The 114,778-nt window shown below is 41.3% G+C and overlaps 2 protein-coding genes and 1 long non-coding RNA gene across 7 annotated transcripts; 2 read left to right on the top strand and 1 right to left on the bottom strand.

Moving 5' to 3' along the window:
* The first annotated feature begins 4,466 nt into the window (after positions 1-4,466).
* Positions 4,467-49,876, top strand: pex14 (peroxisomal biogenesis factor 14). Of its 2 annotated transcripts, XM_019254445.2 has the most exons (10): positions 4,467-4,656; positions 5,757-5,807; positions 23,580-23,664; positions 29,981-30,106; positions 32,730-32,815; positions 34,739-34,841; positions 38,621-38,718; positions 44,868-44,959; positions 47,336-47,706; positions 49,130-49,876. In XM_019254445.2, exons 1-10 carry the CDS (start codon positions 4,621-4,623, stop codon positions 49,147-49,149), a joined length of 1,068 nt encoding a protein of 355 aa, XP_019109990.1. In that variant the 5' UTR covers positions 4,467-4,620; the 3' UTR covers positions 49,150-49,876. The 2 variants fall into 2 exon arrangements, with proteins under 2 accessions (XP_019109990.1, XP_010729756.2); XM_010731454.3 differs by having other exon boundaries at positions 47,336-49,876.
* A 690-nt stretch (positions 49,877-50,566) lies between these two features.
* Positions 50,567-57,654, top strand: LOC113747738 (uncharacterized). Its single transcript, XR_003463845.1, has 2 exons — positions 50,567-50,672; positions 51,833-57,654. It is a non-coding gene; the product is annotated as an uncharacterized LOC113747738 (long non-coding RNA).
* Positions 57,655-62,238: 4,584 nt separating this feature from the next.
* casz1 (castor zinc finger 1) lies at positions 62,239-110,350 on the bottom strand. 4 transcript variants are annotated; one of them, XM_019254423.2, is made up of 19 exons: positions 110,213-110,350; positions 95,542-96,093; positions 89,107-90,007; positions 87,424-87,489; positions 84,687-84,783; positions 81,955-82,119; positions 80,220-80,392; positions 78,878-79,737; positions 75,177-75,309; positions 74,688-74,751; positions 73,532-73,695; positions 73,088-73,210; positions 72,664-72,984; positions 72,357-72,555; positions 71,358-71,529; positions 69,620-69,768; positions 68,588-68,825; positions 67,400-67,759; positions 62,239-66,641 (listed from the first exon to the last, which is right to left on the bottom strand). In XM_019254423.2, exons 1-19 carry the CDS (start codon positions 110,289-110,291, stop codon positions 65,359-65,361), a joined length of 6,099 nt encoding a protein of 2,032 aa, XP_019109968.2. In that variant the 5' UTR covers positions 110,292-110,350; the 3' UTR covers positions 62,239-65,358. The 4 variants fall into 4 exon arrangements, with proteins under 4 accessions (XP_019109968.2, XP_019109969.2, XP_019109971.2 ...); XM_019254424.2 differs by having other exon boundaries at positions 84,693-84,783; XM_019254426.2 differs by lacking the exon at positions 67,400-67,759.
* Between the last annotated feature and the right edge of the window lie 4,428 nt (positions 110,351-114,778).

Raw genomic sequence — 114,778 nt, 5'->3', positions numbered from 1 at the left:
GATATGCGTGGCTTCACCTTGGCAAGTGCCAGTCTCATGTCATTTTCACAGCAAAGTCTGTTCCTTTTCTTAGTTTTTATGTCCAGCATCCTCGAAAACGATTGCTCACAAAGATATGTTGTAACAAATGGTATAAAAAATTCCAGGGCGTGGGCTCCACCGAACCCCTGAGACCGACTCACCGAACCCCTAGGGTTCGATCGAACCCAGGTTAAGAACCACTGGTCTAATATATATGTTTCCAATATTCAGTCCAATTCAAGTTATTTGTCACATATAATTATACAGGCACAATCAAAGTGAATGTATTTCAGTGAGTCCATCCATTTGGTTTAATTAAAGAGGTGTAAAAGGATTGTAATAACAGAATAGAAATCAGGTGAATGGTGCTCATACAAGTTTCTGAATGCCTGCTCCTACCCTCTGTAACGTGATCTCCTGTAAGAAATGCGTATTGCTTTACAGCACTAAATCAGTCACCACCAACTTTTACCTCACAGCAAGAAGGTTCCTGGTTCAAACCTCAGCTGGGTTTCTGTGTGTATGTTTGCATTCCCTGTGGGTACTCCAAATTTTCTAATCCTAATGAAATTGATGGATAGATAATATTAATAAGGAGCAAAAGTAAACAGTTGTATTCTAACGTGCGGTCTTAGGCAGTCATTTAGGATCTAGTGCCCTCAGGGTAGACACTTTTTCTGAGCCTCTAATTAGTGATTTATGATTTTTCCCTTGGGCCTGTATCACTTTATTAGCTGTGTGGTTAACTAGGAGCTGTTTTCTGCATAAACGCATTGGCATTTCTCTTGCCACAACTTGTAGGGCACACAGCCTGAAACACATCCAATCCTCCAAGTACAGCTTTTGACTCAAATCCATAACTTACACAATCTAAAGATTGGGAAATGTGCATGTTACCTGCACCCTCCTTTCCTCTGTGGTTAGAGGCACAGAGTGTTGGTAGCCAGGTCTGCTCCGGCTGATGTTATCAGTAAAAACCTTTGGGAATCATGTTGGTTGGATGCCAGCTGCCTTGCAGCATGAGGCAATATTTTTTCCCTGGGGTACCAGATGAAGCTGAATTAAATGCTGTGAGGACTCTGTGAGGCTTGCCAAGGTTGCGAGTACTTTTTGAACTTGCAATTGAAGACTTGTGGCTGCCTGTGCCATACTAGGTGTTGTTTCAACTGAATCCCACTGTTTCTCTAGTGGATGGCTGCCAGTAATGTACACCAGCTTAAGCTCAGGCCCTGTGGTACTGATCAACCTGCAGACCGATTATGGGTATTGTTGGAGAAGCTGTATTGGAGGGGAGTGGGGTTTCTGATGACAAGGCATCTGAAAAGGAAACTGTGGTTCTGCTAACACAGTGTTCTCCTGAAGTGGGGTTTAAAAAGATAGACACCAATCAAGTTCCTGGGCAGGTCAATGATTCAGAAGAGGTGGAGGTGCACATGCAGCTAGAGCCCAGTGATGTAGAGTAACTGGACTGGCAGGTACTTAACTCTGGAATGTACGATGAATGAATGAATGTAAGGTGCAGCAGCTATGATTGTTGTTGACACAAAGTGCCTTGTGACTTGAAGCGATATTTTTCCCTACATAGTGAAATTGTTACTTTTCTGGCCGTTACTACGATTGGGAGTCTGTACAGGGTGTTTTATTTTGAAAACTATTTATAAAACCAACTTGTAGTGTAAAGAAGTACAAGTGAATTCTGAAACACTGATAATAAATTAAACTTTCAACTGCCCCCAACATCTACTACAACAAGTATTGATTGTTCCAGATAACTGTATTTTGTTCAGGGTAGAAAAGATAGCATTTACACACTGTTTACTTTTTTCTGAAACTCTAACTCTGCCCAGCAGTTTGATGACAATTATCTACAGCACACTTCAGCCAGTCGTCCAGTGGGCTGGAATGGACTCGCTAATGTCCCACAGGACCTACATTTTACATTGATTATTCCTTTTTTATTGTGTTGCTGTTGTGTTGTGTTTTCAAATGTAATTCCTGTCCTGAAGAGGCCCATGAATGACTGCACTGTTACTGTTATATAACAGTTTTGTATTTTTGTAGAAGAAACACTGTTTACACAATCTTAATACAGTGTGTGCACTACAGTATTTACATAAAAGATCTTTCTTTGCTCATGTAGATGTCTGTGCTCTCTTCTCTCTTCTTTCATTTTAGAATAAAAACTGTTGCCACAGACATGAACTACCTGGACCCCTGCGGATTCAACATGAGACGTAATCTTACTTAAAATGTGTCTGTCAACATCTCTCGGGAAATGGGTGACTTGGTGTGAATTATGAAAATGTTAATTAATTAATTCATATTTTTTTATTGTGACTGTACATATATAATGTAAACTATAACCATACTTATATTTATAGCAACCATATTGCCTCACAGATGTCTTTTGCTGTATATATTTTTTTTAGATTTGTACATCTTTATTCTATATATATATATTTTATATACTTTTCTTTTTACATCTTTTACTACACTTGTGTCCATACTGTTTTAGACAAGAGAGAAACGCAATTTCGATGCTCTGTATGTCCTGTACACATAGCAGCATTGACAATAAAGTTGACTTTGACTTTGACTTTGACTTTGACTAATTCATTATCACATAGGGCTATATCAGATACATTGTCCTCGACTGACTGGATTGCACTCAGGCTGGCATGTATTTAGCTCTGGATTATCAAATGGACAAAGGGGTGAACTCTTCCTGGGCCCAAGAATCTCTGTGCTCCCAGACCATCAGGAGCCCTGATGTTTGTTTTGCGTATGAAAATGCACCACTTAAATATAACAATATGCATCTTAAGGTGTGGATCATGCATTCTTAACCTTCTTGCAGAAGGGCCCTTTGTCAAAATATAGTTTTACTAATTATGTTTTTAATGTTTGTATTATTATTTTATATATATATATATTTTTATTAAGACTTTTATTAATTCAGTTGATAATGTGTTTACAAGTTGCCTCTGAACACAATGAGCTCTGGGCAAAATCTAATTAAGTTTTCATATGAACTCTGTTGTGTTCACTGTACTTAATGAGGAAAATAGTCACTTTCTATGACGAATAGGAAACCTTTGATATCCTTTAGACTAAAGTAATCGAGCGTCGAGCAGCCTCTAACAGTAAAGTATAAGATATATACACTACTGCTGTATATAACTCTTATGCTGTCATTGAAGAAAAAAGAAGGTTAATGGTTTGGCTTTCAAAATAAATATCTCACCACCTCATTTTACTATTTTATCTTTGTCCTCAAAATGATGAATAATGTTGTTAACTTTTGACCTAAACATCAGTTCATAAAATCACTTTTTTTTCTTTCTTTCTTTTTTTTTTTTAACTTTTGTCAAGTGAAATCAATTCTTCATTCCACAATTGATTCTCTAGAAATATGAGTTTTTATTCATTTGAGTAAAAACATATAACAGTAGCAAACAAGGGATAGGAAGATTGCATCGGTATTGCATTGTGGCTCTGAAGGAAACAACTCAGTTAATTATTGGATACATCTAAAGGGACATAGTGAGAAGTTTTGGAGAGTTGCTGGGAAAGGGGGAAAGAGCAGAAAACAAGTTTTGGGTGGGTTGGGGAGCGTGTAGCAGAACAACTAAAGGTACATCAGACAGAATTTGGTCGAACTGTTCTGTGGACTCCGAGACCAGAGTGGATGACACAAGAAGCATGTGTAGACTTGGAGATGTGGAATATTAGGGGAGAAATGAAACAGCAGAACTAGTCCAGGAGTTTTATATAGAGACAGAAATTATGTGGAGTATATTGACATTTATACAGATGGGTCAAAAGAGCCAGTAACAGAACGAAGGGGGGCAGCAGTGGTGATTCCCAGTCATCAGATTACAGTTTCAAAGTGAGCATCAAACTTTTTAAGTGTATTTGCAGTATAATTATGTGCAATATTGTTGGCATTAGAATGGGTGGAAGACATTACAGGCAGAAAAATAGTCATCTGAAGTGAGTTAAGCATCTAAACTGGATCAGTCAGCACACCAGGAGTAAGAAATAGTTTTCATGTGGATTCCAGCACATATAGAAATTCAAGGAAATGGAAAAGGGAAGCAAGATTGCAAAGAAAAGAGGAGGTGGGAGGAAATCAGAGGGAGGAAAAACAGAGTTTTTTAATTAAGCAGTGGCAACAATACTGTGAGAATCAGACAAAAGGGAGAGAGACATCTACATAAAATACAAAACGAAGTAGGAGAGGTAGGATGCAGTGGAGATAGCAGGATAGAAATAAGTAAGTAAGAAAGTAAGTAATTATGGGTAGAATAATAACAGGACACGGCAATTTGAACAGTACACTTTTTATTATAAATGCACACAATTCTTTGCAAACATCCAATTGGGCAATGTAGCTGCGGAGGAAGGGAAACAGTGGAACATGTAAGAGATTAAGAAAAAAAGTGTGAAATCTAGGTAGGGAAGATGTATTCTGAGATATTTGAGATCTCAACTGGAGTAATTAAAAGAATATAATGAAGCAGTGAAGACCAGGGGGTGGCAGTAAATGCAACGACACGGAGGACAGCTGCAGTTTAAAACCCAAAGAAGGAGAAGAAGATGGCATCCACCGACCAACCTGATCCACCAACACAGGTTTATGCAACTACAACTTTCACCTTTTAATGTCCACACATGACAGTGACCTCCCGGAGCGTGTTTCTGTCTCCAGACCCTCGGATGAAACCATTTCACTTAAAGTTATTGTTGTAGCCCGGCTAGCGGAGGGTTAGCATGCCTGCTAGTTAGCACGCTAGTTAGCTCCTGGCTGTTTCCAAAGTTTCCTCTCAGACATCGTGTCGTTCAGACACGAAAGGCCAAGCTGACACTCCTGTGCTTTACCACACGTTGCCAGAACTCGGCTGTGGCTTGTTACCTACTAAATGACCAAATGTGCGTGCTTCTCTCTGACCATGAAGCCTCGTCTCTGTCTTGTTGTGCACAGTTCATGGTGAAATGTAGAAAGGTCACGGCTAGCCAAACAAGCCTGGCTGTTGTTGACAAGCATAGAAAGTTATGCTTCATATAGCTCGACACCTCTGCTACATGTGCGCTACATTTACATTTACGTGCATACAAACTGTGCTGAGCAGAGTTAAAGCTGCATGGGACAGACATGAATCATTCAGAGGTGAACCTAGTGTCAAATAAACACAGAGACAGGTGGAGCAGGAAACAAAGTTGAGGAGCTGAATTCATGCTTCACATGCATGATAAACATTTACAAAACATTTTACTAACTACCTGCCTAACAATAGTGCATGAGCAATATATATATCTTTCCAAAAATATCTATACCTTTTTTATAATGCATGTATCCATTGTGTGTTGCTATTTCCTTTACTGTTAATCTCAAATTGGGCTGAAGAGAGCTAGACTAATGCAGTGCATATGGCCAGTTTCAGTGTGATCTCACATTTACATAACTAGTTTTAGTTGCATGCAGGAAATGATCATGGACTTGTCCAGACTGACAAGTTGCTAGAGGTTTGAGGCTTTCAAATATAAGATGTACCTCAAGTGTTGAATTAATTTCAGTAGCATGAGTCTGTGAGGTTGATAGATGAATAACAATATATTTAGATGGATAGATTTGCTCACTGTAAATGCTATCCCAACCTTGCTGTATTAAATCCACAGAGCCTCTGTCCTCCACTAGATGGCGCTCTAACACAAGTGTTTGTTTATCTTCTCAGCCTGGCCTTCTACCTGGAGATGATGCAGCAGCTCCCCCCAGAGAAGCACTGGTAAGGATCCAGTATTTAATACAAATGACTTGACTGATAAGGTAATATGCACTGGAATAACAAAGGAAGTTAAGTACGCCCATGTGATCATGTGCATATTCGATTAAATGGAATGATAGTCGGCTTTAATTAAAACTTTATTCCATGATACATTTCAAATATGCTAAATGCTGCATGCCATGTACCGTGTTCTGACAGTGTCTCAGATGTTATGTAGGTTTTTCAAACACTTTAAGCTGACTTCACTGGTCAGTCCCTTTCCTTTTAATTGTATACTAACCAGTCAAATCCGCTGCGTGGTTGAGCTCGTTCTTTATGATCTGGTGAATTAAAGAAGTTTTCATCTTTTCATCAACAAACTACTTTGCCCTGGCTAATCAGATGATATTACACATTCCCCAGTGAGATCAAGTGTTAAAGGCGTCCAATTAGCAGCCAGTCACTTTAGCACAACACTGATGTCCCCAAGTCTATAATGTGACTGTTCTTTATGTTCCTCGTCTTTGGAGAGTAAAAAAAAACACGTAGAAAGCTCTATTTTAACAGACACAATGGTTTCATGGTTGCTTTAATCATATTTAGCATAAAACATTCACCACATGCTTTTGTGGTCCCCATTGTTTTCCAGTCAGGGTCATGACCCACAACTGGGTGCAGGAAGATTTTTGAAGAAGTTGTTAAGGATAGAAAAGCATATAAATAAGAACAAACAAACTTTTGTCAACTATAGACTATTTCTTAGTCACACAACATGTCCGCACCCATAAAAAAACAACATAGCTTCCCTATCCACCCTTGAAGAGGGACTAGGCGTGAAAGGAATTCTTAAATGTCACATCATCTATAAATATTGTTTCATTACGGAATCACAGTACAATATTTAGTTATACATCTTTTTGTGCCCCTCTTTACTCGGGTCTCTAGAGTAGAGTTGTCTCAGAAAAAAGTTGAGAAACAGCTATTTTTTTTTCCATGCTATGCAAGCCGCCGTCCTCATTCATAAGTGATCCAAGTTAGGAATAAATGAAAAGTCAGCAACATTTCATGACGATAAACATCAGCTGTTTTTCAATAATGTGTGAAGGAAAGTGTTCATAAGACATGCTCAGGTGATGACAGCGATTATAGCCGGGACTGTCTTATTGCTAAGTGGGATGGAATACATCACAGGTACATTCACTGTCCTTGTATGGACACAGCATCCAGGTTAGGAGGAGTGCTGTATTGTTCAGCTTACATGTCTCAATGTCATTCACCACCATTCACTCTTCATCCTCCCCCCATCATCCCCTCATGCCAAGGCTAATTTAATCCTGGGGTTATTGATTGTGGGAGCATTCTCCCAGGCTTTCTTTCAATTTACTTCAATTTCATCATCCCAGTGCGCTTCAAGTCTGCCTCCTCAAAAAAGGGAAGAAATTCTTGTTATGAGGGTCCTGATTCGAGACTGGTTGACAAGTCACCCCCACCACCCTCACTTCCAACCCCTTTTCTCCTTTCTCTTTTTGATGAGCTGCTCTTTCCCAGTTAAGTGGATTATTACAGTAGGGATAATTCTTGTCACATGGCATTATTTGGATGAGGTGAATAATTGAAATTTGTGTCTGAAAGGATTTTATCTGGATGAGAGGAAAGGGAGTGCTGGCAGGGTTGGGAAGGGAGAGGGTGAGAGTGAGGGGGGAGTGCACACACACACACGTTTGTATAACATTTATGTGCACATGTGCATGTCAGACAAGCCAGTGTTTCAGGCTGGGGACACCAGTCATGTTAACAGGTTCTGACTCACCTCGCCCAGATCAGCAGGCCCTGGCACACTGCAGGGCGCGGGCTTTCCTCTGTGGCAAGAGGGCCCAGCTCAGGGGCCAGTGCCACATCCTCTGCCACCATCCAGGCCATAGGGGCAGGTCCGGACCTGCAGCCAAAGATAGAGAGGGAAGAATGGTGGCAGAGACTGTGTGAGTGTGTGTTCCACAGCCGACTGGTATACCAGCCGTGCTGTTGCCTCTGGCGCTGCCCTTTGCTCGCTCTCGCTCTCACCCCTGCTTGCTTAGTTTTCATCTATACCCACCCACCCCCCACCCCTGCCATCCTCTTGCCGGTGTCTCCCTGGTCTTGTGCTCTCTCTCCCTGCAGTGACATGCTGTGCTCACCCCTCGTCTCCTCCAATCACTCTGTCCTCATTGCCTTCAAAACCACCCAAACACATCACAACAATAATTACATGTGTGCAAACCACTTTGATCACATGATAAGAAAAAAACGGGGTCGCGTCTGAAATGAGCTACTGGATAATGTGTAGGAGTAAAAATTGAAATCTTGTATTTTCCTCACGATAACAGCTGCATTGTAGTTAAAGTAATTAAAATGTTTTTCACTTATTTGACTGTTCTGCTTGGTCATCATATCCACACTACTATTACTATATTACAACATTAATATATACATAAAATAATAAAATATATATTACTTAATTATTTTCCCAGAAACGGTAGTTTAAATTAACAATATATATATAAGAGCAGTCATGAACAAATTATCTTGTCATTGTTAATATGAAAATCGGGGCTGCAACTAATAATTATTTTCATAATCTGCTGAATGTTTTCTTGATTAATTGATCAATTGTTTTGCTATAAAATGTCAGACATGATTGAAAAATACCCCTTATAATTGACTATAAAGGTCTTCAAATTCCTTGTTTTATTTAACCGTTGCTCCAAATGTAATATTATTTCTATCATATATCAAGAAATCACAAATCATCACATGAACCTTTTTTCCTTGAAAAGTGACTAAAATCACTGATTATCAGAATATATGCTGATTACCATTCAATTAATTGACTAATTGTTGCATATATATGTATTGCATATATGGATATATTGCGTTGAACTGTTACAGCAGATTCTTTTGTAAAACAAAATTCTATGCTTGCTGATATCTTCACTTATGCAGTCTCCAAAGTCAGGTAGTCTTTGATTTTATTTGTGGACATCCAGCACAAACTGTCGGCACTCACTGAAAAACTTTTAGTGGTGATGTGTGTGTATATGAAGAGACGTGTGGGTGTGCAGCTGATCTACAAGAGAGCTGACCCCTCATCAAATCGGATTCAAGTTCTTTCGGGCATCCCTGGTAGAATTTGGCCTGTCCTTCAGTGTCTGCACACCGAAAAGTCCCAAATGGAAAAAGCATGTGTTTGTGTGTGGGAATGCAACATACATGGTGTTAAATGAGTGTGTATGCGTTTAGGTTTGAGGGTTTTAGTACAGCAGAGGGAGGGTGGTAATGGGAGGGGAAAAAGAATTGTAAGAAGAACATCCCCGGTCTCGCAGCAACTTCAAAAGCTCCCCTTCCCCAGGATATTAAGCGACTGTGATGAAAAATTTAGCAAGCGTTAAATAAGCCGCTTTGAAGTGATCTGTTTTGGCTCAGCAGTCTCCAAATTTCCGTAGCCCCTCTGCAATCGCCATCATACTATAGAGGGAGGGGAAAAAAAACAGTGTGTTAAGTGCAGGAGTTGTGGGGGACCTGGCAGGTTGGCAGAGGACGTGCCAACAGTAATCGATCCAGCAGCGGCACAAAGGCACTACTACTGCTGCTGCTGCTGCTGCTGCTGCTACTACTTTGTCCTTTTCTCTGGATCTTTTTCTCCTCATTTCACCTCTCCCTCTTTCATAGATCTTCTGCTGAGCACTGCGAGTCTCAGGCAGACAGATGTTCCTCATATGTTTGCTCTGAAAAGAGTTTTTTTTTTCCCCCCCCTTTGCTTGTGCGTGGGTGTAACGCAAATGTAACACAGTGGTGATAGCAGGAAGTCAGAGGTTACTCTCAGGTCTGATTTTTTTATTTTTTTTGTCCTTAATAACTTTTCACATGGGACACGTGTTTGTGGAAAGATGTGTGTGTGGGCTTTTTCTTTTTTTCTTTTCTGGATTATATGACTTTCATAATTCTCCCAAAGGGAAAAAAAAAAAATCAGACTCGATAGATTTTAAGTGGTTTGAACCCTTTTTACATTTCCACCACCATAAAGCAGAAATAACAAGAAGTTAATCTCATATTTGATAATTCATATTTCAATTCATTTCACATTCATCACTTTTAAAACCATTATTTTAATTTTTGAGGACTCCAGGTTTCAACATGCTCCAAATTAATTATTAGGGCAGAATAAGAAATGGGAGCCAGTAATGAGTCTGGTATGGTAACTCCATTCTGTCAAGAAACTAGGCTACCATTTAGTTAGTCAAGGGAACCTTCTCTGAGATTTTCCTTTTTTCCTCTTTGCTCATTACTTTAATTGTAATTGTAATCCTTTATTGGAGCTGTCTGCAGTAAAGGAGAGTTATGGTACGAGTGGGGGCGCGAGCCATAGAGATATTTCATGATTATTGGAGAAGACGGTCACTAGGTGGCAGCCACTAGTTCGGCCTCGCTGTAATTACTGGGTGGGAAGTGATGAGGAGAAGGTGTGTGTGTGTGTGTGTGTGTGTGTGTGTGTGTGTGTGTGATATCTCTGACTGTAACGCGCTCCTTCAAAGAGAAAAGTCGAATAAATTTGGTCACCTGCCATTTTACAGTCAAAGTATTTATTATTTGTCATATTGACTGTAATCATGCTACACGTCCTACAGAAGCACCAAACAAAGGCCATGAGGGGAAATATGAATCTATTTTTATATTTCCATGTTTAATTTCAACTAAGTAAACTTATTTTAAATGTTATCTGGAAGCTATATTTCACAGTTTGAGCTCATGCAAAGTGGTGTAGGGTGTAATGGTGACCTGACATCAGTTGTATTCAGTTTCCCATGGCCATACGTTTACATGTGACACCTCTACACGCCGCAGCTTGTTTCAGTGGTCGTGGTGAAGTTTTCTCCTTTTGAAAAGCATAAAAGCTCAATTCTCTGTTTCTCAGCACAACACTCATTTTGCATCATGCGCTGTTTGTTTCGGTGGTTAATGATACAGGAAGGGCCCTCCATTTTATTGTTGCTGTGTTGCACTTTTTCCCCTCCTCGCCCAACCCAGCAGCGAGCCTCCTTAGAGGACTCTGTATGAATTCTCACTGTCATGTCCAAGGACGAGTGGCGCAGGGTCAGCTAATTGCTTTTATGATTATGATTTCACGTCAGATTTATCGTGCATGCTCGGAGCACATCTTCCAGGTCCTGCCGACGTTGCTGGCTCAGATGGGGAAAATGAGTTTACAGCTTCTGGCTGTGACTTCTTGTTTAAGTGCAGGTCACACTTTTTGACTCATTAGAGTTGAACGCAGGGGGTGAATCACACAGGCTTTTCCTGGAAAAGACTGTTTTCTATGTCAGTAACTGTACTTGTGTTTCTCATATTTGGCCACAAAAGAGTATTTCTTTACTTTGTCTACAACATGTGCTACAGTTTGGAGGTCATGAGTGAGGAATGACACAGACAAGGATTTTTGGTTTTTCTGTCGTTTGAACTTTTTACGAGCCATAAATCTCTCATCTTCATTTCTGTTCTCAGATGAAATCATTACGCTTATTCCCCTCATAGTATGCCAGAATTATCAGTTGCCTTCTTTTTGATGTTGCTGACTTTTTTTTTTTTTTTCTGACGGTTCCTCCCACCTCTTTGAAAACGATGAGCACAGATGAGTCCAACCCATTTTATAAATTTTATTTATTTTGTGGTTTCTGCCTCATGTGTTGAGCTGGACTAGATCTGCGTTGCCAACCCTGACAATGGCGCTTTTATCTTTTGGATTTTTGATGAGAGCATTGAAAATCCTTTAATTCACTGCAAAGTTCATTGTAAATGAAGAAGAAGCTGCTGTCATTGTATGTCAATAATACACATATTTTATGTAGATAGAGTTTCATGTCATGACCCGTGGCTCTTGATTTGTTGCAGTAATCTGACCTGGCTCTGACCTTCCTGGCTGGGCCGCAGTGTGACTAGTGACAGATGCAGCCTGGGAATATGGTTTGGATAGTGTTCCAATGCTCAGAGGAATGTTAAAGCTAGTTTTACGCAAAGTTCATTTTGGAGACACATGTAAAGTCTGTGATTAAGCCGAATTCAATAAACTTTAATGAATGCTTAGGACTTTACTTGTAGGGTTTTTCGTCTCAGCAAGTATATTAATGTAAACAGCATTGGTAACAGAGCTGTAATTTCCTATTCTCCCACAATTTAGTGAACTGTCATAATATGTTTACTTAAGAAATGATAGAAATACGACACCAGTTTAATTACAGCGTAGTCATTTTGCCTCAATATACTTGGGAAAGTGGCCTTATTGAGCTGAGCTTCCTTTATACTCTCTATTCTGCTTTGTAATTACTTCAGCTTGATTTATCGTCTTTTCTTTGTGTTTATGGTTGTAAACTGCTCGAGTGAGTAACTTGGTCTGAGAGTGGCTTGTCTCCTTGCAGCGAGGCTGGAAATCTCCCGATGAATCTGAGATGTCTCCGCTGTCAAGACTGCTCACATCGCTCTCAGCCTCCAATGTCACTTTCAAGGCATAATTACACAAGTTGTGTTGATTAGTATGAGAAGCAATTACGCTGGCTTTCCGCCGCAAATGGAGAATGTGATGGCTCTTGATTGACAGGAAGCATCCTGGCTTTAATAAGTAAATGACTATGGTAATTCAGGTACTGAGACCCTTTGATTTGTCAGCATCTTTCTCATTTTTGTGATGTCCTCTGATTTTAATGAACATGAATTTGATTGAATCCCCCTTCATTTCCCCCTGTCCCTGCACTCGTCTTTTTGCCTGTCTCTCTCTTCTCTGACCAGCAAGCCCTCTCACAAGGGAGACATATGCTTACGCTTTCAGAGCTATCCTGAACAATCTTGCTGCCGATGCTGAATTTTTTCTCTGTGAATGAAATCCAGTGTGTAAAAATAAAAAAAAAATAAAAAAAGAAAGAAATATACAACATGCAATTTTGCCACACACAATTCAAAATGCTTCCCAGCACATTATGCTTTCACAAGTGTGGAAATCATAGGAAAAATTATTTGTAATTGACACTTTGGGGAACATTTTTTTCTCTTTTTATCTGGCTTCCCAGTAAGTTATTAGCCCTTAATTTGTCGGCAAGCTCCCCTACAGCGCCAGATATTTGTTCAAATGCTGGGATCCCCTCAGTGCATTTGTAACTACACTTCTGAAAATGCTGCCCTGTCTAATTATGTAATATAATACTGCCTTTTAGGCAAGTTTCTTTTAATTGAATAATATTAGCTCTAGCTAAGGAAAAGCTATTGGAACAGCAATACTTAAAATAGCTCTCTATACTATATAAAATACACAGTAGTCTAGTGTAAAATGTAGTGGAGGGGCTGCAACTCATTTTATAAATACACCAATCTTGTAGACTTAAAGCTTTTTAGCTAAGATCTGTGTGTTTTAGATATTTGAATTAGGGCCAAACATTTAAATAATGCTGAAATGTGATTGGCCCAACCCTCAGTCTCATATTTCTTTCTTTGTTAACCACACTTGGCCTAATCAAGTAATTCCCTGTTTGTCTTAGTAACCCCCTATAGAGTCATACATGCATAAATATAATAAAATAATTTGCTCTTGCACTCCCTAGCCCAGCTGTAATTTATATGGATTGAATGAGTGCTGCATTGTGGAAAAGCACGAGTGGACCAAATGCTCGTTTGTCACCTCTAATAAATGTTGGAATGTAAATTATGAAGTTATGCTTCAGATGTAAATGCACTTTATTCCAGTCCTTTAATGTAAACAGCCCACTCCAATACATTACGGGGGTGGGGTGGGGGGCAGACGGGGATCTGACTTGGAATTTTGACTGTTTTCACAATCAATAATAAACACAAAAGAGCCGAGATGGGGAACATTATAACATATCTGAAGTCGGGTTCATAAATTATTGCATGAAAGCAGGCTTGTACACCAAAAATGTAAATACATTAATGTTATTAATAATGTAGTGACTAATAGTTCTATCAAGACTGTAATAGCAGTTTAATGGAATATGACAGCAAGAATGTATTACACTTCTTACATTTAGACGGGACCTCACATGACATTTATCAGGGATTTCTGAAACAATTTTTTTGATTATTTTGTTAAGTTAATTGCTTCTTTTCCCCCCAACGTCTTCTCTGGGAGAGGGGCAAAAAACTGGTAATGGATATTAATTAATATGTGTCAGTTTTCGGGGTTTGATTAAAAATAATGAAAGCAAAATGCTAATGGGATTTCAGAGTTTCTCTGTGTGTGGCACCCTGAGATTGTGGCTTTATCTGGGGAATCAGGAAAAAAAAGAGATAGTGGGCTACTCACTAGACTAAAACGAAAGTGACAGAATACAGAAACTGAGATAAATTATCTCAAACCCCCTGCAAAAATAGAGCACTTATGTTAAAATATTGCACTCTAATTAGCCTAGCTTAAAATGTGTGATAAAGAGACGTGTTGACAGTACTGTAAAGTTTTCAGTTCGTTAAAATGAAAAGTTGAGCCTGCCCTACAATTCATCTCCTTTTCTCAGAATGACGCTACGCTCACCTGCAGCGGAAGGAGTTTTATTTCTAAACGAAACAAACACTTGAATCATTTCTGACAAGTTGCTGTCTTGGCAAGTTGTTTTTCGGGCTACTGTAATGTGTTCCTAATATATAGTTGTTTGCCAGAAAGAGGATATATGGGCTTGTTTTTCCGAAAAGTTACAAAGCCCGTGTTTTTTCAAGTGGTTTTTGGCCTTTCATTTAAATTAGACGTTCTTCATCCCTCTTTAAAATTGAGCTACACTTCACTTGGCACTGATTACAGCGGCACGTCAATACCTTCATCCATAGTCCACTACAGTCAGCATGGAGAAACCCTTGCCAAGACTTCTTTGTGTCTGTGTGCAGTCTTCAGCAGAAAGAGGACTTTTAAAAGCTATCATTAAGGTGGGGCACAAGTGTAGACCAGCAGTGAAACAGAGGCTGGCACAGTAAAAAAGCAACCGTAGCCACTGGCACAACTGACAATTATCCAACACCTGGACTGGCTCCCCTCCCTGGTATGTGCGTCAAGACTGTCGACTTCTTGTTAATGCAGTGATTAACAGGAAGATTGCATTTGTTTTCCTATGCAGCTCTCTTGGCAGCCGTACTTTGCTCTCTCTTTGATTAAAATAGTAGATGGATGAATGCATTGTGACTCTGTCATGAACTTTAAAAAAAAAGGGTGAGAATGAGATAATAGAAACAAAATAACTTGGGGGAAAAAAGGCAGAGGGCTTTTTTGTCATTTCCTGATTGTACGAGTGGCCTGCAATCTTGTGGAAAGATCCAACACTCTTTGGTTGTCCCCAAATATGTCAGATTTTTGTATATCTGCCCTCATAACTTGCAGTTTTTCCCTGTTTTATTTACTGTCACTAGTGACTTGCTTTCTGTCCATCCCTTCTCATATCTATAGGACTACGTCATGGATTTCTCCCCCTCCATACTGTGTGGAAAGTAGTTTTAGGTATCATGGGGACGAGAACCCTTTTCTCGTGAAGGAGCTTCGTCAAACAGCCCCGTACTTTTGAAATGCAGAGAGTGGCATTGTCATGTGTTTTCTGTGTCAAGGTCGACAGAAAATGTCAGAACAGGTGCACGTCTGCTGCTGAGCTGCTTGCCAACTCAGCCCCTTTGCTGTAACATGCCACCCTGTGTGACATTATAGTGGTTCACTGTGGGTTGTCTCCTCTCCCTTTTTCTTTTGGACGAGCCGGGTAAAACATGTACTTTTCCCCGTCACCACGTGAGTTGATGTAGAGTTCAGATGGGTGTTGACGCCTTAACTTTGACCACTGCCTCTCACGTAGTCACAAAAAGTATGGGTGCTGCGCTGGAGTGACGTGCAACATTCCTTTCTGATTACTCCTTTTTTTTTTTGCTCTCTGGTTTTTTCATGTTTAAAAATTCCCATTTTAGAAGACAGAATTTTGATGGAGAGAGAAATCTGTTACTTCAGAAGAAGTTATTGATCATGGTTGTCCAAACAGCACAAAGAAATGAAATATATTTTTGAAAAGTTAATAATTGAGCTGTGAGAACATAAATGTATGCAAATGTCCATGTTCTAAAACAGTTTTATGTGTTTGATGCATATCTCTGTCACCTACATTTACAATCTGCATCAGGCAAACATGCTGCAAAACCTGAAAATCTGTCTGAACTTCTCAGAAGAGGCGGATTATGTTTAGGTGTGGCGTGTGCTGTATACACCAAATGTCACACAAGCTTTTGTCACTTTATGACGTTATAACCGATGAAAACTCCAGTGTGTAGCCTCGCTGGTTCAGAAAGGCTGAAACGAAGAATTATTATTCGATCTGACGAGCTGTCGTGTTTGTATCCTCTCTGGCATCGGGTTAAATGAGAAGAAAGAGAACTGCTACTTCTGTGACCCTGATGAGTGTTGCTTTCTGACGCTGTCAGCAACACACTCTTTTTATGCTTATCCTACTCTCGAGGTTAAATTCTTACTGGCAGTTGGAAGCCTCCAGAAATGGAGAATTAGCCAACATTTTTCTTTGTCACTTAGTGTGATCAGGAACAGACTCTGCCTGCTCTCTTTCTCCAGAACCGAAACGAAGATCTGCTGCCTTAAGTTTCCTCCCTCATTCGATGGTGATTTCAGTCTGACTTATCTGCTGCTGTGGTTGTGTGGCCCATTGTCTTGGCAAGTGTGTCTAAATGTTTCTGACAGGTCTCAGTGAAAGACAGGCCGCAAGGGTAAACTGCCAGGCTTTTTCTCTCCCCGTTAACTTTACTCGTACCACCCCTGACCAGTAGATGGCGATGTTAATCTTCTCTGGCTGCACTCCTGCCTCAACGCGTCTCCCTTAGCACCATCCTTCTCCTCTCCTTCTCTCTGTGGCACTCGCTGAGGAAAAAGAGGGGTCTCACCCCGTGTGGAGGGTCATGCCACCAATTCCTGGCCCCCTTTGAAGACCATGAAATTGCTGATCCAAGACGCACGATTAGTGCATTCAGCCTATTGACTGGAGAAGGGTTGATGCGCGATTATAATGTCACTGGAATGTCACAATCTGTCTGGTTGTCTTTGTGAGCATACTCTCATCCGGTGGCACAGTGTACCCAAGAAGGAGTAATTTGATCAATAAAAGGACACCTCTCTCTCTATTGTCTCTGGCCTCTCTACTCTAGTTTTATTAGTCAATTTGGCAGGCTGGCAGGACTGCACACAAAACTGAAGCCAACTCACTACATCTTCACCCAGGCTCCCTGCTTGATTTGCCTATCGCAGTGGTTCACTTCAAGTCGCTTTGCTGTGTTTGGATTGCAGGGTGAGTGTTAGTGTTTGTGTGTCTTTGGGTGGGTGCTGCCTCTGTGAGAGGAGCAGTTTGGATCAACAGAGGAGGATAGGCTTGTCAGTGTAAGTTGCTTGTGACGGAGGCAGCTTTTCTTCTGACACCACAACACAACTTCTGTGGTGTGTCGCTTGGACACAAGCTTCACGTTGTTTGCTGCTGGTGCCGCTTGCGTTTTGCCTCAATCAACTAATTGAATGTGAAAGGCTTGCAGGCCTTGATGATATGAAGGACAACACACACAGAGCGGTGGCAGTTTTAAGAAAAGCCTTTGTGTTTTGTTTGTGTGACTGTAGCTGGTCGCTTCTGCCATTTCTGTGCACAGAAGAACTTTTAAGTGATTCATGCAGATCGGTTTATTGAGGCTAAACAGTTTTCATTGACCTTTTTGTTCATTTAAAAAAAATCTGTTTACAATAATCTCATAAGATAAAATGACTCCTTTTGTGTGTTTGGTAATCTACAGGGTGGTGGACATTCACCTTAGTGCAGTTTCTGTTCATTGTGTGAAATAAAATAACCTACATATGTCATCATTTTATGCAAAGAAAATGAAAGTCAGCAAGCAAAGAGCTGTGATAAAACTTTATATGCTGTTTTATTTTTTTTGTAAATTCATATTCATCTAGTCGATGTCTCATTTTTAGCAACAGAACTTTGCGTACATAACACATTTCGAAACCAAATCATAACCACATTTTTTTAAACACATTCCACTGGTCTAAAGTTGCATCGTGAGCGCTCTTGTGTTAAGTGACGCTCATTCCCCGCACTGAAAAGCACATGGAGCCGCTTGTCACAGAATGTCATCATTGACTGTAAAAGAACGGTGGAAAAAAAGAAAAAGAAAAGCTTCGAATTACAGGAAAGAGGCACTGCATTAAAGAACAAAGGAGATCGATGGCAGTACATTAAATTTTATGCGAATGAAAAAAAAATCAACTAATTAAAATTGATTACTCCTGCTTTGTAAATGTGTTTCTGAATTAAATTATTGTATGAAAACATTTTGACCAATCGAGGAGCTGAGGAAGTATCCATTACTGGATTGCAGCTGAGAAGGGGCTGGAATGTTTTGTGGTGGCTAAGTAGTTTGTTGTGCTCCACTGCGACTCCCCTCTTGCACCCCCACTGCTAAAGTGCCATGGGTTAATCTCTGATGACCCTCATCTCTCAGAGCAGCTCCAGACTCATGGTTTGGGCCTTTTACCTGAATTAAAAGGAATTTGTGGGCTATATAAGTATTTTTGTCCAAAGTGGGTGAAAGTGAGGTGTCACTGACGGAGTCGCTGCTCTTTAGTCATCGGGGCTCTCGGGGCTCTCAAGGCCCCGCTGGGGATGTCCTTATCTAAACAGTCATCTGTCTCGCTAGTTAAGCAAGGGCAACCCCAGGCAGCACGACTGACAGTTACACATTAAGAAATGTCAGACTTGGCTTTATACCATATCTCTCAAGCTAGTTTTGCCACATGTTCCTCTTCAGGTTTAGATCTCACAGGAAAAAAAGCAATGCTTCACTTTGTTGTTGCTTCATCTGTTTTCTGTTTATACTGCTTCCTCATTCTGCGCTGAAGTGTCTTCATTTTTGAATCCTGTTTCTCAGATCTTGAAAGAGGGCTAAATTATTATAGTTTTTTTTTACAGGCAACCTGTAATTCATACCTCACATTTGTTGTCTCTATTTTTAATTTTCACGCTATAACTTAGATTTACAATATGAACGACTTGAAGCAAGACAAGACATTATTATGCATACCCAGCATATTGGGTCATAAAATATGTTTTGAAATAAAAAATTAAACCACAGTATAAATTGCTTTCTGTGTCTCTAGAAGAGAATACGTGTGAGTGAACATTTTCCTTGTTAACCTCAGTGAATCTCCCAAGGCTGTGTTTTCTGTATTTATCTGTACTCCTCACGGTCTTTATAGCTTGATAGTGCCCTCGCTGCATCAAATGCACTTTAGCCCTTCGTGTTTCCTACCGTTGAACCTACTCAACTTTTCCATGTTTGTGATGACAGAGCTCTGATAGGGAAATGCTGCTGAATGGAAAGTTTGGTCTGAACATGCAGTGGTCTTAAAAAAAAAAAAAGAAAAAGTGATTTCCGTCCACCAGCCCCCCCTTTACAAAACTTGCATAATGCGCTTTTGATGTCATGATTGTAGCCTCGCCCATGGGTCTAAAAGTGACACTGATACAGCGCTGTATGTTATTTTTAAACCTTTGCAAAGAAAATGTCAATGAAGTTTTCCACAACCCTTTTTCATCTATTGAAATGTTGACTCTGACCTTTAAATTTCAAAAGCTATGATCACTTGATAAAGACTGACCACATTGAGAGTAGAACACACAAAAAACTAACCCACGGAGTTACTCTTATTTACTGTACTGTTTAAACAACTGTAAAATCAGATTTAAACCAGGTTATAGTTTGGCAAGATAAGAAGAAAAAAGTGCTTTTTTTCAGTACTCCTTTATCAGATTTCACTGAAGCTGAATTTCAGTAGTGTTTGTTCATTTAAGAGAAAAAGCCTTTTTGTACAGCTTTGTGTCAGCATGGTTTATCTCCAGCAGGGCAGTTGAAGCTCCTGCAGTGTCTGAACAAGTGTGGATGTGAAGGTTAGCTAAATGATTGGGTCTGCACCTCACTTCCTGATGTCTCTCAGGGTCAATAATTTCCTATTGCTCTTCCCTTGAGACCCTGCTTCCTCCACTAAAGGTCACATTAAGGTGGAAAAGATGTCACAATTAGAAGGGCATTTAAAGCTGCTCTTTTAAAAAGATTAAAAAGCACTGTTGGCCACATCAAGGAGTCAGGCGACTAAAGGAAACACAATAATTGCATTAAAACTTCATTCCTTTCTGGCAGGGCTCTGGTATCAGAAAGGTATTGGGTTAAGTCATTTAAGACAGCCGTCCCTGATAGCAAATCATCCATGAAAGCACCAAATTAATATAGAGCTTCATTTTTCGCCCTCTCTCACTTTCTCTCGCTTTTGGTCCTCCAAACGTGTGTTTGGGGGGGAAATTTGAGACTAGCCTAACACAATTTTTGTTCATGTCTATCAGTCTGTTATTATATCAGGGGCACTTCTCCACAAATGTACAGGCCGGGGCAATTTGGAATGAATTGATTCACACTGAGACTGAATCCTATACTTGCTAATGATTTCCTTTTAGCCCCTCCATTGCACCCCTCCACCCAACTTTTAGTTTCATCATGCCCCCAGAATGTCTTCATTGTTGCAGACCAAATGTGTAGGCTATACCTTTTTGTGGAATAGATGACACAAGCGTGTAGCAAATTTATTTTCTGTAAAGAAAAAAAATAGATGTGACTTTCTACTTTTGACTTTTCTTTATACACACTTTTTATGACACTTTGGATGGAAAATTAAGTTTAGTTAAAGCCCCGGGCTGGTAAGATGTGCAGTATTTTAAGCAACATTTCTGTGAATTGATTTAGAAGAATCTCAGATCATCAGCATCTTACCATGAACCTTTTTAAGATCGGGAAAGTCACAGCACAGTTGCTTATGCCGCTTAAAGCCTAACACTTTCAGTTCAGAGTAATTGTTAGTTGACTGGTGGTTTGGGTTGGCCCAAATAATTAAGACTGAAACAAGAGTCTTGTGTCGTTTATCTTTTTATCTGTTGTGTTTCTAAGTTTCTCTAGTTCCTTTCAAATGCTGAAACTTACTGTAACTTCTAATACCGAAACCAGCCAAAAGACATGTAAGACATGCTTTTTTTCAGTATAGAAAGTCTGAATTTCCCAAATGCTCAAATCCTGAAACGTCAGAATTCCCCTACAGCATATCCATAGATCTCACTGTACATTATAGTTAAGTGCTATTACTAGTTAGAGCAAAAATATACAACTGGTTACATGGATTCCCTCAGGCGTCCGACAATGTGGTTCGAACATAATTGTGTTTTTCGCAATTCAGGGTATCACAATTGTAATTTTCAGACAAGTGCAGTGCAAAGTCTTGTCCAATTCAAACTCAATAACATTGCTGTAATCTTGTCCGTTCATCAACTTCACTCCCTTTAAGTGTGTTGGTTAATGTTATCTCTTCCTATGATTGAGTTTTCGCCTCTTTTTCGGCTTTACCTGACACTCTATTGGTTATCTGGTTTGTAAAGATTATTGCTCTTAACATGGAGCACTTTGGTGCATTAGCAGTCAAAGCTTTACTCAAGCTTTACAAAAGGGGCTAATTGTTGTTTTAACTAAAAATGATTAACTAGTATTCCAAAAGGAAGAAAATTCACCTATTTTCTGTTTATGCTATTTATACTGGTCAACCCAAATGTGCCTCGTACCGTTATCCATCGTACTCCCTTAAAAGCCCAGTTGTATGCTACCCAACACTATAACTGGGATGATCCATAAGTCAATAACAAGACAAGACTGAAACCTGTGCAATGTGGTTATAATTGATTGAGATGTCTGGGTGGAACTTGTGCAAAGCATCTATGTCATCTGCTAAGAAGTGCACTTTTCCTTTCCCTGAAGATCTACCACTACAGTTTTAACCAAATGGACATTTGCCTCATTAGTGTGCCGCTGAGCTAGCTGCGGTCCTTTCTAAGATGTCATACTTATGCCTATTAACATTGACACAATTTTCTTGTCAATGTTGTGCTATTGAAGTTTTAAGGCAATGTAAACAAGGTTTGCTCATTCAGCATATTCTCCCTCTATTAGATCATTACCTCTCACAGGGCCCACACCACTCTGTTATCTACTGGAATAAATATTATAATATTACATTTTAGTGCGTTTATTATCTCTGGTTTCTGCCTTTACCACAAGTAGTCTTGTTGAACGGAGAGGTTTGCCAAGAGTGGAATGATTTTGTCTTGTTATCAAAGGGATATTTTCTCTGTGTTTTGACTGTATCTTTTGGCCCAGAACATCAGTTGGGGGTTCACCATGCAAATGGTTTAATCTGCTTGTCACAATGAAGGTTCCGGGTGACTGACTTTAATAAGCCCTCAGCATATAGCGATACAGGAAATTCCATACCCCTTGCGTAACCCTTATGTACATCAAGGTCACGGAAGTGTCACAGTGAAATGCTAGATTAGTGTCTAAATAAATTGCTGCAGCATCTCTTGGGATGAATCTGGTACATTTTGATAAACTTCACTCTTGAAGTTTCATTACTGCGTATATCTTACAGTAGCCCTACGATAGAATAGAAAAGTCTGCAGCGAGTCTGTGGATGCTGCATGTATTGTCATGTGTAACTAATTGAAATAAAACAGTCATTAAGTTGCTTTTGAGCTTATTCATAACCTTCTAAAGAAGAGTCAAATATATCTTCAGAGTTTCCATAAAGTTGCCTGTGCTGTGATCCTCTACTGTACTGTGTGGTTGTCACAGAAATCTAGCTCTTTACGCAGCTTCCCTGCCACACCTACCCCTTGGACAAGTTTAAACTGCAATTCTTTTGGATTGAAACGGGTTCATAGTATATGCAATGCATTACCCAAAATGAATTACCACTGGCAGGGCGCTCAATCACTTTGTATCTTTCAACACTAAGAGAAAAGAAGAGTAATCAAAACCTTTCAACCTATTAGAGGGATGACTTTTACAATTGAATCACGGGGACCACAGGTGCGATAATAAGTCATCTAAACCTCCCCTCCAGTGTGTTTCCCCTTTCTCTGTGTTCTTACATATTTATCTATTTTAGGAGGCGCCACTTCATGGCGCCCACTCCAAATTTATGTTTTAATGCCATTTGAGGAAGATTTTTTTTCGCACTCCAATTCTTGGAAATGCATACTGGGGTGGAAAATTAAGGTGCATCTCGAAGGAAAACATAATAGAATCGATGAACGCGGTGCACTTAAAACTACTGATGTTCTGATGCTATTTAACGTTCTAGTGCATTAACGTTTCAAGTCATTACAACATTCAGGCTGGGTGATTTGATCATGGCAGGTTTTTAACTGGAAGAATTACAGAAGTTTTCAGCCTAGGATTCTCAAGTTATTAGATACAAATGATCACCTCTGCATTAAGTATAGATTTTCTTCCACTGCGCACTTAAGAATGGAAGTTTGTCTTTAAGAGGGTAATAGCAAATTAAGCTCCATACTCCATTTGTCCAGCACTCTTGATGGGCTAATTTTATAACTGCTGATTTGGTCATTCCCCACATTTAGCTGGAAAGTGGTCAGGTGGTCTTTCCTCCTCACTGCCGGGTGTGGGGGCTTAGAAGCAACTATCAAATGGAATCCATTTATGTTTTTTTCTCCTCGATTTATAACGAACCTTTTCCTTAAAGCGGGTCTAGACTGTTGTTTGTACTGTTAAAAGCCTCACTTTCCTGCAGACCTTATCTTCTTCCTCTCACATTATTTCATTGTGAGGAATTAAATCACATTTGTCTCTTCCCAGATTACCACTGCTGTAAAATTTCTACAGAACCCAAAAGTACGTCAGAGTCCCTTGGCCACCAGAAAAGCCTTCTTGAAGAAAAAAGGTGAGAGATATTTGATTTCCTCTTGATTTATGTTGAATGCAGTGCAGGAAGCCTTGAAAAATACAATATATATGTCTGTCAGAAAATCACATTAACATCATAATCCATATGTGGTTGTTGACAAAATGTGGTTGGCCAGAGATGCACACGCTGTCTTTTTTTGGTAAGATTGGTCTATGAGGGTCAAAGGTTGTGGCTGTAGCTCTTTGCCCTGGGGGTTCTAACAGGGGTCGATTTAGCTTCAGAGTGCATGATTCAGGCCCTGTGAATAAATGACACACCAGTTGGGATGCTCCTTTGGGTTCAGGAAAATTAATATTGACAAACTCCCTCTGCATTTTCAATGGAATTATCAATATTGCCTTCCAGCATTTTAACCCTTTTACTTAATTTAACTGTTATCGTAAATTTGAGGCATGACACGCGGAGGTTTTCTAAGCAGGGATGGTGTAAATGTTTGCTGGCTCTTCAGTTTCTTTGCAATTCATTGAGATTATTTCTGACACATGGTAGAATATTGTTTGTGCAATAAAACTTGCAAAAAGCTTTATTACTCTGAACTCATTTAAGTCGGTTCAATATAATGCGGCGGTGGAAATGTGCAGTGTTACGCCATGTATTTCTCATAGTCGGCCTATGGCTGAGCAATGGCAGCATATACAGAGAGGGAGAGAGAGAGAGTGTGAATGTGTGGCTTTACCTCAGATAAACTTTTTGTTCAGTATTTTTATGTCAGTTCTTAGAAGAACAGGTTTGTACTTAGGGGACCGTACCTCTGCAGTGCTGGGGGACTTCGCCTGCAGCATTAGAGTAGCCAAACAGTGAAAAGTGAGCCTAAAAGCTCCATGACAGGGGAAGGTAACCTGAAACCAAATCCATGGTTGCCGGCTGCTGCTACACGCATCACATGTGGCTCTAATGACTCCTGATATCTTTTGAAATTTCTTTGTCTTTGTGTCTCATTATTGACAACTAAGGCATGTTCGTAATCTCGTGTTGGCTATCTCAAATGTAATAAGGCCTCGTCAATACCAATATGATGTCATAGTATGCCACATTTTCTTCCTACTTTCTGCTTTGTTGTAAACTCCACAGAGCTCCCTTATCCAAAATGGTATGCTCTTACTGCACTTTAAGGCCATGAAATATGTATGACGCTTTAATGCAGATTTATTTTGGAAAGTCGGTTCCACTGTAGATCTAAACAAGAACCCTCGATTTGCATAAGGACATTGATCTCAGGGAGAGAGAGAGAGAGAGGGTAAAGATGAGAGAAAATAGAGCAATGAAACACTAAGCACAAAGTATGTTTGAGTAGCACTCTGAAGTACTCATAAGATAACTCTTGACTTGTGGTTGTATAGTCATACAACAGTGAACTTAGAAAACCTTTACATTCATTCTTGAGCTTCCCCGTGTTGTTTCAGGAAAGTGCTTTACTATAACCCTTTACTTTCTATTTCTCTTCAAAACAATACTTTCTTAGAGAGCTATTTGTAAATGTTTATCTTACAGGAAATCGTGCCAGGCTATAAAGCTCCAACTCGAACATTTATATAGTAATTATCTAACTGGGTGTCATTTAATAAACAACTAATCTAAGTTGAACGGTAGGAGTCAAATTTCTTGAAGTGATAAATCATGAGTCACATTAAATTAAACATGTTTTCGTTGCCATTATTTTTGGTGCTGCGATGCACAACATTATGAATTGTACTTTGTACATTCAGATTTATATTCTCAAAAGCATACAAACAGTGTGGCTGGTATATGACAAGAATTCAATTTTGAACTGGTCTTTTTTCCTCCATAAAAATGTTTGTTAACTTTCGAATATGAATCAAATAGGATAAGTTGTGATGATACCAATTAGTTGCTGCCTTTCAATACTCCTGTTTCTGTACCCAGCATGTATTGTCCTCTCAACCTTTTGGCCGAGAAACTCAATCATCCTCCTCCTCTCACAGTCGCCGCAGCAAATGTGTCAGTCTTAATTTCTAATACAGTTTAATGTCATATTTATGTAAATACTTCTGGATTTTACTCTATATTAACAGCCAGAAATGTCAAAGCACACATAAAATGAAACAATACCATCTCCCGGTAGAGTGGAATTTAAATTGGATTCCTCTTGCTGCCAGTACTTACGCTGGACAGCTGATGAAGAGGAAAATAGGGCCCACTTTGATTGCATGTTGCAGAATCTTTACACAATAATCTCGCTCGTGCATATTATTTCCCTGCACATTTGAGCCCTAATCTGCACTGAAGGATGCCGCTCTGGTTACATCTCTTTTTTTCCAAAGAGATCCTAATAGTGTGGTTTATTTCAATATTCATTGAAAAATATAATTTTCTGTTTTCCTTCAACTGTCAATTTCAGGGTATGAATTGGCAATTATGCAGTCCAATATTTCTAGCTGCCCTTCTTGAGTCCTTGTTGAATAAACTGTCTGAAATATTGAAACTTTGTCACTTAGATGTAATATAAATCAAGATTTAAACCCAGAGTTGTTTTCTTTTTTTTGTTTCTTTGGCAGAAGAGTGGGGAAATGAATTGCATTTAAAGCCATCTTGAAGCAATTTTGCTTGACTTATTCTCTGCCAAGATCAAGTAAATTTTATTGTGTTTGACTAAAATATAATGCGCTACAGTCTCATCTAGTGAATTGTGCCATCTATGTCCTCTACAATTAACAGATGTAACGACTAAAGAACGCCGGGGCCCCATTTTGGCACCGCCATTTAGCCCAGACAATTAGCAGTTACACACATAATTACCACAAAAAATCAAATTCTCAGGACAAAGTCAACAACATTTTCCAGCTTTCAACATGTCACTTTGACCGTGGCCCTTAAACTGACATCACTCAGCTGCTCGCAGATCAACTGACTAAATGCAGTTTGTCTGGGAAAGTAAAGCCCAGAGAGTACACATACATTGTTGCATTACAGGTAAATTCAGCATGTGAAACAGGCACAGTACATTCTCTGTCAGTGAGACATAAATGATGGCTTGACTTATTTCTTTTTTATACCGTCCCAGTTGTTATTGAGTTGGATAAATAATGCTAATAGATTTCACCCTGAGTAGAGGGCCAGTGATCGAGGGTCACAGGGAACACAGGTAGACTATGGTCTATTACCATACCTGCTATGAAGGTAAGGATAAGGTTCATCATCCAAGGTATTAATAGGATGCTGTTTGTAAGTGGGGTTATGTGACTCACCTCTCGGACAAAAATGACAATGACCAAGGCCTGCATAGAAGGTAAAGGGATTGATGTGGTTATAAATTACTCCACGGCGCCACCTAGCCTAGGCCTTGCCTACTTTGTCATCAGTACAAGGCGATAAAGCAGGGAAATGAGAGCAGAGTCCCCTTTTTTAATACATAAATGAATACTCTATGAGAGTGGTCATTATTTAGGGCATGCTATTTTCAAGCAGTTATACTGATCCAAATGACATGTAGAATCTCCCTCGCCAGCACAGCTTGAGAAACAGGTTGAAGTTGCACTCGACTTCTTAATAACCCATTGACCTCCATCTATTTATGACCCCCGCCATGCATTTTTTTCTAAATACGATATTCTAAATGTAAGTAATTTTCACTCAAGGGCAACTTCATAATTCAGGCCTTGGAGGACATTGAAAAAGGCATTCACCTTTTACCACCCAAAATATTTTAGTAAGCAATTTTTATAATTGGCTGTCCGGCCTAGGTGCTGACCCATAAAGTCCAGAAGTGCCAGAATTGGAGAAATGGATTTAATGTAAGAGCCTTGCTGCCTCTTTGCCCTTAAAAAATACCCAGAGAATATGAGCCACTGAAAATAGAGCTGTAAATAACCTGACGAGCAATGGGTTTTCCTTTAAATAAATACCGATCAGGTTTATGTTGAAAGACAATAGAAAACGTAGCCCAGATATGCAGTTTACAGTATTTATAGCTGTAATATCGAGGTGCCAGCACCGTAATTTCATGCCCCAATGAGAATGGCAAGGTCAAAGCAAATGCTTTGGCTGAGCATCTGCTAATACGGTGACTCATAAACAGGCACTGTGTGTATCAGGTGCACCAAATAATACAGTATAATGAAATACAGAATAGCTTTCCATTATTGTTCTTTTTTATGGTGTCGTCATTAGGTGTAATTTATGTCTTAAAAAATTCATCTCCCCACAGGTCGATCTGAAATGGGGGTCCAGGGGTCATTCCACAGGTTTTGGAACCCGTAATAAATTTCACAATCCCTTTTTTGTCTTTTCCTTTTATATGTAAAACTCACTTTCACCTTGTTCCCTTTTCTTTTGGATCTAAGGGCTCTTTCATTTGCTGTTGTCTTCACCTCAACAATAAACAGATTAGAGCATAGAAACACAACTTGGCAGGCTGTAATTTGACTAGAAAACAGCTTTAGGAATCACCATGTATTTTATTTTGATGCAAAGTGAAAAAAAAACCTTTCATTTGCTGCATAAACAACATCAAAGATGTGAACATCCATTAAGATGTACATACATTAAGCTCGACAGAAGCCCAAATGTAGATTATTTAAAAAATACTTTACATTTCAAGGTGAACGGAAAAACCTGAAGCATGTTTTTATTTCTTGTCATTCTGTGAAACTGAGATCCTAGCATGTCTCACTCAATAGTCTGCCACCATGTAGTCTGCTGTGGTCAGATGAATCAGGAGTCCAGGGACACATTATTGCTTATTTGACAGTGCAGTCTGACTGCACAAACTCAGCACATGGCGCTCACCACTTCCTGGCACTCAGGACCTGCTGTAGACTACAGGCCGGCCAATATTTGCCTTCAATTATTCAACAATTTTCATGGCCATTTGAAGTCCCCGGAGCATTTAAATAGGTGACGGGAGGGACCTCCTCTTGGCGTAAGCTGTGTGGTAGATTATCAAATGATTTCTTCATGCTTTTGGGCTGCTGATACAGGGTTAGGTTAAAGTGGGATTTCTCATCATGGTTCAACCCGCTACAAAGATCTGATCTGATCACAATTAAGCAACTTAAGCAGATGTTAAAATATTTTGTTTAGAATATCTTATCCACTTTAAGAAATAGACATTTCTGCCTAACCTGTTTACATTATTAATACTCCACATGGATGTTGCTGTGTGCTTGTCATGTGAATACCACTCAGGAGGTCAGTACCAGATATTATGATCTAGCTCTGAGCAGTTACTATTAATGAAAACGTAGAGGCATCTCTTGAAAGACTGCAACTGAACCCTTTCCAATTGCTCGATTTCTCTCAAAGGATGGAGGAAGCGTATTTCGAGCTTGTGTAAAATCTCTAAATCCTGAGGGAACAGTTCAAGTAAAAGGCTCTCTTACAAAGGCAATTTTCTGTCAATAAACAAGGGAAATGGCTAAAGGAAGTAATGGTAAAATGTTACTGAGAGACACTGTTACAATGCTACAATGAGCAATACACAACATAATGTGAACTGTGGGCTTGGTGGCTGATTTTTCACCATGAAGTAAACCATAATCATTAACATCTAACTACTGTACATACCAGTTTTGGTTCTTTGTCTTTAGTTTTCTCCTAATTGTTTTGCTATAAATTGGTTAATGTTGTTTTTTTAATGTAGTTCATCGAAAGTTGTAATTATTTTTCTTTGTTTAGACTAAGATGCTCATTAAAAGATGAGACCCACAGCAATGGAAGCATATGGCGTCTGAAATAAAATCCTTTCTTGCCACAAAAGGAGATGTTCATATTAGATTTTTTTTCTCCTCCCTTCTGATTCTCCATCAGGGAGCCCTTTGCAATTTAATCATCACTAAAATCATTAAAAAGATCTGAAGATTAAATTATATTGGCATTTGCAAAATTATGTAATACATTTACATTACAATGAAGAAATTAAAATAATGCATTTTCGCTGTCTGGGGTGTATGAAATCTCCACATGGGAAATATAACTGGAGAAGTGGACAGACTCTTATTTTCTTTGCCTTTGGTGGCAGTTAATAGGCTAGCTGAGTTTCAGATTTCATTGTGTGAACCTTTTCACACCATATTCCTGTGATGGATGTCTCTGAAACAGAAACTCTCAGTGGAATGTCTGAATTATGAAGTGAAATACTTTTTTGAGAAGAGGGTAGGTAAAATTGAATGGAGATTTGACACACTTTTCTAAACTGTAGTTAAAAGATTTGTGAGGAGCTTGGGAAGTATTTAAAAATATATTATGATAGCCAAAGAGCCATTTGGTGTTTTCTATTAACGTGCAGTCACTAAACCCCCTCCGAATGTCTTAAAGGTGTGTGTCTTGATTCCAGGGCTGACGGATGTGGAGGTAGAGTTGGCCATCCAGCGCTCTGGCAGCACAGAAGAAATCCTGCCTTTGAGCCCTGTGGGGCCCCCACATCCACTCCATGCTACTCATCTGGTTCCTGCACCACACAGTGAGTGCACACATCCTTTTCTTTTCTTTGATACATGCATATAAATCATATTAATATTTATGTGCGCCACCTCACCTGAAAAAAAGGGTTTATAGTTGTGGTTAACTTAGATCCTTGTCCAGGCATGCTGTTAGAGGTCTTCCATCTTCTTGTTTATTCAAACACACTAAACAAGATTATCTGTAGTTCACCAAACACCAGGATCTTTACAAGTATTACAGACATGTGTGCCATACAACATTTGCCTTAGTTGTGAATCCAGGTACAGGGAATATGGCGTTGCACAGCATAAGCACATGAAGTCTCTTGCTGTTCTGTTTCAAGGGGTCCACCCTGGCAAGACCCCACACTGCAACCTGTATCTTTATTACCTCAGGAGGTTATGAGCGCTGTCCACTGATTTACCAATGCAGAATGAAGTCCGCGTAATGCTTAACCCATATGACAATGATTCCAGATGTATTCCACCCTCATTTATTACCACACTGTCCTTGACTCCCCTGGCATCTCATGTTTTGTAATGAAAGTGATGTTGATGGGATGGCCATGTAGTTAGGGAGACTCGCGGCTCTCCGTCCATAGTGGGGGGTTTTATATCAAAACGGCTATAAGAGAGCTGCATAATGAGGTGAGAGCGGGGAGTCTTGTATGGGGGGTCATGCTGAAAAGAGGGGGCTACCTCCCTTTGATGTCCTTGTTATGGGGACGGTGTACGGGGACCCGCATCCATCTCTGTCGAAGTAATGGATACTCTGATCTCTATTTCCACGCGGTAGAAGGACAGGAAGGCCTCCACTGAACCCAATAAATTTGAGAGGAGATTGGAAAAACGGGGGATGGAGACCACAGTTCCACAGCTTAAGTGACCAAATAAAAAAAGGAAGATGGCAGAGTGGAAGTGGTAGAGGAAAAGGGAGAGACAGAGGAAGAATGAAAGGTCCTAACGGGGGGGAAAGGAGCAAGTGAGGACCTCTGGTGATGCAGTGAGGCTTGTTCAGGGTCAACCACCTATCCCAAGGACTCCCAGGCCTTTCAGAAGCACAGTATTCTGGGATAGGTGACAGTCTATCGCAGCTATAATGTTGATGAAGACCCAAATTTATGTGGTTACCATATGGATGCAGGAGAATGATTCAAAATTTTTGATACAGAAGGTTATAGGTTCATCCCTGAATGCTGCAGCAACGATGAAAATGTGCCCTTGAGTGAGAAGAATAAAATGACATTCACCTTGAAAATATACCATATAGTCCAATATGACAGTAGGTCTCTCATTTTATTTGCATGTCAAATCATACAAGCAGTAAGGCACAAGATCAATCTGGTTTACTTACTTCAAGCCAGTAAACATGTACCACATAACCCATTAGGTGAAATCAGACCTGTAATAGAATATCAATGGTGTACTTTCGTGGCCTAACCTTTAATAATTTCCTATTCATTTGGGCCCATCATAGTAAATAAAAGAAAAACTAATACAGTATATTTCCTGCAGAATTGTTTGTTGTTTAGTGACATTTTCAGTTGAATGCCTCTCTTATGTGGGGACTTTCCACTTTGACAGACAGTTGGCCTACCCAGATGACAGCTTGCACAATGACACACTTTCACATTAGCTGTCACTCAGCAAGACAGTCAACTTCTAAACACACACACACACACACACACACACACACACACACACACTCACTTCTCTCTCATCTTTTCAGTTGTTTAAAGGTTTATACGCTGTATTAGGCTCCACCCCGCAATAAGTGAAAGACAATGGTATTCTTTGTGGAGGAGCAGGATATAGAGTGCTTGTTTGTCCTTTAGACTTATCCTTCATGGAGTTTTAAACCGTTTTAAACAGTTGAATAAATAGATGGGATGATTGTAATGTCACAAAGAGACCATTTGTATTGAATTGTGCTCATTAAGTGTACAAATACATTTCTAAAACAATATACAATTGAATTTAATCTCAAAGGACCACACCAATGGTTTTGCATTTTCTACCTTCACTAAAAATTGTCTATACTTAACATCAGATCTAATCATTATACGAACCATGTTGCTGTATTTTTTAATCAATCATTGATGTATTTTTCTATCGTTCACGGCATTCATTGGCTTCCATTAATTTCTTTTAAGTATGTAAATCAATTAGCACTCTGAAAACTTGCCCGTGTTGTCTAATCCATCACAGTGAACATTTACATTATTAGTACAACTACAAGTTACATTATCACAGTGAGGTAATGCAGCGCAGACTTCTTAAACCAATCTGCATCTAAACAGTGCAACCATTATGCAACATGGACTGCACAGTTTACAAAAGTTTTAAGAGCTGGTTTATTGATTTCCAACCCTTACTCTAATGAATAGAAAACAATGGCTGCCTGGAATGGTAGGAAAAGTGCATCGGAAAAAACCTAACATGCAGGCAAAAATGCTCAGCAAAAATGTAGTGTCTTTGATTTATTGATTATTTAGGACATTAGTATGGTTCTTTAAGTTTCATGTTGCAATGTATTCTCAAATTAATACCGTTAATATGCCAGTGCTAGGAGCAGTATCTTGAGAAAGAATTTTAACCACCTTAAAGTGAATCAGTCTTTAAATCAGGATTTCACTTCTCCAGGTCCAACAGGCTACAGATGGAGAGACTATGGTGCCTTCACCATCATTATGGTGGGCATCGCCTTTGGCTTTCATCACCTCTACAAAGTAAGTTACACCCTATTTGTCTTGCTTTTTGACTGTTTCCTCACCAACCGTTTTCACAGTTAATATTTCTCTAAAATTTGTTCTACATATTATACTTGCATCCTAAGATCTGTCAGTACTGCCACTCCCCGATATTACATTTAAATTGGTGGCCTTAGCAAGTACATCAGTCTATGATGAATTATGGTGCTAGAATAGAAGGCGCCTCTGCAGTATGTAACATCACTCTGGTCTTGTTATTAAACCTACCCTGCTTTACGTCAAAGCATGATCTCATTTGAACCCCTTCTTTTCAACCTCCCCTTCCCTCCTCCTCTCAGATATGTTTCTTTTTCCTTTAAAAAATATAGTTGCTAACGCAGCATAAAACCATTTTTTTGACGTCCTACCTTCTAAAAATAATCACCCTGGTTTTTATCGGGCTTAGCAGCCCTTGAACATGAGCTCATGAGGCCCCTTGTCCCCGGTGACATTAATCCCATAGTGGTTGTTAGTACTAGTCTGAGTGGCATGTGGAAGCCATTACTCTCGTTTTAGAGGAAGACAGAGCTCTAGCAGTAGCTCTTGGCCTAGATGACAGGCTGTTCTGTGTGTGAGAGAGAGGGAGAAGAGGAGCGTGTATCATGTCCATGCATATGCCTACCCGACCCTGTCTGTCTTTCATAATGCTGCACATGCACATTCAGGATCTCCTATCCCTTATTCCTCAGTCCCTGCGGTCTTTAACTAACGAAAACACACACTGTACCAGTCCACTGTTTCCTTCATGCAGCAGGGTTTGCCAGCCACTGGTCGTCTGGGAGGTGGGATTCCCTGGCGGGACGGCACAGGTTGCTGTCATGTCACTGGAGCGTAGCGCCAGTCGCACCATATGTCCAGGCTTCTGCCCATACTTTATTTATGTTATGGTGCACCTTGTAAACACCACACTCCCAGCAACCCACTTATTAATTACCACGTGTTGACACTCATTTAATCTTTTTCTCTAAAAAGTGTTTATTACTTGCACTGGTGTGGCTGCTTGCCACCTGAGCTGGAGAGAAAACCTGGCTCGGGCAGCAGAGAGCTGCAAACCGGCTGCAAGAGATTAAGTGATCCTTATTCAGACTTAAAATAAAAAGGAAACATTTATGATTTTGAATGCAGTTCAGTGGGGCTCTCCAGGGTCACATGGACATCGATTTTATTTGGTAGATGCAGCTCCACACACACACGTAAAGGATCCAGTAAGACACTCACAAGCTGCTCATCTGGTTAACACTCATACTGAACAAACATCCTCATTTGGCTGTCAGACATACATATCATTTTGGTGGAGTTCTGTTTATTCAGTGGCAAAGAGACGATAAACAACATGACATTGTTTTTGGTTTTAGAAGACTATTTTCAGTGTTCACCACCATGTTTTTTCCCTGTAGGCCTGTCTGCTTTCACTGTCTCTTTCTGGGTTTCATTCATTTATATTGTTTGAAATATGTTTTAGGGCTGCAACAATTGCTTTCATTATAAATCAATCTTGATTATTTTTTTCATACTTGCTGATACTAAATTGTTTCGTCTATAAATTTTAGGAAATTATGAAACTCTAGGTTGCCTCTTTTAAATTGTTTTTATTCCAACAAAAACCCAAAGATATTTAATTTGACATTTATGCTTGATAAGTAACTGAGATTACTAATTGATGATCAAAATTGTTGATTTACTAATGGCCTCAACACTACATGTTTGCACATACCTGTATCAGTTGCTTAGGCACTCTGCTGTATCCACCTAATCAGGATGTTTAGACAATGAGGCACTTGTCCAATAAAACAATGCATATGACCCTCCACTGCTAAGTCTAGGTGGCCCTGTCTTTTCCTCATCTTTCTGCCCCTTCCCACCAGAGAGAAGTCTAATATTGTGCCATGCTTTTAATTGCAGAAATACATCCTTCCCCTCATTATGGGCAGCCGAGAGGACAAGAAGCATCTGCAGAGGATGGAGAGCAACATTGCGGCAATGAGTGGCACGCTGACACAGACAGGTGAAGATTAATATCTTCATCACTTTCTCCCTCCTTAACATTTTCCCTCATTTATCTGTCGCCAAAATCGGGGGGCCCCGCACGTTTTTAACAAATGACGCCGCTGTCATTTCGCTTTAATTTGAAATTGCTTGTTTACTGTCAGGCTCGGGCTCAATTAATTACGTTTCGCTGAAAAGCTCTTAACCTCGGAATATTAATGAGGAGTTGGGAAATGACAACTTTTCTTCCCCCCGCCCATCCTCTCTCACTCCCCCCTTCCATCCGTCTCCCCCTGCACCAACCTCACCCCCATCCAAACCTCCACCGCCATCATCATCATCCACCCTCTTCCCCGTAGGTGGCGAGAAAGTTCATTTTAATTTTCTGTGCGTGTATGTGTATTTGCGTGCACGTGTGTGCAGGATGTGCGTGCGGCATGGCACTGTGTGGCGTCTGGGCTCAGCACTGGCCCTAGTGTGATTAAGTGCACGGTGACAGGTGCGGCTCCCATGTTGGACAGGTGAGGAATCTCAACCTGGCTGTCAGGCATGGAGAGAGAGAGAGAAGCGGGGAGAGAGATGCTTTCCTAGCTCTTTGTCAGTATAATTAAAAATCCAGGGAGGCGTAAATGAGAGAGGCACTCTGAGAAAGTTTGGTCTCGTTAGCAGGAGTGTTGAACTGGCGTGTGTTTTCACCTGAAAGGTACCAATCACTGTTAGAGATACTGTAGGTGGCCTGGTAGATATACAGACACAGTGGAAACTTTTTTTGAAGACTAGTGATAATCCATTCTGTTTATAGAGTACTTTTTAAGACATTCAAAGAAGCTTTAAGACCAGTTGTATTAAAGAATGTTGAGGTATGAGGTAATAGGACATTAAATCAAACATTAAAAGCAGTTCTTAAAATGTTTGGAGTAACTTATGAAATTGTAGAGCTTCACTGACTCATTCGTGTTAAATAATTTAGATCTGTGGTCATATTTAAGTGTACTAGCTGTGTGCACCTGTCTGTATGAGATACCAAACCAAACTTCATCTTTAGGAGTTCTTTATGTCTAAAGAGTGTTTTAAAAACATATGGCTCATTCCTGTTGCTAATTTAATCTATGTGTTTTCAAGGTTTAATAGAAAAACTGGTGTATGTTACCATGGAGTGGTTATTGGGGTTGCAAGCTGTATGCAGACAAACAGGCTGCACTGTAACTTCATACATGTGACAGTCAGTTTAAATACAAGCATCCTTTGTTTGATTGTCCCTTCATCTCCTTATGAAAACAAAAATTAAATGTTTAGTTTACAGCGCCTGTCACGGACATAGTGTAGATGAAAATATGGCTGTTATCATTTTATCCAGTCACACCCATGCTATTGTTTTCTGGCTGGCTGAGGTAAGTTTAGGGCAGCAACTGTGTGAGATCGCGTGCAAGGTGTGCCACCATGAATCTGATTAACAAATATATGCTCTTTTATGGTCATTTTCTCCCAACTATGCAAACACATTTCCTCTGGCTATTTCACTGTCCATTCTTGCTCTACTTATCACTTTTTGGACATATGCCAACTTCCAAACCCTGTTTTGTTTGTCGGTGAAGGCAGGATTTCACAGTAAGAGTGCTCCTGTGTTTTGCAGCAAGTTTGTGAGACTCCAGTGGAGAGAAAAAAAACACAAAGCATAAAAACATGGGTCTTTTCTTCAGCCAGTGTGGGGAACTAATTTGCTATGACTGCAGTAGCCAAGCTGCTATTGTAGTTAATGACTGTTGTAGTTAACAGTTGGGGAGAGGGGTTGCAATTACACTGAGTTTTCTCCCTCTGCTTTCCCTTTGTCTTCCTCTCCCTCTCACTCCCTCTCTCATCGCTGCACTGAGTAATAGCGACCGACTGCCTCGCTGCTGCCAATTGCTTGAACCCCCTTTTGTTAAAGTTCATGTATTTCTCTAGTGCCGGGCGCAATGAGGTGATGTATCCTTTTGAATGGGGACCACATTAGTCTCTCTCGCCAGCCCCAGCTCGAGAGTAGGGGCCTTGACTCCCATTATGATTTGCCTACAACTTCACACAGACAATTAATGAATGGATCTTGGAACTACTTCAGCGCACCCAGGCTGTAATGGAATTGTGCGGCTGTTTGGGCACTCTTTGTCGGTGGGAGCCATATTGGTGACCAGCTGGCCATTAAAGACAGAGACAGGCCTGGACATATGTAGTGTACATTATATCGAGGTATTTACTGAATAATTTACTGAATGCACAATGTGCACCCTCCTCACAGCAGCTGCAAGCCTCACACATCATCTTGTCTCCGAGTCTCTCACACGCGCGCACACACACACGCACATACACGCACGCACGCACACACACACACAGCCTCCTTCTGATTCATGCCTGGCCAAAGTCATTGACTTCATTATTCTTGGCTTCATATCTGTGATAACTGGGGATAAGAAGTTATGCATTTTTGTCAAGTGTCTCAACAGTACAAAGGAGTCAGCTTTGTGGAGAGACATGAAAAGAACTGGACTGTTTGGCTGAAGTGGCTGAGAAAGCGGTGCCAGTGGTAATTCAGGAGGCACAGCATTACAGCCTGGCAGACTGACCCACACATCTGGATAAGCTGTTTTGTGGCGATGTGGAATCAGAGACTATTAGGGCAGTTCTTGGTTTAGCGAACACACCCTGTCATAGTAACACCTTTTTTAAGAAGGGATGGCCACGGTATTTTAGTTTTATTGCAGTCTTCAGAATGGCTGGTCACACTATGGATCACAAATTGAGTAACAAACTCAAACTGTTTGCACAATGGTCTTTGGCCCAGGCTGACGAATCCTGCTCAGACTCGTATCCCATAGGATTCTGCAAGCATGAAAAGATCAAACATTTCAGCACCCCACCCATATTGATACAACTCCACCTTTTTAAACACAGGTGTCACTGCAAGATATTAGCTTGTTTGAAAGATCAAATATTTTGTCTGTGTTGGTTTTTCAAAAGAAACACAGTCTCGCAGCCGGGCTCTGTCTTTTGTCCTGGCCTGGGTTAATGTGAAAGGAAGGTTCTTTACATCCCGTCCAGCCGGCTGCAGCTCAGGCTTTTAACCATTGGCCTGACAACCTCAGCAGTGGACCGCCACAATATCTGTTGATGTTAATCCTATTAGGCTTGATTTAACACTTTACACGCCCATGATTTATATGAATGTTTATTGGTTTTCTGTAATATAATCAGCTCGGGGAAACTTAATGCATTGTTTGGTAATACACGCGTGACTGGAAGCAGGGGGCAACAAACTGTGCCCGGTGTTATTTGAAATCATACACCCTCGTCCAACACCAACACTTGAACTAATTCAATCTTCAAAGTCAATGGAAAAAGAACAATATTTATTAGGATTAGGGGGGACATTTTGTCTGGCAGCCTCCTCCCAAATGAGAGCCTTGTTTTTTCCTTTGTTGATCGTTTGAGGATTTAAGATGCATTAGAAGGCAGTGTCTGGGTGGATAATGGAAGGTTAGAGACTGTTATTTGATTTAAGTTCAGGCACTAGAGATTAATATCTCCATCCTATGTGCCCACCCCCCTTTACACCCTCTACCCCCAGCGCCTCGGACGAAAAGGCTGCGACTAAAGTTACCGGGTATTAGCTTTGATTACAATTCTTAGAGGACAGCTTTGATCAGTGACACAAGTGAAGTCTCATCAGATCTGTCATCGTCTCTGGAAATAAAATGTTCCGTTTTGTGCCACCAAAACAACCTTATCACATAATCTGACTTCCTCCTTTTGTTGTTTCCACAGTAAGCCAGCTGCAGCAGACCCTGGTCTCCATCCAGGAGCTCCTGGTCCAGCAGCAGCAAAGGATCCAGGAGCTCTCTCAGGAACTGGCTACAGCAGAGGTAGCTACCACCCCCTCAGCAACTGTGCACCCTTCACTTACCACCACATACAGCTTGTAGTTTGCTAGAATTTCAGTGATTTCAGTTCAACCTCTGAGAGTCTACCTGTTTGTCGTTTTTTGTGCCATCTTCACCTTTCACCGGTTTTACTGGCCAAACTAGCAGTTGTTTCAACTGTAATTTAGTTAATTTGATTGATTGGTGCTGGTTTAAAATTTTTATCTGTTTGTAGACACCATCTTAACTTAATCATTTCACTAAATGACTAACAATAATGAGATAAAAAAAACTTTGACAATAAGTGCATCTTGCTGCAGTTTAAACATGAAAGTCTCGGGCTACACCTTTGAGGTCTGCTGCGTGTGATTGATGTTTTTGAGGAAAGCTAGACAGGTAGTAACTCTGAAATTACAGAAGAGCTCAGTAAACGTAAAGTTGCCGGTTGAAATCTCCAGATTGATGAGGAGAGAGAAATGGTTTCTCGAGGCCTCTGTGTACTAAAATCTGTTGCGCTCACCCCGAGTCATAACTACCCAAGACGGACAGTCTTATTATACTGTATATCATCAGAACACAAGCTGCAAAAAAGTATGGAGCATCTCATCATGGGACCATAATCTTTAACCATATTGTCGTTCCTCTTCGCCTTGATTTTTATAGACAGTGTTCATAATCTCCTCAGAATTGTAAGTGTTTAGGTGAATCGGACTGAGTGATTGTTCTAAAAACTTATGTGCGGGGATGAAATGTTGCTTGCTTTTTATAACACAGCTCGTAAATCGCTTTATGATCACTGGGCTCTAAAAAAGTGCCTTGGAAGAGACAATCTTAGACAATGTTTTATGTCCACAGCTTGTTAAGCACATGGGTGTTTCACTGTAGCATCTGGATATCGCAAGAAAACATATGCGGACACATCTGCTTCAGCACAAACGAGGAAGAAAATATGAATCTCTTCCCCGGACGAGGTTCATCAAAAAGTGACGAGTCATAGCTCATTTTGTGCTGTTTCAAGTTGTCTGCCGCACAGCCTCTTTAAGCAGTGTCAAAAGAAAATCAGCATCTGTGAATACATGGGAGTGATGATCTGATTTGACCTCATGCTGGAAACAGAAATATCTGAGGTTTTCTGTCAGCCCACTTTGAACAATGAGTTCCCTATCACATAAAGGGACAAGGGATGTTTTTTTCTTTTCATTCATCATTTCTAAATCACAGATTGGATTAAAAAGTGTCTACTTCATTTTCTATGAGTGCCTTGTTGGACAGGGGTAGTGTATAAAAAGTATAATTCACATCAAAACACCCATTAAACAAATCATAAACTCTGCTTTATAGCTATAGTGTTGATCTTAAATTTTCCCTGCGAGTCGGCACGAGGCCTTCTGTTGTCTCAGGCCATGGGGGAAATTGGGAAATTGTTTTCAGGTTCGGGATGTTTGATGAGAAACACATGTTGGAGCTGGCGAGCTACTTATCATTCACCGTTTGCGGCTTTCGGGGTTTGCCTCACCACGCCGCTCAAAGTGCGCCACGCTTAGCAATTATACCTCTCAACGCGGAAATGTGCCTTTAACCCGAAACACATGGAGACTTCTGTTTCCTCAGCTGCTAAGTAAACATTTCTCGTAGTTTGGAAACCGCTCAATTGCGGAGTGCGTTTACTGTCCCTAAACTGGGGACCTCATTATGGAAGTGAGTTTAGACAGAATGAGTCATGTCCACACACACACGCACACACATAGAGCACACGCTGATGCTGCACATTTCCAGACTTCACAGACTGAGACACTTCCACTCTTTTCCCCTATTTCCTCAGTTGTCATAGCTCTTAAAAGACATATTTGTCATTTAAAACACTGCTGTTTTCTACTACCGCTGTTATGGATAGATTTGCCCCAGGATGATTCATCCCTGATGTTAAACAGCCTAGTCTATTTCTGCTCCATTATCATTACAAATCTGCCTGTTAACTGTGTTTGCCCTGCTGTCTCAACTCACTGATCGTTCTCTTTATTAGTGGATACTACATAGAAGATTAGAAACCGCCTCCTTGCTTGCGCAAGACGAACTGCCAGTGGGAAAGTGCATAAATAGAGTGAAATCAATTGCACTGTACCAGTGTTTCCACTCAAAAACCCTCCTCTGGGGACTTCCTTTTGAAACTAATTCCATCATAAATATACATGTGTTACACGAAAACACACTGTCTGCCGGCGGAGTAACTGTGAATTAATTTGCCTTCAGACACTCTTAAACAAGGCTTGTTAAAGATCTTATCTTGTTGCTAATGGTCCACAGGCATTTATCTTCATTTAGCCAGATGCGTTGCCGTCCTTGCCTGCTGCTAGAGTTGATAGTTTTTTTTTCTCTTTGCTTGTAATATATGTTTTCCTTTTTTTTCTTTTTTCTTTTTTTTTTTCTTTCCTCGAAGCACTTAGTTGACCAGAAGAAAGAGGCTGACCCCTATCACACCCAGGCACCCACCTGAGGCATATTAGTTACAAGGCTTTTAAACCAGTTAGAGGAAATCTTCTACTGTATTCAGTATTTACACAGTAAAAAAAAACACATCCAGCCAGCACAGTGGTGGCTGATAATGTAATAGATGACACCTCTGTCATAGGCTGAGTTGTGAGAGGTTTTGGTTGGTTGGTTTACTTTGTTTGTTGGTTGGTTGTTTGTTCATGCATGATGTTTTTTGCGATGTGCAATGCCAAACAGAGAATTATGTCTCCACGGTCACATAGAGCCCTCAGAGCCCTGCACCTGCACACCAGAAGTATGATTGAAAACACCAGAGGAAAGAATAGAGCGAGAGAGAGATGCACACACGTGACTCTGAATCTTTTTGTTTTTAAATCTGTGATTCACTTTTGCAGATATTGCCTTCTTCAGGGTGAACTTGTCATATCTGTTCCACAGTGCACATGGAGCAGAGAGTAATAAATTGTTTATAAGGAGGTCATACATCATGTACGTAGCCATGAAAGGCCTATTAGCATCTTTTTGTCCACATCTCAGGAACCAGCAAATACAAACTGGATACATACATTAAAATAATTTCAAGTTAACAAGAGAATACAAAATAAATCCCAGTCAAACATACACTATTTAAGGTTCCAGAAAAATAAAATATTTTTTAGTATTTTTCTACCTGTATCCTATATCCCATAATTCCTTTTTCCCAGGTGACTAATTGGGCAACTTTTTTTTTTTAATTGGTTAAGTATTGAGCGACAGTGCTGCAGACAGCAGCCACAAAACTGACTGTTATTGGGTAACTTAAACCGTTAATTTAAACTCACCAGAGCCCACAACAACGCAAACAAACCAATAGAGGCAGTGGTAGACCAGCAACTCCCGTGTTCTGTGACGTAAAATTTCTGTGGTGGCTTTGAACATGGCATGTAACAGCTGTTTCGGATTAAACAAAAAGGATCTTCTCTGTAAGTTCCTTTCCATAATGTTATCAAACACAATAACAAAGCCAGTCAGTGGCAAAAATTTGCACTTTTAATTGATGTTTGTTAACAGTGCGCAGTTGTCCCAAAGCATTACCTATTGCAGCCATTTTCTGCTGGCTCGCTGTCGCTTAATACTAGACAGGTTCCAAAAGTAGTTGTCCCCCTTCATCACTTAGACACAAAAACATGCTAAAAAAGGGTCCAGGTTGAAAAATACCAAAGCTTCCCTTCATGTAAATTCACAAATAAAGCAAATATTTGTGTGCAAGCATTCGTATAGAAAGAGCTGAGTTAAAATAGCGTTTACAAATCTCACCCATTCATATTAAATGTAAGCCGTAAGCAAAAAATAGGAAGAACGATAATATGGAGATCAAATTCTGCATCACAAAGTCAAACACTGAGTGACTCTCGGCTGCTGTGCTGTATATCCACAGACCTGGAAGTATCTTCAGGTTGGTGCATTTGTAATCAAAGCTGCTAAATCATTGCAGAAGTTAAATATTTTGATCAGCAGTTTGTTAAAACATCACATCTCACGCACTTGTGCGGTCTATTGGATATGTGTCAGCACTTCAGGTGGGGCTTTTAAAGTCAGCGGTGTTTCTTTCAGTCTCTCCAGTCACTGATACCCCTCCACTCAGCCTCCACCCAGGCAGCTAGTGCACTTAACACAAGAATCTTACACAATGTGTGTATACACACTCACATAATGTATCTCAAAGCTGAAATTCAGTCCCGGCCCAACATTTAATTAGGTTTCTTCAGACTTAATAAGACATATGTCAGTGGTAGTGTTGTGTGACAAGTCTTGATGTGAGATATTAAATGGTGCTGCTCTGTAGCTAATGCACATTATGTATGTAGCTGCTGGTTAACAATTCGACTCGAAAGGCTTTTTTTTCTTGTGTTAAGTGATATAAGTATAGAAAACCTCACAATGCAGTTATTTGAGGCAATTTGCATTTTTCTTGAGTTAATTCTGTGCTCTGGAAGTCTTTTAGCTCAGCCCATACAGCAATTAATTTTTTTCGATGTAAAATGAGAGAGAAGCAGAATCCAGCCTTATTATACGGGTGCCTTGGGGAGGCGAGGGATTAAGACGGTTCTAATGAGGTGACGGCTGTAATAAGAGTGTCTTCAGCCGGCCTCCAATGCACCACCTCTAAAACACAGCTCCTTATCAGGGAGGTTTAGGAGTCGATAAGAGCCACAAAAAAAACCCACAAAAAAAAAAACCCTTCCTCCCCTCCTCGCCTTCGTTTCTGCCTCCCTTCACTTCTCCTCCTCTGCCTCCCTCCTTCCACTGTAAATGAGTCTGATCCCTTTCAGATGTGATTCAATTAATTTCTCTTAGATTTAATTACAAGCGAAAGAGTCCAAGTTATCCCTCTCCCCTCGATAGGGGGTCCACGTTTCCTAACAAGCTTCCTCTGGTGAGTCAGGAGAGTCTTAATTACAGTTTCTACTTTTCTTTTATCCCACTTTTTTTCCCTTGTCTTGTCCCTCTCCTCCCTCTGGTCTCATCAGTCTATCCTCCCGCTCTCGCACATGTTTGTGCTTTTTATTCAGGAATGGATTGTGAATGGGGAGCAATTATCTACACCACTTTTTGGCTTGAGACCTTTTGGTAGCTAAGCAATGTTTGTCTTTGAACAGTTCACTCAACCCAGTTTTATTTTAGTTGCTCTGAGCGTCCTGAGGAAGTACAGATCTCCGGTATTTTGGGGTGGCAATGCAACGATTTTAAAACAGCCTTAAAAAAATAATCATTCTGTATAGCAGAAATGTTTTTTCATCTCCCCTACCCTTCATCTTCCCCTCAGATTTATCTTGAGACCCCCTGCAGACCCCAGACTCCATGTTGGGCCTTTTAAGGTCTTTCCTATTGGAGCTGCTATATTTTCATTCATTTTGCACAGACCACGTCGTCTTTGCAGCAGTTTCGGTCCAGTTTTGCATTTTACTGTTGCATTGTGCTGTTTTTTTCCTCTCTTGACCTTTATCGAAACTTGCCATTTTATAGCTCCCCCTATCAAAGTCCTGCCTATCCCTAAAAAAGTGCTGCTGAGTCAGATTTTTGGCAGTGGCAATTTGCCATTCAAATTCTCTGTAGCATTTCATGCCGCAGCAGTGTGTGCGATAACACACACCTTTGATAAAAGACAAAAAGAACAAAACAAACTGCTAAGCTATGGTCTGCCTTCATGAATGTGTCCATTGTTCAAGATAAAGTCATTATCCAAAACATTGAACACTGGCCTAATCTTTTCTAGATAGTATGGAAAATTATGTAAAAACAGTATGTTCACACTCACTGGACTTTCTCTGCAGATGAGGCCATAAAGGTGACTGTAGTGCGATTGTTTGTACTCCTCTGTCATCACCGTAGGCAGTAGGCAGTTGTGTAGGTTGTTATGGTGACGGATGACCTGACTATACAAAAACATGAGGCTTTTGATATTTGCATTTACCATATTTGTTTATCTTGTAGCCGATGTACTTTTTTTTTTTTGCCATCAAAGCTTTTTTAAATGATTTCATTGTTGAGACTGAGCATAGAGGAGTTGTTGAAAGGCCTATATTGACTTTGTGCTGCGACCCTGCATGTGACCTGAACAGTGCTTGTGTGTGTGTACACATGACAGTGGTTTTGTGTCTTACTTGTGGTTTTTCCTATAGGCATCGTCTTCAACCAGCCGTGTCCTGGACAACCAAACAGTTGGAGAGCTGAAGGCTGAGATCATCTCTTTGAAGGGATTACTGCTCAGCAGGTAACAAAGTCCCCTGACCCCCGTCACATGAAACAGTGCAGGTGTGTGTGTTTGTTTAAGGGCAGACAGCGTACTGTTTTCATGCACTTTTAATTTCCTGGATGCATTTGAACGATTTTACAGTGCAGCACAGTTATTTATTTAAACATATCATGTGTTAACTTCCTGTACAAGTATTTTTCATTAAAATACTCTTTATACTCTTTACTCTTTATTTATTGTTTTGCACATCTCACAGAGAAATTACAAACAGCAGATGGACGATAACTGACATCTCGTCAGTGACTGACAAATTAAGCTCTAACTATTTTGGTGAAATTCATTTGTTTGGGAGAAGGGGGATGTTTGTGCTCTAAACATTGCACTTAAGGTAAAACCCTACTTGACCTTCTGTTTGTAATGAAACCGTTTTCGGTTGCTGTAACTTGAAATCCCACACTGGCTGTTGGTAGCTCTGTGAAAATTCCTAGTGGCCTGGCCAGCTTATTGGCCCGGAGTGTCAGGCCAATGTTAAAAATACAAAATGAAATGTGTAAATCAAGTTCATAAAGTGAAAACAACACAGGGGAGTCACTCAGACCTGTAGACCACCAGCAACAATCCCCTTCCCACCTGCTTTCAATATAGAAATATGATTGGGGTTGCACGCACATAAACACGAACAGCAACAGAGAGGGAGTGCGTTAAAAGAAGGAAAGTGCTGCTAAATGACAGAGTACCTTTCATGAGTTGATTCTATGCATTAAAGAACTAATAAATAGCATCAACACTTCAAATTATTCAGAAAGCAAGAAAAATAAAGACCTGTATGCTCTTTTTCTGTCAGGTGAGCGTGATGCAGTTACTAAGAGCTGCATGGTGACCAACAGAAGTTCATCAGAGCTCAAAATTGTATATATGAACATGTATTATTGTGGCAAAGTGAGTTTAAATACTTCAGCTTCAACAGGCTGAGCAGCACAGCAACACGATGATGGCAGTTTGGTCGTGTTGTCAAAAATCTCAGATCTGCAGGTCTGAACATAAATGAGTACACTCCCATCTGCTCAGGAGAAGCGTGAGGTGTGGTTGAAAGCTCTGGGAAAAGTTATCTCCAGATGATGATGATAGAAGTGATGACAAAACAGACATCAAGCAAAGTTTGTGTTTGTGTGTGAATAAATAAAAGAGCACCCATTGTCACATTTCTCTTCCAAATTACTTGCACACTTAAAGCATAATCATTAATCTCAAATATGTTTAATCTCACAGGCACTAGAGGTTATAATACTGATTGCGCCATTTATTTCACTTCACAACTTGCCTCTGCCGATTAGCATACTGCAGGCATCAGCTGGTCTTCTGTGTTTTAATGATTTTATTGATAAGCCAGATAACCACATGTGCAGAATGGCTCATTTCTCATTTTATGAGAGCAAAATACACATGGCTATAAAAAGAAAACCACAGAAATTATTTATATGAACTAGAAAACCAGTTGTGTCCTGGTCAAATAAAGATGTTTTTGTCAATCATTTTATTTGTTTCAAATCGGATCTACCACATGTTAATACTCCTGTAACATCCGGGCTGAACGTCGTCTCATTCTTTTCCGGCTTTGTTGCTCAATCTAGTCAGGCACTGCTCAGCTCAGTCAGGCCCATTAGCATGCATGATTACGTATCAGTGTCTATAATGAAACCTGAAGTAAGAGTGTACATCAGAAAACCGAGCGAGGGCGAAAATTGCCTCAGAACTCTCTAGTTGAGCATGTTTTGTTCCCCTCGTACATTCTAATCAGCAGTAATCCCTTTGTCATTTGCTTTCTTGACTTCATCCTGACTCTTGCAATGAGTTTTCTGGCAAAGGCTTGAATCACGAAATACAAGCTCTGTATCACCATCTGTCTCCAAACGTGTCCCCGTCTTGTTCAAATGATCCAAATCATCTCCAAACCGGTTTCTTTTCTTCTTTTTTCTTTCTTTTTTTTTAAACACCAAGAAGTGCTGATCCCATTACAATTCAACATTGTCTTTTTGATCTTAAAAGCTGCAGTGGATGTAATTAAAAGAATCTTAGCGCTTCTTTACCAGGTGTGGTGAACATCTGGCTGTTTGCGGGGAGAAAGCCATTTTCTCTGCTGTAATTATGAGAATTACATAGGGTGCATTGTGTGCTGTCTGCATGATAAAAAAATAAACAGTGTTGAGGATATGTTCTCATTTAACATGAAGAAGGAAGCTATATATCAGGTTTGTGGTTGCAGTATGGTCAATTATGGATGATTACATCGTGGGAAAGCTCTTTTCACACATTTTGATCACTGAGAGTTTTGATGAGAGTATGATCAGGCCTCATTTTCTCTCTCTCTCTTCTCTGCCCCCCCCTACCCCACAGAAAACAATTCCCTTCCACACCGACTATTCCTAAGATCCCCGCATGGCAGATTCCCCTGAAGCCGCCTTCAGCACCCGGCTCGCCGTCCATCAACAACAGCAGCAGCGACATCTCTCCTGTCAGTAACGAGTCTGCAAACTCCTCCCCCGTTAAAGATGGACACCACAGCCCCCAGGATGCACTGGGAGGGCCTGATGGAGCTCATGGTATCAACGGCGATGTCGGCACAACGCTGCCCCTGGACCTGAAGGATCAAGTCCGCATGGAGGTTCAGGGGGAGGAGGAGAAAAAGGAGGAAGAGGATGATGTCAGCCACGTTGAGGAGGAGGAGGAGGAGGAGGGTCTAAGCATGCAGACAGAGGATCGAAGAGGTGGGGATGGACAGATTAACGAACAGGTGGACAAACTGAGGCGGCCCGAGGGTGCCAGCAATGAGAGCGAGGTGGATTAGACAACAGTAGAAAGCACAAAAATACTCTCCAAACACAGCTTCTCATCTCTGCTGACAGCTTTGTTTCATTCTGCTCCTCTCTGCTCGCGCTCATCCTGTTTGTTTTTCTATGTTTTAAATCCGTCCTCACTGTCTGTTTCCACTTGTAACATCTTAATCTTGAGCAAAATGAGGAGGTGTGGGTGTGAGAAAGTGAAAAACTGACAAATATCAGTGTCTAGTTGACGCGCAGCTTACCTCAATTTAGTTTTCATCATGCAAACTAAATGATTGTATGCCGAGCCAAGTACCACATTGTGACGTTTCTATGTAAGGAGAAGTGACGGGTAGTCAAATCAAACTTATTTCGAAATGCTTGATGCAGTACTAAGAGTACGTGACTTACTGCTTTTAATTTTCATGATTTGATCAGATAATTCACAGCTTTGCCGTGGTGCCCTTGTAGTTGTACTAAAGCTCTTACAGACCAAAGAGGTAGTGTTGCACAGACTCTCTCTCTCCTCTATAGTGCAGCTGTAGGTCAGGAGTCATATGTTGGTACTTCGGTCTCAAAGTTACCGTGAGCTTCCAGAGAAGCATTAGCAGAGTTTGTCTCCCCTGTTGATGGCAATAGGAGAGGACAAGCTCTTCCAGGGCCGGAGCTTTTAGCCTCTTTTATGTGTCCTTTCGCATTGGTGTCAGTCTGTCAATAATTCACAAGGCCAGCAGGGTGGCATTTGGGTGAAATAAAAGCCCTGAAATTCGAGATTAGAATGTGATGACGGGCTTTGTTCCATGCCGGTGTCAGAGTGCTCATACACTCAAAGGAGGGGAAGATGAATGTTTTTTTTCCTTTTTCACTGAGGGCTGAATTGTGCATCTTTGCGGGAGCGTGTTTGTGCGTGGCAGGCGAGAAAAAACCCAGGCTGTCTGCTGAGCTGTATCTGTGTCTCCAGCAGGGCAGCTGATTTGGTTTGTGAAGTATGTTAATAATCAAATGATCAACAAATAACAGATGTATTAGTTCATGCAGCTTGAAATGTCAAGGAGGCTAAAAGCGGAAATCTAATACAGAAAGCCCAGTTGCATTGTATTATTTTCCGTGACAAACCCTGCGGTCCAAATTATGTAGGGCCTCCTACAGTGAGTAATCTTTACAGAAAACGGCGCCAATATTTTGTAATTAAGCTGCAGTAAGACAACGAGGGCTGCCACAGATGGAAGTTGCAGAACTTGTATCACTTTTTTTTTTCTTCTTCTCAGTGTGGAGGTGGATGGGGGAAGTTTAAAAAAAATGCCCCATGATTGAAAAGGAAAGTAATAAATGAATACTTGACTTATTGAATTACTCACTCCGTCTCCAGCTAACAAGAAGACTCCATGAGTGAGAAGAAGGGATATCAGCTCTCGTGCCATTTCCACCTCCATCACATGGCCTCTTAGGAACACAGAAAAGGTAGACGGGCACTGCACATTTCTGTGTGACACCAGTTCTCATCTGCAGATTATGTTTACTTGTGTTGATTGACTTTATGTTAAAAGTGTCTAATAATGAGGCAATGACATTGCAGTTTGCTGTAAAATATATATTTTTGATTTCTTTGAAATTAATTTGTATGGATGGATAAGGTTGTTTGACGAAGTGCAGAATCAAGAGGTGTAAGTAATGCTTCTTCAACACTGTGGTTTCAGTGATTGGTCTGCTCTGTAACCTGCTGATTACTATCTGAATTTCATCCAAAGTGTACATAGGTGTAATAAATTTGGTTTGTCTGAAATATCTGATATATTCATTTTAAACCAACTGGACACAAAATACTACTGTATGCTACTATTAAAGGACAAACATAGTATCACTGGGATTTCCATGTTTATATTTTACATTTCTTGAATTCTGTTCCTGTCACTGTAACATCTGGAAAATAGATTTTTGTTTGTCTTTTTTTCTTTCATTTATGTATTGTCAAACATACTCAAAATAAAAAAATACTCAAATACTTGACTTGCAGCAAAGAACAGGGTGCTGGTTTAAAATCACAATTGAGTAAAAATGTACTTAATTTGTGTTTCAATCCATCCAGTTAACATTAAAGGAAAGAAAAGTGCACAAATCTTTTTGTTTTGTGTCAATGTGGTGGTGTGTCTGGATTCAGGTGTAAGGGGGGGTTTCTGTAACATTCATATCAAGAAAACATTTTACAGCATTCATTTCTGTTTGGCTAAATATTGAGTCTATGAGCCATGGGAGACTTTCCGTTCTGTGAGGCAACTTTTTGTCATTTGAGCCTTATACAACCAGTAACATCAGTACTGTAAATTTTCACCGTTTGAAAAAAGTCCAACTCCAACATGAGTATCGAATGATCCAGATCCAAATGCCTGTGAAGTCTAAAACAATTCTGAGGCCAAGTTTCTGATTAATCTTTGTGGTTCCTGAGCTTTCTGTTTTTTTTTGTGTCACATCTCTTAACCAGCTGTAGTGTATCTGTAAGACCAGATACAGATGAGAATACTACAGTACTTGTGTGTATACTGTGTGTAGAATCATGAATCATACTTTACTGATTTTTCAGAAAGCATGACAGAGCAGGGACTTTCAGCCTTTTTTTCAGCTTTCTCTCTGGAAATGAGTAAGTGACATAGTTGTGCATTGTATGTGCGAAGTTTTGTTTATTTCCGTGGGTGTTCCATCAGACTACTGGTTTCTGTCGTAGGAGTGCTGCCTTCGTAAAGAGGGTTTCCTATTCTGTATTGAAAGCATTGATTTATACTTTTTCTTCTCATTTTTTAATGCTTTCATTTTAAAATAAATATTTTTGTTTAATCCAACATTACAGAAACCTCTGAGGCAGAGTGTGTCAGGCAGAGAGACAGGAAAGCGAGAGATGGTAGTTGCAGAGACAAAAGGTAAGCTGTGATTGTTCACGGTGATCTGATGTCATCCAGTGTATCTTTTTCCTCTGACGCTGTAATGCTCAAACCAGGAAACAATTAAAACTGTCACAGTTAGCCCTGTTATAAAGCGTCCTGGCACATGTCTGTATTTGGCAAAATATGTAGCCAAGTTTATGAAATTGTAATCCTCAAAATCTCAGCTTCAGTCATGTATTGTAATTTGAATTTAAGCATGCTGTTGCTTGTATCCACACATTGCAGGTGTGGTTGCTAATAACTCCATGTGGTTCAAATCGCACAGTGCTAAAATTTGTTTTCTTAATATGCAATTTTCTACCCTCTTGTCAATACAAGGTCCCACAATAGATCCTCAGTCTCAAAATAAGCTTGACTGAAAAAAGCTATTTTTCCTCATCGGGGCATTTTGATTATTGCCATGCATTATCAGGTGTATGAATTTAATTTATCAAGGTCTAAATGATCAATAGTGTTTCACATATTGATGAGGTGTATAAACTTCTCTGAGGTTCGATACCACATCCCTTTGTAATCCATTAACCTCTCCCTGGAGTTCAGGCCAACCTTAGATTTATAGGGTCCTACTGTAATAAATCCACTTGTACATCATTTAGTGTCTTTGGGGATTTGCTGTGCATTCCTGTCCAGAAATAACCATCTATCCTACTCTGATATTATCATCTACATTGTTAAAGTCTTCACAACATTCACCAGTCTGCATACGCAGAAACCTTGCAGTGGCAATAGAAATACACTTCCTAGTTAAAGCCGGTGTGTTAGACAGTAACCAGTGCCTTTCCGTGTGGTAGTGCAGTGAAGGATTGTTTGTCCAAAGCAACACCTTGGTTTTGACACCATTTGGCTCCCCAGTTGGGAGCCTTAACCTCATCAATCTTGCTGCTAAACGGAGAGCACTCAATAGGGTAGTGTATCGACACGCTCTGAACTCCATTGTTCACTGGAACTGAGCACTCAGCAGGTTAGAGGGCTGAGTGTCTCCTTGGATCAATGCAAGGGTTGTTAGCCCATTGCAGCCAGTCAGAGGACTAGCATGACTTTGTCTGTGCAAAACACACATCATCTCTAGTCATTTAAAACTCCTCCTTGAGCCTTGATCACAGTCCAGCTTTTGTTTTTTCTTCACACTGATTCAGGATAGTTCCAATTCTAGCAGCATAGGTCCAGTTCTTGAAGCATCAGGATCCATCCAACGTGGCTTCTAGACGTATCTCTCCAAGGGGAAGTGTCCTGTAAAACATTTGCATAGGAAAGGTCGCGGACTGAGGCTTAAATGCGTCTCCTTCCTCTTCCCTGTGAGATAAGATGCATGTGGCATACAGCTGGGACCAATCTGATGTAATACTTGATGTGTAACAAGGTCTGTGGAACTCCACCGGTTGCTTTGCCCCTCTGGAAATATCCTTTTACTCCTCGGGAATCCTCATTTGGACTGATGTTATCACCATCTGCAGTTAAAATCTATAATCTACTTTCAAGATGTTCAAATCTTAAGTCCTACAATTTAGTTTCTCCTGTATTTTACATATTTTTTGGGTCTGTACTGTTTTTAGACACGTTAGCAGCATAGCTATAGGAACGGCATCATTGGTGCCTCAGTTGGTCGATTACTTTGGTCCAGACAAATGTATCTATGATTGCATAGATTGCCTTTAAATGTTGTACAGACATTCAGGGTGCCCAGAGGATGGATCCTAAAGACAATCTCCAGCATTTTTTGGCAGCATCATCAAGTCAAAGCTTTCATCTACCAATGAGATATCTCAACATCTAATGAATGGATTGGACACATTTTGTACTGACATTCATTGTTCCTAGATGATGTATCCTTGGGTCTTTGGTGATTCCCTGACTTCTCCTTTTTTACCACATTTTACCATGAGGTTTGTCAACGTGTCTTGACAACTATTAGATGGATTGGTGTGAAATTTGATGCACACCATCATGCAAGCGTTGCGAGCATGTAAGCGTAAAGCTCAAAGCAGACTCAGACTGTAGACTCTTAGTCTTGTGGAAAATATTCATGGTTTTATATTCTACGTAGGCTAATAATTCATTGGGTGAGCAGGCCCAAACCTTTCCCGGATTGATGCTTTTCTTCAGTAGTGTTTTCAGTAGTGAAAGCAAGGAAGCATGGGTCACCTCCAAAGGCTCTCTGCGGCTGTCTCTCTAAAAGCAGCTTACCAGCTCTGAGCAGCCGCTGAACACTGGCTCCTTCCTGGTGAAAATGAGAACATTTGACAAGCCAAGGTCACCAGGGGGCTTTGCCTGTATAAGGCTTCAATCGCAGGGCCCAGCGAACACTGCAAAGTCATAAAGCACTTTGTCATCACTCGCTATATAAACTCTCAACAATCAAGTAGGATCACATTCCCTCCCTCCCACCCTCCCACTCTGTGTGGCCTGTGTCACTTGATTTTCTCCTGGCGCTGTTTCAAATCCAAATGGAGTGTGTGGATACTAGAAGGCTGTCGTGTTGGGCCTCTTTTGAACCTAAAGGAAAGCTTTACTCACCTTATTGGCAGGTAAAGGAAAGCACTGGTGAGGGAGCGGTGAGGAAAAGCAGCAGTAGGCTGTAAAAAAAAAAAACAAACAGGGGAGGCGGGTTCTGGCAGTATTTATGAACACTCCAATAATGAGCCATCAGGAGCATGGTGGCCATGAGAACACGAAGGTAGACAAGAGGTAGAAAAAACAAATGCCCTTGTCCTGCGCTGGTGGAGAGCAGCTACGCTGATGCGAGGAGATTGGATTATCCAAGGGAAGGCCTGTCAGCCTGCTGAGGGACCGCGGCTGCAGGCGGCGCAGGGGCAACAGGTGCGGCACTCGCCTGCGTTTGTGCAAATTAGACTAATCACAGGGTCTGACTGTGGAACACCTGAAGCAGGCAAGAGAGGGAGAAGAAAATAAAGGGCGGTAGAGGGTCCAAGCAATGTCTTCTTCATGGCTATTTGTGTTCACAATGCCTTTCGCTATTCAGATTGGACTTCTCGATGCTAACATTATGATGATCATCATCATGATGCTTTACCATAGTTAAGCCTATTAGCATGCTGGCATGGGCTAATTAGCACTAAACACTAAGTATAGCTGTGGGAATGTTAGTTTGTCTGAAACTTGGTCATAAAGGAAAATTTTGACCTGAAGATGGAACTAGATAGTCAGTTAGTAAAATTCATCCTGGGAGTGGCTAGACTACATCACGTAATCATAACCTCAAAGATTTTTGGAATTTAGGTGAGCTCATAGGTGACAGACGAGATAAAATCTCACAGTAGTACTAATAAAAGCAATGTATAAATAAACACTTAAACATGTACATGTACTTACATCCATAAGTCAATGCATCAAAAAAGAAAAAGGTTTTTTAATTATAAAGAGTCTTATAGTCATGTTAGGAGTCAAGTTGTAACTCTGGAAACACATACTGAAGTTTTGAAGTCAGATACATACCAGACCAAGCAGAGAATGTTTAAATAATAATCAGTCTTACCACTTCCTCCAGAGAGTAATTTCACAATGTTCCTTGAACAGCTGCCAGTCAAAACTTTGTTTCCCTCTGATTGTACGCAGAGTAAATGCATTTTTAATCAGCTTTGTAGGTCTATGGTGACCATTTTCAGAACTTTTACACAATGAGCTTAAGATTCACCAGGCTTGTACAGCTTTCTAATTGTAGCCACTTCTTCTTTTAGCTGCCCAGAGGCCCAAACTTTCACCCACCATAAACCACGTGTGAGAATTAATGGGTAAAGTAGGATGGTCTGTGAAAAAGGGGAAGGCCATACATTCACCGACCTTGTCCTCCAAAATTGGCATGGATTGTCGCAGCGAAATACAATCCACATTTTCATGCCCTTAGTGAGGAGGAGACCGAGTGAAAAAAAATAATCCCAAAATCCCTCAGTGGACACCCAATGTCTTGTTTTGGAGGGTCTGCGGTACTCAGAATTCTTTTGGTAACAGAAACCCATAGTGAATGATGGACATTTTCTATTATTAGCATCAGCAGAATCTTCCCAACCTTTGCTTCTTCCATGCTACAAATATCACATTGCTGATGTATTCCATATTAAATTACTGAGTTTTAACTGAGCAGGGCTGTGCAGTGTCTGTTATCAACAACCATAATGTGGAAGATTAGCACACACATGATGCCCACCTGTTGCCCAGCTCTGTTTTATGAAGGTCACAGCTGTGATACTGAAACCGGTCTTTTTAAAGGCTCTCGTGATGTTCAGGGTTGTGGGGGGTGGGAGGAGGGAGGAGGGGTTGTTGGTGATATTCAGGAGTCATTCAACAGAAATAAAGCTGATTGTAACGCTTTAATTTTAAATGTATTGCAACAGTTGTCCAACAGTTGTGCAACATAATCATCCAGAGATGACACTAAACTCCCAAAACTTTAACCTGCTGTAACCTACAAAACAGTTTCTTAAGACTCCACCACATGCTGTCTTTCAAATGCCACAGTTGTCACATTTCTGTTTAGCCCACACTATTTCAAGTTTACCCTCGTTCCCACCCAGCCACTCTTGACCACATGGGAGCGGTGACATTAATGCTTTTTGCTATATTTTCATCAGCGTAAATCCCCAAAGAATGTCACCAGAAATGTTTTTCTACTTAAGTGACTTGCAACGTCACCTTAAGATAATCAGTAGGAAGCCTGTGCCAGTGTAGGGTATTATTAATTAACCACAGCTAGATTATCGTGTGTTTTGGTAATGATTCACCACCTGAATAGTTAGTTTCTGAAGCTAAATTAGTGTCTGTGAAATGCCCGTTCAGCATTGTGATGTTTATGTGCAGCACATTCAGGTTGAAATCGTGAAATTTTAATGAAAAAACGATCCAGCAAATGGCCAGTGCATTGATATAATGGAGCAAAGTATATAACAATTATTATGTTGCATCAGTAGTCTGTCCATTCATTTATTATATAGATACGGAGGATATCGTTTCGGAAGTGAATTAAAGTTGCAGTAGATTTAAAGCATAAGTTTAATCATGTATTATTCAACAACGAAACAAATCTGCAAATCTGACATTGCACTTTCTTTTCAACTCAAATCATTTCTTTACTTCAGTTGCTTTCACGTTTGTAACCAAAACTACTTTTTTTTTTTCTTTTTTCACTTGACCTGTGACTGCTCCCACTCGAAAGTTAGAATTTGGCAGTTTCTTCATGCAAATCAGACCCAGTATGCATGTGCATAATGGCTTAGAATATGATGAATTGATTAAGGCGGTTTATTAACAATAGTGTGTGTGAGTTAAGCAGCAACTTCCTTTTTTATGCGAACAGACAAACCACTTTAACCCGCTTCAAGAGAAAATCATCATTTTCTTCCACAGAAATTACAGTTGAAAGGCTTTCACAGCATTAACATAAGAGTGAGTCATACAGTGCCGGGTGCCAGAGTCAAACGGTTTTATAGCTCTGTCAAACGCTGTCCGTTGTGTGTTCCAGCCATCATCGCAGAGCAGAAACACCATGTTGGATCATTCCGGCTTATTGTCAGCCAATATGCCAGGCTTTTTCCCTGAAAGAAAACGATCCCATTCCCCTCGGACTCACGTCAAATTAAGCAAATTTACAGCTTAGCACTTAAGAATTCTCCGTTTGCCAAGAAAGCAGCAGCAGGCCTCACTTTGCCAGTTAGCGGTGCTGCACTGTGGCAATTGAAGTGGAATGAGAATTACTCTGGCTTCCGAGAGAGCGATGGGCCCCATTTGATTTTTTTTTTTTTTTGCTCCAAGCTCTCTGCTTTTGGATAAGACTTATAAAGTGATGAAACACTCCCACTCAACTCCGGAGACCTCTGGTCCAATTCTGAAGCAAACTACTTGAAGGGTAATGGCCATGTGGCGATGGGCCAGCCTGGATCAACCGTTTTATGCACTTGTTTCTGCTTGCTGTCTGCTACTAGTTGTTTGTTCTGTTGGCAAAGTCGTGTTTAACTCTGGGCATGACAAATCTATGGCAATGGGCAAACTTGAGGCAAAGTAAAACAAATAGAACACAATGTTTGGTATTTCTTAGTAAACATTTATGTAACAGGGTTGACAGGCGGCTCATTTTTCACAAGGGCCTCAACAACACTAATCTTTCCACTGGATTCTGTTTGTGTTTGTAAGATGACAACTGAGTGTTTACCAAATAACATCTCCCGCGTAACATTACACCCCCGCCTCCCCCCTTTCTGAAAATGTGTTCACTTCAAACAGAGCTCGCAGAAATACAGGAGCTATGTTTCCTCCCTCTCAGCACAGTTAACCACGTTTAACTTTTCATTTCATGAACTTTTCATTCAGAATTCAAACATCCATCAACATTTAAAATGCGCCAGGTGTTAAGTGCTGATGTATTGTCTCATCTAAAGGACTTCTAGTCAAGTGTGTTGAAATAATGAATTTTAATTTTCAGGAAACTTCATCTAAAGGTCAAACTCATAATCTAAAGTGCTGTGAAGTGTCTCTCAAGAAAAGCTGTAACCCTTTTACATCTCTCATAGACTGACGCTGAATTCCTGCCTTCTGACAAACCCTGATGACGTCATTGCAGAGATAAAAACAATAACAAAAAAAGCACAAAAAAAAACACGGCACTTTATCTGAGACGTATTATTATGTGGGTCATTACCATGACAATCTGATCAGCAGTTTCCGGGCGGGTTTGCCCCACCTCTCTTCTGTGTGAACTGGCCAGAGTTTAATCCAGTTTTTCAGGTTTTTGAAGTTAATAACCACACCACAGTTGTTTGTTTTTACTAACTGACTGTTCCCGCAAAACTGTGAGAAGAATGCTTTGTTATCTTTATGTCGTAAGAGGAAAAAAAAAATGTGTTGAAAGACAGATTTCTAGATACACCACCCTCTAAAGAATGTGAGGTGTGTTTATGGAAAAAGGAGAATGAGGAAAAAAAAAAAAAAAGCTACGCGGCCAGAAACGAAACACACAGGTGTTGCACAAGAGAGGAATATATTATTCAAAACCTGCTGAGCATATACAGAAACAGGTCTGTGCTTCATGCAGGATAGGATCTTTAAAAGATAATTATATATTTGTATATCTGGAGGAGGATGAAGTCAATACTCGTCTGACCAGAGGTTGCTATGTTGAAAAGCTTAACAACAACCAACTTCTCTTAGTGTGGTTGGATTTAAATGTGGAAAATATAAAACGGATGGAAATCTCTCGTTTTTTGCAGATCTTTGTAGACCAGCTTCGGTGTTTGATGTTTGAAACTATCTCATGTTACAACTCAGACTTTCCTACGAATGGTTTTAATAGCGATTCTTCCATAGACATGGAAATTCTTATTTCAGTTACCGTCATGTGCTTAAACTTTTCTCTTCCCCTTCCTCTTAAATGACGAAATTTTCTGTCTTTGCTTAAAAAATCCTTCTTGTAATTTTGTTTTTTTTGGTCCTGTAACCTAGACACCTTGCCTGAAGCTGAACGTCTAACTTAAGATCACTACATGAGTCACACTTTGATCCCCCGAACAAAGATGCCAACACCATCCCAGACCCCAGTCACACACACGTACAAAACAGCAGCATATCTAAACAGAGCCACATAAGGCAAAGCTGCATGTTCCTATGGCCCTGCATCCAATAAGGTCTTGTTAATGGTAAATTGGATGAGTGTGTGTCCAATTCTCCATTTCCTCTGAGGTGTCTCAGCAGCAACAGCTGCTACCAATGGCAAAGCAGCTTTTTTCACACAGCCCCCTTTTCTGCCGTGTGACTGAGGTCTTTCCAAAATAAGCCCATACACATGCAAAAATAGATAAATGAACATCTATTGCAAAGGGCAGGGGATTTAAAGAGAGGGGCAACTGGGGCAGAGTGCTGAAAGAGACGGGAAGGGAAACATCTCGTCCAAAAACGTGAACTATAAACGGGCCAATGAAGCAGTAAAATGAGCAATGCAGCCGTGTCATAAACTTGTGATACATAATATACTCTGTACCTGTGGTTGGACTGTGTGATGATAAAGATATGATATGAGAGGCGTCTGGTCTTTCATTTAGTGTAACGGGCTTTTCTGCTTGTGGCCAGAGCCTCATTTTCTGCGGTGTCGAGCCGTTCAAGCTTCAGCGCTTAGTTATAAAAACTTTTCTTGCCACATTTGGGTCAGAAGTAATCTCACTGGATGAGTTTAACATCAACTGGTGGAGCCAGTAATATCTCTGAAGATTTACTTAAGTCTCACAGTTCTCATGACCAACAAGGACAGAGTTGTTGTCGGGATTTATTTTAAGGCTGATACAGATATCGATATTTAGATTTGAAAAAACTGTACTAACTGTATATCTCATGTCTCTGATGTGTCTGGTATTTATTTGTTCTTTCACATTTTTTTTAAAGAATTGTGACCAATCAGTACTGAGCGAGACATTAAAAAATGAACTCATTACCTCAAACACATCTGTAATATTTTCACATCATCGCACACATCGAGACAGATGTATGTCTGCAGAGTTGGTTGTGTGAAGATTTAAAACACTGTGAATTTACAATAAAACACCTTAAACTTGATCTATATTTGTTGTGAAGATGTATCAGTTTTCAGAAAATCCGAGTCGTCAATTACAACTTCAATGTTGACATGAACGGTCTTTAAAGTCTGTCAATTATGGTGACCCTGATTTGACATTAGCTTCTCTTCTACTAGCTCTATTTTTCTGTTATTTAAATATTAAACTAAATAAAGTCGAAAACTAAAAAAGGCACCTGTTTTACTGACTTGACTTTACAAAGATAAAGCACAGTGCTACAGATGGCATATGTTAACAAATATATGATTTTGTATTAATTGTATAATGCTGATTATTATTATTAAAACAATGACACTTCGAATATATATAGACAACCACAGAAACATTTTTTAAAAATTCAATTTAATTCACTTGAGTTTTATTAGCACTAAATCAAACCAAAAGTTATCTACAGACACTTTCCATAATAGACCGTACTCTTATAATATTTACAGAAACCCAACAATTCCCACCATGAGCAAGCACTTGGCGACAGCGATGTTGGCAAGGAAAAACCTTGAGCAGAACCTAGCCCATTTTATATTTTGAAGAAATGAAAACCAGCTTCAAGCAGCACCAAAGATCGTGAATGCTTATGAATGTTTATTTATTTTATTTTTTTCCACTTTAAAGGTCCACTGTGTAAGATTTAGGGAGGGTGTATAATTGTGAAAGAAGCTTCAAGATGTTTTTATTACTCAAGAATGAGCCTTTGTTTGAACTTTTTTTAGTCACACTAGGAGAGTGGTAGGAATGAACGAGTAGTTATAGAGATATATTGTTAATATAAATATGTTCATTACTACTTTTAAGTATTTGAAGCGTGCTTATTTTCATTAAATTTATATTTTATAGTCAGATCTAAAAAAAACTGTGGCAGTTATTAATGAAATAGTTTCTGCTTTAGGAACAATTTATCGTCCAAAAAAAAAATCAACAACAAAAGAAGCTGAAATCACGTCAGGAAGAATCAACAGGACGGAGATTGAGACAGAGAGTTTATGAAACTAGTGAACATTGAGTTTGTGTGAGAGGTGTGTGCCTGGAGGCAGATTTCTGCAGAGACGTGGACTGAGCTGAACTGTATTGTAGTCATCACATCAGACTGAAGTATCTCTGTCTCCGGCCCTAACAAAGAGTGCTGTAGTTGCTCTGTCACGTTGGCAGCCGTCACACTGTAAAGTAAATACAGCCCAAACACCCTCAGACCTGTGTGTGCCCTGACTGATCAGGAGCAGCTTTGTTCACTTTTCTGCAAATATCACACCCTCATGATATGTTCACAGTATAATTATAATGGCAACAGACATAATTACACATTATTATATTTTTCTGCTGGCTTCATGTAATGCCTGTAGCTCCTAAAAAGGAATATTGTGCATAGCCAAACCTGCACTTTGTCAGTTATCTTCGTTCGTCTGTTGCAGTGGTGCACATGGTCATGTCTCAACACTTTCTTTAAACCCAGCATTGTGTATATGTTGATGTTTTTATTTTAGAGTTGTCCTTATTCATCTCTCATTTGTCAGTGTGCTGCTATTTTAAAAAATAACGTATGTCAGATTTCTTGCTCTCATTTCTGTTGCTTCTTTGCTCATTATCTTTAAATGCAATCTACCCTTTTATACTTTCATCTATACTTAATATGTTTCCGCATTTCATTATTGGTTGTGTGTGAAGGGTATTCAATTTGTCTTTATTTCTGTGCATCCTTTTACTCTTTGTTGTAGCAGTGACAGAGCCGTGCACACAGGTATTATTATAGTTTCATCTCATCTTATGTGATCACACTGTCTAGCACATTTTTCTCCCTGAGCTTTTCCAGCTCTCCCTCTTTGGCTATTACTGCAGGATTCGGGGGAACAGGCAGGCGGTGAGTCCAGGGCGGGCAAATCTTCATAAATCCTTCCACAGCGGCTACCCTCTTCAGACTCCACTGTACAATATCTGTCTTCATCTAAGAGTGCACAGGCCCAGCCACCTGCTTTTCCTCTGTTCACCCCCTCCTCCTCCTCCACGCTTTGTGAACTTAATAAAAGCTGCCATTAAGCAGCGCTTCATCTGTTTGGGCCCTAATCTGCCTTATAGGCATCATGTGACCACATATGCAGTGCACACCTGTCGTGTGTGTGTGTGTTCCCAGCCCCGACTGCTGCCTCTCCAACACTGCTCACACTCTCACTCAACCTGTTCTTGGCACATCATCTGACTGCGTGTCATGCATACCCGGCACACATATAATGTATGTATACGACTTGGAGGTGTTCTGTCAAAAGGTAGAAAGTATCTGTTGAAAGATTTGTGAAACTCTCTCTAACATTCAAAAAGACATCGACACTGAAAACAGGCCTAAAGTCGTTCAGTACGTTTTTATTTCACTGAGTGAAAAGCTCAATCTTTGCATAAGACATGCAGAAACAGAAGAAAAACATAAATATAGCACAATGAAGATGAACAGCACTGTATCCAAGTGGAAATAAGCAATACGACAAGAACGAATAGTAGTGCTGAGGGCAACAAATTCAAGTAGAGACCTTTTTTTTAAAAAATTGCTTCATTGTCTACTTTTCATATAAAATGTCTCATGAATCTAGCCAAATTGAACGCTAACGGGAGATGGCTTTTAGTCCAAAAGTGCAATATATTTTACAAAGTCTAAAATGTTGCTCTGCTTATCCACTACGCTGCAGTAAGCAGAGGGCTTTCATATTACATTTTTCCAGCAGTGGAAATACATCTCAGTTTATTTCCCCACCACTTTTTTATACCATCCTTTTTACTCTGTTAATTAAAACAGTAAAATGATCTGTCGTTTCGGCAGCAGCCTATGCAGGATTTGGAGGTCGTTTCCGTCTGGTTTTTGTGTAATATAATTTTCATGTTTATTCTTTTTTTTTTTTTCTGGTAGATTATATACAGGATGCCAGCTGGCTGACAGATGGTGATGCCTTTACCCATGTTTTTTTTTTTCTTCTTCTTTTTTTTTTTTTTTTTTTAAAAAAAACATCACAAGGAAGAGAAGGAGGAAGGACAGGAACAGCTGTAGACGAAGGGACAGACAGAACCAGCACACTGGCCACTGGGTGACATGAGGGAGTGGGAGGAGAACCCAGCACATGGCTCAAGGCAAAAAAAAAAAAAAAAAAAAACAACTAAATGTGCCCTGTTAACACTGAACAAGACACAGAAAGCCATCTTGTTAGCAGTAGCAGGCCTCTAAATCTCCCTAATGGTCCTCGGCTCTGATCTTGTTCTCACACCAGAATGTCAAGCGTGAACAACGTGCGAACCCAGCAACAAATATTGTTGATCCCTCTACCTGCATGAGTGCAGATGTCTTTTTTTCTTTAAAAAAAAAAAAAAAGTTTTCCTCAAATTCTGTGACCAAAAAACAAAAAGTCCCAGTTGGATTTATAGCGGGAACAAAGCATGGAAAAGACGCGCAAGGTCATGAAATATGAATCGAAGCACTGAGCAGCTGGGACGGAGCCACAGGTCTGTGTTCTTACAGCCGTGGCCTATCTGTCTCTCTCAGGGGGAGACACACACACACACACACACACTCTTCAGTAGTGTCACTGACAGATACAAAAAGAGACAGAGAGGTCGCTGCTGTGACCTTTTGCCCTGCTGTCGTCCAGCAGCACTTTTCCCCTCACCATGTGACCCAAGGCTGAAGCACTATCAAGCACTACATGTGTATTGTTATAATAATTATAGTTTCTTTATTTTCAACTTTTTACAAGTCCCGCTATTTTACACCCTCACACACAGACACACACACACTGAATTCAAGTGCTCAACGTCTCCCAGCCCCCTACAGTTATCTCAGCAAATGATGAGCGAGAAAACAAAACAAATGTCGCCTCCGTGTTGCAGCTGAGTCCTGGGAGACAGTTCAGTCTGTGAACGAGGCATGCCCACAGCAAAGTAAATATAAACCAAGAGTTTCAATTAATGAGAAAACAAACAAACAAACAAATCACACACATAGAAAAATGACAATGAATAAAACTGAGTCGTTAAATAAAGCAGAAACATCGATGAATGAATTCAAATCAGTGTATTTTAGTTTGAGCTTCTGACAATAGTTTGGAAAAAGAAAAAATATATATATACTGCAAATGTCATATAACGGAATTTGCCAATGCTACAGTATGAACAACTTTTTTCCAAAAAATCTGGGGTAATTAAAAAAGGTCACGCACACAAGCAAACTATGATGAGGCTATTTGAATTTTTAAGTTTTTATTATTCATTTCTCCTTTTAACGGTTTTCTTTTTAAAGGAAGCTGTTCATCAAAGAGCATTTTGTTCATATATAGTTATTTTTTTACAGAGGAAAATACTGTACAACCTTTTTTTCTTCTCAAAACAATATCTGAGGAATATCATCTACACACATTATTATTCCCTATATTATGATCATTTATTTCCAATGCCAAGCTCAGGAGATAATTCATGATCAGTGTGTCAACTCGGTCGTACATATTCGCTCAATATAAACCAGAGGGTGGCTTTGACAGATTTATAATTTAGTACTACAGTAAGTGAGCATTGCCATGAACTTCTTAAGAATTAATTTAAAATCACAGTCCATATTAGTGTTCTTTATCAGGGCGCCACGTTTTCTGGCGCACCTGTTTCCTTTTTTTTTTTTTTTAAACTGTCCAATCACAGAAGCAAAATAAAAACCAGTCTTTAAATAAATCACAGAACGACAGTTCTTTGTCACACTAACATCTATTTGTGCATTAAAGCAAAAGTGAACTAAAACAACATCTTTAAAGCAAATTCCCTGTTAAAAGATATATATATCATTTTTTTTTTCAGACGGTAAAAATGAACCTAAAAAGTGCAATAACACCCTAAAATTTCTCATTGGAAGGTCACATAAATATTAAATAAAAACCGTTACAACAGGAGCTCAACCACAGCCATAGTGAATGGAAAACAAAATGCCGTGAGACATTTTCGGTCTGTATATTTTCAACATAAAACACACACTCCCTGACGCTTCCTCTGTCAGCCTGCTCGCTACGTCTGAGTGACTCATCGTTTCCTCTGGTCAGCCTGACTCCCCCTGCTCAACCTGACTCACCTTGCTTACAGATCGATATGCTTCTGACTAACAACACAACAAAACAACATTGTAATGCAAAGATGCAAATGGTAACAAAAATATTTTTAAATATGCTTATGAGTTATCTATCATCATCGTTATCATCATGGTCAGCTAATATAAAAGTGCACTATCCACACACAAACTTGATTCCTCCGCGATGGGGGGGTAAAATTACAAGGGCTGAGCTTGGTTTTGGTGCTAGTTGAACATTTTTTAGCAGAATGTCAGAGAGAACTGTTGAGACCGGCGGCCTGTTGGACGCCTGACTGCAGCTGAGACTGACCACATTTACTGGTCAGTTCCACATGTCATTGAGAACAAAGAAAGACACCTGAGAGAGGCGGGAACGAGCAAAATGTAACTCCCCTTTCTCTGTGTCTAGTAATAATAATTAATAACAATATTAATACAGAAAAAAAGATCAAATGTTTGAACACATCCTGTTTCCCCTTAGTGATTCACATCCCTTTTTTTTTCTACATATCCACGGCCCCACAAGTTCATGTCGCCTGAGCCAGCAATTTCCTTTTGTATATCTTCGTTCACACACACACACACTTACATATATAGTTATATAGAGAGATTTGTTTTTGTTTTTCTAATGTTTTCTTTTTTTCTTTTTTTTTATCCACACACAAAAAAGTGAAAAAAATAAAAATAAATTAAAGTCAAACATGCACGCACACAAAAAGACTGATGTGTAGTAAAATGCTTTACATTGCTGCCCCGTGTGTAAAACAGGGCCTAATTCTGTGTGTCTCCGTTCATATTTTTTTAATGCATAATTGAATTAATAATGTTGGTCATCTTGTAAACATCATAATAAATCATTTTGGGCCGTCATTTTCTCCACTCTGTTGTTGTTTTTTTGTTGTCATCTCAAGTGTCTAAACATGATAAATGAGGCCACTTTCATTTTTGTTTGTTCAAAGTACACAGGGTTTTTCTTCAGTTCCTACAGTCACTGTTAGGTTCTTTTTTTTTTTTTTCATGGGTCAACGTCTTGCTTTTCCAGTTGGGAAGTATCAGTGTGGTTAACGGAAGCATCAAAACTCTCGCCATTGTCCTTTTCACCGTCAGGCTCTGCCATTGAATCATCATTTGAGTCAGTGTTGAGATCCTCTTCTGCCTCCTCCTCTTCCTCCTCCTCCTCTTCTTCTTCCTCTTCTTCCTCCTCCGCATGCGGCTCCTCCTCTGGTGACAGGTCATCTTCAGCCTCTCCGGATGTTCCTGTGGTGTCGTCCTGAGCTGCCGGCAGACTGAGCGGTGGTGCGAGGTTGTGGCCAGGTCGCGCTGCGTCGTGGTGCATCTTCTTGCTGAGGTCCAGTGAGTCGCTGAGACCCAGACCGGCTGCATTCTTCAGGAAGAACAGGGAGCTGCTGGTGTCGGTGCTCAGGTTCAGGGAGCTGTCTAGGCTGAGGGAGGATGGTGGGTACGGGTGGTTATATTCAGATACGATGCTGCCTGTTGAGTAGAGCATGGAGTGAGCGCTGCTGTTGACGGTGTGGGACAACCCGTGGATGCCGCCAGGTGAGGAAGTAGAAAGACTCATAGAGACCGGAGGGACAACAGACACATTTGCTCCCAGGTGGTGAGCCCCTTCCCGTTTGGGTGAAACAGAGGGCAGCTCACCACGCTCCTGCTTCTCATGCTTTCTCTTGTGGGAGTCCATCTGGGACATGCCCACCACTGTGTGCTTGCACTCAGGGAAGGTGCAGTGGAAGTGCGAACACTTGAGCTTATATTTGCAGTCGGGAACCTCACAATCAACACTGGAGCTGAACTGGCAGAAGCCGGCGGCGCTGATCACGTCTTGCTTGCCGTGGTGCTTGCGGTGGGCTGTCACCTTGGTGCTGTCGGTGCAGCGGAAGCCACAGCGCAGACAGTGGAAGTGGGTGCTGTTGCCTGAAAACTGGCAGTCGGGGAAGTTGCAGCTGAGTGAGGACTTGAAGCGCTTGAAGTCGTCCAGGACCAGGTTGTCCACGCGGTCGTGGTGCTGCGCATGCTTGTACATGTGGGTGCGACCGCAGAACTTGTAGCCGCAGTTCTCACGTGTGCAGTGGTAGTGGGTCACCTTGAGAGAAAACTGGCAGCCTGAGTCCTTGCAGTTCTCGTAGAGGTCATAGCGCCGGAAGCCCTCCAGCATCATCCCCTCATCTAGCATCTTACGTGACGATGCGGTCTTGCGGCGCTTGCCAAACGGTGACATGTCCTCGATGATCCAGAAGCGCTTCTTTGAACCAGTGGCCGTGGGAATGGAGATGGTGTTGCCTGAAAGAAAGGAAGGAGACACATTAAACAATAATCAGTCGATTCACAAAGTAAAAGCCACAAACTACAAGCAAATTACATTGCAAGACCGCCCTAGTTGAAATGTGCAACCTTACTCAGCCAGAAGTGGTTCGCAGCTGAGTAAGCACAGAGAGCCACAAATATTTTATTCCTAATTCCCAGAATGATTAAAGGAGGGGGAAAATGATAGATTGACTTTGGAACATGACACTTTTACAGGGTGTCTCCAGCCTCCAAACAGAGGCGGAGCTGTGGGTCTTAACCGACCCTCTTATCTCCATGTTGTTTTATGGGGGGCACCCACCTTTTGCAACACCCTGGGGTCACTACTAATGATGTGATCCCTGTTCTGCAAGACAGGAAGCAGTGGGCCTCGATAAAACTTGAGGCGTGATTAAAATAAGAGGCTGCTGATGTAGCCTCGTTAATGGATGCTAAACAAGGCCCAGACTTCGTACTGCAGGTGCCAAATTTACTGCTCTATCTCTAAATCCTGGTAAGACTAAAAGTGAAAACACACGGAAAGGTGTAAGTAGGAGTAATTATACACATTTGATCCGTTACTCAGTAAGCATGCACGTTTCATCAGTACTACACAAAAGTTGCATGCTGAAAAGTCCCTTTTGTTTTCTCGTGTTTCCACAAAAGTTCTGCAGACAAAAGCTAGATCACACAGTTAAATGCTGCACAGGACTCAATTGACAGCTGCAGTGTTGGTTTGCGCCGGGGATAAGTACCTGCAGCATCCTGAACTATAGGGACGTCATTTTTAACCGGAGACGGAGTGGCAATGATGGGGCTGAAAGCTGGTGTGTTGGTTGGCATGACAACACTCCGAGTGGCTCCCAGAGAGGCGCTGAGCAGAGAGTATGACAGACAGGATGGAGAGAGGAGGTATGGGAGTGAGGGGAGAGGAGGTCGGAGGAGAGCAGGAGAGAGGGATGGGGCCTGGGACTGGAGGCCAGGCTGAGGAGCGGAGGGAAGAGGTGGTGGTGGTGGAGGAGGAGGAGGAGGAGGGGAAGAAGTAGGTGCATTTTGGGTAGCGCTAGTGTCAGCAGGGGTGGTAGGAGCAGAAGTGGTGGCAGGGCAGCCTTGTCCTGGAGAGACAGGTTGACCAGAGAGGGTGAAGGACAGACAAAAGGGGAAGAAACACACACAGACCGGAACACACACAAAAACAAGGGCCAAATCACACACACACACACACACACACACACACACACACACACACACACACACACACACACACACACAGAGGGATGGGAGGTAAGAAGGGAAAGATAAAAGATAAGAGAATGATACAAAATGAGGCCCATTCAAGACAAGTAACCCAAACACCAGCCAAAACAACAATGATGAGAGTAGTGGATAATATTGGCAACACGTGGAGAAATGTGAAAATCAAAGGCAGGCTGAGAATTAAAAAAAAAAAAAAAAGCAGAGGAGAACCCATTTATTCAGTAAGTTTGAAAGAAAAGAGGCTGTTTCTCCTTTCCTGTCCTTTCTCCCACAATCCAACCCACTAAAAGTGCTAAAGTAGACATAAAGCCACGGGGATGATCTCTGGCCAAAGGAAAATGTAATAAGCTACATATAGTGCAATAACTCAACCTGCTGATGTACAAAATGGATGTTTTATGAGGATGACCAGGCAAACTGCAAAGGATCTTGTCCACGACTCAGAACATAAGAATACAGCATTGTCATCAACCTCATATAATATGACTGATGTGTCGTTATGCTATTGATTACAAGTCAAACTGCTAAATCGTGAAATATGTGATTGAAGAATGTATGAGAGATGACAAGTTACTAGATTTCTGGGTAAGAAAGATGAGTGTGGACTAAGTGAAGCATGACTTATGATGATGAATGCTGACACTTGTCAGGTCCTTTTTTTTTTTTTTTTTTTAACACATTCTTACCTGCTGGAGAACCATCGTTGCCTACAGGTGTGCTGGTGCAGCTCCGATCCTGGTTGGAGGACTCGGATGAGAGGCCCAAGGGGCTGCCCCCTCCTCCCATGTAGTCCATGTAATCATCAGTCTCATCCATGACATTGGAGGAGAAGCTGGAGTTGATACCAGACTGGTTTGTTACAGACCCGGACATCATGCCGGATGCATGGTGCATGTCATCTGACCTCTGACCAAGTGGCATTACCTGAAATACAAAAAATCTTTACTGTAAAGGGACATTTGAAACGAAACATGATATAACGTGTCATTAATGCAGGTGTTGGCTCTTGGCATGCGACCAAGAATTTCTCAAAACATCAAAAGTATTCGGAAAGAATGAACTCCGCACTTCTGTCATTATATGACGTCTCCAAAGTGAAAAAACAACAACCAGAACTAGAAAATCCACGTGTTTAGATTTATGTACGGTACAAGGTGTACCACAGAGGTTAAGTTGGGAAATTGAGTACACTGTGAAAAATATATTGTTGTGAGTAATTTGGTGTTGACTGGTATGACAGGATATGAACTCATGTGAAAGGTACAATGAATGAACCTGTTAATCTTTTACCTGAAACTGACTCACAGAGCAGGAAATAGGATTTTAAAAAAACACAAAAAAAACAGAACATACAAGACCAAAGTCATGCTGATAATAGGTGGACTGCATTATTTGGAGATTAAATAATAACAGGTGATTTCTCTAAATCAAATTTTTTTTAAAAAAATGTCTGGAGTCAAACACTTTGTATCTGTATATCTTTTGTGAAAACCGACAAAAACAAAAGCCTTAATAGGAAATAAGATCTAAACATCTACGCTGCATAAATACGGACTTGGTCAAAGGCTGTGTGAGATATGTAGCTTTGCTGGAATCTTTTCATAAACTAATCAACACCCACTTTAATTAACCGCAGTGTTACACAGGTATTTTTTTTTTTAGATGTTTATCCATTTCAGAATGCCATCTGTCAGATGTCACCTTTTGAACATACATACCTGGGATGGGACTCTGTCAAAATTCTTCCCGAGCATCCGCCTCATGTGTTTACGTGCGTGGGAGGTCATCTGGTGCTTCAGCAGGAAGGAGAACTGGCAACCCTCACGGATGCAGTGGAAGTGGCTGTTGACTTGGTTATACTTACAACCTACAAAGAGAAACCAGTAACGTTTGTAAACTCTCCAGTCGCAGATTAATTTGTCTTCGGCTCATTGAGAGGTTGAGAGCAGCTACTGCTGCTGCTAGACGCAATATCATCAGCGAGAAGGTGTTATGATTAGATCAAACACAAAGTGAAATATTTTTAGTTTTTTTTAATTTCATGATATACCTCTGACAAAAGAGGGATTGGGTTTCAAAGTGTTTCAGAGTGTACATGTAGGAGGAATATTAGATCACTCCAGTGTCACACTGAGCAAGTCAAGGCTTCTGTGCACTAAACCTGTGGAGCTCTTTTATTACACTGACATGCTTTATTCAATTAGGAATTTACATAAATAAATTCTCATTTTCTGTGGGCCAATAATGCACACACCCCTGCAAACCAAAGTAAATATACAATTATTACCATATTAAATTCATTTTTCAAAGTATCTCCATTGTCATTTTTCCTTTTGTTCTCCATTGTACTCTGCTGTGTGCTTCATATTCTTCTGTTCTTTTCTCGTGTTTTAACCGGTCTAGCTCTAATTGCTTTATGATTTCAAATTAAATGAATGTTCCGTTTTGTGTCTGTTAATCAAATACCATTATATAAAAGCAGGCAGAAATAATTGAAAGAGTAACATGCTGGGCAGGTGCTAGCATGTCAGTAACCATGGCACCCAGTTTAAGAGCACAACACGTCTGTGTCATCAAATAGCTTTTGCACACACAATGTTTTAAACACGCAAAGTTGAGCAAATAACAGTAACCCCCGTGACATGAAGGGCCTTTTGTGAGACAGAAACCAGGTAACATCATCAGTGGTGTTCAGTTTAATGTTGCTGCCATGGATACTGGCAACCCATCAATTCTTTATGACTGGAGTGCTAGCGATGGTAATCCTTTCTGTTTTTTTTCCCCCCAGCCCAAACAATACAGTTGGCAGATCAGGCTGGGGACAAAAAACAGCTGTTTAGGGCCTGTTTTTGTTTGCTTTGTTTCTGCGTTCTGAAAAGCTTGTGTAACCGCCTGAAAAAAAACAGATCACTTTTAATTCATTTCTGTGTGATGGCAGCGGTGGCTGTGAGGCGCAGCTTCAGAACACAAACAGGCTAAACCAGACAAGCCGGATAATTAACAAACACAAACCTAATTGCTCATTTCTGACAGGGGCAAAAGGAAGAAGAAAACAACCTGGATGTGATTGCCCCTTTTGACGTTATTGCTCATATAGTACAGGCAAGACTACCTTTGGGACTTGAGGTGCCATTGTGAATATGCAAAACGCAGCAACAGAACCTATGAGCCAGACTTGTTTCATGCCTCTTAAACAACACACATAGCACGACACTGTGTTTGCCAACACCGGTCTCTCTCCCTTTGTAAACAGAGAATATCCTCTTGCAACAGCCATCAAAAATCAATCTATATCTTTCTCAATTTAACACCTTTAATCCACACACCTCTTCTGGTAAATATATAATGAAAAGCTGCAGCGTCTAGACATAAAGGGCTTGTGGGATGATGTAAGGACATAGGGACAAAGACGAAAAGGTAAAAACTCATACAGGATTAGAAGTCATTTTTGCTTACCCAGCCTTCCACACTCCTCCCTCTTGGTGAAATATTTGAAGCCATTGGCGGCACGGCGCTCTGCCTTCTCGTGCTTCTTCACATGCCACGGCAGCTTGGTGGTGATGTTGGTGACAAAATAGCAGCCGGGCCGCAGACAGTGATAGTGGCCCCTCATTCTGAACTCGCAGTGCTGCAGAAGAGACGCATAATTTACAATTTCATGAGTCAAACTTGATGTTTGAAAGCCAAAGTGGTGGATTAACGTTATTTGATGCTTCTTTGTATGCAAAGTTAACATGAACGCTACACATAGTTTCTCCCAAAACATAATCAACACCTCAGTCCTTCCCTTTCTGGTCATTTAAAACATCCCAACATTTTTAAGTACGTTGACTTTTTTTTTTTCTTCTGCTTCCCACAAAACACCCCTCCTTTCTAACATGTCTGTACACCACCATCTGTTTGTGAGGCTCAGATCCCAAAGGACTGGGCCAAATAAGATCTGCTCAGTTCAGGAGATGGAGACTAAGGGGAGGAGGAGAGGAGGACGAGAAGGAGGAGGAGGAGGAGGGGGCACTTTTTGTGAGAGGGGTGATTTTCGACACATTAATGAATTCATTTAAACGGTTTTCCAAATACGGGCTCATGAGAGCAGGCAGGGGCTGCCATTTAGGTTTCATTTGCGAAGCATTCCCCTGATTTTTGCCCTATTCCAGACAGCCTTGTTTACTGTGCAAGTGACAATGATTTATTGGGTAATATCAGCTAAATTGGCCTTTTCTGAGAGGAGAATGCGGCAGTCAAAATGACATCATTGACATATAAACAGGCATTACTGGGGTGAGTCGACTGTCTTTTTCAGCAGAGATGGAAGACGGGGAGCAGCGGTTGTGAAAGCCTTGAGTCAAATAACCTCAAACACTGGTCTAATAGATAGCATACTTCATGCTTAGAAAACACTGGGAGATGACAGTAGGTGATTCAGCTCCTGGCTGAGTTATCAAGCAGCACACTCACCTGGTTGGGACAGAGACACTGGAGAGAGTAGTAGGAAAACTGGTCACGGACGTTGACGAGGTTGTTGTTGGGGTTGATGTGGTCCAAACAGTGGGACTCAGCCTTGCCAGACGTCTTGCACACATACTTGCAATTCCCAAACAAGCAGTGGAAGTGGAACTTGTTTGAGTACTTACAGTCAGTGGCTAGACAGGGATCACTGGATGAATAGAAACAGAAAATATAGTTCAAGCAACACTTGGCCCAGAGAGGAAAATAAACATACTGTAATGCAAAGTATGAAAACACAAATAAATGTTTCTCCTACTTTTCCTGGAACTGCAGGAAACCAGGTTTTACTTGTGGCTTAGCATTCTCCAGAGAGGTGGTGGCCAGAGGAGAGTTGGCTGGCAGGTTGGGCATCGAGGCAGACATCTGAGGGATGCTGCCAGTCAGCTGCTTCCAGGCCAGCAGGGAGGGAGGCGGAGAGCTGTAGCCACCTGAAGAGGTGAGGTGTGCCACATCCATGGAGGGATTGTTGGCCATAGAGACAGGTGCAGCCGGCTGCAGCGGAGCTCCCTCACCGGAGTCCTTGCCCTCACTGAACTGAGGCTCCGACTTCACTTTCAAGGTGGCTCTGAGGTGGAAGCTGAAAAACAAGATGAAAGCTCATTTTTATGTTGATCAATAAAGCCAAACGCTAAAATGTGGAAAGGGTATATTTTCTGATTATGAACCAGCGTGACACTCACTTAGCATGTTTTATGGCCCCATCCACAGTGCTGAAGAGTGCACCACAGTCCTCTATCAGGCAGTGGAAGTGTACTTTCTGAAGGAAGTCACACTGAGCCTCACAGAAATCATCCGTGTCAAACCTTCACACAGACAGAAAATAAAGACGGTAAATTTACTGGATTCTCAAATAAACAACAAGCGCTAGGAGGACAAATGGTTCAACTCCTCATCTGACAGTAAATGTCGTGACTCCATCGTACAGTAAGTTCCTGTACAACCAGATTCTTTATGTTTCAGGGGGTTTCCAGTGATACAGTATGTGAGGAATAGTATTTCCAGAAAAAGGCCTTAACTGTACAGTACTCTTAAACACTCTGACTGTTTTCTCACTATCGAAATGAATGTGTCAACTAAGCGAAACAAACAACGGTGACCTTCTGCACTTCTTGCATGTTTTATACCTGCGGAGGTATGTCCTCCAGATCTCAGTGGGTTTTTCAGGCATCGGCCTCTTCAGGACTCTGTTCAGATACTGAGCTGCCTCGGAGGTGTTGCCGCCCTGGCCGGCCTCCAGCTCTGTCTTCAGGTTCATTGCGTTGAACAGGGCAGGGTTCACCTGTGACATCTACAAAACACAGCGCAGAAACAACCAGCTGCTTGGTTAGCTGAGCATACGTAAGCTGGGCACTTGCATATGTTAGTGAGAGTGTGCGAGTTGACACACACATAGACACACACACACACAGACATTTTTTGGCGAGGCAAAAAAAAGCACAGCCAGATTTACAAACATCCAGGATTTTGCTTGAGTGCAGGCCAAGCCTGTTTGCCAAGCGTCCTCTGGGAGTAACTGTTAACCCTTTTATGTGATGTGATGGCTTGAATCAAACCCCCCAAAAAGCTGACATGACACGAGGAGCTGTTGGACAACAGGTCTGCAAGCTCCTCCGCTGTATGGCTTTAATGACTGCTTTGAGAAGAGCAGCTCTGAAGTTAAGCTCTCCTGGGGAGAGGTTAAAAAAGACGACACGTGTGTCCATGTGTGTGGGGGAAGTGAGTAGGGTGAGTGAGGACGCTTCCAAAGAAATTAGAGGCTGATCTGTCATTACACTATCAAAGTGATGGAAACCACCTAGAACATTTGTATCAATCAGATAAGATGCATGGTTGAGACAATGTCCATTTTAATCTTCACAAAAACCCCCCACACATTTAAATTTCCATACACATTTAGCGTGGTAAAAAATGAGGGCAGCGCCTGTTTTTTTTTTTTTTCCTCCTCTGACTTTTTAATCAAATAATTTACAAACTCTATAAATAAATGTAGAGCGAGGCGGGGAAAGAAAAAGTATAAAGGAGGAGAAAAAATGGACGGTGAGTTCAAAACAGCTCATCAAAAAACAAACATCTCTATATATCTGGCATGGCACCCAGCTACTGCTTCATTATATTAATTTGTGAGAGGTGCAGTGAAAATTACACTGTATGAAAAATGGCTGGAAAATTTAAATGATACAAACTCATCTTATTAGCGGTGAAACATTAAAAAACAAACAGCCCCCTCCGTGTCCCGCTAATTTGTCTTCGGATGAAAGGCGTTTGATGGATGGATCTTACCTTATTCATAAGCGAGGATAAAAGAGATGTATTCCCTGGTACAGGGTGTCCATTTGATTCATTACTGGAACAAGGAAAATGAACAATGTTTAGTCAAGATTTGCATGAGAACAGTAAATATTACTATTTATCACGCAAGGTGTGCCTGTATAATGAAGAAGAAAAATGCTGTCTTCTTAAGAAATAAGATCTAGTGTGAGTTGGAGGGGAAATTGCAGTTGAAGGTTTATATAAACATCCTTCTTTCACAAAAATTGAGAAATATGTTGTGGATTTTATAATTATATGCACATGTATATGAATGAGATATTTTTGATAAATAATTGTGAATATAACCCCATCTGCCAAGCACGTAGAAATCATCTATCAATCAGAGAAACCTTATTTCCTTGTTGACTTATTTTGTGAATATATTAAATGAGTTTACAACAAGAATCAACATTTTTCCACGGAGAATTAACCCTCTATGTACCATGCAGCTGTGTGTACCTGTGGTCTTTTTTGCTCAGGTCCAGGCTCTGCTCCTGTGTGGAGTCTTGGGAGGCCCCAGAGTTAGCGTCCACTGGCTCCTGCTTCACTTGAACCAGATTGAACTGGCTGGCTGAAGCCGGCTGCCCATTCCCTGAGGATCAAACCAAAGACGCAGAGGAGGGAAGAGACAACAAAGTTATTGTTGGTCAGCATTATTATCCAATGACGAGATCCAATCTGACTTCTGTCCTGGCCCGAAAAGAATACTCTGAGTGATAATTATTGCGAAATTATGTCAGGCCGTCAAGCCTTTTAAATGGTGATTGAGAGGCGGGAGATATGAGGGAAAAAGACTCCTTTTTCTGCAGCACTTGTCACAACTCATTTGCCAGGCTGCCTCTTAACTGGTCATTAAGTGAGATGCTAATGCTGAGGGAAAGTGGCAGTTTCAGATTGGCCACCCCCCTCCCTCCCCACCTTCCCAGGCTCCTTGTTGGCCTGACAACGGACGGCAGCCAATGCCACTGAGCGTACCCACAAGGAACAGGGGTGCTATGTCGGTCAGATTGGAGCTGACAGCCAATCAGATTGGTTCAAATAGCGTGACCTCTCGATCACATTCTCCTCCAAATAGGTATTCAGTGGATGCTGTGAGCGAGGACAGGAGCGCTGAAATGAAATAAATAAAGACCAGGGGATAACGTGGGCTAAAAATGCTGAAGGTGAATTCTGCCCCACCCCGTGATCCCCAAGGGATTGAAATATTAATTTGTCCTGGGGCTACACAGAGAAAGCAGGGCTTTTGGTAGACAATAAGTGGTGTTTTATTTGTAAAAGAATATGTGAGTGGGAGGGGTGTACCCTTTCAGACACTATGAGACTGAAGACCACCAGCGGCCGTGATTGGTTTGGTGAGGAATCTGTTGTTTAGAAATCAAGACTGGTGCTGAGGGATAGTGACAGGCAAGGTCATGGGCAACCAAGTGTGTGCCCTTGGCCCTCAGCTTGGTGAGGCCCCTCTCCTTTTTCTTGCTGGGGGAGAAAACGAGACCAGCCTACGTAAGGGGGAAGTGACCAGCGTTCCACCCCGCTACAAGATGACCCAGAGACATATCAGGCAGAATAGGAGTGGAAAAGCCAGTCTTAGGCCTTGTCAGCTGAAAGTGAGGAGACGGCGAAGTGTCAGTGTCAGTTCAGTTTGACAATGAGGTTGGAGGGTCTGGAGGTGGGGTCGGGGTGGGGCTAAAGGAAAACAGCAGTCAAACAATTTTGCATCTGGTTTGAGGTCAGTGAATCCCAACCAAGTCTCTGTCCAGTGCTCCTCCCCTCCCCCAACTTGATAAGAGTACACCCAAAATTAACGAGCCAGACAGATCCTGCCTTGTCATTGACAATTAAATCAACACTCAGACCAAATGAGACCACATTATATCAAGAGCAGCCACTCAGTATATGATCTAAATATGATCCACTGACAGCTTAAAACATTCCTTCACCATAACAGAGGATGAGTTGGACTGTTTCAGGTGGATTATAATGCATAAGTCTCTTATTCTGCTGCACACCATGTGGCTATTTCTTTTTCTATCTACTTACCAAAGAAGAAGAACAAATGAGTTTGACTCAAAGCAGCTTCTTTCTGGAAATTATCCAGGAATAATGTATCACCATGTAATTACTCCGGATAAGATACAGAGCTTGTGAAAGATCATTTGTACTGTGTGTCTAATTAGTAAACCCTTCAGATGCTTGAATCTCTGGGAAAAACACTTAGGGGTAAATTAGAGCGGAACATTAATAAAAAAAAAAAAAAAAAAACTTAACTGAGAAAATACTAAAAGCAGAAACAGGAAAAATGCACAATTCACCACAACTGAGGTGAAGTTTCACAACCCTATGAAAAAAAATAAACACTGTGAAAAATAGCCACAAACACTGTGACTTTTCTCACACCTTTTTGACAGAGAAGCACAAACCACTTCCTCCTCATTTTAGCCCCAGATGTCCTGTTCACACATTTTATAAAGCAAATATGAGAAACAAAACTGCAGCTACCCCTCCATCCTGTGTGTGCACTCAACTTTTACGCTAAAGTGAAAGATTGCGATAGGGGAGATTACTTTAAACCAGCTTTGTTATCCAGCAGAGAGATCTGAGATCCAGCCTCTCAGTGAGACAACAAGAAGGGTGGTGAAGACACCATCTGTGGAGGCCCCACCCTCAGTGGGGGCCTTCCTAGTGTTCAGACTACCTGCTGGAAGCCCAGAGGTGGAGCTCAGCCTGACAGCCTGGGCTCAGCTCAGCTCCCCGGAGCAGCTGCCCCAGCTCTCTCCCAGGGCCTGTCCTGCTCCAGGAACACCACCAGGAATTGTAATCCTTCCCAGTCCCAACATCCGGAGTTGCTCCCCCTTGCAGCCCCATTTACAATCCGCACCCCACCTGCTCAGGCTCAGCACAGGAGGCCCCGCTGTTACTGAATGCAAGACTGTGCTCTGCAGTGCATTATCAATTTAATGCTTTAACTTCATTTTCATTTTCAGGAGCTTTGTTTAGAGCAATATGATAAACACAGACAAGGCAATTACCTCCAAAATTCATGTGAATTGTGTTTATGCTAAATAGATATTGACATGTTTTTGTGGGAACAGAAGGTTTCTAGAAATTCAAAAAGTGTGTCTTTGCTGATGCATGCAAGTTCTCGTATCAGTGAGTAAAAAAAAAAAAAAGCCTCTTTCTCAGCTCTGGTGCATTGAGTCATTTCTGCCTGAGTGATTTCTGTTTTTTATCAGTTTGCATAGAGGATACGGAAAAAGAAAAAAACAACAACATTTTTTTTTTTTGTTCTTGCAATTTCTGAACTTCTTAATTTTATTCCACCTCCATTTGCTTGAAACGGGCGCAGACATAGATAAGAGACCAATGATGAGGAAACATGTTCGACACAAGCCCCAGGAGCCCCCACTCTGAACATCATAAGAGACTTTTACAGGCTCTACTCTCCCCTGTCAGCGCATTTATCTCCAAATGGATTGTGGGTATCTAACAAACGATCAACACAATAACAAGCCCAGAGCAGAGGACCATGCCTCTGGTATGTCCCTTTAAGCCTGAAAGCAGCAGTTTTTCTGCCTTTCTCTCTACCGTGGGAGAGGGATAGAAATGACCTCTGGGTGCACTTTCTCTTCTCTGGCTGTCTGAAGTCCACACAGAAATAAGGATGTGGCTTTTATTATACATGCAGCATATTGTCTTTGGACTCTGATACAGCTCAAAGGGTTACTGCTTGTCATATATTTTAATACTTCTGTTTCTAAATAGAGTAACAAGCAAAGCTAACCTTTACAGTTGACTACCAATTTATTCATGTGTTTATAATTTGCATATGTGTTAAACTGGTTCAGCATTAATCAAGAGAGAAAGGAATTATTAACGGGGCTGTTTTATGAATTCATCTGTTGGTTATTTTTAGATTTATCAATTAATAGTTCTCTTCAAATTGCTTGTTTTATCTGACCACCAGTCCAAAACACAAATACATTACATTTACAATAAAATAAAACATAAAAGTTAAATAATATTCAGAGGCTGGCCCAGCAAATATGTTTTAAGTTTTTTGGATTAGTTTCTTTTTTGACTCACTGAGCACAACATAGTATTTTACATTGTTTAAGTATCCACAAATACGATGTACGTTGATGACTATTTGAAAAATGACTCACCCATGTCTGGGATGTTGGAGGGCTTCAGGGCAGCAGCTGCCAGTCTGGCCATCATAGGTGATATTAGACCTTTGCTTGCGGAGATCTTCTCCATGATGGAGGAGGTGGCGTAGGAAGTTGGGGTAGACGCCATGGCTCCATCAGCCCCCGCTGTGGAGCAACCTTGGGTCAGTGAATCGGTGGGCATGGAGTGGGCCCCAGTAGATACAGCTGACATCAGGCTAGCGGCTGGTTGAAGGGGCAGCCTGGGCATGAGGGGGAAGAACGGGTTGGAAGTGGCCAGGGCACTGTTGGAAAGAGCCAGGGCCACTGGCATGTTGCTCGGCAGGGCCTGGGACAGCAGGCTGGACATACGCTGGCCAGCACTGGACAGCGAGGGTGCAGGTTTGAGGGTGTGGCCCGATGTGGAGGAAGAGGAGGAGACAGTGATAGGTGTGGCCATCAGGTGTGGTACAGTGGTGGACTGCTGGGTCGTAGGCGAGGCACTCAGGCTGGAGTTCTTGCTGCTGATGGTCGAGAAGTCCATCAGGTCATCGTTGCTTGATTCCTCTGGCTCATCCTTTGGCGCCAAGAAGGCGGAGGAGAGGCCCATGACACCGGAGGAGCGGATGTGCCGGCGCTCATGTTTGCGCTTGTGGGAGGTCATCTGGCTGGTGGAGGTAAAGGTGAAGCCGCAGCCTGAGCGGATGCAGTGGAAGTGGTTGGTAGCTTTGCTGTACACGCAGCCCTCGTATTTGCACTCCTCGTACTTGTAGAACTTCTTGAAGCCATCTTTGGCATAGGCATCATCCTTGATGTGGTAGCTCTTGTGCTTCTCAATGTCACACTTGTTCTTGAAGGTGAATGTGCAGCCTGGGCGCCTGAAAAAACATTCGAAAACAAAGGGGAAATATGATTAGCTATTATGCTCTGCTTTGTGCCAGTGGGAGTCATAGAGAGAGTCCGCATGATTCAAATACTTCACAATGGAGGAATGATAACTGTGGTGGTTCAGTAACACAGCAGCAGCTCATTGACACGTCGCCACCTGCAACCTTTGCCAGAGGGATACATTCCAGGGAGTGAGCTTGAATCAACCAAGTGACTCTACATCCATTGATAACAGCTGTCCTGCATGCTCTTCAAAAGAGGAGCTTGATGCAAGCTTACAAACTTAATGCACTAAAATAAAAGTGTCTAAGTATTTATTTAATTACTATAATGTGACTTTTTCAAAACTACTATAGGTGCAGGCCAAGAAACACTGAAGCCACTGGTCACAATGTTTATGTAAACATTTATGCTTAATGTAGCGTTTAGAAATGCAAATATCCCGTGGAAACAGATCCACCACATTATTCACCTGCAGTGGAAGTGTGTAGTCTTCTGCCCGTAGAATTGACACCCGACTGTGCCACAGTCTTCAGTAGCACGAAATCTCTGAAAGCCATCGTTGATCAGCTGGGCATTCTTTTTATGGAAGTTTTCATGGGTCATGACATCTGAGGTGCTGGTGTACACCTTGCTGCAGCCCACCTGCAAAACAGAAACCAAGCATGCCAATCGAAATCAAGATCTGGGCCCACAGCAGACATGAGAGTTTCAGTTTGCAAGAATCGCTTGAAAAAAACCCAACTTCTAAAATGCTGTGCTTTAAAGAGATGCGATATACTATACAAGCTATACAGACAGCAGCTCAGTGTGGTTACGAGAATGCTAGTGGCCTAGAAATGGGTGGAAGAAAGTTGTTTTCACACGTTCACAATTTAATTTGTGGTAATGCATGCCGGAGCAGAGCAAGTTTCAAGTGAAACCCTTGAATTGGAAACAATCTTGTCATTATGACTATAGGAAAAAAAGAAGAAAAAAAGTAACTGAAAAAGGCAGTGGTCACAGCAGAAACTACAGTATCTTCCTGGCAAAGCTGACTTTTAGAAAACGAAATTTATATTTCAATGGTGACAATGCAGTCACCACAAACTTACTGTAACTCTGAGAACAAGTTTCAAAGGTGGAGGGGGCAAAGGAAAGCAGACAGGAGAAAGATGACTGTCTTGGTCTTTCGTTTAAAATGTTCTGGTACTCAGGAGTCCTCAGAGCCAACAGAGGGGGGAAAAAATAGGTAATGTTTGAATTAAAAGCAGCAATTGTATATCATCCCTGGCACTTTTCACCCGTACAAACTGGGCAACTTCTCCATATTGAGTCAAACAATGAACAAAATGCCACTCTGTTTTTTTTCCCCCTAAATCAAGAGAGCCGATGCCAACATCTGCAGGTTCTCAGGGACTGTTAAAACAAGGGCTGAAATGTCCTAATAACAATTACGCCGTTAGAGGGGTTTAAAAAAGAATATATCTCAAGCCATCCTCTGCTGCGCTGCTGCCCTGCCGGCGAGAAAGCTCTCGGCACAATGACACATTGAAAATAAGCAGATGTAAAAAAAATTAAACAAATCCAGAAGGGGGAATAATCTTCAACTGGTTGCTTGGTACTAAAAGATGAAAAATGTGTAGTTTATATAAACACCTAACTGAATTTTATCCATGCCAATTAAGGAGCGAGAGAGCGAAGAGGTGGGGAAAGCACAAGTAGCCTCACGTGTATTCCCTTTTTCATTTTTCTTTTATTTACTTTAGGACCAAACTGCTCTTTAAAGACACTTTGGTGTAAATGAAACTGTGTGACTCTCAAACAAGTTGTCTGATGAGTGGCCTGTTTTACCAGATCTGGCCATTTATATCATAATGCTCTGCAACTTGCTCCCATAAAACTTGTTTATGGCTCTTGGTGGACATAGGAACAGGCTTAAGGCTCTATATGGACTGTGTGTGATCTTGTTTACTGACATCCACCTTTGTTGGTGTGGCTCTTGAATGTAAATTTGAATGACAAATGATTTAACTTCATTATAATTTACATTGTATGTGGGTTATTTGTACTGTATGTGAGCACGTGTGACCATATTTGCAGATATTTTCTGTTTCCATGTGCGTATGTCTATTTGTATGCTTGCATGCTTACTGTACGTGTTTGTGTCTTTAATGTGGGTAATGTGAGTGTAGGCGGAGGAAGAAGTGTGGGTCTGTGTAGTGTACCTGCATGCAGTGGTAATGGGTGCTTTTTCCATTGAGGTGGCAGCCATGGTAGTAGACACTGCAGTCGTCCAGAGGGCTGAAGCGCATGAAGCCATGCTGCAGGGAGTTGTCCCTCTTCTTGTGCATGTTGTAGTGCCTGATTACATCCTGCTTACTGGTAAACCTCTGCAAAAGGGGAGGGGGAAAAATGTACGGCAACAGGTTGGTGTTTATTTAAACCAGTCACAGAATCAGCAACAAGTCACTTTATCTCTGTGGTAGCAGCAGCTGCAACATGCAGGAGCCAATTGGCAGTTGGGGAGGGCTGTGCACACTGCAATGGAGAGGGCCAGGATGCCTTTAAAGATGACGGGTTCTGCGGTTATTGATTTACTTTACATATCTCAAAGTTGTGTCCTATCCAAATGCAGCACCAAAGACTCTTCTGTGCACAGGAGAAGCTTTCACATGGAACATGAAGTATGTTCCCCATACACCCACTGTCTCTACATTATGTTTTCCCTTCCATCAAAATGTATTTTTTTTTAATTAAGATGAATCAATTGACATGCAAGATCACAGTTCCGATGTTTCTGGCTCTGGAAAAATTATGTTCCATGCAGATGGTTTCTTAGACGTGCACAGGGGAAAACAGAAGACAAGAGAAACAAACAAACAAACAAGCCAACCAAAAAACGTTTTCCCTTTCAATTCGCTGAGATATGATTCCATTTTTAATTAAAGCTTTAACACTCGCTTTTCGGTGAAGCCTTCGCCTGTAATGATGAGTGAATATGCTAAGAGACCCGCCTTCTAAAATTACAAAATAATTAAATAAATAAATATAAATTCCCTCCCACACCCAGGAATCAGGAAGGGAAAACAGAAAAAAATCACTCCACAGAGACCTGAAGCAACCAAATCTGCTGTAATTGGGCTTAAGCTGATGTTACAGAAAGTGTAACGGGAGAAGAGCAAATCAATGAGACAGTTCTGTCTTCAATCCATATTTATCTCCAGTTGAGGGAAAAACATCAGAAAGAACTATTCTAAAAAGCAACTAATTGCTGTACAAAGTAGGGTAATTGCTTTGTGTCATGTGTTCCACTCGCGTACAAATAAAAAGCTAAGATCTCACACAGCTGTTCATTCCCTCGCTCTTGGCTTGTTTCCCAATGCATATTTCTGAGATGTCTGACTCCTGTAGGAGCAAACACTTCATTAGGATTTTTAATCTAATTGATGAACGCTTCGGATTCTCCACTTTTTGAATAATTTTCCAGAAAAAATCTGAGGACTTAGTTCCAGGCTTTGGACTTTCTAGTATCTAATGTTTAATGATGACCGGAAGATAAGTTGAGCTGCGGTCATGGTACATTCGATCCATCAAGCCGTCCAAAATAGGCCATCGAGAGAGCTGACTGGGAAAAAGATCTCATTTTCAGTTGAGTGGTGGGGAAGGTTGGGAGCCACTTGCTACATTTATTTTAGGATTCCCACTAGTGTGGCAAGATGCACACTCTCCCTCATGTACAAGCCCATGAAAGGAGAATGTTAAGACTCAGCCAATCGCCCGGAGGCTGGCAGTGGGATAATATTCCAGGAGAGTGTGTCATGTAACATTTCATGAGTTATCGCTTTGAAAGGGACTGCTCATCACTGCCTGCTTGTTTTTTTCAGGGTATTGACATCCGCGAGAGCTGGCTTCCAAAGCATATCTGTGTTTCCACGCAATGCAAAAGCAACAGAGAAATGTGGACCTGACCGTGGAAATTGCCATAATAACCTGAACTAACACTCTAAATAATGACATGAAATGATTTTCCTTTGTATTCCTCTAAGAATGTGTTCCATCAGACTGTGAAGTGGGATTCATGCAGAAAATGAAAGCTTGGATCTGTAATGCTTTTCACCATATAAACAATATTTATCGAGCGGTAATCTTTCTTGATCAGGAGCAGACAAAGGAGATTACAGCTGAAGATGGCTTAATTCAGAAAATTGTTAGGAAAGGAAGGAAAACACACACAGCTCTAGTTGTGCATGGATTTTTGACATCTTTGACAAATCTTCCTGTGTTTGTCTAACTCTCTCAGGCCATATGCTACAGCAAACACAAGGCCTGTGTTATGATCTGCTCTGTGTTTTTTCTCTGTGCCATACATGACAACTCCTGGGACCAGGACAAGATTAATAACGTGAAAGGGGATTAAAGGCAGGTCGTCAGTTAGTGGCAGATGTCTTTAGAAAAAAAAAACCCACATAGATTAAAAAAATCCTGACATATTTCAAGCATATTTACAATTAACCTTCGTGATAAAAGGCCAACTGTCAAAGACCAACTGTGCCTGGAATACGACTTTAAACAGAACGGATGTAAACACCCATAGCCTGTTCGGCAAACCCAAGGCCAACAAACTTTTCTTCCACTCTAAGTATACTTTGGTTGGGTGTGACCACAAAAAGATGACACATTATACTGTTTGTCTATCCTATGATCACGACATCCCCTTTGCTGTGTCCTGATGAAAAACATGCTTAGCTTTTTGTCACCTAACCTCGATCTGTTGAAACAATGAAACTTGATCGCTTGCTAGTTTTAACCAGTAAGGGTGGTACTTGAAACAAATTTACTTCTGTCTTATTTCTTTCATTGAGTCATGCCGAGGTTAGGAAGTTTACAGCATACAGGAAAAACATGTCACATAAATGTGTATTTTGGATGAAGCTCAAAAAAGTGATAAAGTACTCACGCTCACCTGGTAGTTACACTCAGGGTCCATGCAGTGGTAATGCTCTCTGTACTGGTAGGCACAGTGCACATGTCCACAGTGTTGACTTCCAGAGAACCTAAAAAACCAAGTTTCAGGACACATTTCAACAGTTACACCTTTTAACAGACACAAAGAGGAGTGAATTAAAAAGACATCAAGACTGCTTCAAAACCTGGGAACACATCAGAGCTTATCGCACACAGAACAGTCGCAGGGATGAAAAAGCTGAATGATAAAGCGACTTAGAAAGATGTTAAAATATATAGAAGGGTGACTCAAATCAGCAAAGATCAGTTAAGAAACGAAATACCAGGAACAGCACAAAACAAAACAGGTGAAGGAGTTTTCAAAGGCATTTTGCTCGTCTCACCTTCAAAGTAACACAGCTCACACCTTCTGCTTTCCACACTGCTGCAACAATTTACCCGTCTGTCACACCAATTTCAGCTAAATTAGCTCCATTTATTTCCAAAGCAGCCGTAAGAGACACTTATTACACTGAAACCCTTTCCCTCGACACGCATACACACACACACTCAAGGATCGGGAACCCCATGACTACTTTATTTCTCAATGCTGTGAAAACCCTTGTCAAATCAATGCACAGTTCTTTCAGGTTAACCACAGTTTTACTGTCAGGAAAAGAGTCAGGTATCCTGAGATGTAGAACAGCTCTGTCTGCTTTTTTATCTCAAACCTTTTCACTCTCTCATCAGGAGTCCAAAAAACTGATTTTAGTCTGGCGCTAGTTTAAAAAAAAAAGAAAAAAGGCTGCTGCTTGCTACAGTACAGCCACTTTTACGGTGGTGATTATAAGCCTGACGATGATGACTGTTAAAATCCTCCAATTACCAGTGAAAACACACAAATAAACATTTGCACTGCTGCTGCCAAGAACTCCATCTGCTTGTGCAGAGGAGAGGGGGAAAAGGGGGCTAAGTAATATTTTTTCCATCTCTCTTTCGTTTTTTTCCTTGTTAGGATTATCCCAGAGCTGCATTTACAGATCACTTTGCTGAGTTCATTAAGCTAATTGAACGGCATATCCACTACTCTTTTTAAGTTGGCTGTGTGTGTGTTTGTGTGTGTGTCTGGAGAATGGTGATGAAGGTAGAGGGGGCTTTGGGAAGGTTTGATGGCTCTTTTAGAGAAGACAAAACCAGAAGTCAAACTACTTGCGTGCACACAATAAAGCCAACATATGTCCCAACTATTAGTGTTTTCTATACACATCTTTCACATACATACACACATTTACACTTATGAACATACAAAGCCCCCTCATCCCCCCGAGACTATGGCCCACCCCTCTGCTCATTGCCCAGCTGTATCACTTTGCCTCTGGACAATTCCCACTTGCCGCGTCAGGGGGCCTAATGGGCCGCTGCTATTCAGCAGCAGATTAAATATTAATATCGCCACGATACAGAGATTGCAGCGCATCTCCAGTTACAATAGAGATACACAGATCAAAGTGCTGAGGCAATAGTGGGTGCATGAAAGCATTTAAAGAGTGAAAACTGCAACTAAACAGTACGAGGGAAGCTCTTTAAAACATCAAACTATAGCGTGGTGAGGAGATGAAGAACTTTTTTTCCTCTTTTCACAAGGATTGAGTATGAACACGTTTACAAAGCTGGTTTTTAGTATTAGTGTGCGCTCATTAGTCCTAGCTCCAAAGAGGACCCTCCCCCGCTTCTACCTCCCCTCTCGGTGCTACATTTGCCCTTTTTATGAGCCCTCCTTTTCCATTTTTTTCTCCCTCCTCTTCTATCCTTTTCTCTTTTTTTCCCAACCCCAACACGGAAATTGAAACTGTATCTGGGCTTATCTGCAGCCTCCCCGTGCATCAACTGCCGAGATGTTTAGACAAATTTTATGCATTATGCAGCGCAAATATCAAAACAGTTCTTGGCAGTGCCAGCAGAAGCCTCATTAAAAATTCCTTAATTAAATCTTCTTGCAAAATGTAATCAGTCCAAGGAAGGGGTTTTGTGTGTGTGTGTGTGTGTGTATGTGTGTGCAGAAGAGGACGTGTGTGTATGTGTGTGTGTCTGTCAGTGCCAAGGCTTTGATTTGTGCCCTTCATGTTATGGCTTGGAGAAGTAATCATTAACGCCAAAGCCACTTTGGCTTTTCAAATGCTGTTTTTCTCTCTTTTTAAATGGAATAAACAAACAAATGATAATCACCTTTCTAGTGTCGGCTCAAAATGAATCTAGAATAGGCGACATTGTTCTGTGACCACTGAAACGCAAGATACCTCCCCTCCCCTGATGTTTTTGTCTTTGTTGGTGTGAATGACTGACTTTTTAGATCAGTCAGTTCGTCGTGTGTTCAACAATAAATGGTAGAATTCAAGAAGAACCTGCTCATATCCTCTCTGTGTCAGTTAACAGCTATAGAGTTGCACAGAATTATGTTCTCCTCAATGTTTTAGTGCTATACACACCATAAGCATTTATTCAACCAGTTACAGTACGCTACCATCAAACCATTTCACTTTCATTACCCCTCATCCTTCTACTTCCCCTCAGCACATAAATTGCAGTCTTTTCTTAATCAATTTACTGCACACAGAACATCCACATACCGGTCTACGATCTAGTTACATCACTGAATAAAACACAACATCAGAGGATAAAAAAAAAAAATGGTTCATCTCTGTTTTGGGTATATTTTTTCATTGGTGTAGCACATTGAGGGATTTGCATACCTGGCAATATATTTCTGGTAGAGGTTGATGTCATCGCTGGCGGGTTTATCTGGTGGCAGGCCATTCCTAATGCAACAGCAAACACAAAAGAGACAGGATTAATGGTGAGGTTGGGCTGCCTGTTGTTAATAAAAACAAACTGACACAATATTTACTTACAAGCCGCTCCCAAACTTTGGACTATCAATATACATTTTCTTGTGGCATAACAGCGTTTTCATGTGGTGTATGAATCAGGGATAGAAGGCGCACACTTTGATGCATGGTCTCCCAACCAATGAAAGGCAAAATGCAGGAGCAAAGGGACATTAATCTTTTATGGGGGTATTTTGGTGAGTGCTCATATGCAAAACTGGATAATGGGGATGTGGAAGAAAACCTCTGAAATGTTCCTTTCTGATAATCCCTATGGGCCTTGGCTCTTATACTGATGTCAAGTTGTCTCCAATCAGTCTGGACTCGGTTCAAACAAAGATGTAAGACAACACTACAGCTCCAAATGCATATGGATCAAGCTAATTGACTTAGTACCTGTTTCAACTCAATCAGATTCAGTTCAAAACAGGAAATCAAGGTGAATTTATCACATTACAGAGGCGTACTGAGGAACGCTGTGTGGTTTTTGTCACCTGTGATGTGATTCCCTTTATGAAGCAGGTAGGAGTACTGTCAGTGGAGTGTCATAATACAGTATTGTAAATGGCATTTAGCTCCATGTGAGCAGCTCCACACGGGGGATGACCTGAGGTTAATCTGGCCCAGAGGGGAGGATGTGCTGCCAGACATACTCCCTAGCACCCCCTTTCCTCCCTGTATACAAGCACCAGACTGGGTCAGTTAGCCAAGCATGCAGCTCCACTGAGCCCCAACCTGACAAAGGCCAAAGCCTGAGAGAGAGGTGCCTGAGGGCTCTTGAGCAGTGTCTTTGATAGGTCTTGACTAACTAGAGACAAGGTCAAAACCAATCAAACAGACTCTGGGAGCCGTTTCCTACTGGTAGCTCACACGACTGTAGGCTTGTTCCCCAAACCCCTCGTTTACTTCCTTTAAAGTGCACTCGTCAGGCAGTGTAGAGTCGGCCCCTGTGACTCGCCGGGAGGTTAGTCATGGCTCCAAAGTAATTAAAGGGAGAGTTGTTACACCCTAGCCAAACGAAAGAAGTCAGTCACTTTGCGATGACTGTGCTAAATCAGTCTCCACGGAGTGCTACAGCGAGTAAACACTTCATGTGCCTTCGCAACTCATCATGTCGCGGATCTATTGGGCGCTGTGCGCTATTTCACACTACATTCCTGTTGGCTGGTTGTGGAGGTTGCAATTACCTTTGCGTTAGGCTAACTGACTCACAGTAGCAGTTAAGTGTATGTGAGCTTCACCTTAGCTCCAAGGTGTTCCACTGGAACTTGGAATAATTTCAATCCACCAGTAAACTTTAAAGTAGAATTTTAATGACAAGGTATCTAATTTATTAGCTGATTTTAAGAGATATGTACTGTGTAAATAATTAATGCAGTATGTCACTAAATATTTTTGTCAATAAGCATAAAATCCCACAATTATCAGTAAGAAACTACAATTCACTGTTCTTTCTTGGACAAAAAATAAGCATTGTCTATCTTGAAGGAGGAGGTGTGTGCTATCTGAGTGTTTCTAGTTTTATATGATGATATTAAGCAGACTTACTTAACGGAGGACACAGTGCCTGTGGTGATGGAGTCAGTCTTGGAAAAGCTGGACTTTAGATAGTCAGAGGCGTTGAAGCTTAGGTGTCCTGTCTGGTCCATTGTGAGCCCTGGGGCAATGCTGGCCCCAGCTGCACCTGCAGTAGGGACACCAGGAGCTCCCGGGTTCCCTGGTGCCGTAGCGAGGACATTCGGCATTAGTGAAGCCTCGGGATTTCCTGGCATTAGCTTCTGAATTGTTCTGATGTCATACTTCGAAGGGCGGCCCACTTTGCCAGTCTTAAAGGCAATGGCACCGCCCATGTCAGGATTACCCTCACCAGGCTTGAAAAGGTGCAGAAACTTGACGTTCTCCAAGTCGTACTTGGAGGGTCGCTTGTAAGCGTTACCATTCTGCTGCTGTAGACTCTCACCCATCTTCAGCTTCTGAATAAAGAAGTCATACTTGGAGGCTCGGGGCGCCATGTTCTGCATTTGAGAGGGATTTGGTGGCTGAGAGGTGCCCAGCTGAGGACCTCCTGGCGGTTTGTGGTCCAGGCTGGAGGGGTAGATCTGTGCCTCGGCCCCTGGGAGGCAACTGGAGGTCTGATGCATGGTAGCGCTCTTGTCTTGGGCCAGTTTTGAGTTGAGGTCGTCTGGTTTTGGTGGGGAAGCATGCATGGGCCAAGGTAAGGTTTCGCCAGCTTTTAGCTTGCGAATGTACTCTTCATACTTGGAGAAGCGGGCACGCCGTGAGGCCTCCTCACTGCTAAGGGATGAGGGGTCTGAGGTAGCGGCTTTGAGCTTCTCAAAGCTGATCTTCTTGGTCAGCTCATCCCTTACCTGCTGGTCATCATAACCGAACATTCCCAAAAATTCATTCATGGTGTTGGCTGCATAGTCTCGCAGGGCAGATGCTTCTCCTGTACAGAGAAAAATAACAGTGAGCCCCAATGTATATGGATGTATAAATTTTATAATATAATTAGGACATTACTTGCTAAAACAACAGTATGATTGTTTTTTTTTTCATTTGAGTAGTGAAACTGAACCCAACCCATTGCTCAAGATGTGTTAATCAGTGGCCAAATACATTTCACTCAATCAGTCCACCAAATGAGTCTCTCGCTTCATATTGACTGATGTTCAGTCGACAAGTGTTACACTGTCGCAAGGCTTTGTAGCTGAAGTGAATAACATAGACTAAATTTGACAATTTATTTATTTGCTGGGCATCAAATACATTAGTTACAAATGGACTAATCTGGCAAAGTAGTTTTATGTTACGTATGGAGAATACATTTTGTCAGCTCAATTAATGATACAACGCTCTCTCACCTCAATATTTTAGACAGACCTGGTGCTAACTTGTGAAAATGGAGGACTGTTAACCTCGTACATCTACTACATTGTATCTATATTTCTGAACAATAAATGTTTTTAATTGATGTGACAGTGTTATCCTTGTTGTTTCAGAACTGCAGTAAATTTGACAACAGGAAAAGTGATTCTGCACTGCAAGCTAAAGCATCTGTACAAGTCTGTGTATTCATGTGTCTATAAACAGTCTGAGGTGATGCTCTTCCTGTTTTGGTTGCACTATAAATCAGTCCTGCAGAATTTGCAGGTGACTGTACCAAAGGACACACTGAACAAACAATCAAGATTTTCTATGCTCATTTTGTTATGCTATCATAATAGCAGTAATTCTCTAATTATTAGAGAATAACTAGAGGTTAGTAACTTAAATCAATATTCTACGGTGGAAAAGCATGAAGTCTTAGTAACCAAGAAACAAAAATACATAAGAGAAGTTTTAGAAAAATAGCTGTTCACGTCCATTTATTGGAAAAGAATGACACTATCAGCACATTTCCCCACATATTTTTAAATGATGGTTGATGCTGAACAATTTGAAAATCACAGAATTTAAACTACTACCTTCTGAGAAATTATGGTATGTTAAATTCAATTAATAAAATCCCCCATGAATCTTGGTGTAGGGTATTTGAAAATAAGATTATTGTGTCACCTTCAAGATCCAAAAGAACAAATCCTTTCCTCCTTTCCTCTTTTTACACATTTGTGAACTGAAACATCACTTTCATTTTAAGAGTCTATTAAATTGGACAACTTCCCCAAGGACATAGGCGAAATATAGTCAATGTATAGTGTAATTGCATTATGTGGAGATTAATTCTGGCCCATTAACTTTCATCCAGGTTAGTGCAAGGGGTCAGAGAGTGGGGAAAAGGGAAAAATGATTTGGCCTGAAAGCAGTGGAGGGACAAAGTTGTGCAGAAAAAAAGAAGATAGAGAGAAAAGGGTACAGAGAAAGGATGTGGGAAACAGAAGTACAGTAGTGTTTGTTGATCAAACTCAATTCCAAAAATCTCCTGTTGTGTCAGTCTGCATGTTAGGCAGACTACCAGAACACAGATATGCTAGTACTGCTGCAGATGATAATTTCACCTGGGTCATGTAAAAAGCTTTGGACTTAAGCTTAACTCTTCCACAGAACAAGTTCTTTAAAAAAAAAAAATGTTTTATTGCTTTTTTTATCACCAGAGCACAGATGGGCTGGTGAGAGGTAATACCACCTACCACCCAGGTAATTAATACACAAACAGTTCTGCTCTTGTCTCAGATTTCTCAGTTATTGCTAAATCAGTCGCTGTGCCCTGCTTTTCACATCTCCTGCGCAGCATGTAAAATAATCCCCAAATTTCCATTCACTGTGTTGGGGTTGCTCCTCTGCGCAGTGGATCAGTATGAAAGAGTATCCGGTGGATCGAAAGGGCATGAAAAATTTAAGAGAAATGGATCAGGTATTTGAGAGGAAATACCTACATGTTTGCCACAGATCGTTTTATCAAATCTACCACGTTTTCACATGTACTGAAACCACAGAGTGACATACTGTATATACAAGTATCTACTGCTGGGTTTTTGTATTTCCTCAAGCTGTTTAACTGTTAATAGTATACGGCATACAAGATCACTGCACAGACATCTGAACATGTACGTTTGAAATGTCATTTGGCTGAATATTCTTCTAATTTCATTTAGGTGTTGATAACCTTAGTGCTTGGTTGGATTTTACTGCTACTGTATTTATGAGGGCGTCTCAGGTCACACTATATCATATAGCTCTAAAGTTAGGGCAGACCAGCCCACGCCAGTATGAGTCAGAAAATGAAACTACGATGCTACTCTACTGGTGGTGGAATGATATTTTTAAAAAAGCAACAAAATGTAATCGGACTTGACTGTGAATAACATCATGTCTATTGACTAGTCTTTTGCAAGAGGTATCAAATTAAAAAAATAATCTATAATTTCTGTGGGTCATTTGGGTCAATTGCTAATTATTGCAAAGAGACTAGTGGTTTCTGTCATGGGAGCACTGACATGCTTTTTTCATATTCTATTTGCTAAGGGCATTATCATCACCTTCTCCAAAGAATTAGTTAAGTCTCTTTATTTATCAGCAGAGCCATGTGATGAGCTATCAATGAAAGGCAAATGATTGGACTTGAAAGTATTATGACTGGGGCTGAGAGGAGATAACCTCTCTAAAACACCATGTAAATGAGTTTTCTACTCAAGCCGCTCTTAACGTAATCAGATGACACCAGGTAGGAAACTATATATGGGTCTTTGGTGAAATTGGCTCCACCACTAACACCCACCCACATCAAAAAAAGAAGTACGTAAACCTCTCTTTTTCCTTTACTCTCATTTTTTCGCTACCGCATCTGACATTTCCCTCTGCTCTCTCTCTGGTGTCACTGGAAAATCTACAAAGAAGTGGCTGCTAATCTTGACACTTCAGACAAGCAAAATCCAACACACGACACAGACCTGCCTTGTCTATATTTGAGGCAATTAGGCCACATTTCCCCTCCCAGATATGATAACAGATGGGTATTATATCTCCTTTTGGCTGACCAAACATGGCCATCAGTGTGGCATAGCTTCTCTGCTCACAGGACTGAGAGGCAGAGGTGTTGCTGATGATAAAAGTGCATGCTAGTGGCTATATATGGACTAATCTTGAGTTTGAATACCCTCTAAAGGCTGTCAGTTTTGAACCACACATGCACGATGTAAACCGGTTTCATTAAAAAAATAATATGCAGTGTTGACTGTGTTTTCAGTTTCACAAAGTTTTGAACAGTGAGATTCGTTTATAGGGTACAGTCATTTAAATAGAGTTTAAAAAAGCAATTTGTGTTCATGTTAGTGAATTAGTTTAAGTGTGTTTTGTTTAAATGGACAGTGGTATCCTAATAAAGAGTTGCTTTGAATAAATGACATTATGTGCATTTGTTTGGACTAATTTGACACATGCGAAACTGTACGGAGCTTCAAACTTCCTCGCTGTTTGGTTAGTTAATTAACAGGCAGTAAATAGAGAGGGCTTTGAAAAAGCTTGAAATGAACAATAACCTTTTACAGTGAACCCAGAATTGCAAATGGAAGTCATGGTCAAGCCTGTTTGATCCGTCGCTATGAGCATCTCTGTCATTGCTTTCATAGTTTTTATTCATTGGTTTTTCCATTGACTGGCTTATGAGGGCTCTAATGCGACATCTAAATTATCTAGGAAAAGTATTCTGGGGTTTTGCACTGATAGGAAATCCGCACGATGCCTCAATGTGAGGAGTTAAATGTTTTGAAGGTCGCAGTTTCTCTCATTGATCTTGCAATGTTTGTTAATTACATTGTCACTGATGTTGTGAGAGATAATTAAGCCACTATGTTTATATGCATAATTACGTGCACTCCGCATCAGCCTTTGAAAGACAACGGCGAGAGAGAGAGAGAAAGAGAGAGAGACGAAAAAAAAATGTTTTAATTGTGAGCTGAGCAGAAACATGGCAATATAGATGCCCTAGTTACAATCAACAAAGAGCAACTCTGAAAAAAAAAAAACACTCTAAAGAGAAGATTTGCAACTGATGCAGTATGCTCTCCCCGCAGTCTTCAAATATTCTGGCTTTGTTGTGAGATGTAAAGTAGTAAGGGAACCAGTGAAGGGAAAGGTGTAGGCCTGCTACACAACAGTAATACATATTTACAGACAGGCTTTTCATGGCCATGAAATAAACACAAAATGACTAATTAAAACCACAAAGCCTTTTTCATTTGCCTCTGACATGAAACCTGCTTCATTTTCTGAGAAGCCCCTGCCCCCAATTCTGTATGTGGCCAGTGCTACTGCTGAGCAGTTAGTGAAAACAAAAAGAAATGTAGACAAAAAGAGCAGTGTACATGACTCTGAGGTAGATACCTAAACCTAGATGAAAGACCAAAAAACTGTTAAACTGAGGTGAGCAAGCACAAAACAAAACTTGTTTTTGTACCGCAACAACCGGTCTCGCCTCCAAATTGCTGTTTTTTTTTTCTCTGGGTGTCTGTGAAAAGGGCTTTATCTATTCATATAACCGAGCTGGGTTTTTTTTTTTTTTTTTTTTTTTCCTTTTTACAGCTCCGTGTTTTAACTTCTGCTAGATAAAGGCCAATCTCTCATATAGCGTGTGCTTCTGGTTTCAAGGGTCACAAAGTATATAACTGTAAACGGTACTTTCTTAAAAGATTGTTTGTGCTGCTAACACACACTATTGCTGTTTCAGAGTGACTGTTGAAAGCCAGCTTTATCTATTTGATAATCAGTGAATTATACCGAAGGAACATCATGTCACAATTAAACAAAGGTTATTATGAGTCATTTACAAGAGCACATAGTATTAAAGAATTTATTAAAATATGTTCATGTCTGCTAACAATAAATACATGGACCCACCGTTGTTTGTAATAATATACTTATGTGTGGTATGACATTGCCAAATAACTTCCCTATTTCTGACTTTATCTTACGATTGATCTCTTGGATCCGACAACTGTGAAAAAAAACTGAACTCCTCCACGACAGACTACAACTCCATGTAATAGAGGAGCTTGAAGCAGTTGCTAAGTTTAGTGAGCTTAGGGAAAATCAAAGACTCAATATGTAATCCTGGGTGTAATATGAAGCTTAGCCTGGTCCTGCCATGCGCTCTTGGCCCACAGCTGCTGGAAGAGTGCATAAACAGCCTTACGTTGTAAGCCTACTCCATTTATGAATTTCTTCGTACAGTTAACCACACACTGACAAGTTCCCGTTTTCCCCCCTGGCCTGCCAGTTGAATCTGTCTTTAGGGTAATAATGTCACTGGCTATTCATAATGTAACTCTAGAGCGTCTCTTTCCAATAATGGGCACACTTAAGCTTATGTGGATGTGGCAATGTCACCCACCCTCTATATAAGTCTTTGCCCCACAATACTATGGAGTGGAATGTTTTGAAGGGCAAAGGTAGTGTTGGTTTAAGATATAAAAAAAAGTATAAATCATATAGTGTGGCCGGGACATCAGAAGGAAACTCAACGGAGGACCACGAATCAAAATGTACCTGGAGAGGAGAAAGGTGCTGGGCGACTCTGGGTCTCGCTTGGTGGCATGTAGGTGTCATCTTTTGAAGGCTTGTCTTCAGCTTCTTTGTTGTCATGGAAACTGCTATCTTGTGATGCCACTGCAGGCTCGGCCTCCTCTTCGTCATCGCTGCAGCCTTTGGGCTGTACCATGTACACGCCCTCAGGAGGGCCATCTTCGTCAGTGCTGGCTTTGAGTTCATGCTCCTGTTCATCGTCAGGAACAGGCGGCTCTTCGCCATACTCGCCGTTGACCCACTTCTCGATGGCCTCGCGTCTCTTCTGGTCCTCCTCTAGGCTCTGATTTAGGCTCAGGCTCTCTGGGAAGTTGGTCTCATTGTCGTCGTAGTGGGAACTGCCACGCTCGCTATTGTCTGCTACACTCTGGTCTCCTTCTGCATTCTGGGAGCTGCTGTCGAACACCACCTGGCGGCTCAGCTTGGCACAGATAGCATTGAGTTTTAGGCCACCTTTCCTTTTGGCGGCCATCTTGGATTTTCCTGAGGTCGTTTCAGTGCATAAACTCCTTTCAGCTGATGGACAAAAGAACAAAAGAAAAAAAGATATACGATTAGTAAACAGTATTTTGTATCACAATTATCTGTGTTACGGTTCAATAAATATAACTCAATAAACTTTTTTCTTTCTTAAATGAGGGCCAGGCATGTTTTCAGTGTGATCAGAAATGTTTTAACCAGCTTCTCCATGTCTGACTTGTACTGATTTTAAACGTCACAATGGAAAAACAACATAGAACAACCGTGACTGCTGCTATTAATAACATCCAAAAGCACTTAACAATAACAGCACAAGACTGGAAGGACACACAGAGATACTGTACATATCTTTCTAAGTCACACCTCTTCACTCAGCTCAGAGTTTAACGCAGTGGTGGACAAAAAAGGAGAGAAAAAAAAAACACAGGCAGCTGAAAATCGCTGGCAGATAGGTATCAGACCCCCTACGGAACTACAAGCAGCAAGTACACGGCTACGTAATCCTTCACATGACAGCGCTATAGAGACACTGAAATGTTATCTTCACTCTCACCTCAAGAGGCTGTGGTCCTGCTAACTGAGTGGGGGGCTGCACAGCATTAAAGCTGTCAGGATGTGGAGTGACTATGCTGAGCACATTTGGGCTTTTTGGAGCTGTGTTCTCATGTTGGCTATTCAGCGGGATTAGACTCAATAACTGTTTCTGTACAGGCTACTGGTTTCACTTTATTAAAAGGAAAATAATAAACCATGTATATAAGCTCTTTGTGCCCTCTTCATGGACACATCAGACAAAAAATGTTGCAGTTGCTGTGTTTTACATATCTTTGCTTAACAAGACACACTGCACAGTCTCAATTTTTTTTTTCCCCCAGTGCGGCCTCTGTGAACAATAGAACATGATAGAGTGTGCTTTAGGGCAGGAATGGGTGGCATTATTTCAGCCCAAGTGGGGCTATCTTTATAACATGTCCTCTGATGAGGCAGGAACAGCTGCCCGTGGCATTCCATATCCAGAGCTGCCTTTTTAGGGCAGAAAATGCACTCTACTACCTTTCACTTTATATCCAGAGCCACCAAAGTTCACCGTCCAGCAGCATTTTCCAGACTCAAAATCAAGGCCAGATCTTTATCAAGTTGTAAATTACTTCAAAAGCACGGAGGAGCTGACCTTAAGTAACGCAGTATTTATGATATAACAAAAAGCAGTAGAATCACCAGGGATCAGACGAGCAGGTTATTCATTTTCTATATGGTAGTATGTAAAGCTTTGTCAGTTGAGGCTCTGTGAAAACAGTTAAACAGCACGCCACTGCAGATATATTTTTTAGAGTGTGAAGCTGTATTGAATCTTAACTCAGCCACACTGTGGTTAAGATAATACACTATACTGTGCTGGGGACACGCCATTTCGGCAGACAAAAATATGTGATATCAGAGGTAACAAAGTTCTATCTTAAAGACTCAATTCACTCTCTATAACAATGAGTACGAGCCTCTTCATTTTCCCTCAGCCATAAAGCCAAGCACAATCATGTGTGAGCCATTGCCAGCATTATGTAAATCACATCGGTGCAACATAAAATCCTGTTTTCATTTTCTTTTGCAAAGCTGTGGAATCATTAGAGGATATACAATTTGAAGGAGTTTACAGATCACCCCGTCGCCAGACAATGCACCCCCGTGCTCCCCACACATGCTTTCTCAGTTACTGTATTTACATTGCGGGCTTCCTCTCTGAAACAATGACTCCAGGAATTATGTAGTTTTGAGTGGGCCGTATATCAGCAGCACATTACTGTACAATTTAGTGTTAGACAATTGCAGGCAGGGGTGAAAGGGTCACCTTTAAGAAGACAGCAATTTTGGAAAAAAAAAAAAAAAAGAAAAAGAAAAGGAATCAGCTGGAAAAACTATTAGGAAGTGGAAGACATAAATTTTCAAGTTCTTTTTTTTTTTTTTTAGAAATACTCTACAAAGGAAGATTGAGGTCATTTGGGTGTTACAGTGGAGGTCATTCTTTCTGTTTACTGCATTCAGTATTTCATGCTTTAACTACCGATTTCCTTTGCATCGCAATCTCCAGCTCCTTGTAGGAAATGACCCCTACACAGTTGTTTCTTTCCATTAGTGAGTATTTATGTATGATTTTCTGTTAACAATAAGGAGTGTGAATACAGGACCAAGTGCTACTGGTTGAGTATCTAAGCAGGCCTCAGCTGAATTATCAGCTATCAAATATAAGCACATATTCAGTGTTTTCTTTTTTTAAGGTGGGGCGTGCTTTAAAACAAATTTAATATTGTGAGCTTCCCGTGAGGAAGAACATGCTATGGTTGGATGGTTTATGAAAGCTGTCTAAACTATTATTTATGCTGAGGGTTTCAGTCCACAGCAGCTTTTTGCCATTGCTTACAATAGGGATTGCTATGGTAACACTAAGCTGTTTACCTCAAGTCGTTTGTGTGCATGATAGCGTACAATGAGATAAAATCTGTGGGGACCTACATGAAAGAACAACTTTTCCCTCTGGGACCAACTCCCCCACCTCCCTGAGAGTCCAGTAAGCATTCTGCCTTATTAATGAATATCAGAAAGAAAAACAACACTGTCACATGCATTGGACATTATTTACAGTCTGTTTTAGCTTGGTGTGCTAATTGTCAAGGAGGAGACACCTCAGTAAGCACTGGGAGTTGGAAAAACTAGACAGGTTTGAATTTGAACACAACAGCTGAAACTAATTTTTCCAACTGCTTATGTTAACTGTGACACTATTTTTACTGGAAACATTGCAGGGCCACAAAGGAGCGCCATATACTGTCTGTATAAGGCCAAAACTTGAGGAAAAAGTCAAGAAACTATTTTGAATACATTTGGAAGAGCTCAGGTTCTTTTTCATCTTCAGTCAAAAATAAGAGCATCAAAGTTCTTTCTGGCCCTGTTTCTTTTCAGCCCTGGATGACACAGCTTGTGTTCGAGTCTAACCCTCCGCACTGACAAACTTACTCTTCCACAGCTCTAAGCCCCACAGGTCTTGTTGGTTTTTTGATGCAGAGTCTCTGTTTGTGTGCCAGAATGATATCATGCCCAATCAAGTGGTGTTTCAAATCCTAATAACGCTGTTGGAAGTGCATTATTTGTGTGAACGTGCTCAGACTGTAATCAAGGCAGCTACGGGTAAAGGATGTGGGAGTTAACAATGGTTGTGAGTGGCAGGGTCACGCCTTTACCTCTTTCTGACATACAAGACCAGGCAGCTTATGTCCAAAACGCTCGTGTAATCATTTTATGGATTATGTATAGTCACATATACAACATATAGAAAACTGAATAACTTAACTTTATTGTTCAGTCAAAGTGCAGTGCTGCACCACAAATACACAGACTCCCTGCAGTGTTGTCAGTGTGTATGGAGCGAGCACACAGGAGGGTCTGTATATAAGAGGGGTAGATATTACCTGTTTGAACTGAAGCTTATGTCTTCACCTAATCAAACACAGGTACAGGGCTTGTTGTAGATACCTGCTGAGTTCCAACATGACTGACACAGGGACAAACCCCCCGCAATATCAGGAGTTAATTAATACAAACAGGTTCTGGGAGATGTCTGTTTAGCTCAGGATTATTTTACAATATGCAACCGAGAGTTGCTGTAGCTCTTTAAAAAAGCCCAGTTATAACTTTATGAACCTTTGGCAGATTAATCGACAAGGCTGCAGCTCCCTGTGTGTAGCTCAGTGAACCTTTTGTGTCTCTGGCTCTCGAGGGAGATGTATGTGTGAGAGAGTGCGTGCATGTGTGTTTCAGGGAAATCACTGAGCCACACAGGCAAACATACACAGACACATTTGAAAATTACCATGTTTTTATTTTTGCAAATTTACGGCTTGCAGGAAGAGAATGTTTTCCTCTTCTCCCTCTCCCCCTGCATGGTAGAGAGGCTGCGGCCGCCGCAAGGAAGTCAAGCGGAAAACCACTGATGGACAACTACGCCACGACACCCAGACCCCAGCATCTGGCCCCTCTCTCATTTTTATTACACAAGAATAACAATAAGCAGGTCGCCGACCCCGTCGTGAGATTTTGCTACAGTTTTCCAACAGTCGGTGCAGCCGATGCTGAGAAATTTCCATTTTTCCGCATGCATATTTAATTGAGTTTTGTCCCAGTGGTGCGGAAATGATTTGTTTTTTGCTCTCTGTTCACTTGACTCCTCTTCGGAGTCGCTAACCCTGATTAAGACGTTCCCGTTAATTTCCCAGCGCACACCTTTTTTTTGTGCATTAATGGTTCTGATCGTCTAATTAAAACTTCTCAGCTCGGCTGCTGATCACCGCTCGTTGTGCCTCTGACCTGAAGTTTTAATTGCCGCATCAGAAGCGATAATAATAATTTTGAGGTTCTGATGATTAAAAACAATGCCACTGCCAACTAGTTGATAGATGGGGGTTTAGGGGTGGGTACATCTGAGGAGAAGTTTGTGTAGAGAAGGGATTTTGAAAGCGGGCTGTAAAGGGTATACACTTCCAAGGAGCATGAAGGGTGGGAAGAGAGACTACTGTAGGTGATCACTGAGGGGAAGGAGGTGGCAGAGAATATGGAAATCTCCCAGCCCTGCTGTCCCTTAGAGTCTTACTCAAGAAACAGGTTTGGCTGGGACTGGGACTTGCCTTTCCCCACCTCAAATCTAAATGTGCCACTAACTGATCCACTTTGGAGCTCTACTCACTTGGCAGGTTTGCCAGGTTGGGGAGGAGAGAGAACAAGAGATAGAAAGGACATGAGCAAAAGAACGATAAAGGCACATAAAAGATGACGACAGTCCAATGCCGTATGCTTATTTTCATAGAAAGATAATAGCGCAGTAGGCGCAGTACAAAAGGCACATTGTTCATAAAGAGGCTAAATGTAAAAAAGGAACCTGCGGTGACTGTTGTCTCCGTCATAAAAAATGATACTGATGAGATATATATGATATGTAGATTACTGTCAAAACAGGAGAACTGAGTTGTTTATGATGTTTTAGGCAGTACTTTCACACTGTACTTTTCATATCACACAAACTGCAGTAATGATAGGAAATGATTCAGGCATGAAGAGAGAGAGAGAGAGAGAGAGAGAGAGAGAGAGAGAGAGAGAGAGAGAGAGAGTGCACCCAGGAAACAGCCACCAGCAACAATCTGTCACATTTTGTTCTTTTTTTCTGATAGATTTTTTTTAGGTTCCACTACAGTGAATCATACTGTACATGCATGCAGCAGCGCACGCACACACACACAGTACACACACAGTCAGGAGGTAGCTGTCTTCTCTACCCTGCCCTCTACCCTCCCCCTGTCCCTCTCTCTCACAAATGTATTTTATTATTAATCAGTTGGTTGCACATCTGCCTGCTTGTTGTTGTTTTTTTTCTATCAATAAAGCACTTATTGCTTTTAGTCTAGAATGTGACCTTGTACATTGTGTGCTGTCTTTCTGGAGGTGCCGACCTTGAAGGACCCGTTTGGACTATTACACTTCAGCTCAGTCCATGGGCTGTTATCAAACACAAGCCCTCAGCCAAGTGCCATGCTCCCGTCACACTGCCGCAAAACACAAAGAAGACGCTGCAGGACAAAGGCAGACACAAACGGCCCCAGTAAAACACACACGCACACACACACACACACACACACACACACACATTGACTGCACAGGACAATGGCTGTAGAAAACAATGTATATTTCAAGTGCAGACGGAAGAGGAAAGACGCTGAACTTGAGGGCAATCAGGCAGGAAAGTTGAAATCTAAGGACAAATACGCCCTCCGGCTTCATCACAAACAGGGTAATTATGGTGTTTTCCAGAACAGAGGACAAGCTGCCTAAAATGGTCTAAGGGAAAAAAAAAAAAAGATCTGACATGAGTGACAAGAACCATTCTGACAGCCACGTACCGAAACAGCCAACTTTTATTGAGTTTGCTGCTTAGGGTAATTCATGGGACACACGGTGAACTTGTTAAAATTGTACATCAAATCTGGACTCACAGCTGGCACCAGATGATGACTTAATTTGTAAGTGTTTGTGTTACAGGGAGGCAAAAACTTAAAAAAAAAAAAGTCATACACAGTCCCATGTTTCCACAGACTGAAACAAGGGAAATTTATTCCTGCAGCTTTATTTTGAAGCTCAGCTCTCATGTTCAGTTTCAAGACACCGGGAGTGCAATTTGATAAGCAAACCGCCATGGTAAATGAGCAGACGACCCTGTGTCCCTCCCTCATGGTTGCTGCGCCTGGTGCAGCAGCAAAGCAGTGTGGGTAGTACAGTGGAGAAGGGGCTCAGCGGTGCACCTCTCAAGGGCCCTTGAGCTAATATCTGTACAGATTAACTGCTTCAGTTGTATTTTGGTCACGGGGATCTCTCTTCGCCTTTGTGGCTTGTTGGGAGGGAGAAGGGGAGATGTGTGTGACTGCGTGTATTGTCCACATATGTGTGTGTGTGTGTGTGTTACAGCAAAGTGAACGGGCTGCTCGTCTAAGAGGTCAGGAGCCACCAGACTGGTGTGTGTCACTCCATGTCATTATCTTTGGGGCCATATTTAATTTACCAGATTCTGGAGCTATCCTGCTGAGTAAGTCATCTCCATCCTCTTAACATCACCTACCCCCTCTATCTCTCTGCAGGACATGCACACACACACGCACACACACACACACACACACACACACACACACACACACTGAGTGTCAATCCTCCAGGGTAAACTCAGCACACACCGCTCCATTAGTTATCAATTAAGTCTGGAAATCTCCACCTGGCTTATGCACACACAGATGAAGACGACACACATACGTGGCACTCGTCTCAACAGGAAGTTGAGGAGCGCATGCCTTATTTGACTATGAGTGTGGGTGAGGGAATGTTTGTGTGTCCGTGCGGGTGGCACTTTTGTCCATGAGGTTAACCTTGATATGAGGCCCTGTCAGGCCAGATAATGTCAATCAATGACAAGCCCTCACAGATAACCCCTAATGTGAAGCCTAAAAAGCAAAGCTGTTTAGATATTTAGACATGCCCCCTTTCACCAGCATATGAATTGCATTACAAGGAAATGAGCTGTGGCATTTCTTTAATAAGACTCTTAAGACATTTTGACAGCATATAAGGCACTCTGCCGTTAAAAAAAATTAAATAAAGCCCCCGCTGACAAAGCCTTCTCACACAAGGCAGTGTTCTGATGGGGAGATCCAAGTCCCTGTTAAGTGGAGGAGAGGAAAAGACATGTAGGGAGGGGGGAAAAGGAAAAAGAAGGGTGGACCTTTCCCTTATTTTTTCTCAAGCTCCCGGGGACTTCTTAATTGATTTCCAAGGTTACGTTTCAAATTTGTTTTTCAGATACGGGGGCCTTGTGAACGAGTCAATGTTTTTAAGCAATTTCCCCAAATTCTGCCTGGTTTGGAATGTTTGCATCAGAGCTCTCTGACCCCCCCACCTCCTTCTCCTCCTTCTCCTCCCTCTCTCCTTGAACAGAAAGAAGGAGGTGACATTTACCCAAAAAAAGCATGTATTTCCAGACAGGATGCCTGTGCTGACAACATCGATCCCTGGCTACCATTAAAACATTTTCTCTGCCCGAGAGACTTTTCCTCTTTTGGACTTTATATGCGGTAGAATGAATCACAGGTGCCTGTTAAAATGTCATCCTGAGCAGGGTCTCTACCTGTCCAAAAAATGACCCACGGCTCACTAAAAACCTTTTTCAAACAGGTACTTTTTTTTTAAATCATACTGTCAATGTTCAGTGTATTCTTCTAATGAAGCTCAATTAAATTTTGATCAAAACACACTCTTTGTAGGGCTAGGAGAGGAAGTGATGAGAATGAGTCTTCCTGCTCCTGGGATTTGCATTTTTTAGACCCTGTGGCTGTGACTCTGCTGCCAGAACTTTACTTTTACTTTTCTGATAAGCTGCATGAAAGTGATAATAGAAATGATATGGGATATTTTTAAAGCGTATATGCGTTTGTATGCGGTTAGAAAAGTGTGGCTCAATGCACAATACACTGTAAGCACATATGTTAAGTAGCTGTAACCAATATCAAGTATGTGTCGTATGTGTGTCCCTGCTTGCAGACTTGAAGACAGCAGGGCATTGTGCTCTGTGCTCTCCTTCTGCTCCTCTCTTTCTAGTGGCTGCAGGTCATGTCATTTTCTCTGAGACACACACTGTCAAATATGTGCACTGGCGTTTCTACACACTCAGGAAAAACTGATCCTCAGTGAGGATAAACACACGACTGCGTCAGTGTGACAGCACTAAAACAGTGCGCTTTACCAAAAAGTTCAATGTGAAGTGGAGGCGGAACTAAACGTGGCAGTTTTCACCTAAAACAGGAACATTCTTGTTTCTGGGAGTTCAGTAGAGGGAGGAATGTGCCGTGACTGAATTTGAAGGTGTGATAAAACAACACTCACAATGAGGGAGAAAAAAAAAGAAAAAGAAAAATGACTGTGAAGCGATGACACGCAAAGCTGCTTTACAGGAAAAAAGAATGCTGTCTATTTTGGGTCTCAGTATACAAAAGGAAGTGCTGCTAAGTTGACTCAAACAAATAAATTTGCTTTTGATAAAACCACAGCTACTACTTTTGCATTCTACACCAAACCCACTTTGTTTCCTGCATCTTTATCTTCATGACTTGCTACATTTGTGCGAAGCCACTCACTAAACTGCCAAGCACAAACAACTGAAGGTTTTGAAACGGTGCAGCAGCTTAAAATGTAATTTTATTTGAAAAGTGACAGGTTAAAGCAAAGCCTCAGAAGTGAACATGGAGTGCTTGCCTATTTACGCTGTATCCAGCTGCCCGTTTTACATTTCTCCAACATTAATATTCCTCTTATTATTATTTTAAAGTGAAAACGGATACTCTGTTGAAGTGCAAATCTGATGAATTACGGGAGCAGATTGCTGCTATTAATTATTAAAACCTATTTTATAAATATTCAGGTCTGTCATGCATCTAATAATGAACGCTTTAGAGGAGGTTACTTCCCGTGCGCATCCTAATGTGTCAGAAATATCACTTTTAATCACGCTTGTGTCAGAAAGTGCTGGGTTTGAACCTGCCGAAAAAATCTATCAAATCAAGGAAACTCAGCTGGCCCACTACTGTGCTCATCACAGCTCTTCCGTACCTGCTGTTTCACATGATCCAGTTTCTTCTCCTGCCCCGTCTAAAGAAGCAGTGAACACCTCTCAGCTCCCCGCTGCATTCTTACTGTGGTAATTTGAATGGAGAATAATGCATCGGCAGCACTCTACCCTTCTGGACACACCTAGTCCCAGCGCTACTGCTGCCATATGCTGTGTTGATACATATTCATAACACTTTCTCATGTGTTGAGTGTTGGTGTGCAATGAGGCTTAAATGAGTGTCTCACAACTTCAAATGAGAAGAGGAAAAAAGAAAAGAAAAAGCCGGGCACAAACAAAGTTGGACTGCTATTCCCCTTTTTTCCACTTCCCTCTTTTCTTCCTCCCTCTTCTAAAGAAAGAAGACAAGTTCGGGTGCTGATAGGTGATCCAAGTGCGTTTGTGAGGAGAAGCACGAGGCGGTGGAGTTTTAGGACTGTCTTCAAGAAGCTGCGAGAGGCGGCAACTGTCAACATGGTTGGATAAACTGTGCTGTCAGGTGGGCCGGATGGTCTCACTGGTAGGGCGAGAGTCAATGGCACTGTACCACGACCTCCATACACCCTGGCGGCATATACATATGCTGCACAGAGCATACACAAAACCAGATAGACACACACACACACACACATTGTGAAGCACTCTAAGATTAACGCTGTCAGAGCTACAATGATACCCCTTCATTATCTGCACACGGGGCCTCCTTCGTGCGCTTGCTTGCCTCACTGTCCTCTCTACTGCTTCTCTATGGAGGTAGTAATTACTAAAGCTAACATTTCTTGCTCTCTGTGCCTCCAACTACCCTCCGCTTCCCCATTATTTCTTTCTCTTTTTGTAGTGCAGTTTCAAGTGCCTTGCCAACATTTTGCCAACTGGTGACACAGCTGAAGGTATGCCAGTGTTGATGGCAGCACCACTGTGACTCACAGTGTATGTGTGAGCGCTGTATTATGAGATTATTTGGTGCCCAGCTGATGTGCAATAAAGGCACAGTGTGGTACCCCAGATTCAAATCAGTCCTCTGGGTCAAACACTCATTGTGGTACAACAACAGAGAAATGCTTGATGTACCACTGCAGTACTATACATTGTTGGTTTAACAGGCTGGGATCAGAGGGATGCTCCCACTTGCATGGCATTTTTCATTACCAACAATGCTCTTACTCTTTGGCTTTCTTCTTCCTCTCCCACTGGAACTATGGCTTTATCAAAGGTGATAGCTTGCTCAGGCGCATTTTCTCAAACGTCTTCTTCAGCCAGCCATTTCCCAAGCCGCTCTCGGGTAGACGTCACTCATAAAAACCGGGGAAGATTTGATGGTGAGATCAAAAAGAAAGGAAGGACAGCAAGGAGAGAAGGGAGATGGGGGGTAGAAAGAGGAATGATACCCTCCTCCCCCATCCGACACCAATGAGCACTGAGGGTAATTCCTCCGAGCAGGGCCTGTGTTTTCAGACGCAAATACAACAAAACGCCGGGTGCTGCCACGAGACATCAAAATGGGCGATTTTGACTTCAGAGGGTCTTCAGATGCTTGAGGAGTTGAGAGAACAGAAGGTACCAGCAGGCTGTTAACAACCAATACGGGAACCACGCCAGAAACTGTCTCCTCCCAAAATGCCAATCGGCACCAGATCAGTAAAGGTTTCCACGATACTGTAATACCCCACCTGAGCACTTTCATCTGCTCAAAGTGAAACAGCTTGAAAGTTTATGTGTCTGCTGTTTATTGTACTACTCGAAGAACACGGTAAAAAGTAAAAAATCCACAGGTAGATGCTGTAAAGGACATACAAAGACTTTTCTAAGGGGGGTGAAGGCTTCAACAGGTGCCTTGAAAGCAGGAATGTTGTATCTTTTGCCTTACAGAGAGATTTTAATCAGCTAATCAAAGACTTGCTTCGTTCTGTGGAGACCTGAGTTGTGTTGTGACACGCTGAGAGGGATGTCCGCATTTTCTCCAGTGTTGTTCTCGCTCATTCTCGGAGCATTAGGCTCACTCTAAATAGCCTCAAGGAGATTAGGCTGGCTCATATTCAAATGCACATTTCTTCTAAAACCCACTCCACGAGTGGGCCAAGGAGATCAGTGCAGAAGCCTGGTGAGACGGTCGTCAGAGAAGATTCTGTCATGTATAAATCAGCTGAGAGGAGGAAAAGAGACAGAGAGGAAGAGTGGGAGAGAAAGGCTGAGGTAAAAGACAAACAAGTGTTGGCTCTGCTATATGAGTTTAGTTAGCTAGAGAGTTAGTGCATGAGTTATGGCTAGCGAAGGGCTGAGGGACGCTGTATTTATGAGGGGACTGAGTGAGTGTTAAATCCCTGGTAAGAAATAAAGTCGTCCCTGAGCGAACAGGGGAAACATTTCACTCAGTCTAAGAGGTGCCTTGAAAAAAAATGAAAGCCATCCCTCTTCCTGGGGAAGCACTATTCCGTATTCCCCAAAATTGCTTTATTCCTTAAAAATGCTATATATCACATCCAAGTGGATTGAATCTCATATTTGAATAGAGAGGAGGATTCTCCATGTGTAAATATCAAGGGAGTTCATGAGCCAAGCAAAGGGAAAGAATCTGATTCTTCTAAAATTGCATGCAGATTTTCTGAGGGATCTTTGGCTACGGGGGGGCTGCCAAAACACACAGTGCACTTGTTGCAGTGCAAGGGTTCATCCAAGAGAAGTTTTCCACTGTGGTTTACCCAGGAAAAAGAAGTTGTTGTTTTTTTGTTCAATTTAAATATTTGGTTTAGCTATCCAAATAAATTTAAATATCGATACACCAATCTATCTATTTAAATGCTTTTATATCTCCTATAAATACAATTTTCCTGACAAAAAACTTGTAATGTTGAATGGAGTCAAGAAACAAGCCAGAAACAAAGGAGGGCACATAGCCAACGGAAAAGGAAAAGCTTCACATTGCACTTTGTGCACATCCAACTCTAACTCAGACCTCTCTCCAAACCCTGCAGTGGTAATAACAATTATTACTTAAAAAGGCTATATTTTTGCATTAACTTAAAAGGCTATATCTTTTTCTTCCCCTCCAGCCTGTGCGGCCTCACTTACCCTAAGTATCTTCATAAATCACCAGTTACTGTTAACATGTACTCCACAATTCAGTCATCAATCTCCTACCAGGTCAGAGTGAAAACAGAGGGGGAAATGTCTGCTTAGTAAAATGTCTCTCTCGTGAATGCTGCTACCACCACCCACTACTCAAACACACACAATATGCACGTAGAGCAGTAGCGCAGACACACACCAGTTAAATAACAAACACACGCGCCCAGCACACAGCAACCAGAGCAGTCCTATGGGACACGGGAGCAGTTGCCAGATCGCCACGGTAACGCAAGCCAAATTCAATTCTGACTTCACCTTTCACTCGGGAAGCTGGTTCCATTTGTTATAAAAACAAATAAACAGCAAGCGTGAAGTTAGAGCCGGCCAACTTCTGCCTCGTCTTTCTTTTCTTTTTCTTTTTTTCTTTTTTTCTGTGGGCCTCGACAAGAAATATCAGGCCCAGGCTGTGGCAGTAGGCTGTTTGAGAGACAGACACACTCACAGGGCTGCCTGTACAACTGTGTTTATGCTCACAGACACAGTATTTATTTAACCAAAAGGAGAAATTCTAATTGCACACGATAAGATTATTCCTCTCAGAACCGTGTCTCCACAAGGGAGAAAAGGACTCTTTAGCCTTTGTTCAATAAACACTGTTTACATCAGCAGAGTGGAAAATCCCTCCGATGACAAACCTCTCCATCACTACATCTGTATCTAAACAGCCAAATCAATTTCAACCAATACCGCAAATTACCTCATGTCACATCTGAAAACATCTGCACTTGACATCAGAGCGGAGGGATTTTTAGGTGCTTTTAATAATTTCTATTTTGGTGTATGTACGTCATATTTTCTTTCGGTTTCAAGTCAAACAAAGTATATCTGTGTAGCATTTGATCACTTTAACAGCCCGAGATGACTTCATTATAAATAAAAATTTGTAAGTTAAGTAATATGTAATTAGTGGTAGGATATAGTACCAACACAACAATTTAAAAATACTCAATTACAACTAAAAAAAAAAGTCTTCAATTAAAATAAAATAAAAAATTAAATAAAAATATAAATCTGAGTACTTTAAAAGTACAGAAGTAGAATCAGGAAAAAAAGTCATTAAAAGAAGAGTGTATTATTATATACACACATTTATGTGTACATTTATATAGCTGGTCCAGGTGAAGCTCCTTTAAAACTACTTTATATATTGTTGGTTAGTTTAATATAACAAGATAATCATATATTTTATTTGTAAAATTATTAACTGTTAAGTAACTAGTTTAAAGTTCTCTTGTAAATGTCAAACAAATGCAGTGAAGTTAAAAACTACAACCTCTTCCCTCAATGTAGTTCAGTAAAAGTATAAACAACCATAAAATGTAAAGTCAAAGTGCCTAAAAATTGTACAGGGTAGTATTTGAATAATTGCACTCAGTAACTTTCCATCCACTGAATGTCATAAAGGTAACTGTAAAATATAGAAAGTGGAACTGAGGAGCTATAAGGCATAGCACAAAAAGTCAACAACAAAACTTTTGAGGAAGCAACACACCATTAAAACTAATTAAACACATCACTGACATCCAGTGCACTATAAGTACAAATATGCATCTGTAATTAAAAACTACATATTTTTTCCAGAAAGCAAACATTACACCTGCTCCATTTCCTCACTCTCACAAACTCTCTCTCTCTCTCATACACACACACACACACACACTCTCTGACACCACCCACCACATTACTACACATGCGTGCCTGACTCATGCCAACTGCAACTAGTAGCAGACCCGTTCACCTCGAGGTAGCACTCAACTCCTGTGTGTGTGTGTGAGAGAGAGAGAGAGGGAGGAGAGAGAGAGGGGTGGTGGTGGGGGGGTAGAGGAAGGTGTGTATGAGTCTTACCTGGCAGCAGACCGCCCTCTGCGCTCTGTCTCACCTCTCCCTCCTGCCCTGGAAGAATTCTCTCCACAAAGCAAGGCATTTTCTCCTCAACTGCTCTCTGCCAAGGCTCTGCTCTCTCTCTCTCTCCCCCTCTGTCTCTCTCTCCCTCCCTCTCTCCTTCTCACTCCTTTCCTCTTTCCCACTCTGTCCTCCTCTCGGTGTCTATCTCTCCTCCCTCCTTACCCTCCCCCTCTCTCCTTCTCTCTCTCCACCCCCCCACCCTCCTTCCCTGAGCACAGATGTCGAGGCTGTGCGAGTTTACCCACTTTACCAGTAGGGGTCCTTCATCGCCCTTCTCCACCCCACAGCCACATGGGGGAACAAAACACACACACGCGCGCACGGACACACACACACACACACACACACAGGCCCCAGGAAGAGAGAGCCACTTAACGGGCGCCCTCCTGTCACTGCTACAATGAGAGCCCTGTGCCGAACAGCACGGCTGTAAGAGCTGTTTGTGTGCGTGTGTGTATGTGTGTGTGTGTGTGAGAGAGAGAGACAGGTGTGAAGTGGGTGGTGTGCACAGGGAGCTGGCCCTCGGCCCTTTCCAGCCCTGTACGGCTAGGCTCGGTCCTGGCTCCTGGCCCCTTAAGTGTAGTACAGTAGTGGCTCAGACACACACACACACACACGGGAATATGAACACAGATTGACTTACAGTGGGTCCCTCAGAGCTAGCAGCCAGAGAGAGAGAGAGAGAGAGAGAGAGTATACACACTTCACTCATATATAACACAGACACACACTCACAGAACAACTGCCGCTGTTTGCTACTGCTGCTGTTGACAGTGATAACATGTGCTTTGTGCCCCTGTGTATGTCAGTGTGCATGTACAGTCAAACACACACACACACACACACACACACACACACACACACATCCATACACAAACACACAGCGGATGCCTATCGGCTCTCGTATTTCAGGTCTCTATTCTATCTGGCGTTTTTTTTTTTTTTTTCCCCATTAAAAAAAAACAAACACTTTTCATTGACACTGGCATGTTAGATTTGAAGGCTCTTAGCTAGTGTACAGTGGGGAATTTCTAGTTTCTCTCCTACTTGTGGGGCACTTTTCACATTGCAATATCAGTACTGGAGAGTATTAGCTGTCTTGCTGAAGAATGTCAGATCTCTGTTTGCCTTTGAATAAGGGCAGATTCCCCTGAGTAAAAGAAAGGAAGATCTAACTATCAGAGTGTCAACAAAACTGTAATTATCTTCTGTGTGCAGCATTATGTTAACAACTGAATTCAAGTTGGAAAAATAAAGTTGAGGCACGAAACCATTGTTTTAAAGGTAGACAGAAAAGTGTGTTAGTTTGTACACCTTAATTGTGCATTCAGCAACAATTCTAGGAGAGAGAAAGGTCCAAGATTAACACTATGTGGAACTTGATCCCACATTTTTATCAAATATTGCCCAACTTTTATGATGGTTTATATTGCAGGGAAGAAGAGATCTTGATCAGGATCCTGTGCTATTAAAATATCAGAACAGCAATTATCAGCTTTGTGCGAGGACTTGTTTTTCCATTTATTGCCGCCTGAAACAGGATAAGAGTATCTGCACTCAAAACGTGATATCCCGGACCTGCTGTTAGTATCATTTGAACAGAGGGTGGATCACCTTTATTTAAGTTAAACAAATCCTTCTAATGACACAAAAATGGTAGTCACTACTTGACAGACAAGGCTCCAACGCCCAAGCAGACTGCCTTCAAAACGTTGACAAAGAATAATAAAGAAAATAGGATGTTAAAAGAGCAGGACACGGATGTTGAATAAAGCCACCTGAAAGTGTACATACTTAGTTGTGATAAGCTAATGAGGGCAACAGAGCCGTGCTTTTGGTTTTGACTCTTATCACTGTTTGCATCAGTAGCAAATCTCTCAACAGCAAGACTGAAATCAAATAAAGGTTTTTAGGCAGATGAGGGAAAGTCATTTGTATTTACAGGAAATAAGAACGATACACTCAATCATTATTCCCTTGCTGTGCTAACTAGAACGCAGCCCCTGTATTAGATGTTGGGGGAGCAGCACAAGGACAAGTAAAACATACCTTAAATAGACTACAAATGAAGTCACTTAACACCCACTCGCTTCCCTCACCACCCCCTGCTCTGTCTGTCTTCAACAGAAAAAGCCTGTGTTTGACTGTCTCCCTCTCAGGTTCATAGTTGTCTTTTGCTTTTTAAACAGGCACCTCGCCTGTCACAGTGCAGGAACGGGCGCATTCCCCTTAAATGGTTCCTTTTGACAACTGATCTGTAAATACAGCCGGATCTGCAACTTCCCCCTTTCTCTCACTGCACTTTCTCCCTTCTCGTCTTTGCGCTCCCTCCCTCTGCCCAAACTCTTGACAGACCTACAGACACACACGACATGAAGGTCTCACTATGACCCCCCCCCCACACACACACACACACAATCCTCCACTCCCAATCTCATGCACACACACACACACACACACACACCGAAACACAACCATACACACACATTTACCCCCACTTCCCCCTCCCAACTTCCCCAACTCCATTCCCCCTGCCTCTATAAAAACACAAATATGCCATAACTCAGGCAGCGCTGCCACATAGCCTCCATCTTGCCCTGTACCGGGGAGGGGGAGGCCTCTCAGGAAGGTCACCAACAAATGGTTTTCCGATTCACTGCCCCTGAAATAATTTTGTGTATTAAAACCTGAATCTGCACTTTCTGGCCTGAAAGCTTTTCTAATTATTCCGGTGTCCTTGGGACAGACACAGATCCTTCACACGCCGGGGGAAACAAGCTATAGAGCAACCACTACAGCCACAAACACCCCTCCACCTCCCTCCCTCTATCCCTCCATCTCCCCACCTCCTCTCTCCTCTGCTCTGCTTTCCTCTTCTCCTCTCCTCTCCCCGCTTTACAGCCACCCCCTCCCCAATCTGTTTTCAAAGCGTGTCTGTCCTTTATTAAATTGTTTTCTTTTCCACATTATCAGTTGCCATGGAGACCTCATCTCTCGGATTATTTGAATTTCATTATATCTATTGATTTGGGAGCATTTCATCTTTTTTATTGTTTTTCTGTCAATTTTCGAAACGAATAACCATCTAATTTGCGTCAGCGCTGATTACGTTCGTCCCTCAATAGAGGTCGGCAGCTGCGCCGGGGAAACAAATCAATGGAAAAACATCATAAAACTCGAAAGTACAATCAACCAGGATATGGGTGACATTCCGTGGTTGCTGAAACGAAGTCATCAAAAAATATATACTTTTTTTCCTGCGCCTCTGCATGTGTGGGGGTGCAGTGAGGAGGACACATATGTGTCTGGGCAGATATATTACTATATTTCAGCAGATAATATACTATGGTACATTTCCATACTGATAACAGCCCCTCCCTGCCTGACCAAAACAAAAAAATGCTTACTGTATCTAAATAATTTATGCAATTTTAGCATTTATATATAAATTTTTTAATAAGCTGCTTGGAGCAAAGTGGCCATTAACAAAACACACAGCTGTCCAATGGGCTAAGCCCAGCAGATCAATTGCGCTTTTTTATGACATGATAAAATGCTTTTAAAGCAATTTACACAAATATGGAAAAAATGACTTCATGGGCTTCATTTATTCATAAGGACGTATTAGAAAAAAAAAAAGTCTTACAAAAGCCAGACAGGAGAGATCGTCCCGGTCCTAACTGGAACGGACTTGCTGCCCTCTCCACAAGGACATAAAGTTTCATTACTGATGCACGCAGTCAAAGGCAATTTAGCAAACACAGTGTGCAAAAGAAAACATCAGCATATTGCAAGTGTTCCTGTATTAGGCGGACCTTGCATGTTGTTTTCCAATTTTGATTCATTTTTGTGGGGGCAGGGTGTATGGGTGATGGATTTTTTTTTCCTCCCCCTACCCAGTGTCACCCTGACCCAAAGCCAAGGGGAGGTAACCTCAATGACAGGGACGTGTGCTTTCTGGCCCACAAAACCAAGCCAAACCCATGTGCCAGACAATGGGGCCTTCCATCAGGACAAATGTGTACACACACCTTCAGCTGTACAGTGATATACAGCACATGACACCCAGACTCATTCTGTGAGAAAACAGACCCACAAATATTTCAGTGGATCTGATCATTTAGCATCTTAGCGCAGACGCACACACACACACATTATGCACAGGGGTATGGACTGGGGGCGTGGGGGGGGGCAGGCAGGGCCATTTGGAGGCTAATCTTGTTTCAAAGCATCCTCTCTTCATGTGCCGACAATGTGCCTGAGCCGCTCTACAAAACGCTGCTGCTGTTGCTGCTGCTGAAGGCCCCATGTTTGCAACACATGTCAACGTTTGACAAAGCATTACTTTTCCCCCCAACAATATTCTCCTGCTCAGGCCTCTGAAATGAGGGCGCTAACAAATTAGCTTTTTATGTTTATTTGTGTGTGGGTGTGTCAGAGGGGGGAGAAAGGGAGATCTCATTTTCTATGGCACCAGTTCTCAACTCGAACGAGAGAGAGAGAGAG

Source organism: Larimichthys crocea, chromosome XV, assembly GCF_000972845.2.
Source record: "Larimichthys crocea isolate SSNF chromosome XV, L_crocea_2.0, whole genome shotgun sequence".
Lineage (NCBI taxonomy): Eukaryota > Metazoa > Chordata > Actinopteri > Sciaenidae > Larimichthys > Larimichthys crocea.
This window is presented reverse-complemented; position numbering and strand designations above follow the sequence as displayed.

Coding starts and splice junctions, on each gene's coding strand:
- pex14 (XM_010731454.3), top strand. CDS start 4,621: ATGGCATCCACCGACCAACCTGATCCACCAACACAG. Junction 23,665..29,980: donor AGCCTTCTTGAAGAAAAAAG/GTGAGAGATATT, acceptor TCTTGATTCCAG/GGCTGACGGATGTGGAGGTA. Junction 44,960..47,335: donor AAGGGATTACTGCTCAGCAG/GTAACAAAGTCC, acceptor CCTACCCCACAG/AAAACAATTCCCTTCCACAC.
- casz1 (XM_019254423.2), bottom strand. CDS start 110,291: ATGCCTTGCTTTGTGGAGAGAATTCTTCCAGGGCAGGAGGGAGAGGTG. Junction 73,696..74,687: donor TATCCTCGCTTATGAATAAG/GTAAGATCCATC, acceptor TGTGTTTTGTAG/ATGTCACAGGTGAACCCTGC. Junction 73,211..73,531: donor TGGAGGACATACCTCCGCAG/GTATAAAACATG, acceptor GTCTGTGTGAAG/GTTTGACACGGATGATTTCT.